Source organism: Oppia nitens, unplaced genomic scaffold, assembly GCF_028296485.1.
Source record: "Oppia nitens isolate AA-2021 unplaced genomic scaffold, nextdenovo-longstitch-racon4-pilon3 scaffold34_pilon_pilon_pilon, whole genome shotgun sequence".
Classification (NCBI taxonomy): Eukaryota; Metazoa; Arthropoda; class Arachnida; order Sarcoptiformes; family Oppiidae; genus Oppia; species Oppia nitens.
Window position 1 is genome coordinate 449,762 of NW_026533215.1, and position 144,179 is coordinate 593,940.

The following is a 144,179-nucleotide window of genomic DNA, read 5'->3' on the forward strand; positions in this document are numbered from 1 at the left end:
TAGACTCTGCCAACAGTGCTATATAAATTGTATTAATAAGCCGTATATTATAATATCTGTATATTATTATCTATTATATACTGTATATTTAGAAAATTATATCCATTGAAATTAGTTTTAATGTTGCAGATAATTAGGCATACGATTCATTCAATATATCCTAAATAAATTGCTTTTATATTTATTTTGTTTTTATTGTTAATAATAATATTATATTATATATTCAATATAAAGTACAGTACAATATATAGTTTTTAGATTATAGTTATATATGTATTAAATATATATATATATATATATTGTACTGTACTTTATAACTTAATACATAGTTCAACAACAACTACAGTAATCTAAATGAAATTAAAAACAAATAAAACAGCTTTTATTTATTTATAATAAATTAATAATAATAAATTTTTATTATTTATTTATTATATTTTTTTGACAAAATAATAATTTTAAAAAATATAGTTTGAGTTATACATAAAGTTAATATTAAAATGCATTAAAAAATTTAAGCAATATTAGATATATTGATTTTTTTAATGTATTTAACCCTAGTAAATTATTTAAATGATTTTTTATAAATAAATAATGGTACATAATTTTTTTTAATTATTATTATTTATTATTATGATTATTTTATTAAATAAATTTTTTTATATTTTAAATTAATATTTCTAGTAAAAATTGTGATTTAATTTTTATTTAATACACTAGAATTCATATTATATTGTAAAATAATTAAGTCTAATATTAATAGTTTATAAATTATTTATTATTATATTATTATTATTTCAGTATATATTTTGTTTTTATATTATTATATCCAATATGAATACTAATTAAGTAATTTAATGAATATATTATTTTAGTTTTTTTTTGTATATAAACAAAATAACTATAATATTAATAATTAAGTATTTATTTATTTTACTATCAAAACTATAAAATAATAATCATTTTTACAAACATTAATTAAAAATAATGTAATTTAAAACAATACATTATATTATTATTATTATAAAATATATAATACATAAATACAATAGAAATTTAATACAAATAATTATATTTTTCAATTATATATACAGTATTATAGATCTAATGTTTGACTAAATTTATGATATTATTGTATTACAAAAAATGTTATTCAAATAAAAATATAAAAATTTTAAATAATAATTATTAAATTTATATATTAATTAATTTTTTTTTAATTTTACATTTTATACAATACTATACAGTTTACATTTACTATTATTATTATTATTATTATAATTATTTCTACCATGTACATTTTCAATTTTTTAATATAAAAAAAAATCTATGAAGTTTCCATGTACATTACATAATTATTACATAAATTACGTTACATATACACATCTAAATAGTGGTCGTCAATAACGTCAATAGCATTAACAAAACATACGGTAATAATAATAATAATAATAATATAAACAAAATATTTATTTACAGTTTTATTTTATGTTTCAATTTGTTTCAAACTATTATTACTTAAAACTGTAATTAAATTGTTTATTACTTTATTAGTTATTATTATTATTACTGTTTATATATGATATTGTAATCGCATTTCAATCAATTGTTTTTTTTTATTTAATTATTTTTATTATTTATTTTTGTTGTTTACGTTAGCTATCAGTCAAAGAGTGGGAGAGAGAGAGGATGTCATTGATATATCCCTGAGCTGTCTCTCACTGAACAGCACTTTATATATCATATATATATAGCACTTGGAGGTCAATCATTACACACCCGTATATATAATAATAATAATCAACTGACCAATTGGTGTGATCGTATAGCCGCCCGATGTCGGACACCGTCGACGACATTAACGTCAACATAACTACACCGTTGACCACAACAACAACGACAACCACTGCCACCGACTCCGTCGCTATCGACGACCAAAAACGACCGAATCGTCGAAAGTATCGCCGACTAAGCGATGACGAAGTAGTGGTCAACAGTGGTAGTAGTAGTGATGGCCGCCGTCGACACCATAACCTACGCAACGATCGGCGGCTCGTTATTAACAACGATGACGACGAACCCGACGGCATTTCTGGCCAACAACGACATCGCCGCCGCCGAGCCATCAGTAGTATTGAAATCGATTATATGTCGGCCACTTGTGTTACTACCGATAACATTGACAATAGGCAAACAAAAATGCGACGCCAGCCGTCGGCCAGCGGATCGTCGTCATCAGCCAATAGCAGCCGTAGTGGCCAGAAATCGCCAGTACGTATAGCCGGAGATGTTCACTGTGTGGCCTCACCCGAAGCAGTCGGTTCGCTTGATTTGTTGTCCCAAAAGTACGAAAGTCTTGACTACGACCAGATCGAAAACATGCTTTACTTGGAAGAGAGGAAACGGGTGGCCGATTCGTGGCTCAAACGTACCGAAATGGTCCGCTGGCTGGTCATCTTTATCATCGGTTTGTTGACCGCTGTCACTGCCTGTGTGATTGTCGTATCGGTCGAAGGACTATCAAAATATAAGTATAAACTGTTGCAACAGTTTGTCGACCGGTGCTCAAGAAATCAGGACATCAACAACAGCGGCGGCGGTAATGACAGTACTATTACTAGTGGCCAGTACTGTATAATCATACCGTACGCCATGTGGCTCGGTTTGAACGCCGTACCCGTACTAATGGGTTCGGCATTGGTTACCTATTTGGCACCGATTGCTGCCGGTTCGGGTATACCAGTAATTAAGTGTTATTTGAATGGTATTAAAGTTCCCGAAGTCGTTCGCATTAAGACCTATTTTGCCAAACTGTTTGGTGTTATTATGGTTGTCGTGGGCGGACTGGCCTGCGGTAAAGAGGGCCCGATGATTCATTGCGGTTCGGTAATTGCGGCCGGCGTCTCGCAGGGCAAGAGTACGACATTTAATAAAGATTTTCGAGTTATGCAAGAGTTTCGCGAGGATCGGGAAAAACGTGATTTTGTCTCAGCAGGTATGGTGTCACCGATCGGTTGGTTGGTTGGTTGGCTAATCCCAACTAACTAATTAACTTAACTGTTCCTTAATACTAAACTTTCCTTTAATAGTACCGTAATTATCAGTAGTTATAAAAAATTGCTAAATTATGTATTTGTTTTATCATTGATATCGCACACAAACAGGTGCCGCTGCCGGAGTGGCGGCCGCTTTTGGCGCACCAGTCGGTGGCGTACTGTTCAGCTTAGAAGAGGGCGCCTCCTTTTGGAACCAGAAGCTTACGTGGCGTATATTTTTTTGTTCACTAGTATCGACATTTACCTTAAATCTAATACTATCAACCTATCACTTGCATCCGGGCCAGTTGTCCTATTCGGGACTGTTAAATTTTGGCCAGTTTGCTGCAGCTGATTTTAATTATAATTTTGCCGAACTACCTCTCTACGTACTGATGGGCGCTTTCGGTGGCCTAGCGGGTGCACTATTCAACTATATGAACTACAAACTTACTGTTTTCCGTATACGCTATATCAGTCATCCCGTACTCAAAGTACTCGAAGCTGTCGTAGTGGCAATGGTTACCGCAACCATTGGTTTCCTAATGATTGTCTACATTCGGGACTGTCACCAGACTATCAAAGAAAACTATGTCGAATATCCCATCAAATATAACTGTCACGATGGAGAGTACTCGGTAATGGGTGCCCTCTGGTTTAATACACCCGAAGCATCTCTGCGTAACCTGTTTCACAATGTTGAGGGCACTTGGCGGCCGGAATCGTTGGCCATATTTGTCGGTGTCTACTATTTCCTTAGTTGCTGGACCTATGGACTGAGTGTATCGAGCGGTTTGTTTATACCGTCACTGTTGGTCGGAGCTGCCTGGGGAAGGCTGGCCGGCATCGGCATGAAATCAATGTTTCCCACACAGGACTGGGTATTACAATATATTTATTTGTTGATTAATTCAATCAATTATTAATAACCATTACACCCACCTCTATATATAGATATGCCCCGGAAAGTTTGCACTGATCGGTGCGGCCGCCAATCTCGGCGGTATTGTCCGTATGACTATCAGTTTGACTGTCATATTGATCGAAGCGACCGGCAATCTAACGTTTGGTCTGCCAATTATGATAACACTGATTACTGCCAAATGGGTGGGCGATCTGTTCAACGAAGGCATCTACGATATACACATACAGTTGTCGAGCATACCGTTTCTCAATTGGGAGCCGCCGGTCGGCGCTAGCAATATATACGCATCGGAGGTGATGTCCACACCGGTTACTACATTGAAGACGACCGAAAAGGTGATGAAAATGAATGAATGGGTAAATTAATTGTTAGTTTTATTAACTATTATGTTTTTTGAATACTAATTACAGGTCGGTTACATAATAGACATATTACTGAGCGAATCGCATAACGGTTTTCCCGTAGTCGACACCACCGACTTATCAAACGATAGCAACAACATCAGTGCTTTTGCTGCACTAAACGATATGAACGTATCGTTTCGTATGGACTACGGCCGCGGCGACACTACGTTCGGCCGTTTTCGTGGACTAGTATTGCGGTGGCAATTGATTGTTATGCTCAAACAGAAACTGTTCAATGAATACGAACAGGACTGGCACTCGTATACAATGGAAACGTTTCGCAACGCCTATCCTCGATACGAGTCGATCGAGTCGGTGGTCAATACGATCAGCGATGCCGAACGCGAGTACACTATCGACGTACGGCCAGTAATGAATCCGTCGGCCTATTCAGTATCGCATACATCATCGCTGACCCGTATCTATCGCCTGTTTCGGGCAATCGGTTTGAGACATTTGATAGTGACCAACGATCGTAACGAAGTTATCGGTATTGTCACCCGTAAGGACATTGCCCGCTATCGGTGCGAATGGACGGACGGCAAGTATTTGTGGCGCGAACTGCAAATCAGTCACAATTGAGTCCTTAAGATATATAGTAATTTTAAATTATTTTTTTTATTATCATTTAAAATACATATAAATTTTATACAGAATATATATATATTATGATATTTATAAACATAGATTAAAAAACGATTATTTTATTTGTTATTATTATAAATCAATTAATGTATTAAAAAAATGTATTTTTTAATTGTACAGTATAAATATAAAGTTTATATTTTATATAATTATATTAATATTATTATGATTATCAAAATCTTTATTTATTTATAATATTAGTGATCATTTTTTTTTAATTTACTACATTATTCATTGATTTTTGTAAAGATTATTTTTTTTTAATAATATTGAGTATTAAAGTGATTATATATATATAATTATAAAAAAAATATTTGTAAATTTATTTTATTTTTAAGGTGTATTATTTTTTTTAATTTAAAATATTATTGCATTTTAGTTCGAGATTATAGTTATAATTAATACTTTAGAGTATAATTAGGGTTTGTAATGATTAGGGAAGTAAGTTTCCTAATAAAATCCCTCCTATTTTCCCGGAAAATATGGAAAATACTTTTCTTTTGCCTCCCTATCATATTAGAAGAGAACTATAATTTATATAATAATATTACAATAAATAATACAAAAAAAACTTTTTCATAATATTTTGAATAAAATTTAATTGAAATATTTAAAAATAAATTTTAAATCTAATTATATTATTTACTAATACTACTCAAAATAGAGTTTTAAATAACATTTGTTAGTATAATTGATATATTAATAGCACATTAGTAGTGTATTGATTAATAATTTTTTATACTCTATTAAATAGTTGTTAAAATAGTTATTTAAACTGTATTAAATAGTTGTATATAATTGCCAAAAAAGCCAAATAGTTATTGAAATAATTATTTATTTTCTTATAAATATTTCAACTGATATATAATTCACTTGTTTTCAGCATATTTACAAAAATGATTTATATAAATAAACTAATTATTTCTATTGTTAAAAAAGTAATATGAGTTGATAACAGTTTACACATTTTATATAATTTATATAACTATTACTTTTTGTTTTTACATATATTTGTGCAATATTTTACAATTTTATGCTTATATTTTTCAAAATAAGTGAAATAGTTATTTATAAGTTTTTATAGTTGCTAACCTAACAAATAGTTATTTATAGTTATAATAAAATTTCGGAAATAGCGTCCACTGGTCAAGTTAGGTGGACATACTAAGTCCCAGTTATAAGCGTTAAACCGACAAAATAATTTTTTTAGTTGGAAATCAAGACACTACACATTAGTTATTAAAAAATATAAAAAATTATAATAATTTTTTTTTATTAATTAATTATTTTAAAAGTCTTTCTAGTATAATTATTGATAAAAAATATTTATTATTAATTTTTCATATAGTTGTATATTATTATTATTATTAAATAGTTTATTATAGTAATTTTATATATTAAAATTGCATTTATTTTTATTATTATTATTATTATTAACGCAAATTTAATTTATATAATAAGTTTATCAATAATATTAAATTAATTTTTTATTTTCTTAGATGTCCATTACTACCGCACCAACAATACACACATAAAGTCTATTTCAATTTCAATTGTATTATTTATATTTTACAGTATTAATAAACTAGCTTAGATTAAATAGATTAAGTTAAGTTTAATTTCAAATATATATATATATAATTGATTAGTTAATATTTAGACAATTATAGAAACAATAATATAATTACTTAATTTAGAATAAATATTGTGTTTTATTAATTGTTAATTTAATTAGATAATTTACTGATAGTTAATAATAAAATAACTAAAAAATTATATTTTTACTAAATTATTTAGTTATTTTTAAATTATTAAAACATACAATATTTTTAAAATAATTTAATATTATTAATATTGTTTGTAATAAAATATTATAAAATATTCATAAAATGTTATTAATAGTAAATAGTAAGTTATTTAAATAAATTGATTTTGGATTTTTTAAATAATAATTTTATAGTAATTATTACATTAAATTAAATAAATTAAAATTGTCATAAACTTATAATATCTATAGTATTATTGAATTTATTGTTGTATGCAATGAGTGTCTAATCGGTACATACTTTATAATTAATGAGAAGATATTTTTTAAAATTAAAATTACTGTATAATTCTTGCTAACTAAATATGATATTTTGTAAATTATTGTAAAGTGTTTAATATTATTTTTAAAAAATATAAGCAACAAAACTATTTGTTTAAATTAGATTAAATCTTATAACTTTTTAAAATATGAATTAATAAATTAAATTTTTAAAAATTATATCTATATATATTATACATATACTGATATATTATAATAATAAAAGCAGTAAAAAATTAATTAATATAATAACATATATTTGATAATATTTCAAATCATAGACTGAGTTGTTGACTGAGAGAAGTTGGTCGTAACCACTGCTAAGATCTAATATACTGTTATACGAAATGATACTAAAAGAACCCAAATATTCACCAGTGATTGGCATAACTATCTCGTAGTCGTTGACCACTTGAGCTGTTTGATTGATGGTAGCATTGAACAGTGCGGCCAAATATCGGGCACTCATAGTCCGATTTCCCTTAAACATGGGTCCATTAGCTCTGATGTATACGTTTGCGGTGTAGTCTAAGCGCATGTTTTCAATGGTTTCGATATAAGGTATAACCGACACATTTGTCTTTGGCTTTATGCGTATAATCTGTTTAAAACTATACTTTTCTTCGTGAGTGTTGTTCACAATCTTCTGTGTCTGACTACCGCCCCATTTAAACTGGCGTTTGATACCGAAACCGAAACTTGATGTAAACATAGACTTAGTGTCGATACCCAAAAACGATGCCCCGATCTCTCCTAATGTATCCATTGTCATGTGTACTGATATTCCTGTCAAGTGTTGCCAATGATTAGCTATGGATACCTGACTTGTGTAGACTTTTTTCACTTCATTTTGAAACTCATCGGTAATCTCAGCGCCGGTCGGATTATTAAGTGTCTCTGATTTCACTAAAACCACACGTTTTGGTGTATTATCCAAAATTTCCTTTAAAAAAATTTAATGTTTTATTTTTATAAATTTTAATTTCTAAAAATATAATATTTTGTATTTGCTTATAATTACTTGTAGTGATTGTTGAAATTTATAATCTCTGATTATAATACTGATAACATAGTTATCAACTGGCAATTCTCGAAATTTAGTAATTGTTATTCGATATACTATATTTATAATAAAAATAATTATATAAATTAATAAAATAAATAAAAATGTTACAAACAATAAAAAAAAATTTCAATGACAACAAAATTTTACAATCACTTCAACAACAAAAAGTCATACCTGAAGATAAAATAATTGCATCTTTTTTAATATTTTTATTTAAAACCAAATATAAAAACATAGTATGATTTGTGTAAACAAAATAATTATAATCATCATATTTTTCAATAGAAAATATTATAAAGGGAATAAAAATCACTTCAGTTTTAAATTGACCCTGATAATATTTGAATTCATAGAGACCGGTTGGCTGTCCATTATTGTCAATTACGGGAGTTTGAAGACTATAAACCATTGATGAGATTAAAAAAAACACAATAATCTCTAATGAAATTAAAGACATTTTTAAAAAAGTATACAAAACTTATTGAGAATTTTAATAAAATTGAATTTTGAAAAATATGATTATATATTATTGTCGTGTGTGTAAATTATATACTGTTATTAATTTAATAATATTAAATATATATATATATGTATATAGCATTTTAATCATGGGGGTGATAGGGGGTAAGGCCAAATAACCATGTTAAAATTAATCTAACTATAACATTATAATTTTCTTAAAATTTCATAAGTATAAATTAACTACAGCATTTGTTTAATAGAAAGTAATTATATTACTATTTAACTTGAATTTTAAAATAAATAAATTTAATAATTAATTAAACAATATATTGTTTATTATAAAGTTTTTAATTATTTTTAAAATATAATTTGAGAATTATTTAATTTAATTTTTTTTATTTAAAATTTATGTTTTTATCAAGTTTTCATTTGATAAATAATGTTTTATTGGGAATATTTACCTAATTTTTGTGAATTTACATTACAATATTCGTGAATTTAAGAAAAGTTTAATAACTTTTCTTTCGACTCTACATTGATTTTTAGATTTTTAAAAAAAAAAATGCAAAAATACAATAGGATTCTTCACCTACCCTATTCCTCCAAAATTTTACGATATTTAAATCATTTGACCCCCTAGACCCCCCACTAAAATTCATAAACTTGGCTTAACCCTCATATAATGTATATGTATGTATTAATAGTGTAAGTTGAGCTAAAAATTTTGTTTAAATATGTTTTAAATATTGATATAATAATTTGATGCTGTATTTTGAAGCTAATGTAAAATACTTTTATTAATATATCATTATTATGACTAATAACTGGAAGTTAATTGAAAACAAAGACAACAAACAAAACTAAAATAGCTATTAATTATAAAATAATCTTTATTAAATTTTATTATTTACATATAATTAATGTTATAATATGTGACAAAGTTATTTTAGAAATGTTTAGTATAGTCTGTATAAAAACTATTATCCAAATAACATTTATTAAAATTAATTAAAATAACTTTTTAAATATAACTTAGTAATATACTTTATATGTAATAATATATTAATAATAGCTAAAATAACTAAAAACCATTTTTCACTAAAAATAGAAAATTTTAATCAATTGATTTACTTTACTACATTACTTAATATATAGTAAACTAGCAATTATAATAACATTATATACAATAATAAACTTATAATAATATTTATAGTAATGTTGAATGTATTATTGTATGCAATGAGTGTTTTCATCGGTTGTTCATTCAGTGATCAAACACTACCCGAATGTAACACTCATTGATTGTGGTGTCGGACGGGAATCACTACTAATGACCGGTCAGTGCTTACACTCATATGATTGGACCAAACATATTGAAAACGGTAGACAACTGGAAACGGCAGAAATGCCATGGATTGTCTTTATTATAGTCAATAGAAATGGCAGAGAGTTTAGTCAAAAATTATTATAATTATTATTTTAGTTTAAATAATAAAACATACTTAATTTTTAATTTATAATTATAATAAAAAATATTTTTTTTAAGTTATATAATTTAACTTAATATAACATTTATTGTATTTATTAAATATCACTAAAATTTCTAATATTATATAATTAATATTTTAAAATAAATATTTATATAACATCTAAAATTATTGTCTTTTAATATACTATAGTATCAATTGTAATTAATAACATAAAATTCCTACAAATATTAGTAATAATAATATATCGATTACAATATTATATATTTTACTAAAATTTTTAAGTATAAAACACTGTTGGTAAACAAATATTAAACTTTAAATATATTAATAATTTAATATTACATATAATTAAATTTATTAAATATTATTCTTTAAAAATCTAATATAAACTATTAAATAATATTTTAATAAATATTTATATAAACATTTAAATATAATTAAATTTGTTGTTTTTTCACTACAATAATACCTACTGTAATTCAATATTTAACAATCCTTTATTAAAATTCAAATTGCAAAAAAATGTTTATGAATAATTAGATAAATTTAATTATAGTCTGATATTGATTTAAATAATTTAATATTTTATTTATACACTGATATAGAATTACTGCAGAGATTTTTTTTAATTATGTAAAAAAACAAACAATTATAATTTTGTATAAATTTACTTTTAATACATCAATATATTGGCCTTTATTTTTTATAGTATATTATATACTAATATATTAATTATAACTATAATATAAATTAAAATGCAATAATATTTTATAATAAAAAAATATTGTAATAAAAAATATCATTAAATAAGTTTACTTTATTATCAATAGTATTATAAATTATATTATTTAATTTAATAATTTATAATATTTTAAACTCTATGTGTGTAATATTTAACAATTATTAATTTTTATACAATTTTTTTCTATATTTATAATTATAAAATATTAAATATTACTAATATTTTGTGGATATATTATGTTGTTAAAAAACAATGATTTTCAATATTATATAAATATTTATTAAAAATTATTAATAAATAATATTAATGATATCAGATAAATACATTATGTTATTTTAAATTAAATAATTTATTATTTGTTTAGCAATATTATACAATATATCCGTATTATTATAAATCATAATATTTGAAATGTATATAATAATATACAATATATTTATATTCATATTTATTAATATATATTTATTTATAGACTATATATATATATACTATAGTATATAAGTTATACTCGAAACAACTTGAAAGTTTATTATCAAAATTTATTTTGTTTAATATAGTGTGTATAAATTTTAATAAATTTATTTTATTAAAAAATTATAAGTGTAATGTCATTGAAAATGTTGCAGATTTTGTTGTTAGCAATAATTAACTGTCTAATTATGGCATCAATCGTTTATTGTCAAAATATTCCAGTAATTGACAATAATGGAAAGGCAACCGGTTTCTATGAATTTAGATATTATCTTGGTCAATTTCAAGATAAACAAGCAGTATTTTATTTTGAAAAATATAATGATAAGTTTTACTTTGTTATCAAAAATGACACTACTGTTGATTTGGTTTATACTAATGAAATGTATATTAAAAAAGATGATGAAACCAATGATAAAAATTCAGGTATAGATTTTTTTCAAAATGATTGTTAAATTTTTTTTTAATTGTTTTATTAAAAATAATTTTTTATTCATAGATAAGGAATATTTTCAATGCACTAGTGGTGTACAAATAAACCGAATTAAAGAATTGCCACTTAATAGCTATGATACCGATATTATAGTCAATGATTTTAAATTTCAACAATCACTAAATGTAATTAGAATAAACAACAACAAAAATTATAGTTTTTTTTAAATTTAAATTTATAAAAATAAAACAATTTTTTTAAAGGAAATTTTGGACAATACACCAAAACGTGTGGATTCAATGAGATCGACGATAATTAATAATCCGAGCGACGCTGAGATTACCGATGAGTTTGAAAAGAAAGTGAAAAAAGTCTACACAAGTCAGGTATCCATAGCTAATCATTGGCAACACTTGACAGGAATGGCTATACACATGAAAATTGGTACATCAGGTGAGTTCGGGGCATCGTTTTTGGGTATCGGCGCTAAGACTAAGTTTACATCAAGTTTCGGTATCGACAATAAATACGAGTATATATTGGGAGGTAGTCAGACACAGACTGTGACCAACACTAATGAAGAAACATTTAGTTTTAAACAGATTATAAACCTAAAGCCAAAGACATCTGTGAAGTTGATAGCTTATGTCGAGACCATTGATAACATGCGCTTACCCTACACTGCAAACGTATATATCAGAGCTAATGGACCCATGTTTAGAGGTAAACGGACTATGAATGCCCGACTTTTGGCCGCATTGTTTAACGTAACAACCAATCAAAAAGCTCAAGTGGTCAACGACTACGAGATAGTTATGCCGATAACCGGTGAATATGTCGGCTCTTTTGGTATCAATTCGTATATCAATACCGAAAATATTGGTGACACAGAAATAGGGAATTCAACAAACACTGTCATCGCCATACCTAAACAATACTATATAATATATATGTTATTTTTTTGTATTTATCTTAAATCATACTTTTTAAATTAATTAATTGATTATTCTTTTATTACATAATAATTTAATAATTTTATTAATCAGATTATATAATTTTAATTATAATATTTAAAATAATATGTAGTATAAATAAATTTTTAAAAATACTGTTTATAATTTGTTTATTTTATTTGTTTTATTATTATTAATAATAATAATATTGACCAACAATTTTGCTTATTATATTTACATTTTTATATATGTTAATGTCATTTTATATAATATACACTTTATATTATACAGTATATACATTATAGTGCATAATATAATATAATAAAATGGGATAAAAAAAGACAGATATAATTAAATTTGAATGAAAAATAGTAATAGATATAAAAATTTATTGATATTGAAGCTAATCATTAATTTCTATGATAATTGCATTCAATTATATTCAACAAATTTCTAATGTTTGTAATAATAATACATATATACTAATAACATATATATAGAAAATAGTTATTGAAATGTTAGAATATTATTACTAGAATATTCTGGTTTTAAACAATATTAATATTTATTAGAATTTTCAAATATATATATATATATATATATTATACAATTAATATTAAAGTAACAAAAAACAAAGTGACAAAAGTGTTAGATGACATATTTATAAAAACAAAATTATTATATAAAAACTCAATAGTTTTGAAAACATATAAAAATTGCATATTTTTTGAAACAACAATTAGTGATACAAAAAAAGTTTCTCTCGGGTTGAGTAATCGAATTAATATTATAAAATAAACTAATTTACCGTATTTCTGATAACAATATTATTATTTTTTAACTGGCATTTAGTGCACAAACAATATAAATATCTATTAAAACTTTTCTATTGACTTTTGATTAATTATATATATATATATTAAATAATACAGTTTTATATATGAATATTTTTTATTTAAAAAATTGTTTAATTAATAGATAACAAATAATCCCATAATTAGACCACAAATTATTGTATAGTTAATATATTTATATTTAATGTGTTTAATATTATAAAAGACTAAAGTATCCTAAACTAATTTAGTAAACATTATAAAACCAGTTAAGAATGCTAGAAAGCATTATCAGAAAAAAAACTTGACGGTATAAAATATTATGTTCGCAAATTAATTGTCATTTATAAGAAATAAACCACATTTATATAAAATTTTAATTTTATTTTAAACATCAAATATTAAATACAAAAGTATATTTAAAATAAGGATATAATAAATGTTATATATAGATTTATGGTTTACAATACATCGTAAATATCTTGATTTGGTTCAACACATTTTGTGCAAACAAAATTGCTTTGTGTTGTGTTATTATCCTGCTGACAATTTTGATGAAATCTTTCACCACATTGTGTACAGCGAATCATATTATTATTAAATGTTTTCGAACACAAACAATGTAGAGTTGGTATTGTTATGTATTTGGATTTGGCTTCGGTATTTCGTGTAATTGGCAATGAAATTTGTCCTGATTCATACCATCTTTGTAATCTTTGACGCAAATTGAAACTATTTTCAGTTAGTCTTATTGAACTTGGATTAATACCAGAAATATTTAATGCCATATTCATTAAAGCATAAACACCACAATCATTAGAATTTGGCTGTTTTGTTACTCGCCAAAATTGATATTTTAATTGAGGTGTTATGTCGAGTTGTCTTATATGTGCACTTGCGACGCGTACAATTAATTCGCTTACAGATAATGCGTTAACCGAATCATAAACATTACATGTAATTGTTGTTGATGATGTATATTGAATATTGATGTAAATCCAATGATTACCAGTGTTAACAATATGGTGTAATTCTTGTCCAACATTAGTGAAATAATACTTAGGTTTTAAATATAGATAATTTTGTTGAAAACGATAAGAAGTTTGAAAATTAAGTAAGTTATTATTATTTGCTTGATTGCTAAAAATGACAGCCATTCCATTTGTAATTAGAGAATCGTTTAGCCATCCACTGTTTTCTGATCCATCAAGTAATCCTAAATCACTTGTTACAAGATCTTCATGTAGATAAGTATTTTTTGCCTTTGAAAGCCAAATATTATTTGGTAATTGATGATCTTGTAATTGCGTGTGCTTTTCTATATCTTCTTGTGATAGTCTTAAAGCAGTTATTTTAGAATCTTTCACTTTTAAATAATCTTCAATTGTTTCTTGAGATAATTTAGTTAGTACAACTGAAGATTCTTTAATATCATCTAATCGGTTGTCTTTAAATGTAGCAGCAAAATGACTTTGTTGTGATATTGGTTTTAATGTATTATTAAGATCGTTTTCTTCATTATTTGATGAGTAACTTGATTGAGAACTAACGTCAGTAACACATTCGCTATCGCAAACATCAATCCAAAATGGTATGTGATAGCTTCCATAAAAGTCATACTGATAAATTTTATCATTTTTATTACTTGTAAAAATATAATCAATTTGATTTCTATAATTAGTTGTAACTATATCATCTGATATTAAATATGTCCAATTATATGTTTTATTAGTTAAATTAACTAATGTTTGTCCGCTTTTAGTAGAATAATCAACATTGAAATCGCCACATATTATAATATGTTGAAAATTTGATGTCTTATTAGAAATGTTATTAAGTATATTTTTGAGAGTATCAAATGGAAGACCAGATGATAAATACACACCAACAACTGCAATGTTATAAAATTTGACAAAAGAGATTTCATAATGCCAAGTGGGTTTGTCATTACTATCCATGACAGAGCAAACAAATGCTGCATTAATAGACTTCTTAGCATATATAGCAACGCCTCCATTTGCAATTGTAGAATTTTCTAAGTAAACATGGCTTATAGCTGACAGTTCACCAATATTAGGTAATAAATTGTATTGACTTTTTATTCTTGTTTCTACTAAAATTAGCAAATCAGATGCCAATATGTTGTCATCACTTTGTAAATCTAAATGATTTTTTCTAAATGACTGAACATTTAAGTAAGTAATTGAATAATCATTTTGTACTGATAGAGATAAAGGTTTAATTAATAATTGAAGTTTTGCTTCAGTTTGTAATCTTTGTATTTCATTGAAGATTTCTCTATCACTTTGTTTTGGCTTCAAATTTTCAATTAATTTAAAATCTCCATCCAAGTATAATCCATTAATTGATGTTACTCGAGAACATGCAGTATAAATTAATTCTCGAGGCAAATGTTTAGTTAAATTAACAATAACTCGTTCAAATGTTGACCCCTGACTTTTATGTATTGTCATAGCTTCACAACACACTAATGGAAACTGTGTACGAGTTACGTTTACATTAAGAAATCCACCAATTTGAAAATCTTTCTTTATTGGTACAATCGGTGTCCAAGTCTCTGGAATAAAATTTAGTTTAATATATTCTTTGTACTTTCGGCGAATTTCAAATCCAGAATTTTTTGGAAATTGTATCCATATTGTTTTAATATTTGCAGTATATTTATCTTTATCTATTCTCATTAAAGTACCATAAGCTCCATTAAATAAACCATCAGAGACATCAACATTGCATGTAATCATATATTTTAATCCAATTTTAAAATTTATATTACTCATTAACCCATTTGTATCTTGATATGTCATTTTTTCAATTTTTTCAATAATTTTTTGTCTGTCACTTATATTTTTATATCCTTTTATATCATCAATAGCTTTATTATCAATTAATTCGCCAACTTTTTCTTCGACTGCTTTTGAATTATGTAATGCTACCTCATTATTAGTATAATATAAACAAACTGATTCATTTTTGAAAGAATCTTTAACATTATAGCGAGAATTAAGTAAATTGATGTCACTTTCAGTTAAGGCAGATTTTGCAAGTCTATTCAAACAATCAACAAAATCAATGTCATTTTTTTGTCTCATCACTATTGATAATTCATATGATCTGAATTCTCTCCATAAATAAGGACCGATTATTGCGTTATATCCATCTTTTGATTCTTTAAATGGCCACCCACCACCAACTGGTTTTGCTTGATGAAGATCTCCAATCAACAGTATTGAAATTCCACCAAATGGCAATGTATTTTGAAATATTTCTTTTAGTCTTTTGTCGATCCAATTAAATATTTTATTACTGCAAAGACTTATTTCGTCTATAACTAATCTTTTAGTTTACAGCGCATTGTATTTGATGTATCGGCAGACAATTTATTCAAATTTCCACCAGATATCTGTTGATGGGGAAAAGCTAACGCAGCATGTAATGTTATTCCATCAACATTCCATGCTGCTTTTCCAGTGTATGCTGTTATCAATATTTTAATTGAATCCAAATTTGTTCCAGGTATAGTGTTTATAAAACGAAGAAATGATTGATAAATACATTTGAGCACATGGCTTTTACCAACTCCAGCGGATCCCATTAATATTATATTAAATGGAATTTTTCCCGTTTTAAAGCGATGTAGAATATCCATAGTAATGTTGCGTTGTTCTATATTTAATGATCTCATCATTTTTCTATATTCTTCTTCATCAATTATTTTTGGAACAGATATCCTTTCAATATAAGATTTGGATATGTTTTCATTTGACTTGTCAGATTCATCAAAAATGTTAGCAATAGGAGATCTAATATTTAAAATTTCATGTTCTTTAGAAATTTCTTCTTCCTTAGAATTTTCATTTATATCGTTTTCATCATTTTCTTTTTCATTATCATTGATGGCGTCAAATAATTCTGTTTCTAATAATTGTGGATCAAATAGTTTTAAATTTTCTTTTATTATTTCGATATTGGATTCGTATAATTCTTTGCATTTGTCTTCTTGATGATCATTTTCTTCATCATTCCAATGAAAAAACAACATTACCATTGAACGATAATAATTAATTGGATCATTTTGTTTATTATATTTTTTGTAGCGAATGATTTTCATTTTTTGTCTTTTTTTCATAAATCCCATTTTATTATCAAGGACTATAATATTTGGCAATGAACTTTTGACATCACTTTCCTCGTTAGATTCATCATCGTCAAAGTCAATTTTATCTGATTCGAGAATTTTTGAAGATATTGACTTGCAATAGTTATATGATGCTGCAAATTCAGCTAAACACAAATTATTTACTCGATCAATAATAACTGGTCTTGCCATATAATGATCTATAAGTCCTTTTATTGATATATCTTTCGAATCACTTGGCAATTCTTCTAAATCTTTTCGGGATTTCAATATTTGAAATCTTTCATTTGGGGGGCCATTATTAATAAATATTGTAACTCTTGACATTCGAGAAATATCCATACTCAATGCGTGATAAACAGCTTCTTGAGCCGATATTTCTGTTCCATTAACTAAAGTGTTGGCTAAATGACGTACTTGTTCTTGAATTGTTTTGTTTCCTTTCTTTGCTTCTTCTGATGCTTGTTTTAATAATAGCGACATTCCACGCATAGATTTACTTATATAGGCACATAGATATTTAACACACGCATATGGATGAAGGCAATATTGTATATCAATATTAGCACGCCATAATTTAAACCAAATTAGATTGTATGCGTTAATATTAACCGCATTTGGTTGACGTTTTAAAAATATCTCTTCGCGTTTGATAGAAGATCTGATGGCATCAATATAATCTGAATGTGACAATTTGGTCATTTTAAGAAAATCGTCAAATGACATATAATTAACAATATTTTTGTTTTCTTTTTCATCAAATGAATTTAACAATTTTTGAATAGAATCAAAGTTGTCTTTATGTTTCTTTTTGTCTTTATCTAAAACATTTTCATCCAATGGTTTCAATATTTTTGTTTTATTCATTGGCGGCATAGGAAATCGATAACGACACGTATTCTTTACTTTAAGACAATTTTCTTTATGTCGATGTATTTGCAACGAATTAATAAGATTTGTTGTGTCTTCATCAACACATTGTGTATCTTCTTCGTCATCTGTATCATAATATGCTGTTGTTGATGTCGATGTGATTTCATCAATAAAGTTTATTACATCTACTTCGCTGTTAACATTATTTTTATCATATTTTGGGGCATCAGATAACCAAAGAAGTCCGTGAATGTGTGGCGAACCTCTATGTTGAAATTCAACACGATAATAACTTTCGATAACACGTTTATTTCCAAAAGCTACTCCAGGTTTTATTATTAGATTGAAAAAATTTCGATATCTGTGTTCAAAATATCTGCTTGAAGTCACTGGGTCTCGCCTTATTAATAATAACTTTTCTTCTCTTTGAAGATTGTTAGCTTCTTCTAATGTTAATGACATATTATTTAAAACTTTGCTTAAAATAACCAGTAGTTCATCCCAAGATGATTCAGCAGCGGATAAAGTAAAAAATAAAGTAGGCAATCCAAGTTGTCGTATCATTGCTATGGTTTCGTCACGTTTTTGTTCCCAATAAGATGGACTTGTTCTAAGTTTCGACATGCTTTTAAATGCCTTGTCTGATGCAATAGCTTGATTAACTTTAGTGCTGTCTAGCGCATCATTAACTGACCATTCAGATTGTCCTTTTATTTTTCGTTTAAAAATATTTGTTGCACTTATAGCCTCATTCCATTGTTTTCGTTTAAATGTAAAAAAAAGATATGGAATATTTTCAGCACATCGGCGATCATATCTTCTTAATTCTGATTTTGCGAAATCTGCGACTGAAAATCGCATAGTTTTGGTAATTAATGGGCGTTCTTGTCCGGCAAATAGTTTAGGAAATGCCAATGAAGCTGCATTAATATCAATCAAAATATTTAAAGGCTTTTTTCCTTCCCCAGGAGCGTATGCTACTCCAACTTGTGGATCTTCACTATCCCAAAGAGTATCTAAGCATCCAACATTATCAGATTCGTCATCATTAATGATAGCAGTCTTTGTGTCTTCTTCTAATTCATTTATTTGAGAAAAGTCTTTGGGAAATCGTTTATACCAGTCTTGTTTTAGTTTAACACCAGCATTTATATAGGCACTTTGTTTAATCAAAAAATTAAGTGCTATCTTTAACTCGTGAGGTCTAACAGTTTTATACAAGTCTTTGTTATCTAATCGTGAAGGATCACTTATTCGTCTTTTTAATTGTACTCTTATAATGTGCAATTCATCGTCAATTCTTGGCAATAATGGAAGCATTGAATTTGGATCTACTGGAACGTTTACAACGTTTCCTTTCATTTTATACTGACCACCTCTTGGTAAATGTAATATTGTTTCGAATATTATTCGTGCGGACACCATCCTTTCTTCTAAGTCATTAAGACTATTAAGACATTCTGGTATTTCTGGAAACATCAATCCATGAGATAAAGATAATCGAGGAATTTTTGCTTTTAATATGTCTTGATAACAGGTATTGCAAAATTGACAATTTTCTTTTAAATTAAAGAAATCGATTTGTGTTTTCTCATTGTCATTCAATTTTATGAAATTAATAATGTTAATAGGACGAATTTGAGTTTTAAACCATAAACATCCACAACAAGAACAGATTTCTGTCGGACCATATAACTTTGCTTCTTCAAATTTTTTGATATTTGTATGATTTTGTTTTATTTCTTTAATTTGTTTTTTAACATCTTTTTCACGATCACGTGTCTCTTTATCTTTAAAACGTTTATCAGCCATTCTTTGTTTATTGGCTTCTCTTTCACGATCACGTGTTTCTTTATCTTTAAGACGTTTTTCAGCCATCCTTTGTTTATTGGCTTCTTTTTCACGATCACGTGTTTCTTTATCTTTTAGACGTTTTTCAGCCATCCTTTGTTTATTGGCTTCTTTTTCACGATCACGTGTTTCTTTTTCTTTAAGACGTTTTTCAGCCATCCTTAATTTATTTGCTTCTTTTTCACGATCACGTGTTTCTTTATCTTTAAGACGTTTTTCAGCCATCCTTACTTTATTTGCTTCTTTTTCACGATCACGTGATTTTTTATCTTTAAGACGTTTTTCAGCAATTCTTTTTTTATCTGCCGAATTTTTTCGCTTTTTTTTAACGACATCTTCGTTTCCTGAATCAGACATGATTTTTTATCTAAAAAATATTTATTTGAAATTAATTGTTTTAATGTGACCAAATATTTAATGTTGACGCAATTAATAATTTAGCACAAAAAACAAAAATTAAATATTTATTTAAATATTATTTTATTAGCACTAATTCACTGTAATTATAAAATTAATTAGACTTACATGTTGTCTCTTCGATGTCTCGACTCGAACTGAAAATTGAAATTAATTTTTCTCTATTTATAGTGATATTAAATGTTGACGCAATATTTAACGTTGACCCAATATTTAATGTTGACCAAATATTTAATGTTGACGTAATTAATTATTTAACAAACAAAACAAAAATTAAATATTTAAATATTATTATATTAGCACTTATTCACTGTAATTATAAAATAAATTAGACTTACATGTTGTCTCTTCGATGTCTCGACGAACTGAAAATTGAAATTAATTTTTGTCTCTATTTATAGTGATATTAAATGTTGACGCAATATTTAACGTTGACCCAATATTTAATGTTGACCCAATATTTAATGTTGACCCAATATTTAATGTTGACCAAATATTTAATGTTGACGTAATTAATTATTTAACAAACAAAACAAAAATTAAATATTTAAATATTATTATATTAGCACTTATTCACTGTAATTATAAAATAAATTATACTTACATGTTGTCTCTTCGATGTCTCGACTCGAACTGAAAATTGAAATTAATTTTTGTCTCTATTTATAGTGATATTAAATGTTGACGCAATATTTAACGTTGACCCAATATTTAATGTTGACGTAATTAATTATTTAACACAAAACAAAAATTAAATATTTATTTAAATATTATTATATTAGCACTTATTCACTGTAATTATAAAATAAATTAGACTTACATGTTGTCTCTTCGGTGTCTCGACTCGAACTGAAAATTGAAATTAATTTTTGTCTATTTATAGTGATATTAAATGTTGACGCAATATTTAATGTTGACGTAATATTAATGTTGACGTAATTAATTATTTAACACAAAACAAAAATTAAATATTCATTTAAATATTATTATATTAGCACTTATTCACTGTAATTATAAAATAAATTATACTTACATGTTGTCTCTTCGATGTCTCGACTCGAACTGAAAATTGAAATTAATTTTTGTCTCTATTTATAGTGATATTAAATGTTGACGCAATATTTAACGTTGACCCAATATTTAATGTTGACCAAATATTTAATGTTGACGTAATTAATTATTTAACACAAAACAAAAATTAAATATTTATTTAAATATTATTATATTAGCACTTATTCACTGTAATTATAAAATAAATTAGACTTACATGTTGACTCAATAATTATTTATATAATATAAATGTTGACTCAATAATTATTTATATAATATAAATGTTCTCAATAATTATTTATATAATATAAATGTTGACTCAATAATTTATATAATATAAATGTTGACTCAATAATTTATATAAATGTTGACTCAATAATTATTTATATAATATAAATGTTGACTCATAAATTATTTATATAATATAAATGTTCTCAATAATTATTTATATAATATAAATGTTGACTCAATAATTTATATAATATAAATGTTGACTCAATAATTTATATAAATGTTGACTCAATAATTATTTATATATTATAAATGTTGACTCAATAATTATTTATATAATATAAATATTGACTCAATAATTATTTATATAATATAAATGTTGACTCAATAATTATTTATATAATATAAATGTTGACTCAATAATTATTTATATAATATAAATGTTGACTCAATAATTTATATAATATAAATATTGACTCAATAATTATTTATATATTATAAATGTTGACTCAATAATTTATATAAATGTTGACTCAATAATTATTTATATAATATAATTGTTGACTCAATAATTTATATAATATAAATATTGACTCAATAATTATTTATATATTATAAATGTTGACTCAATAATTATTTATATAATATAAATATTGACTCAATAATTATTTATATATTATAAATATTGACTCAATAATTATTTATATAATATAAATATTGACTCAATAATTATTTATATATTATAAATATTGACTCAATAATTATTTATATATTATAAATATTGACTCAATAATTATTTATATATTATAAATGTTGACTCAATAATTATTTATATATTATAAATATTGACTCAATAATTATTTATATATTATAAATGTTGACTCAATAATTATTTATATATTATAAATATTGACTCAATAATTATTTATATAATATAAATATTGACTCAATAATTATTTATATATTATAAATATTGACTCAATAATTATTTATATAATATAAATGTTGACTCAATAATTTATATAATATAAATATTGACTCAATAATTATTTATATATTATAAATATTGACTCAATAATTATTTATATATTATAAATATTGACTCAATAATTATTTATATATTATAAATATTGACTCAATAATTATTTATATAATATAAATGTTGACTCAATAATTTATATAATATAAATATTGACTCAATAATTATTTATATATTATAAATGTTGACTCAATAATTATTTATATATTATAAATATTGACTCAATAATTATTTATATAATATAAATATTGACTCAATAATTATTTATATATTATAAATATTAAGTATAACAAAATGAACAGGTAAAATCATACTTTTGCCGCCATTATTTAAAATAAAATAATAATTTTGATCTATTATATCTTATTTTTGATGCTCTTCTTTGATAGAATTCTAAACGTTAAAATTTTTACCTAAAATTTTTTACTTTGGCCGCCATTTTCTCTATGTTCCCGAAGAGATATCAAAATTTTAATGCATATTTTTATGCTTACTTTTGATGCTCTATTCAAATCTATACTTAAAAAAATTTTCTTAAAATTTTCTTTACTTTGGCCGCCATTTTGTCTATGTTCCCGAAGAGATATCAAAATTTTAATGCAACTTTTCAATACATTATTAGTAGTCCTCTAACCGAATCTGAAGTCAGAATTTCAAAATTCGCAAAAAAAATGCTACACACACACACACACACACACAAAAAAGGCTCGTATAGATTTCAGAAAACAAAACTTTTCAAGTTTTTTTTGAATATTAATAATTTAACATTGGTATAATATCGGTATAAAAAAATAAATTATTTTATATTAGTTACAAATGTGTATTTTATTTAAAATAGTATAAATCAATAATTTTCAATTGTATTGTTGTTATTATTATTATTATTATTATTATTATTATTATTATTATTATTATTATTGACAAACAATTTGTTTAATCCATTCAATATGTTTGGACAGTCGTATATAGTATGTCTGAAAACTAATTTTAGGGCAATAGTTAGACATTATTCCTCCTTTAGTGACACCAATGAGTACAGCCCTACCATTGATGTACTGGAGTAGTGGTCCACCGGAATCACCCTAAATATATAACAATTATATTATTATATATTTTATTGTAATGTGTGGCCAAACAAGGCATAAGATATTCAAATATATTCACTTACTTTGCACGTCATTGAACCTCCCGGTGTGCGCTCAGCTGTAATCATAGTTCCGTTAGAATCGTTGCTATCAAACACGGGTTTCATAATCTTCAACCAACCCATATGTGGTCTACCCTTAAGTTTTGTCGTATCATTGATAGCCCCGTAACCGGCAATTAGTGCCAACTCATCGTTTGTGTTAATAATATCCTCTTTCGGCAAACAAATGCCATTAATTGTCTTATATTCGGTGTTTGACATCAAATTCAATGGTTTACTGAGTCTAATGAGTGCCAAATCATAAGACATTTGATATCCTTTTCTAAACTCATTGGGAATGAAATAGTCGTCAATTGTGTGATAATCTGTTAAATGGTTGATGTCTTGATTGCCGGTATATATGCGGATATTACTGACTTTACACGGATTATATCGACACCTAATTATTAATTAAAATAAGTTATTGTTTATACAAATAAATAAATTATTCAAAAATAATTACATTATAAATTGAGAATTTTTTATATAAAGTTATATAATCGAAATCAAACATATAATAACAAACAAACAAAAAATAAATAATACATAAAAACTTAGATTTTAATTACAATAGTAAATGTCCGGATGTGATGATCCAGTTATTGTTCAATACAACACCACTACCAGAGAAACTAAATATATATTTATTGGTTTTGATTAATCAAAAATATTAGTCAATTAATAAATTTAAATATATTTTATTATTTAAACTAAAATCATAATTATAATAATTTTTGACTAAACTCTTTGCCATTTCTATTGACTATAATAAAGACAATCCATGGCATTTCTGCCGTTTCCAGTTGTCTACCGTTTTCAATAGGTTTAGTCCAATCATATGAGTGTATGCACTGACCGGTCATTAGTAGTGATTCCCGTCCGACACCACAATCAATGAGTGTTACATTCGGGTAGTGTTTGATCACTGAATGAACAACCGATGAAACACTCATTGAATACAACAATACATTCAACAATACTATAGATATTATTATAAGTTTATGAAAATTGAAAATTTTAATTTATGTAATTTAATTTAATGTAATAATTACTATAAAATTATTATTTAAAAAATACAAAATCAATTTATTTAAATAACTTACTGTTTACTATTGATAACATTGTAAATTGTTTTATTTTAATATATGTATTAATAGATCAAATTAATTATTAATTTACTTTAAGATGTTTTTTTGTTTAAATAGATTTCATATAACACTTATAAATACTGTTAGTAATGATATATTTATTTACATTAGATATCAAAAAATTACATTAATATAATATAATTTATGAATATTTTATTACAGATAATACTAATAATATTAAGTTATTTTTAAAATATTAAATATCTTTTAATAGTTTAAAATTATATGAATAATTTAGTGATATTTTTAGTTATTATTAACTATTAGTAAATTATCTAATTAAAAATAAATATTTAATAAAAGATTATATTTATTGTAAATTAATAAATTATATTATTATTTCTATAATTGTCTAAAAAATAAACTAATTAATTATATTTATTTAAAATTAAACTAATCTAATTTTAATCTATTTAATCTAGCTAGTTTATAGTTTATTAAAACTGTACTCTTTTAAAGTAAACTGATTTACCGTATTTCTGATCACAAACATGTATTAAAACTTAAACAAAACATAAATTGTCGGTGAATTTTGATTAATTATATATATAATATACCATAATCAATGAGTGTTACATTCGGGTAGTGTTTGATCACTGAATGAACAACCGATGAAACACTCATTGCATACAACAATACATTCAACAATACTATAGATATTATTATAAGTTTATGAAAAGTGAAAATTTTAATTTATGTAATTTAATTGCTATTAAATTATTATTTAAAAAATACAAAATAATAACTTACTATTAACTATTAATAACATTGTAAATTGTTTTATTTTAATATATGTATTAATAGATAAAATTAATTATTAATTTACTTTAAGATGTTTTTTGTTTAAATAGATTTCATATAACACTTATAAATACTGTTAGTAATGATATATTTATTTACATTAGATATCAAAAAATTAATATAATATAATTTATGAATATTTTCTAGTATTTTATTACAGCTAATACTAATAATATTAAGTTATTTTAAAAATATTAAATATCTTATAATAGTTTAAAATTATATTGAATAAGTTAGTGAAAATTAGATATTTTTAGATATTTTATTATTAACTATTAGTAAATTATCTAATTAAAAATAAATATTTAATAAAACACAATATTTATTATAAATTAATTAGTTATATTATTGTTTCTATAATTGTCTAAAAAATAAACTAATCAATTATATTTATTTAAAGTTAAACTAATCTAATTTTAAACTATTTAATCTAGCTAGTTTATAGTTTATTAAAACTGTACTCTTTTAAAGTAAGATATAAATATTTTTTCAAACAATAGATGTCGTAATTATATAGATATTGTAAAAAATAATAATTATTATAATAATTTTTATATCTGTCTATAATATATATATTTAAATACTTTATTAAACTATGATAAGAAAAATAATAATATAATATATTTTGTTAATTACAAATTTATATTTAATATCTGTATTATATTTTATATAATATATATATATAATTTTGTGATACATATTTCATAAATAGTAAATTACATATTATTCTAATAAATAAATTTGAAATTTAATAAAAAAAATATTAATTTGCATTTATTTATTTCAACAAAAAATATAATATATTATTAAATATGTTATCATTAAATTATATTATAACTATCAATTACAACAATTAATTGTGATTTTAATTAATGTGAACAATTGTAAATAGACTTATTGTAAAAATACTTATTTTTTAATTTTTAAAGTAAATTATGATCAAAATAAAAACATTGTTTCTAACATTAGTAAAACTTTATAACATATTTTTATTTATTTTATTAAATAAAATTCTATATAAACATATTTATATTTTAAATTAATAGAATAAATTTATCTAGATATTAAAGATTAATTATTAGTTTATTATTATACTGTATTATAATTGTATAATTATATTGTTTATAATTAAATTTTTAAATTTTTTTAATTATTAATTTTATATATATTATTTGATTTACATTAAAAATATTTATTTACAACAATAGTTTATGAAATAATTATTTGTGTTTCTTTATCATCAAAAATATGTAGAATTAAATTTATTTTATATTATTTATATTATGTTATATTTTGCAATTATTTATTTAAATATTTTGGTATTATTATTATTATTATATATACAATAAAGTATAAATTGTTTATTATCTTTATATATTTTTTTAATTTTATATTTTTATATAATTTATAAATTTATAATTTATAGCCTAAATAATAAATTTATTGTAAATTAGTTCAATTTAATTGCCAATTAAAATATTATAAATACGGTATTATTAATAGTAATAATATTATTTAATGAAAAAAATGTTTATAATTTAAACAAAAACGATTTATCACTCTCTCATTCACTCAAAAACCAATAGTTTTTATATTATATCTAAAATTATATACTGTATAATCTGATAATAATAATAATAATTTAATATTTTTTAAGTTGAATGATTCAAACAAATGGTAGACTAGTTGTTAGTGACTATTATTTTTTAGTAAATCTTTTTTTAAGCTCAACAACATCTCTCTCTCTTTCTTTCTCTCTCTCCCTATCTATCTATCTATCTATCTATCTGTCTATATATATATATATCATTTTTTACTCACATAAACACACACATTCACTCACTCACTCACTCACTCACTCACTCACTCACTTGTACATATATCTGGGCACTTGTATATAGAAAACACATAGTATCCCCAAAAAATGCGTGGGTGTCTGTGTCGGGGATCTCACACGCAATCTCACTAACCGTCCAGAATGCGGAAGAATCTCTCTCGCAATTGTTATTTATATATATATATATATAATATAGATATATATATATATTTATTTATATAGTATATATATATATATATGTGTTTTATTCATAACACAAACACATACCCATCCATACTCTACCAGCATCAGTAGCAGGAGCTCACTCCTACAATTCTCTATGTGCTCCACACATACATATATATATAGTTTAATTCAAAGTTCACTGACGTTGTTGTCTCTAATACATTGCATTTAATAAGCGAAATCTATAACAACTATAATAATAATAATAACAGCAGTAGTAGTATATAAAGACAGAATTTTTCCTCAAACGACTGCTTTTCAAAAAAATTATTTACAGAATATTCTTTGTGTATTACAATTGCAATGATAATAGACTTTATGTATGTATTGTTGGTGAGATAGTAATGGACATCAAATAGACTAAAAATAAGTGTTTTAATATATTGATAAACTTATTATATCAATTAAATTTGAGTTAATAATAATAATAATAAATGCAATTTTAATAAATAAAATTACTAAAATAAACTATTTAATAATAATAATATACAACTATATGAAAAACTAATATTAATAAAAAATATGAATTAATGTTAATAAAATAGATTTTATCAAAAATAAATTTTGTTCAAAAATCTTTATTTAAAAATATTTATTTAAATTATAAAATTTTCTTTTGATGAAAAAATTTTATGAGACCCCCACCCAATTGGGCTTTGAAATTATTATACTATAGTTTAAATAATCATAATAATAAGTAATATTAATAATATTAATAGTTATTTAATGATTTAAGTGATAACTAACAAACAAATAATACCAATGAATAAGTTATTATCGATTTCCTGGTATTTTATAATTTTTCTGCAATTATGGTCAACCGGTCGAAGCAGTTCACTGACCATAAATGGTATATCTTCGCCACCGCCGCAGCCGCTGACAGCCACCGCCGCCGCCAATCAAAAATGTGATTATCGTAGATACCCGAAGACAGGGTGCGACCAAATGTCGGCCATTTGTGATACAAAACTCAAACAGTGTGTCTGTCGGCCGGGGTTTGTGCGTACGGCCACCGCTACGGGCGAATGTTTGCGTCTCAGACACGGTGTGAACGAGTCGTGTGTATCGTCTCTGCAGTGCCGGACACCACATACGGCCTGTTTGTCTGTTGACGGCACATACCGTCAGTGGCGGTGTCAGTGTCTGCAGCAGTTTTGGTACGACAAAACCACTGGTCGATGCGTCGATAGGTTCGGTTACGGTAGACGATGCCAAACGGCTGGTCAGTGTCGAACCGGACTCGACTGTGCAGTCAATCGGGCAGATGATGATGACGACGACGACGATGATGGCAAACAAAAGACATGTATGTGTCCACCAGACCATCGCTTTAATCGTACAGCCAATGAATGCCAACACCTAAACAATAAGGGCTGTCCAGTCGGACAACAGTGGAACAAACATAACGGCCGATGCGAGACAAACAACTATAGCAACAAACGGGATGTCGTAGTTGCAAATGTCATCAGTCCCGGCGGCGGTGACAACGGCAAGCCTAACGGTAGCGGCGATGTTCAGGTCAAGACCAATAGGATTACTCGACAGCCGACATACTGGACATCGTCGTCATCATCATCGTCGGTGTCGTCGGCCTCGACTCCGGTAACCAAAGACGAAAATACAGACGAAAAGATATTGGAGATCATACTCGAGGTGTCGTTCCTTATTGTCTGTCTACTGGCATATCAGGCCTGCTCTAAGGCGTGCTGTCCTAAAGATAACGACGACGACGACTACGACATCGACGACGAATTGGACCACAAGTCTTGCAGAAGCGATGAGGAATCGATGATCGGCTCGAGTCGGACGGCGCTCAACAGCACAGGGACCAAAGTGTCTGCTAATAGCACCAACAGCAGCACCACAACAACAACCACTACACCGGTGATGGCTATACGTAAGCATCAGCGTCGGGTACGTAAAGTTTTTTGCAAATCGTCGTCGAGAGGCTCATCCCAGCAGCAAAAACTTATTATTAGCGGCACCGGCAGTAGTAGTAGTAGTAGTACTACTACTACACCACAAATAGCAGCGCACAGATACAAGAATATTATTGTCAAATTTGACGACAACCTATCCCAGACCAATGGACAAACCCGTGCTCAATGCTATAACTGTAAGATCTATAAGGAAGTCTACTCGCCCAACGCCCGGTGCAAAGTGTGCCGGACATCCATATCGATGATGACCACATCGCCGGGTGCCAATCACCCCGACGACGACTACATGATGACCACTAGCGACGGTAAACTATTGTTGCCGTTGCCGCCGTACAAACCGATGAAACCAATCAGACGATCGGAAGAAGTTGGAGTACCGGCACACTTGAAGGCACCGTATGTTAACAATCAGCCATTTTGGCTAAAGTAATAGTGATTTTTTGATGATGGGATGGTCAGGTAATCAATAGATGAATGATTTTTTTTATGTTAACCAAAATATATATTTTAAAAAAACTATACATTAAATACTTCAACAAACAAACAAATAAATAATTTATGGGATAAAACTTTTTTCTTTTTTTTTGAGATAAAAGTTGTAAAATATATATATTTATAATATTTTTTTGTTATTGCTATTACTATACATATTTTTATTGTATATACATTTACTATTATTATTATACAATGTTATTTATTATTAGTAATAGTATTTTTATTGATATTATTATTACTATTATACTTATTATTTATTCATATAGTAGTAATAGTATTATATTCTATCATATATTATGTTATGATTATTTCATATTTACGTGTATTTTGAGATATATATATATATTTCTAGTATATTATATACTATTATATAACAACTTTTTATTGTATATATATATACACTGTATCATTACATTTATGTTTCTCTTTATAAATCATCTATACAACTATACACTAAAATTTTTTGAATAATTTAAAATTTTTAAAAATTGATATACAGATAAAATTATTTGATAATTATATAGAATTTATTGAAAAAATATATATTATTATTTATTTATTTATTTATTTATATATACAGAATATTCCCATTGAATTTAATATAACACACTGCCAATTAGTGTTATTAAAAAAACAAAAAATAATATTAAATATATGAATTAATAATAACTGATGAATTTAATACATTTAATAGCCTCATAAATACAACAACAAAAAAAACAATAATAATTTTTAAAAAAATCAAGTGCATTTTATTTTATATCTATTATATATATATATATTTATTTATATACAGTAAACATATTGAAATGTTTTTTTTGTTGAAAATAATATATATTAATATAACTTTTGCATTGCTTTGTAAATATATATAAACATATTAATTAAAGAAACAAATAAATAACTAATTAGTGAAATAATATACAAATAAAATAAATGAATAAAAAACCAATTAATTGCCAAATTCGTGATTTATTATACAATAATTCAAATAATTTAACGTTTGACCAAAAAAAATTATATGTAAATATATGCTAGAATTTTATTGTTATCTACAAAATAACAATATAATGTTATAAAACTTTTTATTAGATAACAAAATTGTTAATTATAATTAAGTCAATCGCATATACCTGTTAATACATATGATTTTAAAAACATATTGTTATTAAATTTATAAATAAAAAACAACAAAAATTAAATACTACTACAGTATTAACAATAATAATAATACTAATGTTATCTAATTATACATTAATTCTGTAAATTAAATTATTTACAGAAAACAAAAACATTTTTAAAATAATTATAATTTTATTTTCAAAAAAATCAATGTTTAAATCAGTGAACAAATAATTTATATTACAAAAAATATTTGAACACAATTTGTTATACAAAAAATAAATAAATTATAAAATGAAATATATTTCATTAATTTGAAATATAATTGTATTTTTTTGAAATATATTACAAAATTATCACAAAAACAAAACAGTAGTGATTATAGAAAATGCTATTTTATTTATTTTAAAATTATTGAAAAAACAAATTCATTAATATGATTGATTAATGAAACAAACTTAACAATAATAATTGATAAAATACAATAAATAAATAGATATATATATATATATTCATAAATTTTTATTATGCCATTTAATGTACCATTTGTGATATATATCATTATAATACTGTAATAATAATAAAAACATTTGTTAATAAATTTCATTATTAAAAACAACAATCAGAATTTTTTAAAGAAAATTATTTGCATATTTAATAGAAATAAATTTATTTTTAAAGTAATTATATACAGTATAAACTGTATAAAGTAAGTATAAAATTTTGTTTTATTATAATTGTCATTTATTTATTATTATTATTAATAATATAACTAAAATTAATGATTGTATAGAAATGTTTTTAAGTTTAAGATTTTTACAAAACTATTTTGTAATTATATAAAAATATAATATACAACTAAAAAAATAATAGATTTGTCAAAAAATTATTATTATAACACTTAATTTAATTAATAATATAATTATATTTATAAAAATATATTGCAAAATGAAATAAATACAATAAAAAAATAAATGTTCGAAAAATGTTTAGCTATTAAATAGGAAAATAAAATAAAACAAATATTAAAATGGTGGTGACTGATCCGCAGACCTTTCGCAGACCCCATTTATCTCGAGAACCGATGGTCTGACGACAAAATGATCAAAAGTAATCTTGTAGATATTAGTAAAACTAAGTTGCACATTATGGTCCCGATCGGATCGGATCACCCGTTCCCGATATATAGCCGAAAAACAGGTTATTTTTAACAAATTTTCTCTGCAGACCCCTATTATTTCGGTAACCGATAATTGGACAACAAAATGGCCAACATATATTTTGTAGATATTAGTAAAACTAAGTTGCACATCATAGTCCCGGTCGGATCGGTTAACCCGTTCCCAAGATATACCCGAAAAACTGGTTATTTTTAACAAATTATTTCCGCAGACCCCTATTATTTCGGGAACCAATGACTATACAAAAAAATGACTAATAGTAAAAATGTAGAAAATAATTATATAAAGTTGCTCGTATTAGTTTCGGTCAGATAGCTATAGCCGTTTCCGAGATATATCCGATTAAGTTTTTAATATATTTAAAATATATATTTATATAAGCTATGTCCGCAGACCCCTATTATTTCAGGAACCAATGACTGGACAAAAAAATGACCAATAGATAACTTGTACATATTAACAATATAAAGTTGCACATGTTGACTTTGGTCGGATCCGACTACCCGTTCTCGAGTTATACCCGAAAAACGGGTTTTTTTAAACAAATTAAGTCCGCAGACCCCTATTATTTCGGCAATCGATGAATGGACAACAAAATAACCAACAGTAGACTTGTAGATTTTTAAAATATAAACTTGCACATCTTTGTCCCGGCCGTATCGGTAATCCCGTTCCCGAGATATACCCGAAAAACCGGGGTTTTTTAAAACATTTTTCGGGTATATCTCGGAAACGTGTAGACAGATCCGACCGGAACTAATACGTGCAACTTTAAATTTTTATTTTATACATGTTTACTGTTGGCCATTTTGTTGTAAAATGACAGGTTCCCGAAATAATAGGGGTCTGCGGTCTTAATTTGTTTAAAAAACCCGTTTTTCGGGTATAACTCGGGAACGGGTAGTCGGATCAGACCAAAGTCAACATGTGCAACTTTATATTGTTAATATGTACAAGTTATCTATTGGTCATTTTTTTGTCCAGTCATTGGTTCCTGAAATAATAGGGGTCTGCGGACATAGCTTATATAAATATATATTTTAATATAGTAAAAACTTAATCGGATATATCTCGGAAACGGCTATAGCTATCAGACCGAAACTAATACGAGCAACTTTATATAATTATTTTCTACATTTTTACTATTAGTCATTTTTTTGTATAGTCATTGGTTCCCGAAATAATAGGGGTCTGCGGACATAATTTGTTAAAAATAACCCGTTTTTCGGGTATATCTCGAGAACGGGACAACTGATCCGGTCGGGACCATGATGTGCAACTTAGTTTTACTAATATCTACAAATCATGTGTTGACCATTTTGTTGTCCTGTTATCGGTTCTCGAAATAATAGGGGTCTGCAGAAAAAATTTGTTAAAAATAACCTGTTTTTCGGCTATATATCGGGAACGGGTGATCCGATCCGATCGGGACCATAATGTGCAACTTAGTTTTACTAATATCTACAAGATTACTTTTGATCATTTTGTCGTCAGACCATCGGTTCTCGAGATAAATGGGGTCTGCGAAAGGTCTGCGGATCAGTCACCACCTATTAAAATTATTTTAAAAAAACAAAAACAAGAATTGCAAATTGATTATTATTAATAATAGCAACGTTTAAGATTATATACTGTATATATATACACACACACCAAATGTCAAATGTCTAACCGAGTTCACCTCCCGGTGCTCTGGGATACGGGTATGAGTAAGCATAAGATATATATATATATATAAGGGATCTAATATTAAACAAACTATTTATTATTTACATTACACTGTTTGTATGTTTGTGTATTGTATTTATTTTTACAACAATAACAACAAAATCTCAAAATATAAGCTTTACATCAAAATCTTATGTTTTTATCTATTTTATGTTAATGAAATTTATTTATTTAAAAAAGTAAATAATTAACAAATTTATAATTTTTTTAATAACTATTTTTTGTTACATTTTAATAATAATTATATTTTTAAATTTTGAATACACTATAGTAATATGTAATTAAATTTAAAAAACTTTAAATATTAGTTTAACAAAAGTTTGCACCAATAAATAAATACCAAAACAATATTAAAGTACAGGTATTATTATTAGTAGTAAATATAAATATTTATGCAAATTATATTTAAGTCCAAATTTAGTATTAATATGGTCTCAGTATATAGACTATATATATATATATATATGTTTTTATTGTTTAAAATTATTTTATTTCTTTGAAAAATCATAGATATAATTGTTGTTATAAAATGTCAACAATTTATTTTCTATATACACAATGTTTAATTCAGAGAGAGAGAGAGAGAGAGAGAGAGAGAGAGAGAGAGAGAGAGAGAGAGAGAGAGAGAGAGAGAGAGAGTTGTTTGACCTAATTTTCTGCCCGAAAATAATGCACAGTCAGTCAGTTTTGTTAGGAGAGAGCATATACTGTACAATATTACAGAATATTCTTTATATGTATCTCTATGTATGTTTGTCTCCCTCTCACTATATGTATGTAAGTACGTAGTGTGTGTGTGTATATATATATGTATGTGAGTTTATAAGTGTGTGTGTGTATATGTATGTATGTATGTATGTATGTATGTATGTATGTATGTATGTATGTATGTATGTATGTATGTGTGTGTGTGTGTGTGTGTGTGTGTGTGTGTGTGTGTGTGTGTTTTATGTGTGCTATAAGTAAATAGTTAATGCACACTCAAATATTGCACAGTGTATGACGTAAGATAAGCAACATAAAGATGCTATAAAAGCATCTCTCTCTCTCTCTCTCTCTCTCACTCACTCACTCACTCACTCACTCGTAATCACTCACTCACTCTCAAGATTCACTCTCAGGTCAATGAAATGTCAGTCCAATCGATACTTAGAAAAATCTTTTTTCTCCACAATTTATTATAGATATATATATATATATAATAAAACTGATAAATAAATATTTATTAAATTGTTTTAAATATATAGTATTTAAAAATTTAAAAATATTTATATATATATATATAATTGATGTGATTGTTTAAATAAATAATTTTAGCATTTTAGAATATTACTAAAAAAATAAACAATATAAATTTTTATATTCATTATATTTTCTATAACTTAAAATATTATTTAAAAACAATGTCAACAAAAAACAATTGCATATATTTAATAGCAATCGATTAGTTTGTTTTTCCTATTATTTATATTATTAAACATAAATTTTCTATTTGTATATTAGAAAAATATTGTATTTTTTTAAAAAAAATTCAGTATAAATATTCATATATTTATATATTAAATTATAATATAATTTAGATAATGCACACTAAATATACTGAATATACATGTAAATAAAAATAATATTAACTGAATTACATTTGAGTTGCAAATAAAAAACACATAAATAAATCTTTATGCAAATATTAAATATAAATTATATATACTGTATACAATATATACAGTTATAAACAATATATATACTGTACTATATATTCAATACATTATTTTATTGCATTGTTTTTTATTCATTCAGAAACAAAATAAACATAAATTTAATAGATTTATACAAACAGTATTCACATATACATTATATACCGTATATACTGTATTGTATATCTGTATACATGTAATACTATGTATGTATGTATGTGTCTATGTATATGCAATAGTAAACCATAATCTAATCTGTATGTTGAATGCACATGAATGGTGTGTACGTCTGAATGTGTGACCCAAATCCAGGAGCGCATACACCGGTCATACAGTACGTCAATAGTAATGTATAGAAATACAAGAATATTCTGTGTGTATGTGTATAATCTTTACTCGTTATTATAGTGTATATATACGTATATATTATACAATTCTCATATAAAGTATATATATATAACTTATATATATATAAATAGAATCGTTGATTCTATAAATAGCACTTTCATTCATTTTTATGCTGTACTGTAAATATCTAACCGTCCATCTCATTGGTAGAGAGAGAGAGAGAGAGAGAGAGAGAGAGAGAGAGAGAGAGAAAGAGAGAGAGAGCACTACACAATTCACGCTAACAATTCTCTTCCTGATAGTTATTATAGTGAAGTTGACTATCATTTTTGCTCATATATAATATACAGTATATACAGTTTATCTACTACTGTGTGCATACTGTACTTTATATATATATACTTATAAACACTGAAACATACAATTTTTTGGGTCAAATTGCAATTTTTAGAAACATAATACTACTACACATTCTATACATACCTTACATATACTATATATAATAATAATACTACTACTAATAATAATATTCTCTATAATTCATTGTGTTTTTTCTCTATACGTTAATACATATATATATATATATATAATTGATATGCGTTTAGTTGTAGTGTATATGTATGCATATATAATGTATATATATATTAATAGATATATAAATTATTTGTAGTGTACTGTAAATAAAAATAGAATTTATTTACTAAAATAGATTGAATAGAAGTTTAAATGTAAAAAAATAATTTTGTCGAAATAAACGTGAATTTTTGCATTATTATTATTATCTATAATAATAGTAATATTAATATAATATATTAGACAAACACAAAGTCTTTTATGTAATAACTAAAATAAAATAAAAAAAAGTTATGCCGTTTTTTTTAGAAAAAATATAAACTACAATACTATAAACTAATTGAATTTAAATACAATTTATGCATTTAGAAAAATTTGCATAAAATTTTATTAATATTAATAATTATTATTATCATGTTAGACATTATATTGTATACTTGTATTGTATATTATATAAATTAGATTAAATATAAAAATTGTATTAATTATTGAACATTATATTATGTAATTACAAAAGTAAAAAATTATATTAATATTAGAGAATTAATTAAATTTTTTAAATATATATTTATATATAATAATAAATAGATACAAACATTAATACTATAAATGAATCATTAACTACAATAAAACTTTTCAAAATACAATAACTATATGAAAAATATTGATTTTGCTAAATAAAAGTATATAAATTTATATATAAACAAAATAATTTATCTAGCTACTTTATGCAATTATACAGTATTACCCAAAATAATACAATTTTACAGTTTGACACACTTTTAGAAAAAATTATATATAAATTGTATATATATATTATTATTATTATTATTATATAAAGGTATTAAATAAAATAGTCGATGAAATAAAAACTGGGTATCTTTTGACGTCAATATGACGTCAATTGTTGCACAGTTAGCTTTTATACTGTACATACTGTATATATTTAGTACAGTATACATATAAAAGCTAGTATTTAATATACAGTACATATAAAGATATACAGTATATAACTTTGAGCTTAGGTATTGCATTATATAGCATTATATATATAATAATAATAATAATAATAATTATATAACTTTATAATAATACATGTGATTTTTTTTGGTTGTATTGTTATACACATAAACGTGAATCTGGGTTAACAATAATTATAATTAATGTCTTTAATTGCTAATTATTGTACATTTTATTTTTATGCTGTCTTTTTTATATATTACATAATAATATACAGTATATTATAAGATTTTTATATGTAAAACAATATATATAAACTAATAAATTATTATCTATACTAAGTAGATGTTTTATTTTTGCATAACTCATATATATATATAATTTTAGTTAATTAGAAATTATTAGTTTTTTTTTGTTTCTTATTTTATTTTTATAAATTTTCCATTTTGCTATATTAATAAAATATATCATTTAGTTATCTCTAAATAATCTAATCTTAATATACATATATAATCAAATAATGAAAATTAAAATTTTAATTAATTTATTCAAAACATTGCACTATTTAAAAAAGTTTAATAAAATAATTTAATAAATTTTGTTAGCATATTAGATATAATATATTATTTAAAATATTGCATAGTATATGTTTTAAATTAAAACTTATTTTTTTAATTGAAATTAATTATTACAATGACTATGCTAATTATTAAATTATATTATATTTAAAAAAATTATGAAAAACTATTACAAAATTATTGTAAGTTTTAATATAACAAAAAATAAAACAAAATATTTATTTTAAAATGCGAGTAACAATATGCCATCTATACTATAGTAAAATAGATAATAATGTATAAATCAATAAAAAAAAACTTTTATATAAATAACACAAAACTACGAAATGTAAAATATAGCTTAAATTAGATAAAAAAAAATATTTTAATTTAATATAACTAATAATTATTTTTTTTTAAATTCTATAATTTAAAAATTTATTTTAGATTTTAATTTGTCAAATGTATTTTTAAAAAATATTAACATAAAATTATACTCATATGAACTTATTATATTAAAATATAAAAAGTTTAAAAATGTTAAAACTGTCCTGGTGAACTTAGTTAGCTTAGTTAGTCTAACTTAGTTTTCAACTTTTTTAATTGAAATACAAAAAAATAATCTAATATTTTTAACTCATAATAATTTATTATGTCTTAACAGTTTATAGTTTGTAATATATTTTTCATAAATATAAATAAATAAAAATTATTTACATCAAAAAAAATATTGTATCCATTTTTCAAAAAAATCACAATATTTTAAGATTTAAATCTAAATATTTTTAATATATTTATTATATACTAAAATATTAATAACTTATCTGTACTTATAATATAGTTTAAATTTATTAAAATTCTATAATTTGCTTAATAATAATAATTTGATAAAATTATTAAACTTTTTTTTTATTTAGTAAGTAATTTGAATTTTTAAAATTTATTTTAATTTGTGGGCAAAACAACAAAAAAATTACAATAATAAAATTAATTCAATTATAATACATATATATATATAATTGTCAATTTATCAATTTTTTGGATTTATCATCATAAATATAATCAAAATTTTCAAAAATAAATTTATAATAAATTAAATAAGAGATTACAATAATTTATTTATTTATTTTATATTATTTAATAATTATCGTTATAAGAATAATAAATTAACATGGTAAAACATAATAATAATAATAATCATATTAATTAATAATTTAATAAAACAAAACTCATCATCATCATTATAACTCATTAGAAATAAATAGATAACATTTTTTTAGTTTGTTTGATGAAAATTTCACAACAAAAATAATAAAAACAAAAAAAAACAATTAATTATTATAATAATTTCAAATTAAAATTAAATTAAAATTATAATTAATTATTTTTAAATTATAAATGTATTTTTTATTGGTTTGTATGCGTATTGTATACATATTGAGTGTGTAAATGTGTTTGTATATATGTATGTGTGTGTGTGTGTGTAGGTGTATGTGTGTTAAACATAATAGTTTTATATAACATTTTGTTTTTAAAAACATAATTATTTTAATAATTATAATTATAATTAATTAATAATTAGATATAATAATAATAAATAGATAGATAGATAGATAGATAGATAAGGGGCTGCTTAGTTGTATGTATGTGCATCGGGTTAAAAGCTGTATGGGCAGCAACAGGACAACCCGACAGTTTGTTTGTTTTTTTAAGCATTAACACCCTTAGGTTTGTTGTCCATTTCGCAGGCCCTGTTACCGAGATGTTCGCCCATATCCATGCTCAGGGCTCCGGCACCGCCACCAAAACCGTAACCTTTGGGTCCAAACTTGCGGGCGTAACACTGTTTACAGTATAGTGCCTGATCGTGAGCGTTGACGTTGACCGAGTCCAGGCGTTTGTTGCACAGGTTGCACTTGAAGCATACCTTATGCCATTTGAGACCACCGGCCAGCATCTCCTCGGCCGCATAGACAGCTCGGTTACACTTTAGACAAATGTTGGACATTGTTGGTTGGGTTGGTTTGATGATGGTTATACTATACACAGATGTTTATAAAAACACTACCAGTGTTACCACTAATAGATCACTTGTGATTATTATTATTTCCAATAGTTTCCAACTTAACCAACTAAACTCCCGGTGCGCCTCTGAATATATGACAGTCCCGTTCTTAACAGTTTAGCCTTTTTCTTTAGGCTGTGCACACGACACACTTCGACTACGACATAGACAACAACATAAACTACTGGTCCCGTTGTATGTATGTATGTATGTATGTATGTGTGTGTGTGTGTGTGTGTGTGTGTGTGTGTGAGTGTGCATGTATGTGTGTGTGTGTGTGTGTGTGTGTGTGTGTGTGAGTGTGCATGTATGTATCTGTGTGTGTGTGTGTGTGCACCCGGCCCGGCCCTGGATGAACATATATGGTTATGCATACCAATAGGCATCACCCGATTTATAATAACTAACTATAAGTAAAGTACGGTATATGTACTGAAATACTGGGCGCTCTCTCGCGAAATGTCATTAATAAATCTAGTAGTTATTGAGTTATACCAGCTTTTAGTATAGTATATGTATTACTTGCCAACTGTGCCAAAAATATACCTTTCCTTTTTGCTCTCTCTCTCTCTCTCTCTCTCTCTCTCTCTCTCTCTCTCTCTCTCTCTCTCTCTCTCTCTCTCTTAATCACTAACTCTAATCACTAACTTTTTCCATATTATCCAAATATATACTGATATATATATATATATTGATGAAGGTCTACACAATATTATATATGCAATAAATCTAACGTTTAGCAAACATATTATAATACTGTAATCATATAGTATATACTATATAACAACCAAAAGTATATACAGTATATATTATTGGCATTGGATGCTGTAATAGTTATGATACACTATAGTGTATATACTGTATATTCAATGATACCCTCAAATAAAAATATATCGCCTAAATAATGATGATGATGTATAAGTACTCCCAGTAATTGTTTTTTGTTGTTGTTGTCGATTTTTTAGCTAAAAAAATTAATCCCCATCCCTTGTCAACCTCCCGCCCACACACTCACACACAACACGTACATCTAAAGCTTAGTATGTTTTTCATCTCCCTATACCCATACAATTGGGTGCCTAAACAAGTGTATACATATAGCTCTCTCTCTCTCTCTCTCTCTCTCTCTCTCTCTCTCTCTCTCTCTCTCTCTAAATGTGCAAAAATAGTTTTTACGGCAAATATTTCAAGAATTATCTGTAATTATTAGTTTGTTTTTTTACAAAAGTATTTTTTGGTGTCTATCCAGTGATATCATTATATACAGTATATACTGAATATATAAAATTTATATATTTGAGCCAAAATATTTGCTAATATTTTTTTCAATATGTATTTCAAATAGATATGAAACATATGAGATTATTTTTTTATAATTATTATTTAGTTTAAATGTTTAAATATAATATACTTGAAACTATTACAATTACCACTGAATATATATATACAATTATGTAAATTAATGTATATTTTTAGTTAATTTTTAATCATACAAAATATTGTTTAGTATTAATAATTATTAATAGTTATATATATATATTAAAATATGATTCAATGTCATATAATTTATTAATATATTGCAAAAATCTGCAAAATAATTATAATTAAATGGTTATCAAATAACCAATTATTTATAGTAAATCATTTAACACATGCATATGTGTTATCAACTTAACATTATTATTATTAGTAGTAGTAAAACTAAATATAAATATAATATGAAAGATTATCATTCAATATATAATGTTTCCAAAAATAAAAGCTAAAAAAATTTGTTTTATTTTTGGTGCGAAAGTGATATATTATAATATATAGTAATATCATAGTTTAAAATCTAAAAAAATAACTAATAATATAATATAATTTTAAGTTTGTTTGCCAACAAAAAAAGCTGTTGATATTAATAACAATACTGTATAATATATTAAACATTAATATATTTATATTGTTGGCTAATTATGATATAGTTTTCATATTTTAAAAAAATAAACTATTATATCTAAATTATCTAGTTAATTAAATAAAATTATATACAATAATTGTTGCAATTAAAATTATTTTGTTTTTATTTTGTTATTAAAAAAATTATACTCTCAAAATAAAAATATTTAAATTCAGCACATTTTTATAAAATTATTATGACTAAAATATTTAAAACATTTTTTAAGAAAACAATTAAATTAATTTTTAAAATCACAGTTTTCCTGTCTATAAAAAAATGAAAATAGTATTTAATTATTTTAACACTCAGTTAATATTAATATTTTAAATATGTAAAATACCAATAATTATATAAATAAGCTAGTTAAATTTATAAAAAATAACATTAATGTTATTATTAATTATTGTTAACAGACGGCAGTAAAATAAAATAATAATTTTTTTGTGGAAATAAACTAAATAATTATAACTATAATGTTTGATAAAATATAATATTATATGATATATAGAAAATACTATGATTCAAAATAGAGAGAGAGAGAGAGAGAGAGAGAGAGAGAGAGAGAGAGAGAGAGAGAGAGAGAGAGAGTTATAAATAAAATTTAATATAAATGTTGCATTTTAGCTATTAATTAAGCAAAAAATAAAATAAAACTATAATACAATAGGAAATTGCACTAAAAGACAAACGGATGTTTGTATAATATAGATATGCTTTTTGTTTTGTTTTTTATTATAAATATATTAATATATAAATTTATCTTGCTTAACTAGTTACAGAAATAAATAACTAAATTTTAGTGTAATTTTTATATATTTAAAAAAAATTATTTATAAAATTAGTTAATTATTTGGCTATAACTGAAAATAATGTTAGTTAATAATTTTGAATGTTATCTTATAATCTAACTTTTATAAATTATTATTGTAAAAAATTATTACTAATTTATTTTTAGCATAATATAAATTTTATATCCTCATAATATACTGGTACTTTTACTTATGTAATTATACATTGTATATAATAAAATTGTATAACAAATTATATATAATTCAACTATAATTACTATTAAAAATGCATTTTATTTATATCATATAACCGGTGTTTGCAGTTTTTTAGTCATACAAAACATAAACACATTTATTATGAAAACAAATGTTATATCAAACAAAATTTATGAATACTTTATATTTATATAGTATATACTGTTTTATATGATATAATAGTAAAATTAAAAGTTATTCACACCTTTTTTAGACATAAGTCATTATTAATAAATATATATATTAGTATACATACAGAAAAAAATATTATCAGCAAATGTTTGCATTTTATTTTAAATTAAATTATTTGTTGTTAACTAAATATCTAATAAGTCTAAAATAATAAAGAAAAATCCAGCATTATGTTTATCAATTATATTATGTGTGTATTTGTTTAATATTATAAACAGTTTAATTTATTTTATTAAATAAAAATTGTGTGTATTTATTATTGTGAATATTATAGTACATATCTATTTAAATTAAACTGATTACACTATTTAGTGCTAATAATAATAATAATAAATCATATTTGTTGTGACATATACTTTATATTATATATAAATACTGTATATATATAATAAGGTAAGTTATAAAGCAATTGATAAGTACAACAAAAATTTTGATATATTATAATTTATAGCTATGTTTATCAATATCTTTAAATAAATAACTTTTATTTTAAAAAATAAAATAAAATTTTATATATTAGACTATGATTTTTTTTATAAATAATAATTCAAATCAAATTCATAATTTAAATAGTTTTTAAATTTACAAAATAAAATTGTAATAATAATAGAATTTTGCAATTATATAATAATACAAATATTTTGCATAATATAAACCGATAATTAATATAAAAAATAATGTATTATTTTATTTTAATATAGCATTTTTATAAAATCTATATTAACATTAGAAAAATGTTTTTTATATTTCTAATTGTTATAACTAAATTACTATAACAAAATATATATATAAATTTTTTTATTATTATTTTCATACAGCTGTTTACAGCATATTTTCGCAAAAATAAAACATAAAAAAATATTTGCCAACTTTTATTTTGGTTATCTTTTCTTATATATATAGTATATTTGAAGATCTAGATATACATATATTTTTTTTATTTGTTAAGTATTTAAAATATTTTTCAAATTAAATTCAAAATAGCTTTCAAATTGTGACATTAATGAATTTATATATACAGTATATATAGTAGGTATTTATTACATAAGTTGTCAGTGTATGTGTGTGCCAATTGCATATTAAATTTACCATGGTATTTTTTTTGTTATAAAATTTAATTTAATAATAGCATTTTATATTCTATATATACTATATATATAAGGATAAATAGCTTTTATATATAAACTTGACATTGCTATCATCAACAATATATTACATTAAATTTGTTGCTATGTTTTTATAAAATGACATTTAATAGGACTGTCCTTAATATATATATATATATATATAGTATATATTAATATAAATACTTTTAATGAAATATTTAAATGATGTCACAGAAAATATTTCACTTAAATAATGAAATTCATTGTACATTATATATGCATAATAATATTATTATTAACGATACTATTAATAGATAGATAGATAGTGTGTGTGTGTGTGTGTGTGTGTGTGAGTTAGTAAATTTATATATAATTTTTTGTGTATATTAAATTGCCCAACGACAAAATTAAATTTAAACTAAATTTAACAATATTATTTTTAAAATAACCAATTAATATTTTTAAAAAAAACTTGTTTTTAGTTTTAATTTTTTTAATTATAGTTTTTGAAATTGATTTTTTTAAACTTGAATTTGATATTATTTTATTAAATATACTGTACATAAAATACATATATAATATATTGTTTGAAAATACAAGACACAGACACACACACACAACTGGTTATTAATATTATTATTTTAATTTAATTTTTTTAACTAAAAAAGTCAGGGCATATAAAAAAAATACAATATAATAATTTTTATTTTGATATTTAGCAGATGTTTTTAAATGTTAAATATTTATTAAATTAATAAAACAATAATAAAAAATAAACTTAATACTAAATAATAATAATTTTTTAATTTACAACATTATAGATATTGGGTGCGACTACTGCTGTAGACTACATCAACAAAAACCCGGCTAAATATCAAAACTATTATTACATTATATATATATTTACAGTATTTTATTATTATTACTATTATGGCAGATGTTATAAATTATAATTATAATATTATAATATAATATATTTACTAAAATATTTTTAACGATTAGATAGGTGTTTGTAACGGTATAGTACTGTATATTACAATATCTACAATATATATGCAATTTGTGTATGGGTATAATGTCTACTACTATAATATTCAACAATATATATATGCTATTAATCTGTAAATCTTAATATTTGTAATTATTTTTTATTACATGTGAAAAAAAATTAAATATTTTTATATTTGGATAAATATAATATAAAGTATTAAAAAAAAGTTATCGTCTAAAAAAATAATAATAATAACATTAACATAAATAACTTAAATATTTAAGTAGTAGTCAATAAAAATAAAACTAATAGTTATTTTTTTTCATTTTATGTGTGACATTGTTTTATAGTTAATATTTCTAATTATTTTATTTTTATTTGCTTAATGAGAAAAATATCAACATTTTATTTTAATTTTTAATTATTTTCTTTTTAAAAAAAATATAAAGTGTAAACTAATTCATTAACACATAATTATAATATTAATAGTTGTTTTTTAAAATTTCAGTTTAAAAATATTACCCAAAAAACAACTTATCATTAAATTTACAAAAAAAATAAATAAAATACTGAAACATCAAACAAACAAAAAAATGCAAATATTTAAAAATAAATTTTATTGTTCTCATCACTACAACTATTATTATAATTATTATTCATTTATATTGATTATAATACTAACTATAAATATAGATTTGTTAATAAAATGTGATTCAATTAAAAGACAATTATCATCGTCGTCGTCGTCAAACAGTGCCAGTAGTAGTATATTAAGCACTGGTAGTAGTGTTGATCCAACAAACATTACTACAACTACAATAACAACAGCACCGATAGCTCAACATCAATATACCGGTGCCAAGAATAATGACGTGAATAATTCATACCAGAATATTACAACAACAACAGAATCCTATATTAATGAAACATTAATTATAGTCAACAATAATAGCACAATTGATAGGCGACATCAATCGGATCAGTCGGTTATGATGACTACCCTATCAGCAGATGCGGACAACAATAATACCAAAATGATAGACACAATAGATGTCGACAACGACAACAACAACAACAATAGTATAGCAGATAATGAAGACAACATGAATGTTAAGGAATCGTTAGCTGACAACAACAACAACAGGACGACTGTCCCATTCTATACCTATTACTACGATATGTTGCGCTACCCGAGCCTGAAAAGTCGATTCCTGAAACTGGAGGCCCGGGTATCGGAACTGATGAACAAAAATCTATTCTACAGTATAGCCATACCGGCCGCTATCGGTGTCCTATTGGCGCTGACACTGATGTCGGTGTTTTGGTGTCTGTGCGGTGGCTTTTGCCGATGTTGTGGCGGTCATCAGCGATCGGGCACTGGTTGTCTAAACGGCCGGCGCTGCTGTTATCGGCTGTGCTGTTACTGTTGTTATGCCCGAAACAAACACAATAATCGACTGAAATATTCAAAAAGTAAACATTTGTTTGGCGACGAAAAAAATTATCTATTGGTCGGCAGTAATGATAGCGATCAGGAAATTGAAACTTAAAAAAATTAAATAATAATAATAATAACTGATATTTTCATATTAATTAACAATTTTTTATTAAATTTAATAATTATAGATATTATTATTAAATATTATTTACTACTATTTAATTATCATTGTTTTTTTATTATTATTTTATTTCATAAATATATATGCATTTTTAATATAAAATAATTTAATTTTTTATACCAGTATTATACCAATGTTAAATTATTAATATTTTTATAATGTTGACTGAATAAGTTTAGGATACTTGAGACTTTTATAATATTGTAATTTAAATTAAACACATTCAATATAAATATATTAACTATTCAGTAATTTGTGGTCAAATTATGGGATTATTTGTCATCTATTAATTAAACAATTTTTTAAATAAAAAAATATTCATAAATAAAAACTTTTACTTTATTATTTAGTATATATATATATATGATATATAATCAAAATTCACCGACAATTTATGTTTTGTTTAAGTTTTAATACTTGTTTGTGGATTAAATGTCAGTTAAAAATAATAATATTGTTATCAGAAAAAACGGTAAATCAGTTATAATAGTACTCAATCCGAAAAAAAAATTTTTTTTTTGATCACTAATTGTTTTCTCAACAAAAAAAAAATTATGAATTTTATTATATGTTTTCAAAACTATTGCATTTTTATATAATAATTTTGTTTTTATAAATATGTTATCTAACACTTTTGTCTTATTTTTTTAAATTATGTTTTTTGTTAGTTTAATATTGATTGTATAATATATATATATATATATATTGAAAATTCTAATAGTAGCATAATAGTTTGTTTAAAACTAGAATATTCTAGCAATAATACTCTAACATTTCAATAACAATTTTCTATTCATATATATATGGTTTTAGTAATATTTTTATTATTGCAAACAATAGCAATTTGTTGAATATAATTGAATGCAATTATCATAGAAATTAATGATTAGCTTCAATATCAATAAATTTTTATATCTATTACTATTTTTCATTCAAATTTAATTATATCTGTCTTTTTTATCCCATTTTATTATATTGTCTTATACACTATAATATATATACAGTATACATAAATGACATTAACATATATAAAATGTAAATTGCATTTTGCCCTACAATTAGCAAAATTGAAAATTGTTGTTCAATATTATTATTATTATTATTATAATGTCTAAAAATTATTAAATAAAACATGTTATCTTTTTATTATACTGTCGCTGTTTAATCTTAAACTATGAATATTTTTTATATAAAAAATTTTATTAATAAATTATTTTTTTCTTTGTTTCAAGTTTAATGTTTTTTGAAATATTTTCAAATAAATTATAAATTTAAATTAACAATAATCAATATACTAGTGCATTTTATTCAAAAATAGATGGTAGTTTAATTTATAAAATTTATCATGGACAAGTTATCAATAATAATCAACAAAATAATGATAACATAGTTAGAAGAAATAAATAATTAAAAAAATTGTTATACTTATCAACAACTTATTTGTATATAAAAAATAATTATAGTTTCAAATTTTGTTTTAAATTTGTTGAGTACGAAAAAAATTACAAATTATTAAACAATCAATTTTATTTATTAAATTATATACTGTATATATATACACACACAACAAAAAGTTATTAATAATAATAAACTCAATACATCATCAAAAAATATTTATATATATATATATCATGTAATATACTGTAATAAATATAAATAATAGTCTTAAAAAAGTAATATGATATTATATAATCACTGAATGTCAATTATATCTATTGTTAGGCAAAATAACTGCATATATATATACAAAACAAAACAAAAATTATTTGATAGATAATACAGTACAGTATATTAAAGTCAACTACTTTTACTGGTAATTTTATTGCCAAAAATGTTGGACTATTATCATTGATATTATATGTCCACTCATATTACTAAAGAACATATTACTATATTCTGTGTGTATATTATATTGTAATGTACAGAATATTCTGGTGTGTGCTGTATGTATGCCAATGCCTATGTATGTACTGTATATGTATGTATGTATGTGTGTGTGTGTGTGTGTTATATCAATTCAATTCAACTGTAGCACACATTCACTCACTCAATACTTATCTTAAGTATGGGAAACATCATATACTGTATATAATAAATGTGTTGCAAATAGTGACTAAATTGTAATATCAGTGACTGTTGGTATATACAACAACAACAATAAAAATAGGTTAAGTTTTGTGTTATTGTATTTATTAATGAATAAAAACAAATAAAAAAAAATTTAAAAAATTGCTTCAGATATATGACTACTAGTTTATGATGATATCAAATTTTAATATAGACTTTATAGATATTATAGAGTATGTGTGCGACAATCCTAAACATTTTAACATTATTAATAATAGGGAAAAAAATCTCCCGGTGCTCTCTCTAGATGTCTTCAATCATAATAAAATTTATGTGTTTTTTTGTTGATTTGATATATTCATTACATTCGTACAAATTATTATCATAAGTAATAGTAATTTAGTCAAAAAAATGTTATTAATAATAATAAGTTAAAATAATAAATATATATATAAATAATAATATTAATAGATTTTATGACTAACTTTCTTATGTATCTCAAATATATTACTTTACTGTAAATGTATTAATATGTTTGTTTGTATTTTTATTTTATTATAAAACATATTTCGTGCGCTAAAATAGTTCAAGTAATAAATATACGTATATTTTCATTTATTATAATAATTATTATTATTAATAGTATGATATTAATAATAATGATAATAGTAAGCATAACTAATAAAAAAAAATTTAAAAATTAGTAATTTATTATTTTTCTAAAACGGTTTATAACATAGAAATCATTATAACATTATACCTGTATTACTAATAATAATAATGTGAAAAACAACTATATTTTATTGATATGAAATTTGAGAACAGTTTTATTTTTATTTTTATTTAGTTATGTTTTTCATTATAAACTTACATTAAATGTGTCAAAAGCATTATAAGCGTAAATAAACATTAATTACATGAATAATATGTGAATAAATATACTGTATATAATATAATATTTATAAATGTATTGTATTTTACTTTATCATACAATAATATATAATACAGAATTTATTATTATTATTAATAATACTAATAATAAGTGTATAAAAATATATATATTGTTTAACTTTACATTTAACAAAAAAAATCTCTTATAATATAAATATCAATCGATATTATATATTTTTCAATGATAATCTAAACATAATAATAATAATATATGCACTTAAACTGATGATATCTCATCAACAAAAATAAATATTAATAGAAATGTTCAAGTGAATTTATACGTGGAAAAAAATATTTATAACACAAAAAATTGGTAAATATTTTATTTTGCTAATTATTTTTTTACAGGAATAATATTACAATATTAATAAATTAAGTATAAGTACTTACTATATAAGCAGATATAAAGTTTTGTTTGTTTGTTTGAACAGTGAAAATAGTAAACAATTATTATTTAGCGTTAATAATAATATATTATTAAACTAAAATTGAATATTTTATCAAGTACAAAATTCTCTATAATAATAATAATAATAGAAAAATTATATAATTACTTCTTTTAATAATTGACTTCTATAAACAATACAACAAAATAATTTTATTATTAGTTTGTAATATTCTAACAGAATATTCTGTTAATTAATATACTAATAGTGTAATAATAATTTTTTTTGAGTAAAATTCCTAACATTTTATTATCCCCTAACATATTAATTGCAATTCCGTTTAATAAATATTTTTTTTGGCTGCAATTAAATGATATATAAATAATAATAATAATAATAATAAATTTTATTATTAGTAGTGACATAAAAATTATAAGTACTAAACTTAAACTAATAATATATTGAATATAAAAAATAATATATTAATTTTATTATTATTATTATTATTATTATTATTATTGGGAGCATTGGTACTGTAGTAGTAGTTGTTGTAAATCTTAGGTAGTAGTGGACAGTTATGTTCAACTCGTCTCTCTGGTCGCACGAACGCCAGGAACGGGTCAAACGACAGCGCAGTGCCGAAGCTGCAGCCGAAGCCCTTACCATCGGTGTCGATGTGGTCAGTGGTGGTCAGTTACGACCGTCATCCGAGTCATCGTCATCATCAACGGGTCGTATGAACCGATTGTTCCTGTTTTTAGCAATGGTTTTCATTGTATTAGTCGTCGGACTAATTGTGGCCACTATTTGTGATTTTTATAATTGGTAAAAAACTTTATTATTATTTTTTTGTTGTATAGTTTTGTTTAATTTGTTAAAAATAAACAAAATTACAACAACAACAGTAATTTCTACATTCAACTATACATTTGACCATGATCATTATTACCACTATTATTATAATTATGATTATTATTGTTTTAAAAAATTAATTATTAAATTATATAATAATGTACACACATATCTATTAATTATTGTATCATTAATAAACTTTTTGTTTTTTTTTAAAATATATATTTTTATCATTTATTATCACTTCTATTTATTTATTATCATTTTTATTATCATAATTTATATTTTATGAATTATATATATATATATATACAACTAAACTATATTTATAATTATAAAAACAAAAATTTAATCATTAAAGAAAATTTTAATTATAGTACATAATATAAATTATTATTAATTAAATCTGATGTTTAGTTTAAAAATAAATTAAATTACTAAATTAAAATTAATTAAATTAGATTATTTTTTCGTTTTTGTTAAAATTTATATTAAATTTATTATTAATATATATATAAATTATTTTAATTATTAATAATTTTAATATAATAATAATAATAATAATAATAATAAATATACTGTAAATAACTAAGTATTAATAATAAAAATTATTTATTTAAATGTACGTAATTTATTTAAGAACCAAAATTATGACTATGTCACTTTTTTCTAAATAATAATAATAAAATACCATTACGTCACTGTAATAATAATATCACTATAAAACAATTCGATTATATTTAAAACCAAAACAATAATGACCGCCCACTATGACACAGTAGTTTATGTATATGCGCATAATATTAGTGTTTAATGCTAAAGGGGCGGAGTTTTCATAAAGCATAGACTAATATTAAATTATACTATTTTATTAGTATATATATATATATATTATGTGTAATCTATGATAAGTCTATGTACTTATGTGGTACGTCTACTATTGTTTTGGTTTTGAATATTATCGAACAGTTATTTTATATACTATACATTTATACTGTATATATCGTTAGTTGCGTTAATAAAACGTTTTGATATATACAGAGTTTTTAGTCGTCAGCCATTACATAGACATTGTGTTTACTATTTATATATATATATATATATATATATAATATTATCGTTTTATTGAGTGTTAAAATCGAATGTTAAAACGTTTTTTTAGTTAATCGAATTTTTTACGATTTCGAATGATTTTATTTTTTTAACTTATTATTTATATATATATAGAAATAGAATCGACAAAAAAAATGTATAGTTTATAGAGTGCTCTATAGTTAGAGTTAAAGTCGAAAATTTTTTTTATATTTTAATTAGTCCTATATATTGATATATATATAAATGTTGTCTATAATGGCCGCGACTAATACCAAGTAATAACACATCCACACAACACTAGTGTTGGATTGTTGTTATTACTTTGAGTTTAAATTAGTTCGTGTATTCAATAGATAAATATAGTGTTGTATTGTCTATTTGTGTCTCTAAGTCCCCCTCAAATACAAACCATTCACTTAAACTAAAATATCATTACATTATATATATTGTATTCAATGTATTATTAATTGAATAAAAAAAATAAAAAAATAATAATAATATGTCTATAGTTTGTGCACTAAAACGAGTCAAATGTTGTGATCAGCAAAACGTCAATCAGTTTAGTATAATAGTACTCAACCAGAGAGACACCAATCAGGTATGTGGGGGTCGACAACAATGGAGGGGTAGTCACTGACAGACATATGATATCTATTTAAAAAAAACTATAAACTAACTGTCCATCTATTCTTCCCTCCCGACCGATGACCACAACTGACCACTGCCGACGACGACTACGCAGTTATACATTGGCCGCGACATTGAATGCCATTATCGTATAACCAGTATTGAGATCAGCCGTAAACACGCACTGATCGAGCGGTCAACGGACAACACGTGGACAATATCCGATCTCAAGGTATAGTCATACACACACCCAACCACCCACTCATTACATAATTATAAACTGATCCACCACTTGTTGGTCACTCCGATACTAACGCAGAGTACTAACGGTCTGTTTGTAAACGCTGTCCAATTGGTGTCGCATAACCCGTACCGGTTGACCAAAGGCGATCGGGTATCGTTCGGACCGCCACAACAGTCACAGTTTTGTTATCAATTTGTTGATAATTTACATCCCGAAAGGGCGCACTTGTCCGGCGCCACAGCTTTCGAATTGGCTTCAGTTCCCGTTATACCGATTGTCACCCGTATCCAGACATTGACGGGCGGCAGTTCGTTGACGACCACCAATACGTTGCGTTTCGATATCGACGCCAATCAGAGCCGAACCATTTCGGTAATAATGCTCTTACGGGCCATTAGTTACGGCTTTTTGTTTTAAACAATTTATTCAATTCAACTTAAAAAAATAGTTGACCACAAGTATGCCGACCACCCGAAGCGGCATTAAGTATAGCTTATCGACTTCGAGTCCAACACCGAAAATGTCACTCGTGACGTCAGCGGTCAGTAGTGGCTCGTTGGGTATCAGTGGTGGACACAAGAGACGCGAAATTGTTTCTCATAGGTCAGTAACTCCGCCGACTGCGGCCACACCTAGAGGTAGAGGAGAGCGTCAGCAGCACATTGAACACGACTACTCAATGAGCGCCCAATCGACGGATCATCGCAATACTGGCCGCCATAGTCGTCACCATAGCGGCAGCGTTATCATAGGCAGTGGCCGCAAATCGCGTAGCGGTGTCACTCATTTGCGATTCAAAGACAGCACTGGTGTCCACAACAAAAACATCGGTACGACTATTACTACCGGTAATACTAAAGTGGCGAAAGTTAGTGAAGTCGAACGGAAACGATTCGATAAAGAGCTGAAACGTTTGGAAAAGTCAAAGAAATCGCTGGAAGAGCGCAAAGAGTCGGAACTAATGAAGATTAAGTCGAAAGAAGAGTCGCTAAGGAAAAAGCAGAAAGAATTGGATCGCAAACAGCGTCTACTCGAACGTAAGGTACGGCTGGCCCGCGAAAAGGATGCCGAAATTAGACGCATTAAAGCCGAACTCAAGAGCAAAGAGAAACAGTTGGCCGCTGTCGCCGCCAGCACCGCTTCCTCGACGGCCGAAAAGTCCAAAAGTCGACAGCACTCGACTGACAACAATACAAAATCGGCCAACACTCGGGTCAATAAGCGTCATCGTAGCGACGATACCAGGAAACCAGTGATGGAAGAAGATATTGTAGACATTACTGACGATTTGCCGCCGCCGTCGCCACCAAAAGTGGTTACCGCCGCTTCTGATTGTCTGGTGATGACCGCCGCCACTACCGTTGACGATGACACCGGCTTCGAGAGTGAGATAACGTGCAGTATATGTCACGAATACTTTATACAGGCTGTCAACTTGAACTGTTCGCATACGTTTTGCTTGGCCTGTATTGAAGAATGGAAGACCACTGGTGGCCAACAAACTGGTGGAAGCGGCTCAGGACCCATGTGTCCGATATGTCGGGACGAGATTGTCAACCAGAATCGCGAACTAGTATTGGATAATTTGATCGATCGATTTGTAGGCAAACGACGGCCAAAACTGGTCGAACATCGCAAACGATTGGCCGAAGAGCGTCGCAAACGATTGGCAGAGATGAAGTCGTCGTTACCGCCGCCGCCACAGCCATCGTTGACCAGTGGTAGCCAACACCACGCGACCAACAATAATAGGGCGATACCCAGATTAGGTATTTTAACCCATTATCTGCGCTTAAGATTTTCATTAATCAATAATCGGAATCCTAACCACACTATTCGCAACAATAATCAGAATACCGGTAATTGATTACCGGGTTCTGTATATCTCATTACACACACACACACTATTCGTTTCATTTTCTTGTTATTATTATTGAAATCATAATTTTTTTTTTAAATGTGTGATAAAAATAGTTGTTATAAATTTACATTAATATTATTATTGTTAGAATTATCTTTATTTTTGTTAATTGATTAGATTTTTAAAATTATTTTTTTTAATATAGTATTTCCATTGTTTTATTTTTTTGTTTATTGAATCAACAGATTTAATATAAATAATCACTAATCGTTTTTTCAAAAAAAAAAAAAAATTAAGTATTTCATTCATTAGATTACAAAACTATTTTTTCATATATTATTCAACACTTTTCGTCTCATTTTCATTTAATTATGTTTTATTTGTGTTTTTTTTTATTTTAAAAAATTTATCATTACTTAATCATCAGATTTTCTCGAAATGTTTACCAAAATATTTGAGATGAAAAACTTAATAAACAAACATATTTTGATTGATATATGATATGTGAATATACAAAGTTTATTAACGATTTTCTAACGCTTATAATATGTTAAATATTAAATATGTAGTTATATTACAGAGAGAGAGAGAGAGAGAGAATATGTTATTATTTCGTAAATATAATAATAGCTTTGTATTATAAATTATATCAGCAATTATTGTTTAGATATATTATTAGAGAGAAATGTTTAAAATTAAAACAATTTATAAATATTACAGTATATATAGTTATAGATATCAACAGTTAGGGAGAGCTCTCATTATATGTGTTTTCAACAAAAATATATATCAATTTATATTTATTATTGTTTTAAAAATAATATATAAACTTAGAGTACTATCTATACATTATGTAATACCAATTTCTATATACATGTATACTATATGTTTTATTTAACTTAACTGTATATTTATATTATAATATAGGTTTAAGTGGTTTAGGAGCGTCGGTACATCTGTTTTTGCGCAACCATTTTGGCAGCGGATCCGACGATTCGGACTCCGATATGAATATCATTGACTTGAACTTTACCAATGACTTTGTCAACTCTAGCAGCAGTAGTAGTAGCAGCAGTGGTAGTAGTGATGAAGATTCGTCGTCGTCGTCATCATCGGCGGAGTCGACATCGTTGGCCGATTTGACGTTCAACAGCGGTGTCCGTCGTAACGACATCGGATACAACGACTCTAGCGATAGTGATGACGATGATAACGATGCGGCCTCACTGTCCGATCTGCATATAGCCACCGATAGTGACTCTTCGCTGTCTACGTTGTCGAGCCTGAGCTCTGGCGACAGCAGCGATGATGACAGTAGTAGTAGTGATTCAGACTCGTCTGATGATTCATCAGATGATGATAACGACTCTGATAATGATAATAATAATGATAACAATTCTAGTGATGATAATGAAGAAGACATGAACAGCGATAGCGATGACAACAATGGTAACAGTAGTGATGGTGAGGATGAGGAGGACGACGATATGTAAGAGACATGCAATACATACACAGGTTTTGATTTACTGTTAGAAACAAACAAACAAAAAATTTTATTGAAAATATTAAGAGCGAAAAAAATTCAATTATTTAATTAATTAATAAATCTTTTTTATATATATATTAATACAAGAATATTATCTATCTATCTATATATATATGTCTAATAAATTTTATTCGATTTTTTTATTAATAATTATTATTTCTTGTATTTTTTTGTATCAAAATTTCTTAATTATTCAAAATTCAAATTTTTCTCTTCAAAATTATTTCAAAATTCAATTTAAAAATTTAATTCAAAAATTTAATTCACTACTACTTTAAATATATTTTTTTGTGTTTGTGTGTGTGTTTTGTTTTCAAATTAATTAGTTATTTCATATTTAAGTGTTAAATACTGTGTATATTATTAAATTCATTTATTTTATTTTATTAATTAATTGAGAAACAAAAATCACACTTTTTTTTGTATTATTATTATTATTACCATCGAATCGGATCAATCAAAACAGTGCCATTGATATGATGATGACCACACAAATTGATAAATATTGATAGTATTTTTGTATATACATTAACTTTATATACTGTATGTATGTGTGTGTGTATAAGTTTGTATATATATATATATTGTATATTATTTAGGGGGAACTGGTGGTATTATATTTAAACACACACCCACCCACTCACCAGTGACGGGTACTTATATTATATATATATATACAGGAGTCCTAAAAATGAAAAAATGATATCAAAATTTTTCACACAAACAATTGGTGTTTCAAAATTGGGAAAAATGATTTTTTTTTTTTAAATTTTAATCAATAGTTTCACATATATATGTTATTAATATATACAAAAAAGGCAATAAAATCATCAGAAAAAATGGTTTGTTAAATAAACAGTAGATATATATGACTAATACAGTGATATAAATGTTATGTAATATGCTTTTAAAAAGTTGGTTGATAATAATGTTTGTGAGTTTTTTTTAAATTGAAGCAAAACGCGTTTTTTTAATAATTCAATTATCAAAACTTTTTTTTATAGATATATATATGTTTAACTGCAAACTAAATAGATAAAAATAAACCTAAATTATTATTTTTTCTGTATTTTAAAAATAAAATTAATAATAATAAACAATATTTATTTTTTTCTCCTTAGCTCTCGATTATTATAAAATTATTTTTTTTCAATTCATTAGATGTATGTTTCGACAAATATTTTTTAATTATCTTTGAAATCCAAATAATAATTTTTTCCGGCAAATAAAAGATACTAAAATAATAATTAATATTTTTTTTATATATATAATTAATTCATTTAAAATATCTAGAAAAAACACATATAAATAATAATTATATTATATAATCACTAAACTACTACAAAATAATAATTATTTTAATAAAAATTAATTATTTTTCTTCTTTTTATCATCATTTTTGGTGGTCGTCAATGTATTACTGTTAGCCGCGGCTTCATTATCGGCTTCTACTACTTCACCACCACTACCATCGGTAACAGCAGCGATGGCAACGTTATCGGTACCGCCAGCGGCCGCAATATCATCGCCGCTAATGCCAAACTCGTTGACACGGCTGTGATCGACCCGATAGATCCAACGTTGGTAGAGAAATATCAGGAATATGATGTCGTCACGGAAACAGCCCAACCGATACATTGTCGGCATTTTGATAACAAAAGCGAATATGTCGTCGATGAACGTATTGAGAAACTTGTAGGTCAACATACGCCAGGGCAAGTGGGCCACACTCTTGAGTTTATAATTGATAAACAGTTGCGGTGTCATCATTATAAAGCCTATTTAAGTGGTGGGGGGACAGGGAGAGAGAGAGAGAACCCGTTAGAAAGGTTGTTAGATAATAATAAACAGGTGTATTCAAAAGCATAGGTATATACTGACCAAACGTTAGTAAAAAGCCGTAAATCATGTTCAATGTGAATGAATACCAGCCCTTGTGTTCATTGTATAGGAGGGAATACACGGAATAACCGACCAATAGTGGAAATAATGCCCACGAAAGGTATTTGAATGCCAGCTATAATAATAACAACAAAACAGTTTTTTTAGTTAAGGTATGTAAATGTGTAATAGTAATGGACAGGTAGGTAGGTGTGTGTGTAACAAATTACATACAAGATCGTACTGTCGAGTGGACGACTCGACATACGAGCCCTTATCGGTAAACCAGACGCGCGGAACTAAACCGAATAACTTGTTCTGGAAGTTTACTTCAATGTTGATGACTTTCTTGATCTTCCACAACTCAATTAGTAGGCCAATGCCGACACTAAATCGGATGATCATATTGGTGTCGTTGTCCAATACATACAATAAGACGATTACCGATTGGAATACGTTGAAGAATACCGACCGTACGGACAGACCTTCCAGCGAACGACGATTCTTCCAGAACTGTATGTCTGTTTAGGGTTTTAAAAAAATCACAATAAATGGCATTATTGGGACAGTTGTAAAAAAACAGGTAACAGTTGATAATTATAGAGGTATATACCGTTTTTGAAGGCCAAAAACTCGAACACACTGTGCGTAATCGATACGAGCACTGTTAGGCCCAACAGTATGGGCGATGTTTCCAGGAATGTCTCTTTTAGTAGATCCTGTTCGTCATCTTCCTGTTCCATTAGGTCGGAGCCCATGAACGACGTCCAACGGGAACGCATGGCCTGTGCAGTGTACAGTTGCCAGCGAAACATCGATAACGGCTGATATGTTAGATGTAAGTTGATTTTGCTATTAAAAACATTACCGGTAAATTTTTAAAAACCTGTATAACCCCCCCCCTCCCTCCCATAAATTAGTTGTGATCACATCATTTACTTACTCGACAGTATCATTGATGGGCATATAGTCGCGCATTAGATTCCAATAGTCGTTGACATAGACTATCGGATAGTATTTACCGGTTGTCGGCTCGAATTCGACAAACTCGTCCAACGGTACGGGTACTGAACCCCTGACCCACGGTGTATGGTCATCGATGATGTTGATGGTCAGATTGGGATGCCAGTGGGACAGTATCTCTTGTTTGATGTTGGCCTCGACTTTTGTTTGCTCCTCTAGGGTGGCCGATGTCTCCCCTGTTAATAGGTTATGCGTTTTCTTATAGTAACGTTTCTTATATCTGTTCAACTGTTGGCGCTTATGGATGGCAAACGATGAATACTGTTTCGATGGATAGGGCGTATGGCCTGACTTTGTCACATAGATATGTAGCCATAGAGAACCATTATTTTGGACCCTCTATATATATATATACACCGGTAGTGATAAAAACAATTGGTTAGAGAGGAGATAGAGGTAGGTATGGGAGGTTTGCTATATATACTGTATATACAGTTATCATACCGGTGTCAGTGAAACGGTAACATCATTGGTATAGATGCCGTCACCGGTTGGTCCCGATGTCCAATCGCCATAGACGAGACCCTTTTTCATCCAAACCAACTGTCGGCTATCGTCAAAGTCAGGTCTAACCTCTTCCTCGCAAATGTATAGATAAAGATCCTAAATATATACAAATAATAATAATAATGAAACTATAAGTTAAATACAATACAATTGAAACAAATGTGTTTTCATTTAATTAATTTGTTTGTTATTTAAATTGAATAAAACTTGTGTATAAATGTTTTGTTTAAAAACATTTGTTTAATATATAATATATAATATATATTATATATACTGTATATGAAATTGTTATAAAAAAATATATTCAACTAACTAATAATTGTTACCGTAATAAAAATACATATACAAATTGAATCTAGCTAAACAAAAATCATCTAGCTAATAAAAAAAAGTCAACTACAAAAAAAACACAATATTATTACTACTATATCATAATTATTATAACTATTGTAATCACTTGTATCAATCATATATTGAAAAATAAATAAAATCGATATACAATTAATTGTCAACAAAAAAAATCATTGACACTAAACACATGGTATGGTTTGCAATTACAGTATATCATATATACATCAACCATATAATGACTAAGCATTTAGTGATTGTTATCTATCTCTCTGTCCCTAATTATGACATCCATTTTTGTTCAAAGAGGGACAGCCATACTATCAAATATCATGGCCACAACACATACCATAACAGTGCCGTTCGGAAACAGATTGGACGATGCAATGGCCGGCTTCATGTTCGGTCCGCCGTCGGCGCCGGGAGTCTGTTGCGGTGGTGTTGACTTTCCGCGAAAAAACGACGTAATGAAGTAAATGATAAGCGCCCGAAATATCAGTCCCTGGGCTACTGACCAGAATCGGGAGCCTATATATCATATATGGTTTGGGTTATTAAAGAGATATATAATCACATATCGGATCTTCATTTATCATATATGATATCTGAGACACACAAACCTTGTGGCTGTGGTGGTGGTTGTTGTTGTTCCAGCTGTTGTTGGCCATCGCCGACGGCGGCGCCAACCACTTGTTGGCCATTCTGCGGGTAAATTAAATTTTAATTTTGATTAATATCTAGATCTCAATTGGTTGGTCAAAACTCGTGAGGAGCGTTATATATAATGGCCAATAACAACAACACCGTTTGGTTACTAACCTCACGGGCGGTGGCGGCGGTTGTATTGTCATTATCGGCAGCAGTACCACCGCCACGCCTTCTGGCCACTTGATCGGGCATAACGTGTGTCTGTATGTATATGTGATGTCCTAATGATTTGTTTCCTCTCTCTCTCTCTCCACCCGTCAGTGGATGGCAAGTGACCAGTGATTTGTGTGCGGCGTCGGTATTATTATTATTGTTGTTGTTTTGGTCAACACTTTTCCGGTGGTCAATGATATTACAGTTTATATCATATATTAATAATTAATTTGTTTATTAAACGTAATTATTATATAAATATTAAAATACAATACATATTATTATTAACAATACATTATTACTATTATATATACCAATAAAATACACTTAAAATTTATTTTATTTTTAATACAAATATTACATTACTTTTTTAATACCAAATATATTACACATTGCATAGTAAATACAATCAATGTGTTTCTATGTGTGTTTGTTTATATACAAATGTTGTCGACGCCATAGCGTTAACCATATATCTGTTGTTGCACTAATATATATTGTTAGTAATATGAAAAGGTACTAATTGGAATACTTTACATCTATATAAACTATTGGACCTTTTTTCTTATTATGCTTAAATAGTTTTAATGTATATCTTCTCCATGTATATAAGTTATAAACTGTATGTACGTTTTTTTTGTCAGCTGCATTTGTGGTTGCAGTGCATGGCCTGTATATACATTGTTTTTTTAGTATTACATTATTAAAGCAAAAGTTTAAGTTAATAGTAATAATAATGTAATAAAAAAAATATTTATTTTTTTTTTGGTGAATCACTGGTTGCATAGTATAGTGACTAAACGTATAGGTGTTTAATGCATATAATTAAAACAAATAATTAATTAATTAGTTAACAATTTTATCATAATTAACAATAGAAAACATTTTTTTTATTTTTAAAATTTACAATGTAAAATATTAGTAATTATCAGGGTTTTAAATATGGCAGGCATAAACAATAGATGCCTATTACTATGATTTTATATTATTTATTTATTTATAAAACATTGTTTTATCTATATATTTGTTTTGTATACCTTTAATTAAAAGGTAATATCATTGGAAATAATTATATTAATTGTAAATTTAATTAACACGCTAAAAACGTAAATTACATTTTATTTTTATAAATACAGTTGCTTTTTAGCAATTTAATGTGGCAGGCAAATAAAATAGATGCCCAAAATGCCATGCATTTATGGCATCTATTTGGGCATTGAAAGGCAGGCATTTATTTAATTAAAACCCTGGTAATTATATACAGTAGTTATTTAAATAAACATTTTTTAATAATATGTTTTACTATAATATTATTATTATTAGTAGTAGTAGTAACTTATTAAAGTAAAGTAAATTAATTAATTTATTATTTCAACATTCTAGGCATTATAATAATTTTTAAAAAAATATATTTTTAATATTAATAGTAATAAATTTTTTTTTGGTTCAACATATAATATAAAAAAACTTTATTAATATTTATAATATAAGTTAAATTGAAAAGTGTTGCCATTTGATAGTTAAAAACAATTTTATTAAAATTTTTTAAGCATTTTATTTAAATATAGTCTCTTTTTAGCCTATATAATAATAGTTTTTAAATAAAAAAAATTGTTTTTTTTTAATTAGTTTCAAACTTTTGTTTAAAAATGTCATTACGATTAGTAAACAGTATTTTATAACCCAAAGTATTAAGAGATAATACCCACTGATATTCATAAAACATATATCCATTGATATATCAATTTATATATACATTTTTTAGTCACACATTTGGCCGAAACATTTCAAGTCGTCTACAAGTGTTAACCGTATCGTCGGTATACCTGATTCCTCCTCCTCTGGAGACAACCATTTTGACTGTCTATCCGCCATAGAATAGACTATAATAATCGTAATAATGTTTTATTTTAATTACAATTATAAATATTTTTAAAAAAAACTTTATATATATATAAAAACAATTTTTTTAATGATTAGAAAATTAATTAACTATTGAAAAATATAAGCATAAAAATCATTTACATAAACCTAAATAAATCTTAATAAATAATTATGATTTTTAGAATTTTGATATAGGTAGTTTTTTATAACAAAAAAAATATTATTTTTTTAATTCAATTAATTTCATAAATTATTGTATTTTCTATTTCTATTAATTATTTTCTTTTTTAAAATAAATACTATTAATATTGAACATTTAATACTGTATAATACAATAATTAAATATTATATTACAATAGCATAACAATTACTTGTAGTTTTAATTTATTTTTTGTTTTATTTTATTTTACAAATTAATATGTTTATATAATGATTATTTTTTTACTTAATAATTTCAAACTTATAAGTTATAACTTATAATAATTAAAAATAAAGTATTTTTTTTGATAATTTTTAACAAAATTATAATTTTAAAATATTAGTATATCATTACATTTTGTTGTTGTTGATTTTGTAGTTGTTGTTGTTGTTATGATTATTGTAAAATTTATAAATATCAATGTAAAATATTTTAGTTAAACTATCAATGTTATATTTGCTTATTTAGTGAAAATACTGTACATAAATTAATAATATATTTAAATTTTTTGATATATAAAAATTATGGTAAGTCAATAATTTTATTAATATATTTATACTGTATTTTAATTATTAAATAGTTTATAATTTACTAATTATTAGTATATTTCAATAGTTAATAAAAAATACTACTGTAGTAATAAAATTTTAATCTGTTTTTAGATATTGAATAGATTTGTAAAAAAAATTTCTAATAAATATGAGAATTAAAAGTTCAAGTGATTTAAAGCTACTAATAATTTGCTTATAATTAACTCAATAATTATTTTTTTTAAAAATAAAATTTATTTTTCTATAATATTTTTAATCAGTTATTAATATTATAACATATATCATATTATCTACTTAATAGATTTTATAGTAATATTAATAGTTATTTAATTTTATTATTATTATTATTGAGATAATATTTTTGTTTACAAATTAGTTAAACCATTATATTATATGCATATACACAGAAAAATTAACATTTTAATTATTTTTTTTGTAATTAAATTATTTAAGTATTAATAATTTATAAAATATTTCTAAATAATTAACAATATTTGTTGCCAACAAAATATTAAGCAAGTTAATTATAATATAATAAAAATAAGCTATTTTTAAAAAATATTAAATTGAAAATTAATTTAAAATATTAAAAGTTTTGATAACAAGTTTTTTTTTAAAATTTTGTATTTATTATAATTGTAATTGTATAATTATAGAGTATGTATTAATATATTGATATATATTATTTAATTATATATATATATTTAATATTTTAATTAATCATGCATAGCATTTTTATTAATGATACGTAAAATTTTTTATTAGTTTTTATAGCATTTATAATAATAATTAAAAATTCATCAATTTATTTACAGTTTAGTTTCTATATGTGTTAAAATAAACATTTTAAAAATTAAAATAATAAGACAATTAGAGTAATTTATTATCAATTGTGTGTTACATTAATTTTTAAGTACACAGATTTTTTTTTAATAAAAAAATAGTAATAAAAAATGTTATATATTTTTAAATTACATTACATTTTATATTATATTAATATATGATTATAACCTAACAATAGGCGATAGCAATGCATCGACAGGTGTGTTAGAGAAATCAATTGTGTGAACAGTAATAATATAATGCTTATTATTAACTGAATTAATATTATATCTAATTATGTTTTCATATCATTATTAAGTATTGACTTATTATTAAATATATATTTTATATATATATATCAAGAATTTATCAATTATATTTAATAGGGATTTAATAGATTTATTAATAATTTTAATAATTTAATTAATTAATTTAGGGATTAAATACAACAACAACAACAAAAATTAAATACATTAACTTAATTTTTTTTTTAATATTGGCTATTAATTTAATAAAATAAATACTATATTATTTATATTGTTTGATCCAAAGTATTAAAACTAATAAAATTTATAAAATGTAATATAATTACAAAATTATTTTTATTATAATATCTAGAGTACAATAGTAAAAGTCAAAATACTAATAATGTTATCTTGATAATTTAGCATGCTAACATAACATGATACATTATTTAAATAGTATTTTTTTATTTGAAAAATTAATAAGAAAAATTAAATAATAAAAAACATTTAAAACTATTTATTTGTCATAATTAGTTTCTAAGTAAAGTTTAGGTAATTTTCAATTGAATATATAAAATACTATAGAATTACAACAATGTATTTCAAAAAATATTTAAACAGATATATTAATAGTTTATTTTGGGTAAACAACACAAATTGAAAAAAACAGTTATATACTGTATTTTATTATTATTATTGTCAAACAAGCAATAAAATTGCAATTTTATTTATATAAAAATAAAAATTTCATAATAACTATATTACGCACATTTGATAAAACAAAAATTTCTGCACAAAAAATTGTCATCAATTTTCAGACTTTGATATTAGTCACTATAATAATAATGTTTTAAGTTTTTTTAAAAAATAATTAATTTATTTCAAAACAGATATTATATATATATTATATTAATATACATTTGTATTGATGTCATACATAATTGACAATAGATATAACTATATATATATACCAGGGTTAAGTAAGGGGGGGGGGGGGGGTAAGGCCAAAATACCCCCCCCCTAAGATCGAGAAATTGGGATTTTACCCCCCAGACTTTTTTACCAAATGGGAAAAATTGTCGCTTAAAAACGAGGAGAAATGACCCCCCCCCCCCTAAAATTTCGGCGCCGAAGGCGCCGAAAATTTTTTTGAGATTTATAAAAATTTTAATTTTAGTTAATACTATTTTAGTAAGTGTTTTTATGTTTTTAAAATTTATATGATTCTAATTATTGATTAAAAATAAGTAAAAAAGTTAAAATAACGTTAAAACTCATCAAAAAATAACATAATTTTACTTAAAATATTAAACTAAAAAGTTAAAAAATACCAATTTGTTGAAAAGAATAATCATATTACAATATAAATAGAAGTTTGAGATAGTTTAAGAAGTTAATAAAAAAATAAATACTTATATTACAAGGTTTTTATTAATAATTTTTAAAATTTTAACTAAAAAATTTAAAATATTTTTAATTTTATAATTAGTATTCAATCAGTATTTACATAAAAATAACATTAAAAAATAAAAATATATATCTATAAACTATAAGCATTAAGTATTATTTAAAAAATTATTTTAAAAGTTAAAAATTACTAAAATACTAAAAAACTCAGTGTATCATTAATGCCTTTATCACCTATTTTTAAGTATTTAATACATTATTATTTTATTTTTTGCTAAAATTTAAGTTTTTATTAATTTTTAAAATTTTTTTAAAAATATTTATTTTTGTTAAAATTTAACTTTTTTTTATTTTTGTTAAAGTTTTTTTTAGTATTTTTGTAAATTTTACCTATTTTCCTGGGAATTTATACGGGAACTTATGGGAATTTTATCGAATTTACATGGGAATATTCGGGAATTTAAGGGAATATTAGGGAATTTTCTCTTGACCCCCCCCCCCCCTTGATTTTGGATTTTTGAAAAAATTGCCGTTTAAAAATGCAATAAAAATCTTACCCCACCCAATACCCCCCCAAGATTTTTCGAGAATTTTGTAAATTTTACCCCGGTCTACCCCCCCTAAAATCCAAAACCTTGCTTAACCCTGATATATACAAAATTAAATTACTTTATTTGATGCTTGATTTATAACTATTAATAACAAAAAAAATGTGTTGTATATGATAATATAGAAATATTGCTGTATATTTTTTATTACTAATCATCAATTTACAATAACAACACAAAAAATAAATAAATAATTTTATAATTTTATAATCTATGACATTTAATATCCTATTTTTTGTAGAAAATTTGGCATTAAATTTAAAAAGTAATTAATTAATAATGATACTTATTTACGAATTATAAACATTATCAGTCAATAATTATATTTTTAAAAATTATTATTATTATTATTACTATAATAAGTGTTATTTTTGTCATAAAACTGGAAATAACTTAAATGCCAATTTTTTAAATAAGTATACTGTAATCAATAATAGTCTATTTAAAAAAATGTGTGCTGGTTACTAAAAAAAGTTATAAATATTTAATACTGTATTTAAATTAAGTAGCAACTGTTTAAATAATTTTATTACAAGTTTTTATACAGTAAAATATTTGCTTTTATTTGACTAAATAATATTACACAAAAAAATTATAAAAGTTTTGATAACTTTTTTAAAATAATAATAATAATGAGATGATCAAGAATTTATATAAATATATCTATTTATAATAATATTATTATTATTATTAGCATTATTATAATAAAAACAAAATAATTTATTAATAGATTTTTTATAATTATTTTTTTAAACATACTCAAATTACTAAATGACAATTAGTGTTATTTTTAATAGTAATAAATAAAATAATAAACGATTTTTTTAAAATTAATTTTAATAGATTACATTTTTAAAAATATGTTTTTATGTTAAATAAAAATTAATTTTGATAAATAGATTTTATCACTTTTAATATTTTTACTACCTTGATACTATTACTATTTACTGGTATACTGTATATATATATATATATATTGTTATATATATTAAATAGATTTGTTATAGTGAATAAACTTTGGAATTTTTTTATAAATATATATATTTTTTGAAAAACTAGCATTTTTTTAAATATAAAATATTATTTATAATTAACAACAACAACAAAAGTTTTGTCTAAGTTTAAAATTATTATTATTATTAAATTACATTAATTTTTTTCGTGTTTTCGAATTAATTAATATCAACATAAAAAACTATATTTTTAAATAATTTTATTGATAATATCTAATTTAGTATTTATATTAAAAATTTTTAGTATTTTTATTTTTTTTCATTATTAGTTTATTGCTAAAGTGTGTCAATTTTATTGATATATCGTCTAATAATAATAATAATAAAGTTACTACTGATGTTAAATTACATATAATAATTTTGCATAATAATAATAAAGTAATAATAATAATAATAATTACAACTATTTATTATTAACTACCTAATTATTTATTATTAGATTATCTATACTTTTTTTATAAAGTATATCAGTTTTATATTAATAATTTTCATAACCTATTATTGTTTAATAGCCAATGAAAAAAATGATATGAAATATAACTTAAAAACTTTTTTTTTAATATAAATTTTATTATACATTGGACTTGGATTGAAAATTATTAAACTTTTATCTTTCTCTGTAGTAAATTGTATTTTTAAAAATTGTTTTATAACTTTTTTTTAATAATAATTTTTATTGTATATACAATCTTAATTACATTATAATAGTAACAGTTATTATTATAAATTATAATACAGTACTTTATAGTGTAGTTCATTGTAATTTATTTAGTAATAAATGCTTCATTACATCATTGATGATGATTAGTGTGTTATATATATATATAAAGATATAAAAAAAACTTACCGGTAATTAATTATATCACATAATAATAATAATATTAATTAATAAAATGTCAGTATTTAAACAATTTGTTTAAACATAATACAGTAACTCCTGTTATTGACAGTGAAATAAATATATTGAAGAAGAAAAAAGTTTTTATTTTATATTAATATTTATATATTTATTAACTTATTTTTTTAGTTATCAATTATTATTTTTTTTGTCGATATATTATATTAATTAAATTTTTTGTAACAATTTTTTTTGTGTATCAATTTGTGTGTCCAAAACTAAAAAAGTATTTTAAGAATCGATGAAATATATCAAAAATTTCGCGAAGTTATACAACAAAGACGAGAACAATAGCTATGAATACCACATCCGACACAACGATCCCTAAAACAGACGGCACTGACCATAACGGTTGTGTTGTCAGCGATGGCCAACAACATGAAGTTGTGGTCAACAATGACAACAACAACAACAACATCGACAACAATGAGGTGATCGACGATCATAATCATCATCAGGTGGTCATTGATGTGAATAATCTGAATAATAATAATCTGAATAATAATAATCTGAATAATAATAATACTAATAAAATTGTGGCCAAAGATATGACGGTTCTTAACAAACGCAACAACGAATTCAATGGCAGTAAAGATGTGGACAAAAAGTTTTCGGCAAAAAAAAAGTCTACGGATATCATCGGCAATAACACCATTCCTGGCAGTGATGGTAGTAATGGCAAAGTCTGTTACGATAATCCAGCTTTTATTGGGCTTAGTGTCCAAAATTTGGCCACAAATTCGGCGGCGTTGGCGACACCACCGACAACCAACATTTCAATTATCATATCGAGTAACGGTTTGTTGGACATGAGTGACAGTGGCCACCGAAGCCACCCAATTATTGAACAATCAATAGGCGGCGGTGGCGGCGGTTCGGACGACAACAATCATAAGAACAATCATTTGTCGTCGGCATCGTTGTCTTCGTCATCGCACGCCTACCGGCGCCGCGAACGGACACTGAGCGTTGCGTCCGTCATGAGTATTACCAATTCGCTGGCACCCGATCGCCGATACTCGCGACGCCAGTCAATTATACAGCGTAAAGTGGACGCCGCCGCCACCAGCGGTGGTGATGACAATCCCTTACGGCGTAAGATGTCGTTTATTAAGGAGACGGCCGGCGATGAGCCGCTCCGGACGGCGTTCATACAGATACTCATTGCCTCACTGTTTGCCGGTATTATTATTATTATTATTATTATTATTATTATTATTATTATTATTATTATTAGTAGTAGTAGTAGTAGTAGTAATAACAGCACAGTCCGGTGCTTATTAAGCCTAATATATTGTATTTTTAATAGGGTTCGGTAATGTCGGCGCCGGTGTCATAATTAATATAATCCAGAAATGGCGTGTATTTATTGAAGTCAAAGTTATGTTTGTATTGATACCGTCTCTATTGGGTCTGAAAGGTAATCTGGAGATGACAATGGCCTCCAGGTTGTCTACCGAAGCCAATATGGGACACATGGACAGCTGGGGTCGTACCATACGTATGATTGGCGGCGATATGGCTCTGGTCCAGTGTCAGGCTACGGTAGTATCGTTTTTGGCCGCTTTTGTGGCCATTGGCATCGACTTTGCCCGTACCCAAGAGTTTATTTGGCAGCACTTTCTGATAGTGACGGCCACAAGTGTCGTCACCGCCAATGTGGCCTGTTTTCTGTTAGGTAAGGTGTGTCCACATATATAGTCAGTGATAAAAAAATATGTATTATATTATTTCAAATTAAAAACAAAATAATCAATAGTTTTTAATTAATACCCTATAATAATAATAATAATAGGTTTGGTAATGGCATTTGTGATTGTATTTTCAAATAAAATTAATATTGACCCAGGTATGTTAAAACCTTAATGGTTAAATTTTTAAAAAATATATATATAATAAAAAAAATAAAAATATATTTTAGTTTTTAAATTTTTCAAAAAATAAAGTAATTTTTAATGTATTTATGTATGTATGTATAGACAACGTGGCCACACCTATAGCCGCATCACTGGGAGACGTGTCGACGGCCGCACTGTTTGCCTTTATATCCGAATGGATTTACGCGGATATTGCCGACAGTGGCGTACGTACGATACCGGTGTTGGCCATCGCCGGTATTGTCGTATTTCTAATACTGTTACCCGTATTCTATGTGATTGCCCGACGAAACTCGTTTACCCGCCGGCTGGTCCATTCGGGTTGGTTGCCGGTAATCATGGCCATGGTCATTTCGTCGGGTGGCGGCTTTTTTCTCGATTCGGCCGTCGACCGCTACGATCGATTGCCGCCGTTTCAGCCGGTTATTTGCGGTGTTGGCGGCAATTTGGTGGCCGTGGCCGCCAGCAAGATATCTACCCGATTGCATATGACAGCCATATTGGGTTCGATGCCATTTGGCGTCCATCGGATATCGTCGCCGATCGGCGTGTTTTTCAACAAACTGGGTATTCATTCATTTAATTTAATTATTTTTTTGTGTGTTTCCCCAAAATTTAAACTAATTTTGTTGTTTTTTATTGCTTATAATAATAATAATAATAGACATCAATACTAAACTGTGTCTACTATTGCTGTCGATGGCCATACCATTACAGTTGCTATACTCGCTGGTCATTTGGGGTATACAATCGGATGTTATTACCATAACGGCACCGTTGATACTGTTGTACGTAACGTTTGCTACGGCACAGGTATGCACAACGAGTTTAATACCGACAAACAAACACCAAAAAATTTTTTTAAAAATTTATTTAAATTGTTTCAAAAAAAACAAATAGGTTTTTGTATTACTGTTTGTCGGCTATAATTTGATTCATCTATTGTGGAGTTTCGCAATAAATCCCGATATGTCGGCCATACCCATAATGACAGCACTGGGCGATCTACTTGGATCGGCATTTTTGTTGATCGCTTTCGGCATACTTGAATCGATTGGCGATCCCAATGCCCGGCAACAAACTATAACTACTAATAGCACAGCTACCGATGCCATCAATATGACAACTACTACTGTCCTATCAATTATAGATGCTATAAATGGTACAAATAATTATCAATAGCTAATTAAATACAATAATTAATTAATTATGTAAATGATTAATAACTTAACTTGTTGAATAATTGGCTCTCTCCCACCCCATCCCTCCCCACCCCACCCCACCCCCCCAAAAAAATTATAGTAAATATATATTTACTATAATTACAGTATTTAAAATAATTTTATTGATCAAAAAAATAAATAAATTGTATAGTTTTTGATTAGAGATTATATTGTTATAAAAATTTAATGTTATTTTTTAAATTTATTTAATAACTATTTATTTTTAAATTTTAATAATAATAATTAATTAATTAATAAATATTAATGTTTTTATCAAGTTTATTTTTATTTAAATTATCATACTGTATACTACTAATAATTTTTTAATTAATAATTTTTTGAAGTTGTTTACTATGTTTGCGTGTAGTAAACTATATCTCATTTGTATTACTTTTTTTTTAAAAAATTAAATTTATTATAAACAAGTTCAATTGATTAATAATAAACAAAGTTGTTTTAATTTACGTTGTATATTAATACAATATTAATACACTGTACTTAAAATAGGACATTGGTACAGTTAAAATTTTTCAATAATAATAATAATAATTATAGCCAATCACACTGTAGAGCTACGCAATCAATTTAGTACAAGTACATTTGAGTACATTTATATATACAGTAATCATAAATAACGTTATCAATAAACAACATTGGGTAGATTAATGTATTATTTAAAAAATTTATTTAAAAAAATAATCATTTTTAATTTTTTTTAACCAAATAATAAGTTATGTAAATAGATTATAATAATATTGAATATTAAAATTATTATCAATGTATAAAAAAATAATAATAAACTTTTTTTTTAAATTTTTGTTATTTAACTAAAATATTAATTATTATCTACTATGTAGAATGCTTATACTGTATATAAAAAAAAGTTAAAATTGTTAGACAGTAAAATTTAATGTTAAGTCAAGTTTTTAGTTTATAATAAAAAAAAGGTACTATATAAATATTGGACGTATTTTATGGGCGTAACCATAGATATTAATAGTGTGTTTACTTTATTACTATATAATATTTATTATTATTTGTGTGTTTCAATTGAAGAAAATATAAAACTATTGACACAAACAAACTAATACAGTATTTCCTTCAAATAGTAAAATAATATTTTATATTTAATAATTATTTATGTTTTAATTATTATTTTAATTGTAATTTAAATAAAAATAATTTATTTATTTTTTAATAAAAAAGTTTACGTCTAATATTAATTAATTTAATTAAATTAATTTTTGTGTAAATAGAAAGTTACATTGATAAATTTAAAAAATAATAATAATATTTGACATAAAGTTATCGTTTATTTTTTAAATTTATTAATAATTTTAATTAATTTATATTTTGTTGTAAGTATTGTTAATATATATCAATTTAATGTCAATGACCTCTATATATATATATACATAACATAACACTTAATACAGTTATGTTAGACCACGTGTTGGTTCATATCATTAGTGGACACACTTAATGATGACCTCACGGCTCGGATCGGCATTGACTGACCAAATGATTGCCTGAAAAAAAATTATATAAATTTTATATATTGTGTCCACTTTTTTCTCATGTGTTTGTGTATGTGTCCGCATAGATCCTCTCAATCGCCGCCGCCGAGACAAAATGCTGGCCATATATCGGTTAAAAAACGGTTTCGGCCGACTGTCGCCACTTGTCTTAAACAACGCCACGACAACAACAACAACCCGAGGTGAGTGTTGACCGCACACCCGACCCTCGACAGCAAATGTCTGATATTACTATTTGTCCATTACTTTCAATTAGGCGTTCAATCGTCGGTCCCGAAAACTACCGAAGAGACACCGAAATCATCGTCGAAGGCCACCACTAGTACTACTACTGCCGACCGAAAACGACATACACACGATTCGTCATCGTTTGTGATGAACCTGTTCTGCGGCGAAGGCAAAGTTGTCCAACAGTTTCCCTATCCGCAGGTATTGTCCACTGAGGACATCCAGATTGTCGATATGGTTACCGAACCGTTGACCAAAACGTGGACAACTGAGGACGCCATACGCTACGAAGATGCCATGGTCTACGATGACAAGCTATGGCAGCGGCTGAAAGATATGGGTTCGTTTGGTATACAAGTGCCGCCCGAATACGGCGGTATGGGCGCCAATGCTACACAGTTTGCCCGATTGGGCGAAATTATGGGCCGATACGATCTGAGTCTTGGTGTTGTTTTGGGCGCCCACCAGAGTATTGGTTTCAAGGGTATACTATTGTTCGGTACTGACCAGCAAAAACAGAAATATCTGCCCGATTTGGCCGCCGGTAATCGGATTGCCTGTTTCTGTTTGACGGAACCGTCGGCTGGTATGACACGACTCCTGTTATATCTATATATAAGAGGAATTGATTTGATATTTATTTTTGCTAATCAAACGATAGGTTCGGACGCCAGTGGTATCAAAACAAAGGCCGTGTTGTCAGCCGACGGCAAACACTATATACTAAACGGATCGAAGATTTGGATTTCGAACGGCGGTATTGCCGATGTATTTACCGTTTTTGCCAAAACACCGGTCAAAGCGGCGGACGGTACGGTTAAAGAAAAGGTTACGGCATTTATTGTCGAACGAGGACCTGGGCTGACGTCGGGTCCGCCGAACAAGAAAATGGGTATCAAAGCGTCCAATACTACCGAAGTTTTCTTCGACAACGTCAAAGTGCCAGTGGATAACGTATTGGGCGAAGTGGGCGGCGGTTTTAAAGTTGCAATGAATATACTGAACAACGGCCGGTTCGGTATGGCCGGTGCTCTCAGCGGTAGGTTCTCACTCTAATATTAGTTTATTATATATAGGTTATTATTTTTTTAATTTATAATTTATTTATGTTGTCCCCCCCCCCATAATCTACAGGTGCAATGCGCACGTGTATCGAAAAGGCGACCGAACACGCGACCACACGGACACAGTTCGGCAATAAGATATCGACGTACGGAACGATTCAGGAAAAGATTGGCCGAATGTCGATTAGTCATTACGTTACCGAATCTATGGCCTATATGTTGAGGTAGTCTCAGTTCCGCAGCCGATAGTAAAGAAAGTGACCATAAGTTTAATTAATTAATTGTTATTTTTATTATTGTTGTTATTATTAATTGCCAGCGGTATTATGGATAAAGGATTTGCTGATTATCAGTTAGAGGCGGCCATCAGTAAAGTTTATGCATCGGAAGCGGCCTGGTTTGTCTGCGATGAGGCCATACAGATATTGGGCGGTATGGGCTATATGAAGGAAACGGGACTCGAAAAGATATTGAGAGACACCCGAATATTTAGGATATTCGAGGGAACTAACGATATATTAAGACTATTTGTTTCACTAACCGGTAAATTATTAGTATTATTATTAGAGAGAGAGAGAGAGAGTATGACCTGAAAAATGATTATTAAAATTAAAACTGTATTTTTTCAGGTGTACAGTACGCCGGCGGCCATCTAAAGGAACTGCAGCGGGCAATGAACAATCCGGTGGCCAATTTGGGTATGATTTTCGGCGAAGGAACCAAACGATTTGCCCGATCCGTAGGCTTGTCGTCGGGTCCGTCGCTGGCCGAGTACGTTGATCCGCAGCTACGGGACAGTGCGGCACAGGTATCGAAAAGCATACAAAACTTTGGCGCATCTGTCGAACATTTGCTCATCAAATACAATAAAAACATAATACACGAGCAAATACTGTTGCGCCGGTTGGCCGACGCGGCCATCGATATCTACGCTATGGTTGTGGTATTGTCGCGAACTACCCGTGCGCTCAACAAGAATCTCAACAGCGCTAACATCGAGAAGAATATATGCGATGTCTTCTGTTCAGAGGTAATGAAAAAGAGATAATAGTTGTTATTACTGTTGTTTTAATTTTATGTGTCGGTGTAGGCATCGGATCGTATTGTCGATAACCTGAGCAGTTTGAGGGCCAGCCCTAAGCTAAGAAACTACGAGTCCCTGAAACTGATAGCCGACGAGGTGTTCAGCAACGGCGGTGTCGTACAGAATCATCCATTAGATCCATAGATATATATATTTATAAATATTGGCACATATTTTCATATTAAATAAATAATTAGTAATTATTAATATTATTATAATTTTTTATAAAATAAAACTATTTTGAGAACTACTTTAATTACCCTTTAAAAAAATGTTAAAATAATAATAATACCGATAAATAATATTTTTATTATCTATTGAGTGAATTGAATGCAATTTATTATTATTGTTTTTGTTTTTATTGTATCAAAACATTATAAAATAATTATTTTTAATAATTTGTTTGTTAAATAAATTACTAGTTATAATTAACAGTAAATAAATGTTTCTATAATTAGTAATAATGATTTATTATTTATATATTATATATCTGATGTTTTACTGGTTTTTTAAATAAAGTTTTTTTTATGATTATATTATATAGTTTTTTTTTAAAAAAGTTATCTTAAATTTGAATTGATTTAATAAAATACATTATTCATATTAATTAAATAATTAAATTACTACCCATAATAATAATAATAAATAATTTTAATTATACTATAATAATAGTGAATTATATAAGTTATTATAATTTAGAGAAATTATTCAATATTTTATAACGTTTTTATTATTTTAATAGTTTATTATATAAAAAGTAAAAATTATTAATTTTATTTATCAGATAAAACAATATTATTTATATTTTTAAAAAGATTATATAATATTTTTAGTATATAGGGTAAATATCTAACGTAATTGTAAACTATTATTATATTATTTTAATTATTTGTAATAATTTTGAAAAATTTAATATTTTACTAGAATACCAATTTATATATTATAATAAATATACTGAATATCAATTTAATACTTTAGAATTAAAATAAAAGTTATTGTAATTTGATATTTTAAAATAAATTTAACTTAATAATACTATATAAGTTATAGTATAACCATTTAGGGTGATTCCGGTGTACCACTGTTACAATACATCAATGTTAGGGCAGTGCTAATTGATTTGGTTCAGGCTATTATAAGCTCAATTTTTTTAGTGAAATCCATGAAAAGCCCAATCTTTTGTATGTCAGGCCAAACATATTGAATGGATTATACAAATTGTTGGTCAATAATAACAACAACAAAAAACAAACAAATAATTTATTAAAAATTTTATTATATAAAATAATTATTTAAAGATATTTAAGTTTATATGATTTTTAAAAATAAACAATAATCAAATAGAATTTTTACTTATTGTTCGAAAAATCTTATTTAACTATCTAAATATATTAGAAAATAAATAATCTATTAATAATATTAATATACATATTAATATATATAGTTATATATAGGTAATCTAAATATCAAATTACTTTAAATAAATTTTATTTCTATGTTTTATATTAAATTATTACATTATCAATAATAACATTTTGAAAAATTATAGCTTTTAATATTTGAAATGCTATTTTTGTAAGTTATTAATAATTATATACACAATGTGTATTACACATATACAGGTAATTTAATACTAAAATAACAAAATAAATTATTTTTTTCACTATATTATTACAAATTTAAAGATATTGAACTTTTTATTAACTTTTATTATAAAAATTCATATTAAATAAAATAGTATTAATTATTTTATAGTATTATCTGTAATAAAATACAATAAAATATTTCCATTATATCATATTTTATACATAATGTCATTATTAAAAATGTTTATTAGTATAAAATCTATTTAAATACAAAAAATTTAAGTAATTGTATTTATAAAAATATTTTAGCTATTAATCAATGAAAATCAATTGATATTAAATGTAATAACATTTATAATGTTATTAACATTTTATTGTAAGTCAATTGAATTTAATTAAGATATCATTCATTAATAATTTATAATAATATCTATAGTATTGTTGAATGTATTGTTGTATGCAATGAGTGTTTCATCGGTTGTTCATTCAGTGATCAAACACTACCCGAATGTAACACTCATTGATTGTGGTGTCGGACGGGAATCACTACTAATGACCGGTCAGTGCTTACACTCATATGATTGGACCAAACCTATTGAAAACGGTAGACAACTGGAAACGGCAGAAATGCCATGGATTGTCTTTATTATAGTCAATAGAAATAAGACGTATATATAAAAAATATTTTATTTTATTTAACTTTAATTTTTTTATAAGTTTCAAATATAAATTAAATGTAAATATTATAAATAATATATTATTATACACATAATTGTGATAAAACGAGAAATAATTAACTTTTAGTTTAATTTTAAATTAATTATTGAAAATAAAATTATAAACAATTATAAGAGGAATTTGCCGAAAGAGGATATTATTAACACAAACGATGAGTTGGCACTGATTGCCGGTTACGGGGCTATCAATGATATGACAAATCTTAATGGTAGACCACATATGGGTTGGTTGAAGATTATTAAACCCCGGTTCGATAGCAACGATTCTAACGGAACTATGATTCTTGCGGTTCGCACACCGGGAGGTTCATTCACATGCATTGTATATGATTTTTAAAAAAATTATATTATAAATAGAGTTGAGGACAACTTTACAAGAAAATAATGTTCCCTAAATATAATGCATTCCATGATTTATTTAGAAAATATTCCCTTCCTTTAATTGTTAGAAAGAAAAATATATTTTATATTATTATTATTATTATTACATTAAATAGGAGTAAAACTCAAATATTAACCAACTTTAATTATTATATGATTAGTATAGTTAGGTACCTGAGCTCACACACACTCAAATACTTTCATTTATTACACTCAAAAATATAGGGTGATTCCGGTGGACCACTAATACAGTACATCAATGGTAGGGCAGTGCTAATTGGTATAACTCAAGGAGGAAAACAATCAAAATATTGCAGTGAATTGAATCAAACACCCAATGAATGGGTATTTTTTGTACGTCTGGCCAAACATATTGAATGGATTAAACAAATTATTGGTCAATAATTGACTTGATTTTCTAAATCAAAATCTATAATAAATATATTAATATATTAGTTATTTTGGTATTGTATCGCATTTATAGTATAATAATTGTAAGCTTTTTAAAAATTGTTTTTTTTATTATCATGTGGTTTGAATTGATTAAGTATTAAAAATTATAGAAATTTTTTAATTTATTGTATTAATTATTTTTTTAAAAATAAAGATTACATTATTAACAATTAGATTGTCTGAAAAACAACTGAATCACTGAATATAGAGTATATTATGACGACATTTAAGACATCAATCATTTAACAGATTATTAAATAATTAACGAGTATTTCATTTCAATTAAGTTTTAAGATAATTGTATTAAATAGTGTTATTAATTCATATTAATTAATAAAATTTATAGTTATATGTATAAATTTTTTATTTACATTTTTTAAAAATAATAATTATTTTATCATAACTATCTAATTACTAGTTATTTATTTAATAAACTTAATTTAAATAATTATTGATTTACATAAAATTCTAGATAATTATGATATTATGATAACACATATTAAATAATCAATTAAAACATTAATTTAATAACTAATTTTCAAATATTACAAAAAAATATTTAAACTGTTTAAATTAAAATGCTTATTTTTAAAAATGGTTTAAAAGTTCTTTATTTGTTTTTTTATCAATTATTGATAATTTTAAGTTTAATACTCTTTTATTATTTATATGATTTTTTAAAAATAAATAAATAATAATTTTTTTAAATGCATTAAAAGTTTAATATATTAATAATAAATAATAATTTAATATTATTGTTATTATCTGTAATATAATACTATGATATTAGAAAAAAAAATGTTAATACTATATTTAATATTTAAAGTAACAAAATTTATTTTATTAAAGATTTATTAATATAAAATCTATTAAAATAAAAAAATATTGCATAACTAGTTTAACTATTATCAATCAATTAAATTTAAATGTTTTAGAATATAATTACATTTATAATATTAGAATAATAGTTTATAACATTTTTATAACAGTTTATAGTAAGTTATTTTGGATAAATTTATATTTTAACAAATAATTTTATAATTAGATAATTACATTAAATATAATACTTTACATAATAGTTTTGTTTCTTATAGTATTATCTGTAATAAAATACAATAAAATTTTTCCATTATATCATATTTTATACATAATGTCATTATTAAAAATGTTTATTAGTATAAAATCTATTTAAATACAAAAAATTTAAGTAATTGTATTTATAAAAATATTTTAGCTATTAATCAATGAAAATCAATTGATATTTAATGTAATACTATTTATAATGTTATCAACATTTTATTGTAAGTCAATTGTATTTAATTAAGATATTATTCATTAATAACAATATATATTAATAAACTTATAATAATATCTATAGTATTGTTGAATGTATTGTTGTATTCAATGAGTGTTTCATCGGTTGTTCATTCAGTGATCAAACACTACCCGAATGTAACACTCATTGATTGTGGTGTCGGACGGGAATCACTACTAATGACTGGTCAGTGCTTACACTCATATGATTGGACCAAACATATTGAAAACGGTAGACAACTGGAAACGGCAGAAATGCCATGGATTGTCTACATTGATGTCAAAAAAAATAAAACGTATATATATAAATATTTTTATTTTATCTAACTTTAATTTTTTTTATAAGTTTCAAATATAAATTAAATGTAAATATTATAAATAATATATTATTATACACTTGTGATAAAACGAGAAATAATTAACTTTTAGTTTAATTTTAAATTAATTATTGAAATTAAAATTATAAACAATTATAAGTTATTAATAAATATTAAAATAGAATTAATTTTTAATTATATTTCTTGCAATATATTTATGTTTATTTTATCTAAAATCTTAATAAATAAATAAATAAATGAAATTGTTTTATATATATATATCAGGGTTGCGAAAGGTTTTCGATCTCAGTGGGTATAGGGGGTATAATGGCAAAAATCTCGAAAAAGCTTGGGGTGTGGGGGGTGACCAAATTTTATTGCATTTTAAAACAATTTTTGCCAAATTTGAGTAAATTCCTACTAAATTTCAATTAAATTCCCACTAAATTCCCACTAAATTCCCACTAAATTCCCACTAAATTCCCACTAAATTCCCACTAAATTCCCACTAAATTCCCACTAAATTCCCAGTATATTTCATATAAATTCTCAATAGATAACCAATAAATTCCCAATGAATTTATTTGGAACCCCAATAAATTCCCGATAAAATCTACCTAAATTATCACATAAATTTCCTAAAATAGGAAAATATTTCATAGTTAATTTCTTGCCATAAAATATATTTTCAAACTAATATTATTTTTACAATATTACTATAATTATACTATAATTAATTATTTTTGAAATTTGGAGGGAATTTATCAAGGAAATATCCACCCTTGATATACACGAACTCTAGATATTTTTTCAGTATTTAACAAGTTTTTATTTATTTATTTTGTAAAGATAAGCAATTTATTTACATTAAAACTCAATTAGTATTTATATTTTTGTTTAATAACTAGTAAGGTAGGGGCCTTTTTGGCTTTACCTAAATATTTCGATCTCAGGGAGGGATAAGATGCTCTTACCCCTACCCCCCCCCCTTCACAACCCTGATATATATATTTAATTATTCTTTTGTTTTTATTGTATATTTTATTTTTAGTAGATATTATGGAAGTGGTGTTGTATTAAACTCTCAATGGATTATAACTGCCGGACATTTATTATAGTAATTATGAAAATATTACTATTATTATTATTATTACTTGTTTTTAAATTATTAAAATAAAATATATCAATAAACAAATTATTCAAATTTAAATATTTAAATATTATTAATATATATCACTTGACAGCTGTAATCCCAAAATCTACTGCAATATCACTGATCACCGCATATATACCGGCATTCAAGACAAAAGTCATTTAACAGATTATCACACAATTGACGACTATTTCATTCCCAATGAGTTTAAAGAAGGATATCAAATGTATTATGATTTGGGACTCATTAGACTCAGTAAACCATTGAATCTGATGTCAAACACCAGATATAAGACAATTAATGGCATTTGTTTGCCGAAAGAGAATATTATTAACACAAACGATGAGTTGGCACTGATTGCCGGTTACGGGGCTATCAATGATACGACAAAACTTAATGGTAGACCACATATGGGTTGGTTGAAGATTATGAAACCCCGGTTCGATAGCAACGATAATTATGGAAATCTGATTCTTGCAGTCCGCACACCGGGAGGTTCATTCACATGCATTGTATATAATTTTTAAAAATTATATTATAAATAGAGTTGAGGACAACTTTACAAGAAAAAAGTTTCCTAAATATAATTCATGATTGAGTATTATTATTATAATAAATAGGACTAAAACTCAAATATTTTATTCAAACATTAGATTAAAAAATTTGTTAATTGAATTGTATGAATATATGAATTAACTTAATTGAAAGAAAAATGTTAGGTGGTAAAAAAAGAAAGATTTTCCGGGAATTTCCAATGTAAGATGGGATATAAAAAATTTGAACAAAAAATTTAGAGAACAAATTTGAACCAAATTTAATTATTATATGATTAACATAATTAGGTACCTGAGCTCAAACACAAACTCAAATACTTTCATTTATTACACTCAAAAATATAGGGTGATTCCGGTGGACCACTAATACAGTACATCAATGGTAGGGCAGTGCTAATTGGTATAACTCAAGGAGGAAAACAATCAAAATATTGCAGTGAATTGAATCAAACACCCAATGAATGGGTATATTTTGTACGTCTGGCCAAACATATTGAATGGATTAAAGAAATTGTTGGTCAATAACAACAAAAAGTATTATAAAACATACACACATATACACAGTGTGTATTACACACACATACACACACACACATACACACACACATACATACACACATACATACACACACACATACATACACACACACATACACACACACATACACACACACATACACACACACATACACACACACATACACACACACATACACACACACATACACACACACATACATACACACATACATACACACACACATACATACACACACACATACACACACACATACACACACACATACACACACACATACACACACACATACACACACACATACACACACACATACACACACACATACATACACACATACATACACACACACATACATACACACACACATACACACACACATACACACACACATACACACACACATACACACACACATACACACACACATACACACACACATACACACACACATACACACATACACACACACATACACACACACATACATACACACACACATACATACACACACACATACACACACACACATACACACACACATACACACACACATACACACACACATACACACACACACATACACACACACATACACACACACATACACACACACATACACACACACATACACACACACATACACACACACATACACACACATACACACATATATATAAGGGAAAATTATATATACAAACAGGGAAAAATATAAAAAATATGTTATAATTTAAATTTTGTAAGTTTTTACTTACTTTGACAGCATTTATGATAATCAGGTTTATGACAACAACTTTAAAAATATTAATAAATTTTTTTACATTTATAGTTATTTTATTAAAAATTTTATATACATATATATATATATATAGAAAATAGTTATATGTTATTTTAATCTCTAAATTTATAAAAATTTTTATAAAATAAGTATTTTACTTAAATGTCAAATAATTTAAAACTCCTTATTTTAGATTAAATAAAAATAATAAAATAATAATTATTTAACAAGTACATTTATTTTGACCATCGTAACTTTTAAGATCTTTAACAGTAATTTGAGAGTTGTAGCCAAATGATACTGTATATACACCAGTGATGGGAACAACAATCTCGTAGTCGTTGACCATTTGCACCGGTACTCTGAACAAACCGGCCAATTGTCGGGCTTTCAATGCTTTCGTTCCCTTAAACAGCGGTCCATTGCCTTTGACGTGCATTTTTGCGGTGAAAGGCATTTCTAAATTATCAATAGTCTCAACAAATGCCTGAACTTCTATATTACTGTTTTCCGGTACATTAACCGTATGTTCCAAACTATAAGTCTTTTTGATTGATTTGGTTACTATATTAGTCTCACTTCCGCCCCATTTATGTTCATATTTGCCTTCCAGTCCATAACTGGCCGATGCTTTGCCACTAAAAAGTCCATAATTAAATCCGGCCGAGTATTTATATTTTATGCTGACTTTAACACCGGCCATATGTTGCCAATGATTATTGATAGCCAATTGACTCGTGTATTGTCTTTCTGTTTGCACTTTAAACACTGTAGTGATCTTAGTGTTGGCCGGATTGTTGATAATTATAGTTTCCAATGAATCCAAACGTTTTTTCGTTGTATTTAGCATTTCCTATAAAAAATTGTATTTAAAGTTTATAATTATTGTATATTTTTTTAAATATACAAATAATAATTATTATTATCTGTTTTTTATTACTTCCATTGAATGCTTAAATTTGATATCCGTTGCAACGAAATCCAATTCATACATATCGTTTGATATTTCCGAAATATCACTCAAAAACCCTAAATCTATAATAAAAATTTTAATAAATTTATATATTATTCAATATTTATATATAACTAGTATTTTATAAATTTTTTTAAATAATTATTAACCGAATGTTTCAGACGACTTGCTAATGTCTTTAAAATCATTTGTTGATAATGAATGAAAAACTATGCGATAATTATTATAATTATTATCAATATTTTCTATATTGATAATAAATTTGATATCAAGAAACATCCATTTAGCCTCAAAAATCATCCATTTAGCTGTATAATACTTATATGGACACAATTTTCTATCAAATACCCGAACATTACTATAATCAATAATAGTAGTGGTATTTAAATCATTGTTGTCATTACCATTGATTATCATAATAATCATTGATAGCAACAAACTGTGCAATAATTTAGACATTATTATCGCACTATCTCTATAACTAAGTAACTATTGATCAAATAAATTGTGCGCTTATTTATATATAAATCACATATAGATATAAAACTATTTGTATATATAAATTGATAATAATTTCCTATAACGATTAATTAAATTGTTTTTTAAAAAAATTATTATTAGTAATAACTTTTACTAAACTTAAATGATAGTATTATTTTTATCTAGAAATTGAATTACTCACCTAGATAATATTTCAATATTTAATGCTATTGATAGTAATAACTGTGATGTTTTATATATGTATATATATAAATAATAGACAAACAAATATTAAATTTTATAGATATTATAAAAATTTTATTAAAAATCAAATTAATTATATAATGTAATTAATTATTGTTTTAAAAAATCAAGTATGAAAAAATTAAAAGTTTAATCTATAAATATTTTTAAACAATATTTATATTCAGTATCATTGTTATCACAGTATAAATCATAATAATTGCAAATTGTATTTATATTATAAAGAATATAAAAAATCTACAATAATATTATACAAAAGTATTATATAAAATTAATATAATATATTAAACTTTAAAATATCAATAAGTAAATAATAGTTTTATACAAATATTTGTTTAAATAAAAGTATACTAAATTATTATTATTGCTTTTAAAACTGATAAAATTAAATATATTATTATAAATTATTTTTATTATAATTTGTAATTAAATTTATAACTATTAGTGTATTATTACAAAAAAAAACAATTATTGAGTAAACAAATATCAAATTAAATAAAAATTATTATTGATTTTATTTTTGATAACATGATATTTATAAAAATATCATTACTAAAAAAATTTTTTTAAATTGTATAAATTAATTTTTATAAAAGTTTTACATAACACACACACACACACACACACACACACACACACACACACACACACACACACACACACACACACACACACACACACAGCAACATTGTTTTGTAATACATATAACTATTACACAATAATAGATTTTTTTGTGTTATAATATTAAAAGTTATATTATTTATAACTAAATAACAAATATTGGTTCAAAAAACTTTAGACAATTGTTACCGATAGACATAAACAATACATTTAGATTGTCTAAATATATTCAATATATTATAGTTAATATAGATAAATTTTTTTATAATGTTTAGTCACCAATTATTTTAATTAGTAAATTAGTTTTATATTAGTAATGAAAAAATTAATTAATTAATTGACTTGATTTTATAAATAAAAATCTATAATAAATAGATTAATATATTGGTTATTTTTGTATTGTATCACATTTATGATATAGTAATTGTTAGCTTTATAAAATTGTTTTAAAATTATTTATTTTTTGATTATCATGTGCTTGAATTGATGAAGTATTAAAAATTATAGAAATTTTTTAATTTATTGTATTAATTATTTTTTTATTAAATAAAAATTACTTTATTAACAATTAGATTGTCTGAAAAAAACAACTGAATCACTGAATCACATATTATGTCGACATTTAAGACATCAATCATTTAACAGATTATTAAACAATTAACGAGTATTTCATTTCAATTAAGTTTTAAGATAATTGTATTAAATAGTGTTATTAATAAATATTAATTAATTAAATTTATGTATAAAATTTATATTTAGATTTTCTACATTAAAATACATAAGGGTTAGCCCTAAGCTAAAAACTACGAGTCCCTGAAACTGATAGCCGATGAGATGTTCATCAACGGCGGTGTCGTACAGAATCATCCATTAGATCCATAAATATATATATATTTATAAATTTGTCACATATTTTCATATTAAATAAATAATTAGTAATTTTTTATAAAATAAAACTATATTAAGAACTACTTTAATTACTCTTTAAGAAAAGTAATAATAATAATTACCTATAAATGTTATATTTATTATCTATTGAGTGAATTGAATGCAATTTATTATTATTATTGTTTTTGTTTTTATTTTATCAAAACATTATAAAATAATTATTTTTAATAATTTGTTTGTTTAATAAATTTTGTATAAAAAATAAATCTAATGTTTTACTGGTTTTTTAAATAAAGTTTTTTTTATGTTTATGTTATATAGTTTTTTTAAAAAAAGTTATCTTAAATTTTAATTTATTTAATAAAATAGATTATTCATATTAATTAAATAATTAAATTACTAACTATAATAATAATAAATTTTTAATTAATATATTTACATTTCTTATTTAAAATATATAATTATTTTATCATAACTATCTAATTACTAGTTATTTATTCAATAAACTTAATTTAAATAATTATTGATTTACATAAAATTCTAGATAATTATGATATTATGATAACACAAATTAAATAATCTATTAAAACATAATTTAAAAAAATTCATTTAATAGCTAATTTGTAAATATTACAAATAAAAATTTGAAAAATATTTAAACTGTTTAATTTAAGATGCTAATTTTTAAAAATGTTTTAAGAGTTATTTATTTGTTTTCACGAACTCCTGAAAGGAAGCCGTATATGCATTCTAAAAGTCTGTCTGTCTGTCTGTCTGTCCCACATAGGTTAGTGGTTCGAATCCAGACTCTGCTACAATTTTTTTAATTTTTTTGATAAAGCATCAAAAATGAGCTATGGGATAAGTATTGAAATTTTGATATTTCATCAGGAACATAGAGAAAATTGCGTCTAAAAATTTAAAAAAATATATTTGTTGATTTTTAAATTTAGATTTGTGTAAAGCATCAAAAATGAAGTATAAGAAATCTGCATTTAAATTTTTATCCCTTCAAGAACTACGAGAAAATGACAACTAAATTTTTAATTTTGTCATACTGAATCATTTGATACCCCACATAATTATAGTTGAGATAATTTTTTATTCTGAAGCATTTGTTATCCAACATGTCTATAGTTGAGTTATTTTGGTATTCTGAATTATTTATATTTCACATTAGTATAGTTGATTTTATTTTGTCATACTGTCATACATGATTTAATTTTTAATTAGGATTTAGGAGTTCGTATGGAAATGCTTTCTAGCATTCTCAACTGGTTTTTTTTATTAATTATTAATATTTTTTAATTTACTACTTTTTATTATTTATATAATTTTTTAAAATAAATAAATGAAAATTTTTAAAATGTATTAAAAGTAATTTAAATAATTTTAATAAAAATTAATTTAATATTATTGTTATTATCTGTAATATAATACTATAATATTAGAAAAAAATATTGAACTTTTTATTAACTTTTATTATAAAAATTCATATTTAATAAAATAGTATTAATTATTTTATAGTATTATCTGTAATAATATACAATAAAATATTTGCATTTTCATTATATTTGATACATAATGTCATAATTAAAAATGTTTATTAGTATTAAATCTATTTAAATACAAAAAAATCTAAATAATTGTATTTATAAAAATATTTTAGCTATTAATCAATGAAAATCAATTGCTATTAAATATAATAATATTTATAATGTTATCAATATATTATTGTAAGTCAATTGAATTTAATTAACATATTATTCATTAATAACTTACAATATATATTTAAAAACTTATAATATCTATAGTATTGTTGAATATATTGTTGTATGCAATGAGTGTTTCATCGGTTGTTCATTCAGTGATCAAACACTACCCGAATGTAACACTCATTGATTGTGGTGTCGGACGGGAATCACTACTAATGACCGGTCAGTGCTTACACTCATATGATTGGACCAAACATATTGAAAACGGTAGACAACTGGAAACGGCAGAAATGCCATGGATTGTCTTTATTATAGTTAAACAAAATGGCGGACAGTTTAGTCTAAATTAATTTTATTTTAACATTAGTTTATAATAGCACTCAACAAATTAATTAATTGATTATTTTAAAAAAACAATAGTATCTCTGGTACTGGTGTTGTATTGAACAATAACTGGATAATTACATCCAGACATATAGTATTGTAATTAAAATCTTAAAAATTTTATTATTTATTTTTCTATTATGTAGAAAAATTCTATAATTTAAAAAAAATAATTTTATACAATTTTTATTGATTTTATTGATATAAAAAATACTTTTATTAACAATTAGTTGTCGACTGCCGTTCAAATCAAGTGATCACCGCATATATACCGGCATTCAAGACAAAAGTCATTTAACAGATTATTACACAAGTGATGACTATTTCATTCCCAATCAGTTTAGAAAAGCAAAACAAAGGGCATATGATTTGGCACTCATTAGACTCAGTAAACCATTGAATCTGATGTCAAACACCAGATATAAGACAATTAATGGCATTTGTTTGCCGAAAGAGGATATTATTAACACAAACGATGAGTTGGCACTGATTGCCGGTTACGGGGCTATCAATGATACGACAGATCTTAATGGTAGACCACATATGGGTTGGTTGAAGATTATGAAACCCGAGTTTGATAGCAACGATTCTAACGGAACTTTGATTTTGGCTGAGCGAGCACCGGGAGGTTCACTGTCGTGCAAAGTATAAAGATATAACTATCTTATGTAATAACTATACACATAAGCATATATATATATAAATTAGAGTTAAGCAATGGGGTGGGGGCAGGGTTACTATATTGTCTAATTAGTATATAATACACAAATTTGTGCTAAAATATGTTTTATAATGAAGATAATTGTTATATATTTAGGGTGATTCCGGTGGACCACTACTCCAGTACATCAATGGTAGGGCTGTACTCATTGGTGTCATTCAAGGAGGCGTTTCATCTAACTATTGTCCAGAAATTAATTTTCCCGCATATTATGTACGTCTATCCAAACATATTGAATGGATTAAACAAATTGTTGGTCAATAATAACAACAACACAATTAGATTAATATTTAAAAACTAATCACTTATAATATATTATATAAGATAAACAAACTAAGAATATTAATGTTATTGTTATTATTATTATTATTATTATTAATATTATTATTATTGATTTTATTTACTTTTAAATTAGTAATTAAGTTACATTTATTATTTAATTAAACTAAAAAAATTTAGTATTTATATAATATTAATTAATTTATATAATACTTTATTATAATGAATATATATATATATATATATAAATGATATGATATAATAAAAATTAAACCTTCTGTATAGTATTTATAATAATTAAATACATTATTAAATTCAACTTTTACTTAATCTAAATAAAATAATAAAATAAAATTCCTATTATTTTGTTAATCAAATTGTGTTTATTATTATTATTTAACTAAATGTTAATTATAATTAATTATTATTATTATAAAATATTAATACCTTTAATGATTGTTTAATTATAGTAACTCAAAGTATTAGTTATAGTAATTTATTAATTATTAATTATTAATATTTTTAATGTTTTTTAAACTATTTTATTTATAATTATAAAATAAATTTTGTTAATATTTAATATTGTATTACAGTAATAAATGTAATAAAATATTTTTATAGTTTCACTAAAAATGTAATACTATAATATAATAATGTAAATAACATTTAAGTATAAAAATAAATTGTCTAATAAACTACTATAATATTTGATTATTATATTATGAAAATTTGCAAATTAAAAAAAATAATAATAACTATATTTCTAATAACATTTTAAATAATTAATTTATTTATTGAATATTATAAGTATTGTTAATAAGTTTTATTAAAAATAATATAGAATTAGGATTAAAGAACATCATAATGAAAATTATACTAAACTTATGTTTGTTAATGTTTTATATGATTTTTGTTTTATAAAAAAAACTTAAATTATACAACACTTTAATTTAAATATATTTATAATTATTTTGTTTTTAGTAATAATAGTATTGTTGTCATCAGTATTGGTGTCGTTCAGTGTTTGCATTCACTCACAGATCAAACACTATCCGAACGTAACGCTCGACACGTGTGGTATCGGACGGCAGTCACTGTTGACTACAACTGGAAACTGTTTCAAGTGGTCATCAAATGTGACTACAAGTATACAAAACGGACGGTTAGCTCAACCGGGAGAGTGGCCATGGATTGTATATATCTATTCTACATATTATTTTCTTGGTTTTATACTAACGGAATGGTTTCCAATTAATTATTGTTTTTTAAAAAAATAATTAAATATTTAATATATATATATATAAATAATTTGTTAATAAATAATTTATAGGTCTGAATGTACTGGAGTTATATTAAATACCAATTGGATTATAACAGCAGCACATTGTATACAGTATGATATTTTTAATTGTTTGAAAAAGTTTTTTTTTAAAGTATAATAATTATTTAGTAATTTTTTTTGTTTAATAATAAGTACATTAGTATAGAGTTTTTTTAGCATTTTTTTATTGATTGAAAAATATTTAATAAAAAATATTTAAATATAATTACAAATAATAACAGTTCCGATCGTACGATAACTGTTCGGACAGTTCAGGATACGGGACATAATAGACATACATATGGTGTTAACCAATGGTTTATACATCCAAACTATACGATTAATACGAAAGAGATGTATGACATCGCGCTATTGAAATTGAATAGTCATATAGGGATTACCAGATCATTGAATGGCAGATATTATACGGTTAACAGTATTTGTTTACCCGACAGTCATAGTGTTAATACCGATAAAGAGTTGGCACTGTTTGCTGGTTTTGGTTACATTGATGAGGGAGTCAGTAATCCGGGACAGTTGAGGACGGGTTGGTTGAAATTATTGAAAACATTGAATAATAATAGACATGATTTATGGGGTAATCAAATACAAGCACTCAGATATCCAATCGGTAAAGGATTGGCTGTTTGTAGAGTAGGTTTCAATAATTATTTTTTAATTTACAAAAAAGTTATCATTTTATTTTGTCTGATAAAACAAATTGGTTTTAAATGTATATACATATTATATATAATAATAATAATTTATATCTAATAATAATAATTAGGGCGATTCTGGCGGACCATTGATTCAATATGTTTCGGGTGGTAGTAGTGATGTTGTCATCGATCGGGCCGTACTTATCGGTGTAGCCAAAGGTTTTTTGGGTCAACCACTTGCTGGCGGTTGTCTCAGTGCTGATCCAAATACTTATATGACTTTTATAAGAGTGTCCAAAAAGATTGATTGGATTATTCAAACTGTTTTAAATAATTAATTGAATTTTATATTTTATATTTATTTAGTTTTTATTAACTATAATGTTAATAATTAAATAAAATAATTAAAAAAAAACATTAAATCTAACTATAATGTATTTAGTTATTTTTTATTAATTATTTGTTAATTATTTTATAAACAATTTAAAATAATAACATATATTACAATGATTTCAATTATTATTAATTAAATAATAATAAACTTTTAAATAGTATAATACTGTCTATAAAAGTGTTTTTGTTGTATTAATTGTTTAGATCTCTCAATCATATGTTGTTGTCGTTGATATCGTAACTGAAGTCTAATCAAAGTGTTTGGTCCACACCTAAGGTTGTTGTTATCAAACGGTTGGATGAAATCAAATGTGTGATCATTGCTATCACTAACAGTTGGTCCGCAAATGTTGTCCATATAATACCATTCAGTAGTCATTACTGTGTTTGTCATGACTTTTTGTTTGCGATAAATGATGACAATTATGACAAAAATCAATGATATTACTATACAAACGGCAATCCATGCTATGTTTGAAACATTATTATTGCTTTCTATTTCACCTTTTTTAATAAAATTAAATTAAAATTTAATATTTTACTATATATATATATATACAAATAAATAAATATATAACATTAAAACTTATTTTCTAGTTAAATAATTATTAAATAATTATTATAATTATCATTAGATGGTATAGTTGTGTTTAATTTGAGTTATATTACCGGGAATTGTACTGAGAGGTGATGTAATATTCAAGTCATTGGTAATTGTTGTTTCATTAATCAAATCTAATTAAGTTTTTAATAAAAAAAAATTTTGTGGTTATATTATTGGTTTATTTTTTAAATATTTTTATTTACTTACAATCAGTTATTGTTGTTGTTATCTTTGAATTAATTTGTGTATAATTATCGTATAATAAGTGTTGTCTGACTGTCAGTGGATGTGATAACAACAATAAAACCAATGGTATTAATGATATCTAAAATTTTAAATAAAAAACTTTTATAAACTTTATAAATTTTGTAAATACAAAGTCAAAAAAACAATATTATAATTATTATTTACTGTACCTTCAATAGTAATGTTAAATAACATATTGTAACTAAAAAATTAATTATAATTATAGATAAAATTTATTTATTTTTATTAAACACTACCAAAAAAATCAAGTATTTTAAATGATAATTGAAAACTAAATAATTATTAATTATATGAATCTTATTTATATAAAATGTATTTATACTGTAAATGCATATACTATTAAAAACAAATGATTATTTTTTACAATTATTTATATTATTAATTGATTTTTAAAAAATACAACAAAATTATTTGTTTAGAAATTTAGTTAACAAATTGTCTCACATTTTTTAATAATATTTTTTGTTAACAATAATATTTATCTTTATATTTATAAATATTTATAAGCCATAGTTAGGAAAAATTGTTTTTAGTTTTCTAAATTATATTTATATGCATTGTATTAATAATAATATATTTAAAAAATATATCATATAATGAATCATGATATAAATGAATCATATTGTTATTTATGAAAAGCTGATACTATTGATTGATTTTTTTTAATTATAAGATATTTTAAAAAATACACACAAATTAATAAATTGAACAATAATATAATAAAAAAGTTAGATTATAAATTCAATACATATTGATTATATAAACACACAAATGTATTATTAATGTTTGGTAATCATAAAAAACAAACAATATTTAAATATAAAAAAACAAATTGTAACTCAATTAGAGAAACATTACATAAAATAAATGAAATCAAATGAATTATTTAATTAAAATATATATATATATATATTTAAAATTGAAATGAAATTTAAAAAAAAATAAATCCAATTAATAAAACAATTAATGACTTCAATGACTTATAAAAAATATCGGTAAGTGTTGTTGTTGTGTATGATTGCCATCGGATGTCTGCTCTCTCTCTCTCTCTCTTAAGAGCCACACATAAGACATTCGTCTTTGTTCTGTAGGGAACAGATAAGCACCTCTTCGGCTGTTGGTTTGGTGGTCAGCCCCGAGCGCTTATCACCGCCACCGGTGGCCGTAGCAGTACCGGTCTTGGCTGTCAACTTTGACTTATCCACAGTAAACTGTATGGCATTGGCAGCCGGTTTTGTCCTCAGATAATACATTCCAGTTTTCAAACCCAATTTCCAGCCGTAGAAGTGCATTGACGTAATCTTGGCCATCGATGGTTCGGCAATATGAACATTCAACGACTGACTTTGATCGATATAAGCGCCGCGATCGGCGGCCATTTCCAGTATACGTTTCTGCGATATTTCCCAAACAGTTTTGTAGAGCGCTTTGATATCTTCGGGAACGATATTAATGTTCTGAACGGATCCGTGATTCGATATGATTTCCATTTTCAAATCCTCACACCAGAGACCGCGTTCGGTAAGATCCCGGAGCAGATGATGGTTAACAACCTAACGGTGCGATTATCATAAATAAATTAAATACATTTTAGTCCTGTATATATATATATATATGTACTGACCTGAAACTCGCCAGAAAGCACCCGTCGGGAGTAGATGTTCGATGTGTAGGCTTCGATCGACTCGTTGTTGCCCAATATCTGGGCGGTCGAGGCCGTAGGCATCGGTGCCAACAGTAGACTATTGCGAACACCGTGTTTGGCAATCTGGGCCTTCAAAGCGGTCCAATCCCATAGATCGGTTGGCTTGCGGTCCCACATATCGTACTGTAGTATACCTTTAGACACTGGCGAACCCTGATAGGTCTCGTACGGACCATCGCGGGCGGCCAACTCGCAACTGGCTTCCAGTGCTCCGTAATAAATGGTCTCAAATATCTGTATATTCAGTTGTTTGGCTTCGGAGCTCTCAAACGGATAGCGCATCAATATAAATGTATCGGCCAAACCTTGAACTCCGATACCAATTGGCCGATGTCTCATATTCGATCGTCTTGTTTCGGGAACCGGATAGTAGTTAATATCGATAATCTTATTCAAATTTCTGGTCACAACTTTGGTAACCTCTTTGAGTCTGTCAAAGTCATAGCGACGGCTTGAGGTGGTATTGTCGATGACAAACCTGTTCAATGCAATCGACGCCAGATTACAGACAGCAATCTCGTCGGGTGCCGAATACTCGACAATTTCAGTACATAAATTCGAACATTTAATTGTTCCCAGATTTTGTTGATTCGACTTTCGATTACAATGATCTTTGTAGACCATATAGGGATTGCCGGTTTCGATCTGCGACTCAACAATTGCATACCAGAGTGCCTGTGCCCTCACCTGACGTTTGTAACGTTTTTCCTGTTCGTACTTCATATACAACTGATCAAACTCGTCGCCCCAGCAGTCATGCAGACCGGGACATTCGTGCGGACACATCAGCGACCAGACGCCGTCCGATTCCACTCGTTTCATAAACAAATCGGGTACCCATAGAGCGTAGAACAAATCGCGGGCCCTGAGCTCCTCGGAACCGGTATTCTTGCGCATATTGAGAAACTGGAACACATCGGCGTGCCATGGCTCCAGATAGATAGCAAAAGCACCTGTAGGTGTCATAAAAATAAACCGTTACTGATTATAGGTGTGCCAACTACTATATATATATATATATGACATACCTGGCCGTTTGTTGCCGCCCTGATCTACATATCGAGCAGTATTGTTGTAGACACGCAACATAGGTACCAGACCATTGGACGTGCCATTAGTACCGGCAATGTAGGTCCCTGAAGCCCGTATACAGTGAACATTGATGCCGATACCGCCGGCCGCTTTTGATATGATGGCACACTGTTTAAGGGTATCGTAGATACCTTCGATCGAGTCGTCACTCATTGTCAATAAGAAACACGAGGACAGTTGTGGCCGCGGAGTGCCTATAATATGACAGATATATGAATTATAGGATAGATAGTTAACAGCTGACTGACTACCCACTACATACCGGCGTTAAACAGTGTAGGCGAAGCGTGAGTGAACCATCGCTCCGATAGCAAGTTATACGTCTCGATAGTGGCATCAATGTCCTCCTCGTGAATGCCTACGGCCACTCGCATCAGCATATGTTGCGGACGTTCGGCAACTTTGCCGTTAATCCTCAACAGATAACTTCGCTCCAGAGTCTTAAACCCGAAATAATTATAATGAAAGTCCCGATCGTATATAATGGCCGAATTAAGTCGTTCGGCATTTGCCATCACTACTCGATAGGTTCGGTCAGATATCATTGGCATCGGTCGACCAGTACTTTCGTTTGTCATCTGATACAAATCGGTTACCACTTCGGAAAAGTTTTTCTTTGTTTCTGTTAAATAGTCGACAAAAATTAATTAATTAGCTTTTGGCCAATCGGTTCGGTAATATATTGACAGACAGTTATCGGTAATGACGACAACAACAAACCTTTATGCAAATTTGAGACAACAATACGGGCGGCCAATCGGGCGTAGTCGGCGTGTTTGGTGGTCATTGTTGCGGCAATTTCGGCAGCCAATTCATCCAACTGGACAGTGGTTACACCCGAATAGAGACCGGCAATAACTTTCAAAGTAATAGCTGTCGGATCGATGTACTCCATATCCAAGCCGTAGCACAGTTTGCTTAGACGGGAAGTAATCTTATCAAACATTACCGACTCGTGACGGCCGTCCCGTTTCACTACAAACATCCTTTCCTTGTTGTTGCTGTTGTTGTTGTTGACAGTGACTGCGGTGGTGGCCATTGTCATCATATTGGCCATTGATCTCGGTATCGGCGTAACCGTTGCCGATGAACTTAACGATGACTTATCGGTGCCACCGTTTGCCGAGCCGTTTGTCGTCGACTTTTCATCCGATGGTGAGTTTGTTGTTGTTGTCGATGGCATGTCGTCGTCGTCTTCAGAGAGCAGATCCAATCAATAGGTGTCCCCAATGTTTGGTAATAATAGTTAATAATATATTTTATTTTTGTGTTAACTGTTTGAAGTCAATGACAGTTATTAATGTTTGTATCGTTTGAATTGATCCTTAAATACAGTTCACAAACAAATAAAAATAAATGTTTGATATTTAATACAGAGTTTAATGTATTGTTTATTACAATAATAGTGTATAATATTTGTGGGCATTATTTTAAGCGCCAATTCTGTATAAAAATGCAATAGTAGTATACGAGTCACTCAAATAAAGCGTTACTTATTAAATCAAAAGTGTGTTTAAATATATTAAAATTTAATAAAAATTTTTAATTAAATTGAAATTGTTTTTTTCTCATTAAAACATAAGTTAATTTTTGTTTATTATTTTCAACAATAAAAAATTAATAATAAGATATATCAATATAAAAAATAATTTATTTTTGGTATATTATTTAATTTTATAAATAGTGTAGGGTACTATTTTTTGTGTTTTATGTGTTATAGACATTTCTATTGATTGCAATGCATTACATGCAATTTAATTGATTGTGCATGCGCAAATTTTATTTTTCAAACGTTAATAATAATATACTTTACTGTACTCTCTCTCTCTCTCTCTCTTTCTCTCTCTCTCTCTCTCTCTCTCTCTCTCTCTCTCTCTCTCTCTCTCTCTCTCTCTCTCTCTCTCTCTCTCTCTCTCTCTCTCTCTCTCTCTCTCTCTCTCTCTCTCTCTCTCTCTCTCTCTCTCTCTYTCTCTCTCTCTCTCTCTCTCTTTCTTTCTATTATAAATGTATTGCAATTTTGAATGTAATATCAAGTAATTATTTATTCTATAATACAGTTAAACTATTTGTATCAACACATATCAAACACACATATAATGTTACAAAAATAGATTAAAATATCTATTTTTTCAATTAAAATAAATAAATACTATTGTACATTTCTATTTTTTTTTTAAATTACAATATTATTTATTTATTTAATTTTTTAGTTTGTTTTTTTTTTAAAAAAAACCTATACGGTAATGGCTAGTTATCTATTTTAGAATAGATTAAAAATTGATTAAGATTAAACTAGATAATTTTTTAAAATCTAGATTTAAAATAGTTTTAACAACTTTATTCTATTATATAAATAGTGTTTTACTTTACAATATTTTTATTAATAATTATGATCATAATTAATACAATATTAATTTTTAATTAATTTTAAACTTGGTACTAATAAATTTTTTTGTCTACTTGTATTATTTTCAAGATTTTTTTTTTCAATTTAAAAAATAAAATTAAAAAATATTACATCAACATAATATGACGTAACATTTTTTTAATTTATTATTGTATATATTATTTATTTACAGTTTATCTGTACTGTACTATATAAATGTGTGTTACTGTACTAAAAAACTATGATAGTATGAATCACTTATTTATTAAAAAATAAAAATATAAAAATAAAAAGTCATTACAGTTATTATAACCCATAGTATAATATAGGCCCAAATAGTTATCCAAATTAATACATAGCTATTCGGTACTATTTTAGGTAATACAAATATATTGTATATGTAATACTTTATAAACTTGAAATTGAATTGAAAAATACAAGTAATAATAATAATAATAATATAATTTATTTTAGAAATTATTAATAATTTTCATTACAAAACATACGGTTTATTATATGATATGATATTATTAAATGATAATTAAATTATTATTATTTAGTGTATAACTAATAACTATTCATAAAATAAATAAATAACACAAACAATACAATCATTTATCTCATCAATTGATTAATTGATTTATTATTATTATTAAGTGTTTATTTAATATATAAAAATTTGTTTGATTTTTAAACAACAAAATCAAACACAAACTATAAGTTGAATACAATTTTTTTTCATTTATTTGTTTTGTTAATTAAATTTAAATTATTAATTGTTTGCATAAATTGCTTTAAAAATATTAATTGTGTCCACAACTTAACTGATCCATCAATTGATCCATTGATTGATTGATTGATTGATACCATCGCACGTGTGATTTGATTGTTGTCATTCATCAGTGAAGTAGTATTTATTATTATAAAAAAATGGCGGCAAATGAATGGCAGATATCGATGGTTATGAACGACTTTGTCAACAACCGGGCTTTCGGTAATGCCATCAATTGGTTGTCCCGATATATTGCTAGCGACACTAATGACGGTCCTATTGGACGGGCGTACAATATGTCGTCGACGACAACGACGACGACAGCTGATTCACTACCCAGGGATCAGCTGTTCAGAAATCTTTGTTGGCGATCCTATTGCTACTATCGGCTCAAGAGATACGATTTGGCACTAAGCGATGCTAAACGGGCCACTAATTTGGCCTCCGATCGCTATCAACCCTATCTATTAGGTCAGTAGTATTAACCCGATCACAACCTGAATCTCTCGGGTGATAACCACTTGATTTGATTGTCTTTTTCTTTTTTTTCATTGATCTTCAGGCGGTTTCATACAAACAGATCTCAAAAAATACGAAGAGTCACTACAGCTGTTCGAGATAGCCATTCGACTTAATCATAGATTATTTGAAATACTAATCGAAAGACTTAACTTTTTGAAGTACAAAGTGCTGACAAATCGCGGTTTCGATGAATTCATTAGTTTTAAGTCAGCTCTTCAGTGTCGATATGTAGAAGAATGTGCCGCTTATGTTAAACAACAAACGGTTAGTAAATCTATCGATCTGGATGTGTTCAAACTAATCCAAGACGATGATGATCATCATCAGCAACAGCAGACAACGGCCAACAACAACAGCAGCGGCGGCGATAGCATCATCAATGGTAATAATATCAACAACGGTTTTAAGCCAACAACAACATCATCACCGGAACCCCTTTGGGAATCAGTATTTGGCGATCATATGTATATCAGTAGTCGACGTTCGCCAGCAGATAGTATCGGAGGTGTATCGTCAACGACAACGGCAACGATGAATGATAAAGCATTTTTAGACGACTACTGTTATAAAGATGATCCTAAAGTTTATTTAGACGATGAATTTGATCCTAAATTGGACATCGATGACAATGATGACGATAATAATAATGATAATAAAGTTAATAATGACGACGACGATGACGATGAATACGTTGACGACGATTCGGATAACGAATCATTGGATTTAGAGTTTAGAGATCTATTACGAGATAAAACAGTTGATAATATTGACCAAAACAATAGCGCCGATAATAATAAAAAAGAGTCGAGTCCGCCGTGGGTGACAATCGGTAAATCGCGTACAAATGTCAACTCAAAGCCAATGGTCAACAATAGCAACAACAGTAATGATAGTGGTGGTGGTGGTGGTCATCAAATCCCAAACAACGATATGGGCGGTGCGTCACAGTTGTGCACATTTGAGGAAACGGCTGCCGCCGCCGCAGCAAATAACGGCCTACAGCGCACTGGTCGCGTTCGTACCGATAGTTGTACCTCAAAGTTATCGGATAAAAGTAATGGCGGTGGAAAAGCGTACGTCGAAAATGTGGTCACAAATCTACTTAAACTACGCGGCGTCTATATCGGTAACTTGAAGACCAACTGTTCGGAAAAAGAGCTGAAAGCTGCGTTCAAAATCTACGGCGATATTATTGACTTCTATAAGCCGGCCGGCGAGACATACGTATTCGTACACTACAAATCGCACGAATCAACTGGTCGACTATTGGCCGACTGGAATGGCCGCCAATTCCCGGGCCAATGTCAGGACGGCAAACGACTGGTCATACGGTTTACCCCGAGTCAGGAGCAGATGTCTAAATATAATTCAATATCGTTGGATGAATATAAAAAACGTTGTAACGATGCCTTGGAGTGTCATCTGTGGCGTTCAGGTCAACGGTGCAACTATGATCGGGAATGTCAGTTTCGACACGTGCCTGCCTGTCGTGCCATCGATACCGTACCCGACAAGCGTAAGTCCAAGTGGAAAGTGCTCTGAAGAGTCATACATACCGTAATAAAGTGAGACATAACTGTACTGTAACATACCGTACCTATTGTGTATGTATGTTTGTGTGCCATCCATAAGCATAGTCAACACAACAAGTATTAGTTCAATAATTTAGGCTATCATTTATTATTATTATTATAAATATTAACTACCATTCCTCTCAATTATCTATCTATCTTACAATGCATTTTTTTATTACCGCAAATCAGCTGTGATTTTTGTATAATTTTTTTTAATTATTACCGTAACTCCACACACATACATACCATTTGATTGATTGATTTGTGATTTCAATGATAATGTTAATTATAATAATAATTTTTTTTATCTCTGTGTGTTTACAATTAAATTGTTTTTTTTTAAATCTATTAGTTAATTATAATTAAATAATACACACACAGACACACAAATAAACACACAATAAGTACCGAATTTAAATCATTCAATTGAAATCACATTATTATTATTAGAAAGTAATTTGCAGCAAATGATAAAATTTTTGTTAACATTTTTTATTAATAATAATATGCAAATTATTTATTAAAAAAATATATAATTATAAAAAAAATCAGTTATCAATTTGTTATTGAAAGTTGTTTTATTGTTGTTGTTGTTGTTGTCATTGATGATGATGTTGTGCTCAAGCACTGGGATATCGTTCAACAATCATTGCGTGTCCCTTAAGAAAATAAAAATAATGTAAACGATGTGATAAATCAAATAATTAATTAAAAAAATTTAAAAATAAATAAATTATTTAGTCAACAAAGTCAACAAATATATATATATAATATTATAATGATATATCAAATTAATGGATAAATTTTTATGTTCTCAAAAGTGCCCAAAAAATCTATAACTTAAATATATCTATAAATATATTGTGAAAATTTTTGTAAAATTTTATATATTTTTTTTGTCTATAAGTACAGTGTATAACCGTATGTTTCACACTAATTGATTAATTTGATTGATTACCACAACTATTATCAAATATAATGTTATTATTATTATTACTGTAAGCATCATATTAAGCATATCTATGTTAAAAAAAAAAATAATTTTTGGTAATAATAATAATCATAACTGCATTAATTAATTTGTTAACTTATATTATATGCATGTTTGTACGGATTAATTGACAATACGATATTAATTAAATAAATAAAACTATTGTTTAAAAAAATATGGGTTCTCTCACTCTCTCTAAACATGTTATTTACGGTATATATAGAGATAGATATGTATTTCCCGATTACGGGTCTATACCGCTCTATTACTGGTGGTGTCTATATTCATGGTAAGTCAACTTCATGTGGGGTTTAAAAATAATGTCAAAACTAACTATCGGTACTTTTTTTAAAAAAAAGTGTACCGATAAGTTTTAATTATAATGAATAATAGTATTGAATTCATAGATTATGAATTACCAGTCCTCCTGCAGCACAAGCGGCCACCAAACCGAACCGTCCGTTCTCTTTGATCAAACGATTGGCTGTTGTTGTCACCAATCGTACTCCAGTAGCGCCGAACGGATGTCCAATCGATAGGGATCCGCCCCACATATTAAATTTGTTGAGATCGGGTGCGCCAAACTTGCCGCTCCTTTTCATATACTCTTTGGCGAACCAGTCCGAGTCCAGCGCCTTGAGATTGGCCAATATCTGGCCGGCGAAGGCTTCGTGAAACTCGAAAACATCGATATCTTTAAGTGTGAGACCAGCCTTTTGTTTGTGCGGTAATAATACACATCAGTGATTAAAATCAATTGTTATCCCCCAACTAACCCACACCTCCCACTATCAATACCTTTTCCAGTAGCCGCGGTGTGGCGTAAGCCGGTCCCAATAGTAGCTGATCCTTCGGATCTTGCGATACGTACAGAAATTGTCGTAAATAGGCTTTCGGTTTGAGTCCCAATTGTTTGGCCTTGTCTTCGGTCATTATCAGACAAGCCGATGCACCGTCAGTCAAAAAACTAGCATTGGCTGCCGTAACCGTACCGTACGGCTTAACAAAAGCCGGTCTCAGTTTGGACATCTGTTCCATAGTTGATACGCGAATACCGTTATCTTTGTCCACCAGGCCCTTCTTGGGCACAGTTATGCCCTCGATATCAATAAGATTGCCCTCTTTGGAGGCCTTATCGGCCAACATATGCGAGCGCAGTGCGTACTCGTCCTGTTCGCGACGCGACACTTGAAAACTGGCAGCCAATCGATCGCCCGAATGGCCCATCACTTCGCCAGTGGTAAACTCGGCCACTGCTGGCAACTATTGAGACACAAACAAACAATTGCCGATAACTTTTTGAATATCAAATAAAATTGATGTAAAAATAATTATAATACTTCGGGCACGAAATAGTCGGGTCGTAACTGCAATAACATTGACAGCCGCTGTGCTGTGGACTTGGCTTTGTTCAGACTGAGCAACCATTTTCTCATTTTACGCGAATGTCGAATCGGTACGTCGGACATGGTTTCGACACCGCCGGCCACTGCAGTTTCGTACAGTCCAGAGTTTATGTAACCGATTGCCGACGTAATGGCCTGATTGCTCGATATGCAGGCTTGGGTTACTGTATGGGCCGGTGTAGCCAACGATATACCGCTCGACAGTACAGCCTCGCGAGCAATGTTACCAGTTTTCGGCTCCTGTATGACAGTACCGCACACGACATAGTCGATGGCGTCTTTCGGCAAACCCGTGCGTTTCAATAGGTTTCTAGTGAGTGAGAGAGAGAGAGAGAGAGAGAGAGTTTAAGGTCACAATCTGATGACCTAATGATCGCTTCAGCGGCGGTAATGGACTTACAGTATGGCCTGTGTCTGCAGCTCGTAGGCCATCAAGTCTTTGTAGTCGGTATTTGAATGGTTAAACGGTGTCCGCACGCCGTCGATGAGGACAATATTTTTGCCAAACTTTGACGTATCAAACGTCTGAACGGTTCGCGACTGTTGCTTCTGCTGTTGTTGTTGACCGCAGGCCAGCGGCGCCATCAATCGGGTGGTGGCGGCCGTCAATGTCTTTGTCCGACACAACGATAACATAGTTTTTTTTGTTATTTGCGGTTAATTAATGCGGTAAATGAAATATCAGTTTCCGATATATATCATATATGGCCACCGGGAAAATCTCAAACGGGATGCTGACTGCGGGAGAGATAATAGACAACACAAAAAACAATTTAATTACAGTCTCTGATGATAGCCACTGGCCAGTGACCACCATTACGGCCGTAGCCGATATACAAGGGGGTCAATGACTTGTTGTGTGTTTAATACATTGACAAACAATTATTATTATAATTAATATCATAATAATAATAATAATTATAAATAAAATAATAATATGAATAATACATACAATTGATTGATTGATTTAAATTAATTTATTAATTAAATTAATTATTGATTAATTAAATACTGGATATAAAATGTTTATCAAAACTCTGTCAATACAATCAAACAACAAAATATATTTTCAAATTAATTAAATTAAAATAAAATGTTTACAAAAATTATATTTATTTTTTTCCCAATAATTATAGGAAAATTTTTGTGTTACTATTAATTATTATTAAACTAAAAAAAAAAATAATTTAATTTTTTAATTTTCAAACAGTACTCTACAAATGTATTGACAATTATTTTAATACAATGATTGTATTAATAATATAATATTCAGTACTTTAAATAAAAACTGTAATAAATTGTTTACACTATGTATATGACTAAATAGATTATAAAACCCGGTTTACTTTAGATGTACTGTATATCCGATCCGAAAAAATATTTTTAATTAAAATTTTAAAATTAAAAATCATTATTATTATTCTATTCAAAATAAAAATTTACTTATAATTAAATAGTTAAAATTATTTTATTTTTTAAAAAAAGATAAATTTATGTAATTTTTAACTTTGAAAATAATTCTGATTCCGATTATTTATTATTATGTAATCTATTCAAAAACAACAACAAAAAAACCCAATACGTAAACCGTTTAGATCTCTACTCTACTATTTAAATGTACTATGATAAAAATTATTTTAAGTCTAATCATAAATTACGTATCCATATTTATTATGTCCCCTATGTTTGCCAAACATAACCATTATATTAATAAATTAATAATAATTTCTAATTTAATTTTTAAACATAATTAATGGGTTACTGATATAATACTGTGTTTGTACCCAAATGTACTCTATTTGTAATATATTTTTTTTATAAAGTAATAATTATTTTTTGTTCAAAAAATGTACTTGTATAAAATGAAAATCTATATGAAAATTACTAATCGATATACTTTTTTTTTAAAAAATTAATAAATTATTTTTTGCATGTACTATTTTTTTAATTTTTACAATAAATCTTAATTTATTTATAGTTTAAATTAATTAATTAATATTTTTCTTAAATAGTTTTTTTTAAATTTAATAATCTTGATATAATTATTTTTGTTGTTGCAATATTTACATTAATTATTAATATTTTAAATACAAAACACATAATATATTTACTAATAATTATCTAAATAATATATATATATGTAAATATTAATAAAGAAAAATATTATTATTTTTTATATATCATATTTAAAATAACTATTAATTTAGATATATATATAATTTATATACTGTATAATACAATCTCGAAAGTAAAATTTAATAAAAGTTATCATATATATATACTGTATATATTTGCATTATTTATGTATATCAAATAATAAAATTTGTTCAAATCTATTATTCAATTGCATCAACAATTAATAAACAGGTTTTTTTGTATATAAAAAATTAAATATAGGTATTAATACTACTACCTGTAGTTATATACAGTATAATAATATAAACCTACAGTACCTAATAGTACAGTAATATAAAACAGTATTATAGTAATATGTCTGTAAAAATAAGAGTTATATTATAAGTTTATTAAAAATAATGTTTTTGAAAAAAAACATTACCTATTATAATAAAGTTATAGATATTAAATATTATAATAATATAATACTAATTTTAATTTCGATAACTTAGGTCAATCAATTATTAATTTATATATACAGTAGTACTGTATATTATAATATTATAATATTATATAATTTTATTATATTGTATAAAAAGTATTACCCCAATTGAAATTGAATATATATATATAATTCCAAAAATTATTACCCCCTAAACTATACAATCATTTAACTAACACCGGCCCCAAACCACTTGATGTTGGCTGCATAATGGTTGGCCACTGTACGGACCGATTTGAACAGTTAGATGATAACCAACGACTCAAACAGGAGCTGTTGTGCGGAATCTGTCGGCAAGTCATTGCCGATGCCATACAAACCCAATGCAAACATAACTTCTGTTACGACTGTCTTAAGACTTATTTGTCGTCGTCGTCTGTGATATCAATCAAAGTGTGTCCCAATTGCCGACAATCATTGATTACCAGAAAACGCAAGAAAAAGAGGAAATCATTGTCTGTCAACAACAACAACAGCAATGTCTTGGAGATTATGCCGAACATATGGGTTGAAAGAAATGGTAAACTAAATAACATTATCGGCTCATTGAAAGCCCGATGCGATTATCACTGGAACGGCTGTCCAGTAGCCATGGAGTTGGACACGATTGACAGTCATCACAGCCTATGTGAGCACCGTAGGTGTCGTAGATGTGACCAACTTTTGGTTGTTGGCCAGAGACACGACGGCGATCATAATAACTGTGTCGATGCACTCAAAGAGCAATTAGCTTTCATAACCAACAAATGTGATACAATTGTCACCGAAAAGTCTGAACTCAACGAATTCTTTGGTCAGACATATACTAGAATACAAAAACAGATCCAAGAATTGTCGGCAAGTTGTCGACAGTTTAGGGCCACCGATGATGATAATGATAACAATCTGAAGACAGCGGTTACTGTTTGCCAAACGGTTTACCGAAAGTTTACAGAAGAGAAACAACGACTGAAAAGTATGGAAAGTAGTCTAAGAAGTCTTCTTTTACCACCAGTTGTTGGCGATATCAATGATAGTATGCATTGTTGTCTTGTTTGTGACCAATCAATAGCCAGTAGTGATCGACCATTGGTTGTCTGCAGTAATATTGATTGTGTAATTGAATTTCATTTTAAAAAAAAATTAATCTATAGTTTTATTTATAAAACATTTAAATATTTTAAATACAGTACAAAGTATTTAGTGATTGACTAATAAAAATTAATTAATTTGTTTTGTTTGTTTGTTTTAAAACACAGTCAAACAAATTTCATATGTCATGTATAGGATTCGATCGGATACCCAATGACTATATGTGTCCAAATTGTTTAATAAATTCAACAAATAGGTTAGGAAAATCACATTTATTTATTATTTAAAAAAAATATTAGTAATTGAATAACTGGTGGTATTATTAGATATCTTCAAAGACAACTTCAACCAAATAATAGTTCAACAATAAAACGCTTTTTCTTTCATCCATGTATTGGATTTGCTCCCATACGGCTCCGGCAGATCTTGTTTGGCACTGTTAGGTTTACAACTGCGACCATCAAATTCAATGAAACCAATTTCATATTGTTTTGTGTGGGCAGAGAAGGAAAAGGAGTAGGTGCCGGCAGTTCATCGTCGGTGATGGATGTTGTTGTTGACAATAACAACAAAAGTAGCTATCATTTGACAATACCCTACAATCACATACAAAAGATGATGACCTCTATTATCGACAAAACATTAGTTATATTGATTAGTAAATTTGCCAACAATAAGGTTAACAATTGTTTGGGGTTTAATAATAATAATAATATCACTAATGATAGCACTAAGCGATTTGATACCGATTCCGATGGTTTGTCTAAGATTTTTGTTTTTTAAAATATTAATTTAAATCAAAAATTCATATCAATGTGTATGTATGTATGTATGTATGTATGTATGTATGTATGTATGTATGTATGTATGTATGTATGTATGTATGTATGTATGTATGTATGTATGTATGTATGTATGTATGTATGTATGTATGTATGTATGTATGTATGTATGTATGTATGTATGTATGTATGTATGTATGTATGTATGTATGTATGTATGTATGTATGTATGTATGTATATATATATGTGTGTGTGTGTGTGTGTGTGTTATAATAAAGTTTAAAATTATCAATATATATATATATATTAATTATATTTGGGATTAACACACAGTAATAAAATTTCCAACTTTTATCTTTTTATATAAAACACTAGATATACGGGAACGTTATGTATTTATTCAGTTTGAAGATTCAAGTGAATGTATGTTTAAATTTTTGGATACAATAGAATGTGATGGTCAACGTGTTTGTCACCCAATTAACGATCATATCTTAGGATATGTTATATATATTTTGTCAAAATATAAAACACAAAATACATTAACATCTAACAAACAAATATGACACTCTATATTATTAATAATTAAAAAAAAATAATACTACCTATAATTTTATATAAAAATTTATTACCAAATAATAATAATAAAGGTCTCAATATGATTAAATTGAAAACTTAAATAAACATTTTTGTTTTATTAAAAAAATACTTATGTTAAAAAATACAATATGTTGTATAAAAGTTATGAATACTTACGGTATTATTACTGATTTCATAAAAACAATTATTATTTAAAAAAAACAAAATAAAACAGGTTTTTAAAGTTAATACGTATATAAAAAGTATTATTCAATTTATTACATACAGTATATTATATAATAAATATTTTTTGTTTAAAATTAATTAGTGTCTCTACTGTATACTAGTTTTTTTTGTGTGGATAATAATGTAATAATATTTTATTTAGTGTGTAATATAGTCGGGTTAGAAAAAAACATTAATTTTATTGTTGTTTGTTTGTTTGGTCACTACTACTGGATAATGGTTGGCCACTGTACGGACCGATTTGAACAGTTAGCTGATAACCAACGTCTCAAACAGGAGCTGTTGTGCGGCATTTGCCGGGAAGTCATTGCCGATGCCATACAAACACAATGCTTAGGCAAACATAACTTTTGTTACGATTGTCTCACTTTATGGCTGTTGTCAGGAACGGACACCAAAGTGTGTCCAGAATGTCGACAATCGTTGACCACCAGAAACAGTGGTCAACTGCTGCCGAATCATAGTGTCATAGAGTTAGTTCCCGGCGTATGGGTTGAACGTAATCGTACATTGAATAACATTATCCAGGGATTGAACACCCGATGCGACTATCACTGGAACGGCTGTCAAGTGTCGATGCCGTTGGACACTATCGATGGCCATATTGCCGAATGTTCTAAACGTTTGTGTCAAACGTGTGACCAACAGCTGGTTGTTGGCCTAACGCGCGACGAACACTGCTGTGTGGATGCACTGAAATCGGCGGTCGTAGAGATGACCGGCCGATACCAACAGTTAACCACCGATAAGAGTCAACTTCAGCAACGCTTTTCCGCCCATAAGAAAGTCTTAGAGCAACGACTCAAGCAATCGGTGATCAATTTTAAGCGACTGAAGACAACAGACATGAAGTATAATCAAGTGGTTGCCTGTTGTCAATCGTTTTACCGAAAGTTTCAAGAAAAACGTCGACAACTTAATGATATGGAAAGTCAATTAAGAAGTCTATTACCGACGGAAACTAGTGGTAACCTAACAACAACTGTTGATGACATCAATTGTTGCCTGATTTGTGACCAAACTCTCGGTAATCGGCCACTGATTGCGTGCAGTAATACTATTTGTGTAATAAATTATTTTATTTTTGTTTTGTAATTTATTTTTCATTACATTTGAGTATATTTTTATTTTTAAAAAACTATATTATATAAAAAAACTAATATTTAATAATTACAATAATACTAATACTATATATATATTTGTTTGATTCAAATTCTTGACAAATATTGAATTAATTGTTTTATTTAATTTTTTTTTAATTGTCCAAACAGTCGACCAAATTTCATATGACTTGTTTAGGACTCGATCATAGACCCGATGATTTCAAATGTCCCAATTGCTATACACAAGTGTCGGCGACGACAACTATACCTAATACAGCAATTAATCAGTTAATCACTAGCCAATCAAATCGAGGACAGCCACCGCCACCATCAGCAACACGACCACTGGCCGCCACCACTACCACCGCATTCAGATTGACCGGACCTCAAACAGCCCGGCGTAGCATTGGACCTATCGGTATAGCATATATTAATAGATACCAGTCCCAGAGATCGCCAACACGGACGCGACAAATGGCGCGGCGGAGCACCGGCCCGAGGATATATAGATATCCATAAATAATAATAATAATAATTGCTATATATTATAAACTATTATAAACTATACTGGTCAAAATTATGTTTAACAATATACTGTATCTCATCGTAATATAAATATAATAAATATCATATTGTATTATGTGTTAACAATTTACCGGTAGTTTTTAATTATATATTATATATATACTGTATATTATATAATACATATTACAGATAAGATTGTGTATTTAAAACAAAAATAATTTATTATTAATTAACTAATTTATTAATTAATTAATAAAGTAATAAATTATTGTACTTTTATATAACTATTATAAATATATACTGTATATAAATGTTTTAATGGTTTTTTTATCAATAAATATTAGTTAGATAAAAAATTATCTAAATTATCTAATCTAAATATAAAAAATATCATAAAACAATTATTTAATATATTGATTATTTAATAAAAAAAATTAAAGAGATATTTCCAGAAAGTCTTAAAAAATAAATTTAATTAAATAATTTTCTTAAAATTATATAATTAAACTTTAAAAAAATAGTACTGCATATAAATTTTGTATATAAAATAAACATTATTTATTTAAATGGCAAAAAAATTGCATCAACAATAATAATAATGTAATACCTGTTTTTAATTTATACATTAAATAGTTTATTTTGAAATATATTTTCAATAGAGTAGTATTTATATTCAATTACTGTACTTAATGTACAATAATATAACTTACTATAGAATACAGTATACCGTATAAAATAGTGCATCAAATAAATACAATATATAAAAAATTAAATACAGGTATTATTATTAATGCTATTAATAGTTATATACCTACAGTACTACCTATAGTAAAATCAAACAGTATTGTAGTAATAGTATATCAATTAGAAAGTTATAATTATAAGTATAATAAAAATAATAATGATGTAAAAATACATTGCGTATTAAAGTTATAGATATTTTTTAAAAATATAAATTTTCAAATAACTAATTTGTAAATCAATCATGAATTATATATATACTGTATTATATAATAAGTATATTACTGTATAATTATATTGTAAAAAGATTATTACTAATTATACAAAAAAAATTGTTTATATAATTGTTTTTTTTTAAATTATTATTACCCCATAAACTATACTAACTTTAACTATCCGGACAACGATAATGGTTGGCCACTGTAGCAACCGATTTGTACAGTTAGCTGATAACCCGCGACTCAAACAGGAACTGTTGTGCGGTATCTGTCGGCAAGTCATTGCCGATGCCATACAAACCCAATGCAAAGACAAACATAACTTCTGTTACGATTGTCTCAAACAGTGGCTGTCGTCGTCATCGTCGTCGTCGGGAACGACGGTCGCGACCAAACAGTGTCCCGAATGTCGACAATCATTATCATCGACCAGAAAACGCAAATACAGTCACGAATCAGACGTGAATAATACCGTAGAAATTGTTGCCGAAGTATGGGTTGAACGGAACAGTAAGCTAAACAACATTATCGGTTCGTTGAAAACCCGATGCGACTATCACTGGAACGGTTGTCCACTGGTTGTGCCTATGGATACACTAAGTGGTCATCTGATTGTATGTCAGCATCGGTGGTGTCGTACATGTGGACACCAATTGATTGCTGGCCAGCGCAGCGATCAACACAACTGTGTCGATGCACTCAAAGGTCAGATATTGCTTATAAGTAACCGATGCGTAACATTGACCACTAAATTGGATGATCTTCAGCAACGTTTCGATGGCTACAAACGTCAGTCGACTCAAAGTAATCAACAGTTATTATCCGTTAATAAAACAATTCAAACGGAAAACGTCCGTAAGTTTCAGTCAATGAGCACTTGTTGTCAGACATTTTACCGAAAGTTTCAAGAAAAGCGTCGACGACTTAATGATATGGAAAGTCGATTAAGAAGTTTATTATCATTACCGCAAACTAGTGGTAACCTAACTGCTGATGACAGCAATTGTTGCCCGATTTGTGACCAAACAACTATCGGTGATCGGCCAATGATTGCGTGCACTAATACTGTTTGTGTAATAAATTGTTTTTTTTTGTTTTATAATTTATTTTTTACTAACATTGACTATAGTTTTTATTTTTTTAAAAACTATATTTTCTTAAAAAAACTAGTATTTAATAATTACTATAATATATAATATTTCTAAAATGTTAATTGTTTTTTGATTCCGATTCTTGATTAATATTGATTTAATTGTTTTATTTTTTTTTTAAATTTATCCAAACAGTCGACAAAATTTCATATGTCTTGTATAGGATTCGATCGCAAACCCGATTACTTTAAATGTCCCAATTGTTATACCTATAATACGTCGTCGACGACAACTATAGATAATTCATCAATTAATCGGTTAATCAATAGTCAATCAAATCGAGGACCGCCACCACCACCTTCAGCAACACGACCACTGGCCGCCACCACTACCACCGCATTCAGATTGACCGGACCTCAAACAGCCCGGCGTAGCATTGGACCTATCGGTATAGCATATATTAATAGATACCAGTCCCAGAAATAATAATAATAATAAATATAATATATATATATATATTAAAGATAATTTTTAACCAGTGTATATGATCAAATATAAAATCATATATAATGTACAGGTATATACTATATTAAAAATAAAATAAAAATTAATTTGCAAATATCATTATTTATTATATAATTATTATATACAATATATAATATTACCGGTAATTAAAAAATTTTTAGTTTATATACTATATAATACATATTACAGTTAAAATTATTAAATTATTATTATTAATTAATTAACAAACTATAATAAATTTATGTTATTATACTCTACAGTAAAATAAATATTGTACTGATATATTGTATAACAATTTTAATAAATGTTATTTACTGTAAATATCATATAAAGATTACATCAATAATAATAATAATTTAATACTTGTATGTGTTTTTTGGTAGTAAATAAATAAATATTTATTTAAAAAAATATCGATAAAATTAATAATTATTATTATTAGAAATTAATTTTACTCTAAAATTGTATTTTTATTATTAATAAAAAACTTGTTTTTTAATTCATTCATCGATTTGTTTGGTGACGATATTTATGTTCAAAAAAACTTGTTTTTTAAAGTTTTTAATTTTATTTTTATTTTTTTATTATTTTTTATTTTTGAGTATTAATACAATAATTATTAAAAAAAAATTAAATATCATATCAAATATAATATAGAAATTAGTTTTTTGTTTGTTTGTATTATTAAATTGTAAATAAAATGTTTTAATTAAGTATTATATTAGACAACAAAACAAACCCATAATTATAATCATCTGTTTGTTTTACCGATGGTTGGCCACTGTAGCGACCGATTTGAAGAGTTAACGGACAATCCGCGACTCAAACAGGAACTGTTGTGCGGTATCTGTCGGCAAGTCATCGCCGATGCCATACAAACCCAATGCAAACATAACTTCTGTTACGATTGTCTCAAACAATGGCTGACCACGAGATCGGGAACGGCGGACAACAACAACAAAGTTTGTCCCGAATGTGGAAAATCATTGTCGACCAGAAAACGCAAATACAGTCAATCGGATGAGAATACTGTAGAAATTGTTCCCGAAGTATGGGTGGATCGGAACTCTTCATTCAATAATATTATCGGTTCGTTGAAAACCCGATGCGACTATCACTGGAACGGATGCCAAGCAATGATATCGTTGGACACACTGGCCGATCATCACCCGGTGTGTGAACATCGCTGGTGTCTGATTTGTGACCAACAGTTAGCCGTCGGCGAACAGTCACAGACTGAACACAACTGTGTGGATGCGTTGAAACAGTTGGCGGCGACAGTGACCGATGAAAAGTGTGGACTTCAGCGACAGTTTGACGAATACAAGAAACTAACTGATCAACAGATCCAACAATTGTCAGTCACTCGTCTAATGTATATTATAAACGAAACGAGACTTAATCAGGAAAAGGCTAACCAACAGCTAATCTATGATCAATACAAACGACAATCGGATCAACAGATCCAACATTTGACGGCCAAATGTTCGATACTAACGGCAAAAGAAAAAATATTGACCGAAGAAAATGGTAGACTTGAGCTTGAATTTGATGAACACATGAATGTTTGCAGCGAACAGACCAAACAATTGGCAGAATTGATGGAACAGAATAAACGATTGATGACAGCAGTGAACAATAGTTGTCAACTATTATCAGAAGCAAAGACAACAACAATAACTATTGATGACGAAGACGATGACAATGATGTCGTCGATAATGATAACGACACAGACATCGATAACAACAACGATAATAATGACGATGATATTGATGACAATGTCGAGGATGACAACGATGATAGTGACTGACAGTCGATGATAGCGACAATATATTTACAAAATATTTGAATAATATTTAATTTACAATTATTATACTTTACTTATTATTATTATTACATTTACTACTATATATTATCGCTAATATTATATAATTTTATCTATATTTTAAATATATATATATATATATATATATTTCAGATATCTATAAACAGTATATAATACTCTGTAATATTTTCCAATGGATTAACTAATTAATTTTTAGACAACAATAATAACACCTTATTAGACAAATCTCACAGATAGTAGTCACACACATACATACATACATACAATGTGTAAAATAGAGTTTAGTTTTTTTTTGATTATTTAGTTTTATCTTTCAACTCATTTTATTTGCTGAAAATTAATGAAGTTTAACTACAGTATACATAAACTGAGTAGTATTTTATAGTAAATGCAAATTTTATTCACCAATTGTTTTAAAACTCAGATTGTTATTGTTAAAAATTAAAATATACAATAATAATAATAAAAATACTACTAATAATAAAAATTTTTAAAATATTAAAATCATTATATTGTTGGATATATAATTTGTTTGATTTCATCAGTAATTGGTTGAAAAATACAGTGCGGGTTAAATTGTTGTACGTTTTGTTTCTATGAATTAATTATAGTATTACTTATAATATAATCAAACTTTATAATTATATAGCGTTCCCTCATATCTATTAGCAAAAATACAAAATAGTAAATATATAATTACCGTATAATTACTATACTTACCGTCCGTACGCGCATATAGCCCCCTTAGGTCATCCGGGGCTAAATGTAAAACTATTGGGCAATATGTGAGTTACAACCCTACCAAAAGTTTGATTCAATAAATTCACAAATACCCCCACTATTTAAATTATTGAAGTTTTTTTAATGTATGTATTATTGCAAGGGGGACTATATGCGCGGACATACGGTAATATATATATATATTAAAAACATTAAAACTTATTTATAAATAATAATCAAACCGTTAGATAAGGTATCAAATCTCAGTGTCGGATGATTTTCAAACTGAAAAAGTTGTTTGACTTTATTATTGGTCACATTGTTGACCAACAGTGCCAACACCAGCAACGACTGGTCATTGGTTTCGTACATCAGTTCATCCATATCTTTGTAAAGAAACTCCAAGTTATATATACAGTTGAGTTGTTCCGGTGACCCCAATACTATCAAAGTAATACCGTTTAAATAGAAATTAACGCCCGAAACGTACCAAACATGAAGTTGATTTTTATCGACGAATCAATGTTTAAATTTTGTGTGTTTGAACAACCAGTTTGGTCACAATCACCGAAGCTATTGGAATGGTCTTTGAAATTGGTATAAAACGAATGACAAACGGTAACCAAATGATTATACTTTTGGTCAGTTATCTTAAGTTGCGTATAATTGGTGACCAATTTCTCTAGACTGTGCTGTAGTTCCTCCTTTTCTCGCTTAAGATCAATGTTTTCGGTGGTCAACACTTGGCATCGGTCGGTCAATTGCTGACATTTGCTGGTCATGTCTGCGACAACTAATTTCAGTGCATCAACACAATTATGTTCGTCCCGCGATTGGCCGACAGCCAGTCCCCGGTTACACGTTTGACACATCCATTTCGGACAATCGGCAATATGACCGGCAATCGTGTCCAACGACATCAATACTAAACAGCCGTTCCAGTGATAGTCGCATCGGGTTTTCAATCCATCGATTATGTTATTAAATGCACGATTACGTTCAACCCATACTTCCGGAACAATTTCTATACCACTACTACTACTATTGATTTGAGTGGTCAACGATTGTCGACATTCGGGACATACTTTGGTATCAGCCGTTTCTGACCTCGTCGTCAGCCACTGTTTCAGACAATCGTAACAAAAGTTATGTTTGTCATTGCATTGGGTTTCTATGGCATTGGCAAAGACTTCGCGACAGATACCGCACAATAGTTCGTGTCTGAGTCGTGGGTTATCAGATAACAGTTCAAATCGGTCGCTACAGTGGCCAACCATCGCAACCAACACGTATGTAAAGACAGGAGATTAGTATTTCATCTGTTATTAGTTAAACATCAAAACAATTCACAACTTTAACAAACTTATGATTTTTTTAAATTTTGTTTATTGTCTAATAATTAAAACTTAATTAATTAAAACTAAACACTTAATTATTGTAATTTAATTAAAAACAATATCTATATTACTATTATTATAATAATATTATTTGATATGATATTTGATATAATAATTAAATTGTATAAAATTTTAAAAAAAAACTACAAAACTGGGCACTACTTAAGGTTTAAAACTTTTTTAGATTGAGAAAAATAAGTAAAAATATGAGAATTTGTTTGACATATTCCCCAGCGTTTAACATTTATATAGGATTATATATACTTGGGTTAGTACACCATTGTATATCTGTATATATATATATCTGGGTCAGTTTTATTAATAGGCAAAAAAATATGTTTATATTAACTCAAAAGATTATAATATATAAGTAAAGTAAAGATAACTTTAACAGTGAGTAACTAATTAAACAGTGAAAAATTTAAATACTTTTGTGCAGACAATACAAAATATATACCTGAATATAGAAATCACATATAAATCATGTGATTATTTTGTTTTTAAAATAATTTTAAAACCCTTATTTCTATCATATGACTTTAAATATATGATAAATAAACATTATGACCCCATTAAAAGGGGGGGGGGGTAAGCACTGACTATTTTAAGTTGCCTGATCACCTCAATTATAAATATAAATTATATGTTAATCGTATTACTACAAAGCAAACCTAAACTATTAACAATATAATTTATAATATACTTTATAAAATTATTATTATTATTAAATAATAATTTTTAAGCAATTTGTTTTTGATTGTTTGTTAGTAAATTGCAATTTAATTAAGTTTTTAGTTAATTAAGTATTATATTAGACAACAAAACAAACAAAACATTAATAATAATAATCTGTTTGTTATTGATTTAGTATTGAAAAACAAATACTGTTATATATTTGTCGGAAAGACATCATTCATTATTCCCAATTGATTAACTAATTATTAATTTTATAAAAATTGAAATTTGAAACAATTTTTTTCAAATAACAATAAGTTTTTTGTTTTTGTTTTCATAATTTAGTTATAAAGATTTCATTTCAACAAAATTTATGATATATTTTTGTCATAAAAAATTGTTTTTATAATTTATAAGTATACAGTGATAATTTAATCAATACTAATAATCAATATTATAATTATTACAATATTACTATTTTTAAATATATGAATTAATACGTATAAAATACATACATACATACATTAGGTAAATATGTAGGTAAATAGTGGCTTAAAAATTATTAAATTATAATATGATAATACTATACATAATAATAATAGAAGTTTATAATAAATTATTATACTGTATAGTAGTTTAAGTTTGCATTGTTGCTACAAAATTAATATATATTTAAAGTATATTATAGGTAATCAAATTTATTATTAGTAATATTAATTAATAATTTATTACTAATAAATTAGTAATTATATACTATTATTGCTGCGCGATATACTGTTTGTTATATAACCTTAACATTTAAATTATTAAAAGTATTGGTAATTAAACAAACAAAACTAAAATATTTATATTCAAATATTTATATATAAAAAAAATAAACTATAAGTTATAGTCCTATAACTTAATATATTTATTTATAGTACACTATATTAAGCACTTGTTTAACAATTAAATAGCAATTAAATCTTTAGTTAAAAAAAATATTAGACAATTACCCGATAATCTGTGTCTCTGTTTGTTATAGTAGTAGTTGTTGTTGTTTCAGACAGAAAGCTAAAAGAAAACTACGGGTTTATGAAATGTTTGGTCACAATAGCGACCGTTTTGTTCAATTAGACGATCGACTCAAACAGCAACTGCTGTGCGGCATCTGTCACGACATCATTGCCGATGCCATACAATTGCAATGCGATGGCAAACATAACTACTGTTACCAGTGTCTCAAACAGTGGTTGTGGCTAATCCGGAGTTTACGCACATTAAAAAAATTTGATTTTTTTCAACAGATAATAGTTAATTATGACCTAAGAAACATATATCCATCAAAATTATTGCGCGGAAACACCTAAAACCTAACTAAAACCTAACCTAAATACATAAGCTCTCATAACATAATTCTATACTAATTATAAATAAATTAATATTAAAAAACATAAAGCGCGTGAATATAATTATCATTTATAACAACTTTAATAGAATAGTATTATTGTCATTTCTTTATACTTTTAAAAACAACTAGTTGTCCACGCGGAACATATAACCATCTAATTTTATAGAATTTATAAATTAATTGAACCACAATAATAATGATTTTAAAACATAAATCCAATATATTTAACGTACTGTATAAATTAGGTTAGGTTACCATTGAAAATTAGGTTAGGTTGCGGTTCGAACACCAGGTTAGGTAACGCGACAAACACTGATTCCGTAACCCAAGTACTGTATAAATTAGGTTAGGTTACCATTGAAAATTAGGTTAGGTTGCGGTTCGAACACCAGGTTAGGTAACGCGACAAACACTGATTCCGTAACCCAAGTACTGTATAAATTAGGTTAGGTTACCATTGAAAATTAGGTTAGGTTGCGGTTCGAACACCAGGTTAGGTAACGCGTCAAACACTGATTCGGTAACCCCAGTACTATATAGATTAGGTTAGGTTACCATTGATTATTATATTAAGTTGCGAAGACTATATATACATACAAACATTTTAAAATTATATAGTCGTATGGATAATAATATAAAACTATTGTTTTATTATACAGTGATTGATAACAATATTCACGCGCTTTATTTTTTTAATATTAATTTATTTATAATTAGTTATAATTATAATTATGTTATGAGAGCTCAGGTATTTAGGTTAGGTTTTAGTTAGGTTTTAGGTGTTTCCGCGCAATAATTTTGATGGATATATGCTTTTTAGATCATAATTAACTATTATCTGTTGAAAAAAATCAAAATTTTTTAATGTGCGTAAACTCCGGATAGGCCGTGGTTGTCATCGTCGGCTGTGAACAAAGTGTGTCCCGAATGTCGACAATCGCTGATAACACGGAAACGCAAAACTAGGCAACCGGTAAATGCCGTAGAAATTGTACCGAAAGTTTGGGTCGAAAGGAATCGTACACTCAATAACATTGTCGGCACATTACGGATCCGATGCGACTATCACTGGAACGGGTGTCAAGTGGTAGTACCGTTGGACTCGCTCGTTGCCCATGTAGGCCAATGTCCGTATCGACTATGTCAGACATGTGGCCATAGCATTGGCCAATCGGTAGACGATCAACACAATTGTGTTGTTGCGCTCAAAGCAGCGGTCGCCGAGATGACCAACCAGTGTAAGAAATTGTCGGATAAAAACAGTCAACTACGGCGACAATTGGACGCATACAGTAAGCAGAGGATAAACAATACAACCAACTGTCAACCAGAGACTAAGCCAGTAATTGATGAAAATGGTTGTGTTGTTGATGATAATAATGATGATGATAATCATCAACAAACACCATCTACATCGACACCACAGTTTATCTACAACTATAATCACCCGATGACATTGGACGCCGTTATGTTTGGCACCTATCGGATACTGGCCGACATCCGTTCAATGACCTGCAAGTTTAATGTCGATTATATTGAATTAGTGAATATCGTTTCACAACAACAGATACAGTGGTCCGGTTCGCACTACTGGTCACAAAACAATAATGGATTTTATCTGCCAATACATTATCGGCAAATACAGAAACTTATGTATGATAATACAGACCATCAATTGTGGCAACTGTTAGTCCTATCGGTCGACAGAGTGGCCTACGATATGGTGAAAGACTGGATGCGCTTTAATGATCAAAGCACCGGCCGATTTGACACAGAGTCTAATGGTTGTTGAGTTTTATATAATAATACCGTAATATAATTTATGTTATTTTTATTTTGTTTGCATATATATATTATCGCATAGATATCCGGGAACGGTATATAATACTTAAGTTTCGCAATAGATTGACTGCTAATAAAATTGATTCATTGAATCAATTGATACAACGAAACAAAACCGGGAACGGCAGTCAGTGTGTCTGTCAGCCCATTACCGATGATATCAGACATCATATTTACAATACAATGATGTAGTGGTCGTCATAATTGTGTCAAACAATTATCGTAAAACAATATCAACTAAAAAAATTGTTTGAATTTTATTTAAAATATTATTTATTTATTTGTCTAATTATAACTTCTTATAACTATTTATAACTATAATACTTAAGATTACATAACATCCATATTAATTATTTTTAATTATTTTTAATTATTAGATTTTTTAAAGATTAATATTTTTGCTTTACTATAGATATTACTATTTTAATTAATAATACTTTATTTTTATCTATTTTTTAAAATATTTGTAAAACATGTAACTAATTATTTTTTGTGTGATTATTTATTTAAAAAAAAATTATATTGTATTTTTTACTAATACTAAAAATTATTTTGAAAAAAAACTTTATTATTAATTTATTTTATATACTGTATAATATTTTTTCTAATTTAAATACTTGGAACAAAATTTATTTTTATTTTAAAATAAAATATCAAAAAACTATAAATACTTAATTTCTAAATAATCAATATTAAAATATATATGTTATGTAAAGTATTATAACATTTTATGYTAGAAAAATAATTTTATAACTTTTATAAATTTATATAACAGTATTAAATATAAAAAATTTGAAATAAATAAAAAATTAAATAGTTTGTTAAGTAATATAAATTCTATGACGTTATTATATTAAATTTAATTATTAAAAAACATATATTTTTATATATTAGTACTAATACTAAATTAGTATTACTAATAATTAATAATTTATTTATTATCGTATCATTTAGTGATCCAACACTTAAACAGCAAATATGTCTCAATTAAACATATTTTCAACAATTGTTTTGTCACTGTTTGGTAATATATTCATCAAAAAAACAAAAGCAAATTAAAAACTAATATAATTATTATATATTTTTTCAGTGATTCTATTAATTGATTGTATAGACAGTAGTCGACAACTATCCCGAAATGATAGACAAGAGTTAGCAAAGTTTAAACTAACAGTTAAACTATTGAATGCTGTTTTGAATGATAATGACAACAATCCAGACGCTGGTACTGGTGGTGGTCAGGGAGGAGGAGGAGAAGGAGCTAGCAATAGGAATCTGCCGGCCGTTAGTTCCGGTATAGAAGCAGACAATGAGAAAGGCGTTGTATATTCTGATTCAAATAGGAAAAGAATTAACAAACAGGAATACCTGAGACTTAAACAGGAATGGGATCGACAACAACAACAACCTAATGGTGGTGTTGGTGTCAACAACAACAGTGGGACTACCGTACCGGTTGGTCCACCCAGAAAACAATGGGGTGGTTACTCGGCGCACCAGAATGGTGGAGGTGTCTATCAACACATTGACAAAAATGGCAAAACTTATAGTACATATGGCATACCAGCCCCACCAGTCTTTACCTACTATGATAACAATCGTAATAAAGTTAGCAGGGAACATTGGAGACAATTTAATAGCGATTGGCCTAAAGATGATTAATTAATTCATTAATAAACTAATGTAATAACTAGTAAATTATTTTCTCTTTTTTTTAAATTAAATATTATAGACTAAATGTTGGCAAATAAAAAAGTAAATTATATTTTATCTCTATTTATAAATTCACACAATATTACTATAAGGGGCTGTTCACATATTACGGTCGCACTTTTTAAGAAATCTAGAACCCTTCCCTCCCCTATGTTAGCAATTGTTCGCTTGTAGTCATTAAAAAAAATTACGTTTGCATGTCCCTAAACCCCCCCCACCACATAAAATATTATCTAAATGCAAACGTTTTTAAAGTATCTACCCTAGTTCGCTTTGACTGTCCCCCTCATGTGCGAACGTAATATGTGGAGCACACCTAATGTTTTTTTTATTAATCTTATAATAATAAATTATAATTTATAATTCTTATTTTTCAACAATATTGAATATAAGATAAACTAATGTAATAATAAATACTAAATTATAGTTTCTGTTAATTAGATATTATAGACCAGGCGATATCACGATTATTATACGGTCCCTTACTTAAAAACATAATTACTGACCAAGATAAAAAACAAAAAAAATTATAATACACAAATTTAATAACCTTTTTATATAATATTAAATAAAATATACCACTTAATTAAAATTAATATGTAACAGTGTATTTGAGCTAGATGAAATATATTATAATTAACCATAAGCTTCGACAGTGCATTTTAATCAAAAGTAATCAGAAATCACTTGAATGATAACCAGTGTTATAGACTAAATGTTAGCAAAAAAAATAAATTAAAAAAATATATTTAAACTATAATTTTAATGCAGTAGTAATGAAAAAAATTAATTTATAATTTTTATTGAAAACATATTTTCAATTTTGTGTGAAATTAAATATTTATAATATATTATAGTAAATATACTTTAGTTTATTAATTAATACATTTAGTTATTAGCAATAAAGTGATGATATTTTATAATTTAATAGATATTTTTGAAAGAAAAATATATATCTAAATAACAAATAATTATTTTACTTAATATTTTATTATTGCCAATATTTAAGAAACTAAAATAAATACATTAGTATTAAATAATAATAATATACAGTAGTCTGTACTGTATTAATAATTTTTCTAAATTATATAAAATTAAAAATAATTATTAAATAAAATTAAACCGTTTGTTTTTTATGTATAGAAAATTTTTAATTTATTAGTTTATTAGTAGTAAAAGTATTAAATTCTATGACGTTATTATATATATATTTTATTTAATTACTAAATTTTTTATATATATATTATTAATATTTTAGTTTAGTATCGTATCATTTAGTGATCCGACTCTTAAACAGTAAATATGTTTCAATTAAACATATTTTCAACTATTGTTATCGCATTGTTTGGTAATATATTCATTGAAAAACACAATTAAAAATACAAAATATTTTGTATATATAAGTTATTATATATATACTATACAGTATATACATTATATATTGTTAAAAATAATTATAATTTAAATATTTTTTTCAGTTATCTTATCCATTGATTGTATTGACAGTCGTCGACAACTATCCAACAATGATAGACAAGAGTTAACAAAATTTAAACTAACAGTTAAACTATTGGATGGCGTTTTGAATGATAATGACAACAACAATCCAGACATATCGCCGGTTGGTCCACCCAAACGAGTTTGGGGTCATATCGAGAGGAGCGGGAAAGATGAGGGTGTTTATCAACACATTGACAAAAATGGCAAAAGATACACTACATATGGCAAACCATCATATGAAACTAAATACTATGATCCCAATCATAATGAAGTTAGCAAGGAGCAATGGAGACAATTTAATCCTGATGTGCCTATAGTTGATTTTGAGAATGATGGTGACAATCCAGGTGCTGGTGTTGGTGATGGTCAGGGAGGAGGAGGAGGAGGAGGAGGAGGAGCTAGTAATTCGAATCTKACTGTTAGTTCACACCGTACTCTAACTTTTTTTAAAAAAAAAATACTATAAAAAATTACTAACACAAACATTATTATTAAAACCTATTGACCAAAACAGGAATGGGATCGAAAAAAACAACGACTTCAACAACAAGAAAAAGAATATAGAGCTAGAGCTCCGATAGGACGTCTACCCAAACCCAGGTGGGGTTTCGTAACAATGACACAAGTTAGTGGCGATCTTCARCTGATTGTTAACAAAGATGGTACCAGTCATTCAGTATCTGGTCCACCACCACCACCAGTGGTCCACTACCATGATCCCAATCAGAAAGAAATTACCAGGGAACAATTCATACAATTTAATACTGATTGGCCGGATAAATGGTAGAAAATCAGTAAAAATAATTTATTAACAACAAAATAAYACAGTAGTTATTTAAAAATAAACATAATTTTTAAAATTTATTTTAACTTCTAGTTTAGTAATGATAAATATAATGATTGCATAAAATGTAAACTACTGTCTAGTTTCTAACAAAATAATAAATAAATAATAYTTTTTTTATTGTATTAATTTAATGAAAATAAATTAATTATACAGAATTGTATTAATAGTTTTATTTTTTTTAAATAGCTAGCTAATTTTGATTTGATAAATTTATGAGACATTTATACTAAACAACTTTTATTTAGTTATGTTGAATAAATATTATTAGAATTAATTATTATTATTATTATTATTAAATTGAATATTAACTAATTATTAATATGTATGTAAATTTTCATCATTTTTATGATTTCACATAATATTATCACTATTTTTTGATCTTATAATTTATAATATTTTTTTTATTTAACAAAATTAAATCTAAAATAAACTAATATAATAACTACTAAATTATCTCCATTTTTTATTAGTCATTATAGATTGTTAGCAAAAAAAGTAAATTAAAAATTATATATGTATTAAATCTAAAATGTTTATACAGTAGTAGTAATTTTTTTAATTTATAATTTTTATTAAAACATATTTTCAATTTGTGTATCTTTAAGAGACTTATGAATATAGTTTATYAATAAATATAATATATAGTAATTGTCAATAAATAGATAATATTTTTAATTTTATTAAATATTTATATTTTAATTTAAAAATATAGTTTTAAAAATAACAAATAAATTTTAATTTAGTAAACATCGTATAAACAACAGACTATATTATTAAGTTATATTAGAATAAAATATTAAAAAATAAAATATAAATATTATATAAAACTAAACCGTCTGTTATTATATAAGATTTTTTATTTATTAATTTAGTAGTTTTAAAAATATTAAATTTTATGACGTTATTATATTTAATTTAATTACAAAACAAAATTTATATATTTTATATATCATTAATAGTACTAATAATTAATATTTTATTTTAGTATCATATCATTTAGTGATCCAACACTTAAACAGCAAATATGTCTCAATTAAACATATTTTCAACTATTGTTTTGTCACTGTTTGGTAATATATTCATTAGAAAACAATATATTTTTTCACATATTAGTTGTTTATATACTGTATATATAACACTAAATTATTATTTAGCTTATTATAATTTATATATTTTTTTCAGTGATCATATCAATTGATTGTATAGACAGTAGTCGACAACTATCCCGAAATGATAGACAAGAGTTAGCAAAGTTTAAACTAACAGTTAAACTATTGAATGCCGTTTTGAATGATAATGACAACAATCCAGGTGCTGGTGCTGATGGTGGTCGGGTAGGAGGAGGAGGTAGAGCTAGCAATAGGAATCTGCCGGCCGTTAGTTCCGGTATAGAAGCAGACAATGAGAAAGGCGTTGTATATTCTGATTCAAATAGGAAAAGAATTAACAAACAGGAATACCTGAGACTTAGACAGGAATGGGATCGACAACAACAACAACCTAATGGTGGTGTTGGTGTCAACAACAACAGTGGGACCTACCGTACCGGTTGGTCCACCCAGAAAACAATGGGGTGGTTACTCGGCGCACCAGAATGGTGGAGGTGTCTATCAACACATTGACAAAAATGGCAAAACTTATAGTACATATGGCATACCAGCCCCACCAGTCTTTACCTACTATGATAACAATCGTAATAAAGTTAGCAGGGAACATTGGAGACAATTTAATAGCGATTGGCCTAATGATGAATATGATGATGGATTTACATATAGGGATTCAAACGATAATACAATTAAAAAACACGAGTATAACAGACTTAAATACGAATGGAATCAACAACAACACCGACAACAACGACAACAACGACAACCTAATGGTAGTGGTGTTGGTGTCAACAACAATGGGACTACAGTACCGGTTGGTCCACCCAAACGAAGTTGGGGCTCTATAGGAGTTGTTAGATTGGGACCGGTAGCCGAATTTATAGAGGATAAAGATGGTAATGTTCGTCGTATACCTAATAACAAATGGGGAGAACCAACATATCATTACTATGATCCAAAACATAATGAAGTTACCAAGGAACAATGGCAACAATTTAATACTGATTTGGCTGAAAATAAGTTTAAAAAAGTCTAAAATAGCCTACCTTTCTGTAGTTTGTAACCAAAAACAAAAAATAAACACGAAAAATAAAATAAACATTTTTTGATTTTATTGAAATTTATCAATTTTAACTTAATATTTTTTTTTGAAAAAAATAAGTAATAATTAAATGTTATAAATTGTATGTTTTTTAAAATAAAATATAAAAATATTTCCAATTTGTGTGACGTTAGGAGATAATACAGTATATAGTAATTAGCAATAAATAGATAATAATTTTAATTTTACTACTTATGTATGAATATAAAAATATATTTTGAAAATAACAAATAAATTTTACTTTACTAAACATCAGCATTAAAATATTAGATATTATACCTGTATTATAGATATATTAGTATTAAATATTGAAATACGAAAAATAAATATTAAATTAAACTGTTTGTTTTTTATGTACAAATTTGTTATTTGTTAGTTTAGTATTAAAAGTATTAAATACGTTATTATATATTGAATTTAATTACTAACAAAATCATATATTTTCCCGAACTTTTATGGGCGAAACTTTTAAAATTAAAAAATGTTGTCCAATGGGACCAAATTTGTATATTGTTTTGTACGAAAAAAAATAAATGCGCCAATATATATGTTTTTACTTATTACATGTAACTAAATGATTTTTGAATTTTTAAAAATTATAATATTTAATAAAAATTTTATTACAACAAAATATTAAACATTCAAATCAATTATTTTAGTTAACTTTTGTTGGCACTTACTGTACTGCAATTTAAAATTTTTTTTGCTATATATCAAAACAACGTTTCAGTTGAGATATTAGCGGTGCTGTATTCAGTGCTACACTATTATTATTATTAGTAGTAAAAGTATTAATTTTTTTTTATAACGTAAGTTATATTCAATATCAATGCTAAGAAAATATATTAGTAATAATACTTTTAGTTAATAATTTATTTTAGTATCAGTTAGTGATCCAACACTTAAACAGCAAATATGTCACAATTAAACATATTTTCAGCTATTGTTTTGTCACTGTTTGGTAATATATTTATCAAAAAAAAAACAAAATTAAAAATACAATATTTTTTTGTTATTTAATTTACTATAACTTATATATTGTTAAAAATAATTATAATTTTTTAAAAATATTTTTTTCAGTGATCTTATCAATTGATTGTATTGACAGTCGTCGACAACTATCCAGAAATGATAGGCAAGAGTTAGACAAAAGTTTAAACTAACAGTTAAACTATTGGATGGCATTTTGAATGCTAATGATGAAAGTCCTTGTGCTGGTCAGGGAGGAGGAGGAGGAGGAACTAGCAATAGAAATCTGCCGACAAAATTGATTATAAGATAAACTAATGTAATAATAATAAATTCTAAATTATTTTTTCTTTTAATTAGATATTATAGACTAAATGTTAGCAAATAAAAAATTAAACTAAATATTATATTTAACCTATAGTTTTGATAAAGTAGTAAAAAATTAATTTATAAACTTTATTAAAAACATATTTGTCATTAAAAACTTTGAATATATAGAAAATAGTTTTTTTTAATTTTTATATTTAGTAATTAGCAATAAAGTGCTCATATATTTAAAAATTTAATACATATTTTTAAAAGATAAAATAAATATGTTTTTACTAACAAATAATTATTTTACTTTATATTTTATTTTTTATAATAAATAATAATATAGTATATTATTATATAACAAATACTGTTTAAATTTTTTTATAACTTATATAAAATTAAAAATAGTTACGAAATAAAATTAAACCGTTTGTTTTTATGTATAAAAGTTTTATTTAAAAAAAAATATTTATTAATTTGTGATGGCTAATAAAACATCACTAAAAAGCGCTTCAAGATTTTCAAACTAGAATATAAAGTTATCTAGTTAAATTATTATAAATAAATTATACTGTATATATATATATATATATATATATTCCTAATCAATACATGCCCCGCATTCCTAAATTGTTTTTTAAGTTAAACTTTTTGAAGCATTTTAACTGTTAAACCAATAGACGAACCGTTGAAAGTTAATTATTAATATTAAAAGTATTAAATTTTTTATGACGTAAGTTATATTGAATATAATTGCTAAAAAATATATTAGTACTAAAACTTATAGTATATTAATTTATTTTAGTATCGTATCATTTAGTGATCCAACACTTAAACAGCAAATATGTCACAATTAAACATATTTTCAACTATTGTTTTGTCACTGTTTGGTAATATATTCATCAAAAAACACAATTAAAAATACAATTTATTTTTGTTATTTAATTTACTATAACTTATATATTGTTAAAAATTATTATAATTTTAAATATTTTTTTCAGTGATCTTATCAATTGATTGTATTGACAGTCGTCGTCAACTATCCAGAAATGATAGACAAGAGTTAGAAAAGTTTAAACTAACAGTTAAACTATTGGATGGCGTTTTGAATGATAATGACAACAATCCAGACGCCGGTACTGGTGGTGGTCAGGGAGGAGGTGGAGGAGGAGGAGGAACTAGCAATAGGAATCTGCCGACCGTTAGTTCCGGTATAGGAGCGGTCGATGAGAAAGATATTGAATATTACGATACAAACGGTAAACAAATTAACAAACAGGAATACCTGAGACTTAAACAGGAATGGGATCGACAACAACAACAACCTAATGGTGGCAGTGGTGTCAGCAACAGTGGGACTACAGTACCGGTTGGTCCACCCATACAACGATGGGGCTCTTTAAGTCCTCTTATAATGAGGACTATGGAATTAAATTATATAATGTATTCAAATGGCACAAAACATATTATACCAAATAAACCAATATATACCTATCTTGATCCAAAACATAATCGAATAACCAGGGAACAATGGCAACAATTTAATACAGATAACGAGGAAAATTGGTTTAAAAATAACCTAATAATAAAAACAAACCTTAAAAAATCGATAAAAATCTAATATACTGTTTATATACAGGTAATACAAGTTTATCTATATACAGTATATATATATACATATAGTATGTGTTTATTGACAAAATTTGAATTTAAATTATCTAAACTGCTAAGTTAGATAATTATTTTTTATTTGATTGTTTAAACTATAATAATGATTTCAATGTATAAACTATGTTTCTAAACAAACACAAAGAAATAAAAATAAACTTTATTTTTTGAATAATTTTATTGAAATTACGTAAATATATTAGTATTATATAATACTGTAAATATTAATTGTTTATAAGTTAAGTTTATAATTGTTTTCTAAATATTGTATTAATATTTTTTCTAAATTATATAAAATAAAAAAATAATTAATTAATTAAATTAAACCGTTCGTTTTTTTATGTATAGAAAATTTTTATTTATTAGTTTATTAGTATTGAAAACTATTAAATTTTATGACGCAAATTATATTTGATATAATAGCTAAAAAATTTTATATATTAGTACTAATACTTATAAAATAATATATTATTTTAGTATCGTATCATTTAGTGATCCAACACTTAAACAGCAAATATGTCTCAATTAAACATATTTTCAATTATTGTTTTGTCACTAATAATATATTCGTTAAAAAAACACAATTTAAAAAATAGACGATTTTTTCATATATTAGTAATTTATATATAAAACTAATTTTTAAAAATTTAATTTACTATTACTAGATTTTTTTTAGATAGAATCTTAAATAGCGGCGATGCTATTAATTACAATTATCTGGTGTCAACAATAGGTTGAATTAAAAAGTGACCAAGGTGGCAATGTTGTATATAATTTTATACTGGATAAAATTGTAATTGGTCATTTTTTGTTAATTAATTGTATTTTATGCCAGATAATATACAGTCGACTGTAAATCTGGCATATAATACAATTAATTAAAAAAATGACCAATTACAATTTTATCTAGTATTATAATTTTACTTATACTTTATATGTCTACTTTATAAAAAAAAACTAAAACCAAAATGTTATTCATATATATTATATTTATTGTACATTGAAAATTAATGGTTATAATTTATACATGAAAATTATTATTTTCTTATATTATAGAAAACAATTATAATAAATATAAAATTTTTTGAGTAATTAAAAACAAATATTTTACAAATTTTTGTATTATTTTTATATAATTTGAATTGAATTTTTTTGTATTATCATTAAAATTTCAATTTTAAAGGATAATTTAAACTTGTATGTAATTAACTAAAAAAATTACAAATTTATCACATATATTTTTATATATACAGTATATTTAATAATATCTTTTAATAAAATAAAACTATTATTATTATAAATTAAAAAAATTAAAAAATAATTCATAAAACAGTTTAAATTAAATAAATAATCGTAATAATCAAATTGGTTATTTAAAAAAAACATTATTTTTATATTTCTAACATAAATATTTTTGTTTTACAAATAATTACATTGTGTCAATCAAAAATTTATACAGGTAAATATATATATATAAAAATTTGTATACATATTTACAATATATTATTAATTATATTCTAGTTTACATTTATCCAGTATATATATATATATATATATAACTTTTTAACTTTTTAATCAATATTATCAACAATTAAACCAAATTAGGTTATATACAGTACATATAATTTATATACTGTTAATTAATTTGTATAAAATTAATGTTAAAATTAAATTAAAAATTATTATTTATATTATGATTTAAAAATAATAATAAAAAACTTATTAAATTAAATTCTAATTTGGTTACGATTTTCAATACTGATGGCACCGCCGCCGCCGACACTGTTTAGCTCCAGTTCCTGGTGTTGTTGTTGTTGGGTCAGGTGCTGGACGTGATGTTGATGTTGTTGTTGTTGTTGTGTATAGTGGTCTAACTGGTCGCTGACAGTTCCGATACTATCGATACCGCTGCCAACGCCGCCAATGTAATCGCTTATTGAGCAGTCATGTAAAGGCACGGGTAGTTGTTGTTGTTGTTCGGGTACCGAATCCAGCGACAACTTAGACAACTTTCCGTAAGATTGTTGGCCAGAATATCCAGAACGTCTGGTAAGGCTATTGGTGTTAGTGTTGGTGTTGTTGTTGTGCGTCTGATAGACTATTGGCGGCCCAATTGTCGACGACGGAGAGGACAGTTGGCTTATAGGAGACGACGAACAGTTGATGGCCGGCAGTTGTTGTTGTTGTTGTCGACAACCGACTGATGATCTCTTGTTGTGGACCGACATCAACATTAGTGCCGACGACTCATCCGTATGCGACAGCTATTCATATCAATGATATATCAATAAAAGTCAATCAATTAGTTATAATAAATGATTAATTATATAATTTTATGGTATTGTTTAATATCTATTAGTATGATACTGTATTTAAAAAAAATAAAATAAATAAAAGCATAATAATTTACTGAAAAAAATAATTAATATATAATAATATTATAATTTTTTATTTTATAGGCAATATAGTAAATAATAAATATTGAAACACAATATTATATCCTTAATAACAAAAGTTAATATATATTAATATATTATTTGTTGTTGTTGTTTAAAATTCAATGTCAATAATATTTATTAAAAAAAATTATATAACATATTTTTCACCTGGAAATCTATTATAAAATTATAATAAATCATAGAAATACTATTTATAATATAATATTTCTAGAAACTAATCAAATAAACAAACAAAAAGTAAATTACTAGTAATATTGATAAATAATTTATTTTTTATGTTTTAAAAATCTTAGTTAAATCTTAATTCATTGTTTTTAAAATAATTTACTTGTAATTAGTATAGATTATAACATACACACAAAAAACTATATTTTAAAACAATAATAATTATTAAATATTTTACTTAATAAAATCTATCTAAATTTTTTTAAGTATATTTAAATAAATATCATTACAAGTAAAAATGGTAGTATTTTTTTAAAAAAAAGTTAATTTGAAATATTTATGAAATATATATATTATGTTTACGTAACTGTTTTATGCATAATAATAATAATACCGATAAAAGAGGCGTTAAAAACTGGGGGGTACTGTCAATACCAGTTATGAGTAATAATAATAATAATAATAATATTATTATTATTATTCCCTTGAATGCACTTAAATTTATATCTCATAAAAACAACAAAGTTTACTAAATATATATATGTATAAAAAACGTATATATAGTATATATAATACATCATATATGATATTATTGAATGAATAAAATAACGATAAAAATAAAAATAATATATATATTTAATGAATTCCCTACTCATCTATTGTGAACACATTTTGTTGACTCTCACTATAGATTTAACTTATATATTATATTGTGTAGTATATATAATATATATATGATATATAAATTTTATACATAATTTACAGTGAAAAATGAGATACAGATAGCAATGTATTGAGTGTATGTGTGTGTGTGTGTGGAGGAAAAGGGAGATTGATTTCATAAGTGCTATATACTGTATAAGCAAATATTAAATATAATAATAATAATAAGTGCCATCAAAAATTATGCCATTAGGAGTGGTGTCGTTGTTTTTCTCAATATCGACTGTGCAAAAAATAACCCCACATACATCATACACACACACACGCGCATACACATACACATACACATACACATACACATACACATACACATACACATACACATACACATACACATACACATACACATACACATACACATACACATACACATACACATACACATACACATACACATACACATACACATACACATACACATACACATACACATACACATACACATACACATACACACATACACACACATACACACATATACACACACATACACACAAACCAGCAAATTATTTTTGTTGTATAATTTGCTAATAATATATATATGATAATAATAATGCTATTATTATTATTAGTAATAATAATTTAATAAAAGCCTAAATTGTGTTTATTTTTTCTGTATATCGTAAGTTTGGTACTAAAAAACAAAATTAAATTATTGATAATTTTTATATACAATATATATAATGAGTTTATATTAAAATATTTATCAACACTTTCCCTCTCTTTCTATATATATATATATATATATATATATATATTATTTACACTATCTCTAAGTGGGTTTAATAAACGGGTGGGTGAGTGTTGAATAAGAAAAAATGCATATTATTATTATTAATAAACAATTGACAAAATGTGTGACTAACAAAAAAAAATTAACTAATAGTAAATTCCAATACTTTTCAATATTACTGGTAGTTTAGAGATTCATATATATAATGGGTATAAACAAATAGTCAATACTTATGATATGCAATGGGTATGATAGGGTAGGGTAGGGATGGTTAGTGTGTGTGTTAGTTAAGTAAGTTAAATATGATGAATGGCTGCTCTCTCTCTCTCTCTCTCTCTCTCTCTCTCTCTCTCTCTCTCTCTCTCTCTCTCTCTTTGTCTGTCTGTCTGAGACAACAGCTGAAAGAGGGGCTAATATCCTCCTCAGCCCTACATCTGAAATGACTTAAAGAGAAAGTGGAGAAACAAAAACAAGACGACGAAGAAGACGAAGAATAATAAGATAATATTGAAAAAAAAAACAAAATTATGACACAAAAAACGGAGAGAGAGAGAGAGAGAGAAAGAGAGCAAAAAAATAAAAGAGTAGTAAATAGATAATCAATATAATAATAATAATAATATAATACTTCATCGTTTAGGTGCTGATGATGATGATAATGAGCACCGGCAGCATTAGGCATCACCACTAGATGATTATGACCTCCAGATGCTATACTAATGGCTCCACCGCCGAGGCAGCGGCCAGTAGTGTCACCGTCGGCTCCTCCCAGTGCTGTTACCGACCGTTTTTTGGCATTACGTTCCAATTGATAGTAGACGCCGGCAAATATCAACATATTCAGTATGAGTAGCGAACAGCCGATGGCAATGGTCACCGATAGGGCAGTTGTATAGCCATTATCGGCGGTGCTATTGTTGGCTGTTGTAGTTGTAGTCGACAGTGCGGTAGCCGTCGTAGAGTTGTTATGTTTGTCCAGCCGTTTGGCCAGACCTTCGTCATCGGCGGCTTCACTGGTGATTACAGACACCACACCGTTGACTATGGAGTTGTCGTCATTGTTGACATTCTTGTTGTTGTTGTTTAATAACGACGTGATAGTTGGCCGTCTCTGTTGACGGCCACCGGCAGCGGCAGACGATCCGTGAGGAACGGTAGGCAATGGTTGTAGAAATTTGAACGCTATCTGCCGGACCACACCGTCATAGGTCAGCGGGTTTTCGTGATCCTGTAGTAGATGATGGCGCAGATAGACGTCCTCATCGCCCGGTTTATGCAAATCGGGTATCAATTGCAACCAAAACGATAGTCTATGGCTGTGGTAGTGGTCGCGTACTTTTGGTTTCATACCTGTTTGTAGTCATCAACAAAAAATTGTTAAATCAGTAAAAAAATAATTCAATTTTTATTAACAATATATATTTAATTTCATTAGTTTTAAAGAATATTCTTTAAACAAATATTTTAAAATAAAAACTAATAATAATAAATAATATATATATGTAATAAAAAAAATTAAATATAAATTTTGTTTTAAAATTTAATGATACAATAAAAATTTCTTATACCCAATTGGCATCAAAATTAATATATATATATATATAACTAACAAAAAAAATTATTAATAAATTTTATTGTGCATCCCAATCTATTTGATAGATTTAAAAAATTGCATATCATATAGCCATCAATAATATAATAATAATCAAAAATAAAAAAAATATTTTTCATACTCAATAAAATTTAATCTGATTTTTTATGTAATGAATATTAAAGCTTTAAAATTATTTAATAAAAAAATGTATTCAGATTAAGTGATTGAAATTATTATTTTTTTTATTGCTATACACTATTGCATCAAAAAAAATATGAATGAATTTTTTGCAACAACAAAAAAATTGCATAATAACAGTGTGTCTGTCAGTTAAGTACTGTATATAAGTAGCTAATTGTGTCTGTCATTGAAATTGATTGATCGGTTAAGTTAATGATAAAAAATATTATATATATATATAATATAATTTTCATAATAATAATACTAAAAATACTAATTCAGTATATGATAGAGAGATATTACTGTATTATATAATATCTATATAGTTATTAGGTGATTGATATCAAAACCGATGATACATTGATTTCAATAGCAATTTTTGATGAATACAAGATAAAAATTAATATTTTAATTTAATTTAATTGCACTTATTATGTGCAACACATTGTATCATAATTTAACTTTTAAAATATATATACAGTAAATAGTATATCAATACAAACCAATCATTAGGTATTTTTTCTGGACGGTATCATACAGTGGCCATTGGACGCCATCAAACCTGCCTTTCCTTTCATTGGCCGATGATGTTTGATGTGGTGCCGGTGCTGGTTGTGATGGTGTGTCCGACGGATCGGCACCATTTGGATCACTGAAAAAAAATATATAAATTTATTTAATAGTAATAAAATTTGATAATAAAATATTTATATAAAAATACAATTATAATTTCTATGTAATTATCTATTATTATTGATCTAGCTTTAAATGATCTATCTATAAAATTTTTTATTAAATTAATTTTTTTTTGAAACAAAAATTGAAAACTAAAAATCTTTATTTTAACTTTAAAAAGCAAATTTAATTACAAAAAATAAATAAATTAGTTTTGCTAAAAGTAATCAAAAAATATGTTTTTATAATTTATATAATAGTTTGAAATATCTATTTAAATAAATTGGTGTCAAATTTTATAATTTTAATATTTTTGTTTTATTAAATTATACAGTTTAAGTTATTGATTATAACTTTTAAAAAATACAATATATCAATACAATGTTTTCGGTAGTATTAGCAATAATAATAACAACAAATAATATATTTGTTTAAAAAAAGTTGCCGGAAATTGAAAGTAATATCCAGTACAACATGAAGTTAAAGTGATTGTAAATATATCCTTAAAATGGATGAATAAATGGCATAAAAACATACACACATACACACATACACACATACACACGTACACACGTACACACATACACACATACACACACATACATACATACACACATACACACATACAAAATGTTTTAAATACAATTTTATATGTTAAAAGCAGAGACAATTTTTTCATTTTCTTATATAATAAAATGAGATAAAATCGATGCATTAGAGATCTCATATTGTGATATTATACTATATATACTATATGTATGTGTGGATATATACGTGTTCGTGAGAGAGAGAGAGAGAGAGAGAGAAAGAGAGAGAGAGAAAGAGAGATCCTTTAATATAACAAGTAAACTAAATTCAATTGAATTTTTTGTTGTTGTTGTTAGTTGTCTACATTATCTTCCTGTTTCTCTTATATATATATAGATGTATATATATGTATAAAAAATATATTGTATAATAAAAAAAATATATAGATTCTGTATATACATAATAAACCGATAAAATACGCGAATAATAATAATAAAAGATAAGTAAACGGATAGAAAAATAGTTTAGAATATTCTTTAATATAATTGAAACGAAAATACTGTAAAAACATAAAAGAAGAAAAGTCTGTCTTTTAAAGTACGGGTATATACTGTACTATATTTATATATAATTTTATATATACTATATACTGGTATATATATAGTATATATATATAATATTAGTTTATATATATTTTTCAAGATTTTTAAGAGATTTCTAATAGAAAGTGCAAATAAATTCAAGTTTAAATAACAAAAAACAAAATTAAATTTTACGATGAAATGCATTGATGTTTTAGTTATATATCACACATATACTGTATTATAAACTAAAAATTATTTTCAACTTTTTTAAAAAATTAGATTGAAATATATATATATATATATATATATTAAATAAATTGTTCACTAGTTAACTAATTAAAATTTACTATATTTAATATTACTATATTTAATTACTATATGTAAATTTTTATCAAAAAAAATAAATAATTTAATTTATGAATTATGTAAAACAAATTTTGTTTTTTCCACAATTTTATTATAAATTAAAATGTATATATTAAAAAAAATAAATCCTATAATACACATATAAGAAAAAATTAGTTAATAATGTTAAAAGTTTGGTTTTAATTTAGTTAATTATGGTTTTGGTTTTGTTATGCATTATATAAAAGTTTTATACAATAATAAAACGATCCTATATTTAAAATATTAAAAAATATCATTTTATATTAATAATAATACTCTTAAATATATACTGTATACTGTATATATGGTATTGAATATATTAATAATATATTAAACTATAAAAATATATTTAAAATACAATGTATAAACTAAACTATATAAAAATCTTAAAGTATAATAATAATTTTTTATAATCAATTTATTGAGAATAATACTAATAATAATAATAAATAGCTTTTATTTTATTTTTAAAAATTTAAAAAATAGGATAACAAAAAAAACAAAACAAACAATCAAAAAGCTAAACGAATTAATTTGATATGATATTATCAGTCGATGCACACATCAATCTGATGTTAAACTTAAACAAAACAAAACTATTATATATATATATATATATAAATTATTTAATAAATAAGTGATTGTTATGTTTTTTAAGGATCAGTTATGTTTGACGGTACGGGTCTGTCATATTGAACACACCAAATAAGATAACAATTGTTTTTATTTATCTATTTCTATCTATCTCTATCTCTATCTCTCTCTCTCTCTCTCTCTCTCTCTCTCTCTTTCTTTCTTTCTTTCTTTCTATGTGTGTGTGTTTGTGTGTGTAGCGCTTGTACTATAATTGTAATGAAGAAAAAAATAAAGAGATTTATAAAATAATAATGAAAACCAAAACAAAGGACTAAAAGAAACCAAAGAAAGAGAGAGAGAGAGAGAGAGAGAGAGAGAGAGAGATTCGTGACTCTGGAGACAAATCAGTGCCACAAATAAGTAAAGAAAAAAGGGTCGACACGTTTGCCGTGCGTGTTGTGGTGGCTCAGGGATTCATCACCATTATCGACATGACCACCAAAAAAATATATATACAATATATATATATATAGAAAGAGATAGAGATAGAGAGATGTATAGATTTATTTTTTTAGGTATATAACAATCCACATACTTGTACACCCATACCCACCCACCCACACAAATATATATATACTGTATATATATAGTACTGTACTATATATATATATATATATATATATATATATATATATATACAGTGCATAACAATACACAAACAGTAGATACCATAAGGACGATTGTATCGTAACAATAGTTATTTCGACTGATTTTGTGTTTTTTAGACTAACACACAAAAACAATGTGTTATCAATTATACAGTATTTATTGATTATTAGCACCAAAGAAAAAAATATCACTTAGTTTTTAGAAACTACCAAATTTTTAAAATAAAACATTACTACAAAATAATAATAATAATATATAATTTTTGTCAATTTGAAAATAAGTTACTAATAATACTTTATTACAAAAAAAAATATTAATTAACAATAAACTATCTTGGTCATCATCATCATCAGTTTCAGTTTAATTAAATAGGAAAACAAATGCAAATACATGTGTTTAAATAGTTATTGTATAGTATTGTACATGTATTGTATGTTTCAATGATAGTATGAAATTTGCAATTGAATCTTTTCTAACCGTACAGTACAAGCACCGGGAGGTTAGTTATATTATAATAGTCTAATGAGTGAGTGAGTGAGAGTGAGTGAGAGAGAGAGAGAGAGAGAGAGAGAGAGAGAGAGAGAGAGAGAGAGAGAGAGAGAGAGAGAGAGAGAGAGAGAGAGAGAGAGAGAGCAACTATGAGATACATTGCTTACAGATTTGAAACATTTCTAATTAGTGTTTAGTTTATATGTATTTAACTAAATATCCAATGGATATAAAAATTTTTATCAATAATATAAATTTACTGTACTTATTAGTATATACAGTAATTTACGTTACATTTATACTGTATTTATAATTTCAGGATTCAGTATAATATTATATACCAAACCCCTAGTAAATTAATTCACAGTTTATTTTTACTTTACCGATATATTAGTAGTACAGTGAGTGTGTAGTAAAGCACAGTTAGGCTTTACCAACAACAACAACAACAACAAAAAACCTACTGTTCCACTAAAGGCACACTAAATAAGTACAGTTGTATTAAGAAAACTAATTTCTAAACAAATTGTAACTAAATTTTTTTAGATTATATTTCTTTTGCTCTCTCTCTCTCTCTCTCTCTCTCTCTCTCTCTCTCTCTCTCTCTCTCTCTCTCTCTCTCTCTCTCTCTCTCTCTCTCTCTCTCTGGTGTATTACATAAACAACTACTGGTAATGTCATTGGCATTGTTGTTGGTGTTGTTGTTGTTTATTTGATATACTGAATATTCTGTATATATATATATATTGTGTATACTTATAATTATATACAATATAAATAAAGAAAGTCAATGAAAACATTGCAAATAGCAAATAGTAAGTAGTATTGAAAAGCCGTTTAATTTTCTATCAAATTGAATGAAACAAACTTTTATTTTATTTTTTTTTATATTTTTTTTTGTTTGTTCAGTAAAAACTCTTAATGAAGACACCGACAAAATCTCTATATTTTTATTATTTATTTTTTTTGTCTCTTATTTTTCAGTTTGAATATTATGTTAATTTCTTAGTAAATTTTTTGTTTGTTTAATTAGCATTTAATAGTATTTTACTGTAACAAAAAAAATAAAATTAATGTTATTTTCTATTTAACTAATGTTTACTGTATGCTATTAATTCATAAGCAATGCATATAAATATAAAATCATTATTTTTTAAATATGTAAATGTTTATAATATTATATATATTTAATTAAATAACTTTTACAAATTAATTTATTTTAAGTATTAAATTTTTAATTAATTAATTAATAAATAATAATATTTTTAAATAAAACAAATATAGTTAAATGTATATAAGATTTACCCATATTTGGCAAAATTAGTCCAATAAGTCATCACAGCCTCAGATAATGTCACTTCGGGTTTACTATAATTGACGGCAAAGTGACCTAATGTTCGGCCCAACAATTGGACGGCTAGTGGGGCGCCAAACAAATAGGCCAACTCTTCCCCGTGAAGACAGCCTAACCTCTGGTTTAGTTGTTTGTTGCCGTCTTCGCTCTGGTTATAAATTAATAATAATAATAATAATATATAAATATGATAACCAAATAAAATTTATTGGAAACTATAAAAATAATAATTAATTAAATATCTTTTAAAAATTATTTATAGATTCAATATTTTATAATTAATAATTAAAATATTTATCTATAAATCTTTTTTAAAAAAAAATAAAGTTACCATTATTTATCATATCATATATATATTATACGATATAATATGATTTATATCATATAATAAATATTGTATTTAAAAAAAAAAACATTTGATTTATATATTGTGTATTTTTTGAAAAATTAAATGCATTATTCGCTTATTTTAATAATATCACAACAACAACAAAAATGATTGAATATTATTAATGTATTATTCAATTTTTATCGGAAAATAAGATTTTTTATTATTCAAGTATATATATATATATAAATCAATAGTAAATTTAATAGATGATAAAGTGGGTGAGCGGGTGAAAGTGTCAATGTACGATAATAATAGTAATAAAAAAACTTAAATCCAATATATATACAGTATATATTTAATATATATATATATATATACCTTACAATACTGGTGATCTCATATAAAAAAATACTAAAATTTAAAATATGTGTCACCTAACAAAACAATACAAAAAAATCTAGTATCTCATCTCATTGATATTCAATAGAGTGGGACAACCTATTGAAACCATATATAGTCATAATTAAACCAAACCGTCAATATTTAATATAGAAATAAACTGTTACAAAAAATCATTATTCTTTAAATTTATTTTTTTGGGAAATTAGTTTTTTTAATAAAAAATTATTATTGTTTTACATTTCGGTTTAGAGTTTCTAAAAATAATTTTAAGTTTATTTTAAGAATTTTTTTAAAATAAATATTTCAATTTGGTTTAGGTTTGGGTTTTTTTTATCGATAATATAGGTATTTCATCTCTAATAATAAAAATCTGTTTGGTATACCTGATAGACGAATACATAGAAAAATGTCTTATGCTGTCTATTGGAGTCACTATTAGCACCGGTATGTGCGGCTGTCGATGATGATGAGCTACCGGTGCCGGTACTGCTCGACGTCCACTTGGTATGCAAGTCGCCCGTCTCGACCATCGGCGCCACAGTCAGTGCATCGCCCAATATATCGGCGGTCGAGTCGAGCAAATTGATCGGGTGCTCAATAGGACGGTTCCAATCGGTATATTCGTTAATCAGTGTCAATAGTATGGCCTAACAAAAATAATTTATATAAAAATAGACAAAAATAAATAACAAATCTTAAGTATAAACTAAAAAATAAATAAATACATTAATTAATAAATTTTAAGATTTTTAGTAAATCTTAATTATATTTTTATTTTTGTTATTTTTACTATAAATTCTAATTAATTAAATGATTACATTTATTTATTTTTGAAAAAATAGCTAAACATTAATATTTTATCTTAAATTGTAATTAATCAAAAAATATGTTTTTTTTTATTAAAAACAGTGTAAATTTAATTAAATAAGTTATTTATGTTATATTTTCATTAATTTTTTAAGATAAAAAAATTAATATTATTACAGTAATAAATAAAATAATTTGAAAAATATAACTACAAATTTTATACAATACAACCAACAAAAAATTGTTTGGATATATACAGTATATATTAAATTAATTGAAAATATCAGTGAAAATAAAAATAAA

At 26.0% G+C, this 144,179-nt stretch overlaps 20 protein-coding genes across 24 annotated transcripts in view; 14 read left to right on the forward strand and 6 right to left on the reverse strand.

Annotated features, from left to right (window-relative positions):
* Nucleotides 1-1,377: 1,377 nt before the first annotated feature.
* On the forward strand, nucleotides 1,378-4,947 carry LOC128956934 (H(+)/Cl(-) exchange transporter 7-like). Of its 3 annotated transcripts, none has more exons than XM_054302645.1 (5): nucleotides 1,378-1,433; nucleotides 1,660-2,995; nucleotides 3,165-3,916; nucleotides 3,990-4,295; nucleotides 4,371-4,947. In XM_054302645.1, exons 2-5 carry the CDS (start codon nucleotides 1,837-1,839, stop codon nucleotides 4,944-4,946), a joined length of 2,793 nt encoding a protein of 930 aa, XP_054158620.1. In that variant the 5' UTR covers nucleotides 1,378-1,433; nucleotides 1,660-1,836; the 3' UTR covers nucleotide 4,947. The 3 variants fall into 3 exon arrangements, with proteins under 3 accessions (XP_054158620.1, XP_054158619.1, XP_054158622.1); XM_054302644.1 differs by lacking the exon at nucleotides 1,378-1,433 and adding an exon at nucleotides 1,466-1,526; XM_054302647.1 differs by lacking the exon at nucleotides 1,378-1,433 and adding an exon at nucleotides 1,466-1,526 and having other exon boundaries at nucleotides 4,426-4,533.
* A 19,129-nt stretch (nucleotides 4,948-24,076) lies between these two features.
* On the reverse strand, nucleotides 24,077-25,301 carry LOC128956964 (serine protease 3-like). Its single transcript, XM_054302678.1, has 4 exons — nucleotides 25,093-25,301; nucleotides 24,918-24,980; nucleotides 24,331-24,748; nucleotides 24,077-24,244 (listed from the first exon to the last, which is right to left on the reverse strand). The coding sequence occupies exons 1-4, from the start codon at nucleotides 25,299-25,301 to the stop codon at nucleotides 24,077-24,079; spliced, it is 858 nt and encodes a 285-aa protein (XP_054158653.1).
* Nucleotides 25,302-40,321: 15,020 nt separating this feature from the next.
* LOC128956937 (muscle LIM protein 1-like) lies at nucleotides 40,322-41,161 on the reverse strand. The gene has a single exon (XM_054302648.1). The coding sequence runs from the start codon at nucleotides 40,963-40,965 to the stop codon at nucleotides 40,666-40,668; it is 300 nt and encodes a 99-aa protein (XP_054158623.1). The 5' UTR covers nucleotides 40,966-41,161; the 3' UTR covers nucleotides 40,322-40,665.
* Nucleotides 41,162-53,294: 12,133 nt separating this feature from the next.
* On the forward strand, nucleotides 53,295-57,638 carry LOC128956999 (uncharacterized). The gene is made up of 5 exons (XM_054302717.1): nucleotides 53,295-53,864; nucleotides 54,009-54,125; nucleotides 54,213-54,509; nucleotides 54,586-55,906; nucleotides 56,926-57,638. The coding sequence occupies exons 1-5, from the start codon at nucleotides 53,766-53,768 to the stop codon at nucleotides 57,489-57,491; spliced, it is 2,400 nt and encodes a 799-aa protein (XP_054158692.1). The 5' UTR covers nucleotides 53,295-53,765; the 3' UTR covers nucleotides 57,492-57,638.
* Nucleotides 57,639-58,856: 1,218 nt separating this feature from the next.
* LOC128956988 (putative lipid scramblase CLPTM1) lies at nucleotides 58,857-62,433 on the reverse strand. The gene is made up of 9 exons (XM_054302702.1): nucleotides 62,123-62,433; nucleotides 61,924-62,005; nucleotides 61,653-61,831; nucleotides 60,893-61,051; nucleotides 60,369-60,787; nucleotides 60,039-60,277; nucleotides 59,660-59,946; nucleotides 59,426-59,561; nucleotides 58,857-59,322 (listed from the first exon to the last, which is right to left on the reverse strand). Exons 1-9 carry the CDS (start codon nucleotides 62,201-62,203, stop codon nucleotides 58,913-58,915), a joined length of 1,992 nt encoding a protein of 663 aa, XP_054158677.1. The 5' UTR covers nucleotides 62,204-62,433; the 3' UTR covers nucleotides 58,857-58,912.
* A 7,572-nt stretch (nucleotides 62,434-70,005) lies between these two features.
* Nucleotides 70,006-72,937, forward strand: LOC128956938 (solute carrier family 41 member 1-like). Its single transcript, XM_054302649.1, has 6 exons — nucleotides 70,006-70,973; nucleotides 71,101-71,469; nucleotides 71,587-71,640; nucleotides 71,771-72,235; nucleotides 72,333-72,481; nucleotides 72,569-72,937. The coding sequence occupies exons 1-6, from the start codon at nucleotides 70,088-70,090 to the stop codon at nucleotides 72,848-72,850; spliced, it is 2,205 nt and encodes a 734-aa protein (XP_054158624.1). The 5' UTR covers nucleotides 70,006-70,087; the 3' UTR covers nucleotides 72,851-72,937.
* Nucleotides 72,938-74,162: 1,225 nt separating this feature from the next.
* LOC128956939 (very long-chain specific acyl-CoA dehydrogenase, mitochondrial-like) lies at nucleotides 74,163-76,971 on the forward strand. 2 transcript variants are annotated; one of them, XM_054302651.1, is made up of 8 exons: nucleotides 74,163-74,249; nucleotides 74,495-74,611; nucleotides 74,686-75,243; nucleotides 75,319-75,696; nucleotides 75,792-75,945; nucleotides 76,041-76,264; nucleotides 76,351-76,751; nucleotides 76,812-76,971. In XM_054302651.1, the coding sequence occupies exons 2-8, from the start codon at nucleotides 74,524-74,526 to the stop codon at nucleotides 76,947-76,949; spliced, it is 1,941 nt and encodes a 646-aa protein (XP_054158626.1). In that variant the 5' UTR covers nucleotides 74,163-74,249; nucleotides 74,495-74,523; the 3' UTR covers nucleotides 76,950-76,971. The 2 variants fall into 2 exon arrangements, with proteins under 2 accessions (XP_054158626.1, XP_054158627.1); XM_054302652.1 differs by lacking the exon at nucleotides 74,163-74,249 and having other exon boundaries at nucleotides 74,476-74,611.
* A 12,711-nt stretch (nucleotides 76,972-89,682) lies between these two features.
* Nucleotides 89,683-90,926, forward strand: LOC128956965 (venom peptide isomerase heavy chain-like). The gene is made up of 3 exons (XM_054302679.1): nucleotides 89,683-89,891; nucleotides 90,172-90,586; nucleotides 90,759-90,926. Exons 1-3 carry the CDS (start codon nucleotides 89,683-89,685, stop codon nucleotides 90,924-90,926), a joined length of 792 nt encoding a protein of 263 aa, XP_054158654.1.
* Nucleotides 90,927-92,616: 1,690 nt separating this feature from the next.
* Nucleotides 92,617-93,259, forward strand: LOC128956967 (plasminogen-like). The gene is made up of 2 exons (XM_054302680.1): nucleotides 92,617-92,916; nucleotides 93,050-93,259. Exons 1-2 carry the CDS (start codon nucleotides 92,617-92,619, stop codon nucleotides 93,257-93,259), a joined length of 510 nt encoding a protein of 169 aa, XP_054158655.1.
* Nucleotides 93,260-95,159: 1,900 nt separating this feature from the next.
* LOC128956992 (ribonucleoside-diphosphate reductase large subunit-like) lies at nucleotides 95,160-98,374 on the reverse strand. The gene is made up of 5 exons (XM_054302708.1): nucleotides 97,703-98,374; nucleotides 97,245-97,604; nucleotides 96,919-97,176; nucleotides 95,810-96,843; nucleotides 95,160-95,738 (listed from the first exon to the last, which is right to left on the reverse strand). The coding sequence occupies exons 1-5, from the start codon at nucleotides 98,163-98,165 to the stop codon at nucleotides 95,238-95,240; spliced, it is 2,616 nt and encodes an 871-aa protein (XP_054158683.1). The 5' UTR covers nucleotides 98,166-98,374; the 3' UTR covers nucleotides 95,160-95,237.
* Nucleotides 98,375-100,121: 1,747 nt separating this feature from the next.
* Nucleotides 100,122-102,589, forward strand: LOC128956940 (uncharacterized). Of its 2 annotated transcripts, XM_054302654.1 has the most exons (3): nucleotides 100,122-100,611; nucleotides 100,703-100,926; nucleotides 100,990-102,589. In XM_054302654.1, the coding sequence occupies exons 1-3, from the start codon at nucleotides 100,299-100,301 to the stop codon at nucleotides 102,202-102,204; spliced, it is 1,752 nt and encodes a 583-aa protein (XP_054158629.1). In that variant the 5' UTR covers nucleotides 100,122-100,298; the 3' UTR covers nucleotides 102,205-102,589. The 2 variants fall into 2 exon arrangements, with proteins under 2 accessions (XP_054158629.1, XP_054158628.1); XM_054302653.1 differs by having other exon boundaries at nucleotides 100,703-102,589.
* Nucleotides 102,590-102,743: 154 nt separating this feature from the next.
* LOC128956997 (trifunctional enzyme subunit beta, mitochondrial-like) lies at nucleotides 102,744-105,875 on the reverse strand. Its single transcript, XM_054302713.1, has 6 exons — nucleotides 105,586-105,875; nucleotides 105,034-105,371; nucleotides 104,568-104,943; nucleotides 104,026-104,490; nucleotides 103,647-103,940; nucleotides 102,744-102,895 (listed from the first exon to the last, which is right to left on the reverse strand). Exons 2-6 carry the CDS (start codon nucleotides 105,267-105,269, stop codon nucleotides 102,857-102,859), a joined length of 1,410 nt encoding a protein of 469 aa, XP_054158688.1. The 5' UTR covers nucleotides 105,270-105,371; nucleotides 105,586-105,875; the 3' UTR covers nucleotides 102,744-102,856.
* A 1,554-nt stretch (nucleotides 105,876-107,429) lies between these two features.
* On the forward strand, nucleotides 107,430-109,852 carry LOC128956968 (uncharacterized). Its single transcript, XM_054302681.1, has 5 exons — nucleotides 107,430-108,345; nucleotides 108,489-108,577; nucleotides 108,648-109,078; nucleotides 109,480-109,607; nucleotides 109,847-109,852. The coding sequence occupies exons 1-5, from the start codon at nucleotides 107,461-107,463 to the stop codon at nucleotides 109,850-109,852; spliced, it is 1,539 nt and encodes a 512-aa protein (XP_054158656.1). The 5' UTR covers nucleotides 107,430-107,460.
* A 223-nt stretch (nucleotides 109,853-110,075) lies between these two features.
* On the forward strand, nucleotides 110,076-111,573 carry LOC128956986 (E3 ubiquitin-protein ligase TRIM39-like). The gene is made up of 2 exons (XM_054302700.1): nucleotides 110,076-110,994; nucleotides 111,201-111,573. Exons 1-2 carry the CDS (start codon nucleotides 110,146-110,148, stop codon nucleotides 111,549-111,551), a joined length of 1,200 nt encoding a protein of 399 aa, XP_054158675.1. The 5' UTR covers nucleotides 110,076-110,145; the 3' UTR covers nucleotides 111,552-111,573.
* Nucleotides 111,574-120,907: 9,334 nt separating this feature from the next.
* On the forward strand, nucleotides 120,908-122,196 carry LOC128956987 (uncharacterized). Its single transcript, XM_054302701.1, has 2 exons — nucleotides 120,908-121,945; nucleotides 122,026-122,196. The coding sequence occupies exons 1-2, from the start codon at nucleotides 121,387-121,389 to the stop codon at nucleotides 122,193-122,195; spliced, it is 729 nt and encodes a 242-aa protein (XP_054158676.1). The 5' UTR covers nucleotides 120,908-121,386; the 3' UTR covers nucleotide 122,196.
* A 738-nt stretch (nucleotides 122,197-122,934) lies between these two features.
* LOC128956991 (uncharacterized) lies at nucleotides 122,935-123,745 on the forward strand. Its single transcript, XM_054302707.1, has 2 exons — nucleotides 122,935-123,027; nucleotides 123,094-123,745. Exons 1-2 carry the CDS (start codon nucleotides 122,982-122,984, stop codon nucleotides 123,663-123,665), a joined length of 618 nt encoding a protein of 205 aa, XP_054158682.1. The 5' UTR covers nucleotides 122,935-122,981; the 3' UTR covers nucleotides 123,666-123,745.
* A 1,222-nt stretch (nucleotides 123,746-124,967) lies between these two features.
* On the forward strand, nucleotides 124,968-126,060 carry LOC128956983 (uncharacterized). Its single transcript, XM_054302698.1, has 3 exons — nucleotides 124,968-125,064; nucleotides 125,195-125,634; nucleotides 125,731-126,060. Exons 1-3 carry the CDS (start codon nucleotides 125,019-125,021, stop codon nucleotides 126,001-126,003), a joined length of 759 nt encoding a protein of 252 aa, XP_054158673.1. The 5' UTR covers nucleotides 124,968-125,018; the 3' UTR covers nucleotides 126,004-126,060.
* A 975-nt stretch (nucleotides 126,061-127,035) lies between these two features.
* Nucleotides 127,036-128,298, forward strand: LOC128956981 (uncharacterized). The gene is made up of 2 exons (XM_054302696.1): nucleotides 127,036-127,133; nucleotides 127,246-128,298. Exon 2 carries the CDS (start codon nucleotides 127,567-127,569, stop codon nucleotides 128,203-128,205), a length of 639 nt encoding a protein of 212 aa, XP_054158671.1. The 5' UTR covers nucleotides 127,036-127,133; nucleotides 127,246-127,566; the 3' UTR covers nucleotides 128,206-128,298.
* Nucleotides 128,299-130,348: 2,050 nt separating this feature from the next.
* Nucleotides 130,349-131,244, forward strand: LOC128956996 (uncharacterized). Its single transcript, XM_054302712.1, has 2 exons — nucleotides 130,349-130,442; nucleotides 130,554-131,244. Exons 1-2 carry the CDS (start codon nucleotides 130,397-130,399, stop codon nucleotides 131,171-131,173), a joined length of 666 nt encoding a protein of 221 aa, XP_054158687.1. The 5' UTR covers nucleotides 130,349-130,396; the 3' UTR covers nucleotides 131,174-131,244.
* Nucleotides 131,245-132,947: 1,703 nt separating this feature from the next.
* Nucleotides 132,948-144,179, reverse strand: part of LOC128956969 (neuroligin-4, X-linked-like) — a 59,700-nt gene continuing 48,468 nt past the window's right edge. The window contains exons 6-10 of the mRNA XM_054302682.1: nucleotides 143,453-143,716; nucleotides 142,288-142,484; nucleotides 137,578-137,726; nucleotides 135,929-136,650; nucleotides 132,948-133,484 (exon numbers count right to left, since the gene is read on the reverse strand). Coding sequence (XP_054158657.1) covers nucleotides 132,948-133,484; nucleotides 135,929-136,650; nucleotides 137,578-137,726; nucleotides 142,288-142,484; nucleotides 143,453-143,716 — 1,869 coding nt within the window. The remainder of the gene's footprint in view (nucleotides 133,485-135,928; nucleotides 136,651-137,577; nucleotides 137,727-142,287; nucleotides 142,485-143,452; nucleotides 143,717-144,179) is intronic.

Coding starts and splice junctions, on each gene's coding strand:
- LOC128956939 (XM_054302651.1), top strand. CDS start 74,524: ATGCTGGCCATATATCGGTTAAAAAACGGTTTCGGCCGACTGTCGCCA. Junction 75,697..75,791: donor TATGGCCGGTGCTCTCAGCG/GTAGGTTCTCAC, acceptor CATAATCTACAG/GTGCAATGCGCACGTGTATC. Junction 75,946..76,040: donor TCTATGGCCTATATGTTGAG/GTAGTCTCAGTT, acceptor ATTAATTGCCAG/CGGTATTATGGATAAAGGAT.
- LOC128956934 (XM_054302645.1), top strand. CDS start 1,837: ATGTCGGACACCGTCGACGACATTAACGTCAACATAACTACACCGTTG. Junction 2,996..3,164: donor ACGTGATTTTGTCTCAGCAG/GTATGGTGTCAC, acceptor GCACACAAACAG/GTGCCGCTGCCGGAGTGGCG. Junction 4,296..4,370: donor CATTGAAGACGACCGAAAAG/GTGATGAAAATG, acceptor TACTAATTACAG/GTCGGTTACATAATAGACAT.
- LOC128956996 (XM_054302712.1), top strand. CDS start 130,397: ATGTCACAATTAAACATATTTTCAACTATTGTTTTGTCACTGTTTG. Junction 130,443..130,553: donor TATTGTTTTGTCACTGTTTG/GTAATATATTCA, acceptor TATTTTTTTCAG/TGATCTTATCAATTGATTGT.
- LOC128956981 (XM_054302696.1), top strand. CDS start 127,567: ATGGTGGTGTTGGTGTCAACAACAACAGTGGGACCTACCGTACCGGTT.
- LOC128956964 (XM_054302678.1), bottom strand. CDS start 25,301: ATGAGTGTTTCATCGGTTGTTCATTCAGTGATCAAACACTACCCGAAT. Junction 24,749..24,917: donor ACATCCGGACATTTACTATT/GTAATTAAAATC, acceptor ATTAATAATTAG/GTGTCGATATAATCCGTGTA. Junction 24,245..24,330: donor GAGGTTCAATGACGTGCAAA/GTAAGTGAATAT, acceptor TTATATATTTAG/GGTGATTCCGGTGGACCACT.
- LOC128956991 (XM_054302707.1), top strand. CDS start 122,982: ATGTCTCAATTAAACATATTTTCAACAATTGTTTTGTCACTGTTTG. Junction 123,028..123,093: donor AATTGTTTTGTCACTGTTTG/GTAATATATTCA, acceptor ATATTTTTTCAG/TGATTCTATTAATTGATTGT.
- LOC128956967 (XM_054302680.1), top strand. CDS start 92,617: ATGTATGACATCGCGCTATTGAAATTGAATAGTCATATAGGGATTACC. Junction 92,917..93,049: donor AAGGATTGGCTGTTTGTAGA/GTAGGTTTCAAT, acceptor AATAATAATTAG/GGCGATTCTGGCGGACCATT.
- LOC128956997 (XM_054302713.1), bottom strand. CDS start 105,269: ATGTTATCGTTGTGTCGGACAAAGACATTGACGGCCGCCACCACCCGA. Junction 104,491..104,567: donor CCGACTATTTCGTGCCCGAA/GTATTATAATTA, acceptor GTGTCTCAATAG/TTGCCAGCAGTGGCCGAGTT. Junction 103,941..104,025: donor CACCGCGGCTACTGGAAAAG/GTATTGATAGTG, acceptor CACAAACAAAAG/GCTGGTCTCACACTTAAAGA.
- LOC128956968 (XM_054302681.1), top strand. CDS start 107,461: ATGGTTGGCCACTGTACGGACCGATTTGAACAGTTAGATGATAACCAA. Junction 108,346..108,488: donor TCTGCAGTAATATTGATTGT/GTAATTGAATTT, acceptor TTTAAAACACAG/TCAAACAAATTTCATATGTC. Junction 108,578..108,647: donor TTAATAAATTCAACAAATAG/GTTAGGAAAATC, acceptor TGGTATTATTAG/ATATCTTCAAAGACAACTTC.
- LOC128956937 (XM_054302648.1), bottom strand. CDS start 40,965: ATGTCCAACATTTGTCTAAAGTGTAACCGAGCTGTCTATGCGGCCGAG.
- LOC128956940 (XM_054302653.1), top strand. CDS start 100,299: ATGGCGGCAAATGAATGGCAGATATCGATGGTTATGAACGACTTTGTC. Junction 100,612..100,702: donor CTATCAACCCTATCTATTAG/GTCAGTAGTATT, acceptor ATTGATCTTCAG/GCGGTTTCATACAAACAGAT.
- LOC128956965 (XM_054302679.1), top strand. CDS start 89,683: ATGAGTGTTTCATCGGTTGTTCATTCAGTGATCAAACACTACCCGAAT. Junction 89,892..90,171: donor GTTAAACAAAATGGCGGACA/GTTTAGTCTAAA, acceptor ATTAACAATTAG/TTGTCGACTGCCGTTCAAAT. Junction 90,587..90,758: donor GAGGTTCACTGTCGTGCAAA/GTATAAAGATAT, acceptor TTATATATTTAG/GGTGATTCCGGTGGACCACT.
- LOC128956999 (XM_054302717.1), top strand. CDS start 53,766: ATGTCTATAGTTTGTGCACTAAAACGAGTCAAATGTTGTGATCAGCAA. Junction 54,126..54,212: donor GGACAATATCCGATCTCAAG/GTATAGTCATAC, acceptor ATACTAACGCAG/AGTACTAACGGTCTGTTTGT. Junction 54,510..54,585: donor ATCAGAGCCGAACCATTTCG/GTAATAATGCTC, acceptor TTAAAAAAATAG/TTGACCACAAGTATGCCGAC.
- LOC128956986 (XM_054302700.1), top strand. CDS start 110,146: ATGGTTGGCCACTGTACGGACCGATTTGAACAGTTAGCTGATAACCAA. Junction 110,995..111,200: donor CGTGCAGTAATACTATTTGT/GTAATAAATTAT, acceptor TTGTCCAAACAG/TCGACCAAATTTCATATGAC.
- LOC128956992 (XM_054302708.1), bottom strand. CDS start 98,165: ATGCCATCGACAACAACAACAAACTCACCATCGGATGAAAAGTCGACG. Junction 97,605..97,702: donor TGTCTCAAATTTGCATAAAG/GTTTGTTGTTGT, acceptor ACTATTTAACAG/AAACAAAGAAAAACTTTTCC. Junction 95,739..95,809: donor TGCTTTCTGGCGAGTTTCAG/GTCAGTACATAT, acceptor TCGCACCGTTAG/GTTGTTAACCATCATCTGCT.
- LOC128956988 (XM_054302702.1), bottom strand. CDS start 62,203: ATGCCCGATCAAGTGGCCAGAAGGCGTGGCGGTGGTACTGCTGCCGAT. Junction 60,788..60,892: donor TTACCGTTTCACTGACACCG/GTATGATAACTG, acceptor ATATATATATAG/AGGGTCCAAAATAATGGTTC. Junction 59,947..60,038: donor GTTTTTGGCCTTCAAAAACG/GTATATACCTCT, acceptor AACCCTAAACAG/ACATACAGTTCTGGAAGAAT.
- LOC128956938 (XM_054302649.1), top strand. CDS start 70,088: ATGAATACCACATCCGACACAACGATCCCTAAAACAGACGGCACTGAC. Junction 71,470..71,586: donor TGTGGCCTGTTTTCTGTTAG/GTAAGGTGTGTC, acceptor TAATAATAATAG/GTTTGGTAATGGCATTTGTG. Junction 72,236..72,332: donor CGTGTTTTTCAACAAACTGG/GTATTCATTCAT, acceptor TAATAATAATAG/ACATCAATACTAAACTGTGT.
- LOC128956987 (XM_054302701.1), top strand. CDS start 121,387: ATGACCAACCAGTGTAAGAAATTGTCGGATAAAAACAGTCAACTACGG. Junction 121,946..122,025: donor ATTTGACACAGAGTCTAATG/GTTGTTGAGTTT, acceptor ATTATCGCATAG/ATATCCGGGAACGGTATATA.